General features: G+C 43.9%; 1 pseudogene across 1 annotated transcript; it reads right to left on the reverse strand.

Annotated features, from left to right (window-relative positions):
• Positions 1-13045: 13045 nt before the first annotated feature.
• Positions 13046-95674, reverse strand: LOC144806662 (tubulin-specific chaperone E pseudogene; annotated as a pseudogene). The gene is made up of 2 exons (XR_013605868.1): positions 95542-95674; positions 13046-15146 (listed from the first exon to the last, which is right to left on the reverse strand). The product of XR_013605868.1 is annotated as a tubulin-specific chaperone E pseudogene (transcript).
• Positions 95675-144179: the final 48505 nt, after the last annotated feature.

The following is a 144179-nucleotide window of genomic DNA, read 5'->3' on the forward strand; positions in this document are numbered from 1 at the left end:
TCTGATCTTATTGGATCTGTCCACTGCATTTGATACGGTCCATCATGATATTCTGATGGACCGTCTCAAGCTTGGGATCTTGTTAAATCTTTTCTATCAGACAAAGAACAGATTGTATCTCTACGTAAATTTCAGTCCAAACCCTTTGCACTACCATGTGGTGTACCGCAGGGTCCTCATTTGAGCCCCACAATCTTTAATGTGTATGTCTCATCATTGGCTCCCGTTATTAGTGCATTTGGATTTGGGATCACGTTCTATGCTGATGACACACAAATTGTGGTGTCTTTTGTTACTGGGCCAAGAGTTGGGAATAGATAAACATCTTCAAGGCTGCATGGAATCGGTTGGGAGATGGATGGCAGACAATTGCCTAAAGCTCAATTCAGGTAAAACTTTTGAAGTAATGTTGTTTGGGAACGATCTTAATTTCTGGACCGCATGGTGGCCTGCCTCCATGGGGTCACTCCCTACACCCTCTAAAAAGGTGAAAAATGTGGGAATAATACTAGATGAGAAACTATCCTTTGGGTATGAAGTAAATGCAGTAACCTCAACAACAGTGCATGTCTAGAGAACCGTTAAGAAGGTATTGCGGCTTTTACCTTTGGGGAGCCGGCAAACAGTGGTTACAGCATAGGTCATGTAGAGGCTGGATTAACAGCCTCTACTTAAATATACAACAAAAACTTCTGTATAAACTCCAGCTGCTGCAAAATGCCGCAGCCAGATTACTTACGGGCACATCCAAGTTTTCCCCAATTTCCAAAGAGATAAAAAAATTGCACTGGCTCCGGGTGAGAAACGGGATGCATTTCAAATCCCTTTGCATGGTCCTTAAAGCACTTCAAGGCATTGGTCCAGATCATTTAAGATGCCAGTTTCAATGGTATAAACCGACAAGAACTCTTAGATCTCTGGGAGCCAAACTGATCGTAGTCCCACCAACAAAAAAAGCTCAGTGGGGTGGCAGAAGTTTCTCTTCGTGCACAGCAAAGGCCTGGAATGACTTGAATTTCCAGTTGAGAAATGCCACTAATCTTCTAGCTTTCAGGATGGGGTTGAAGACCATGCGTTTTGAAAAATAAACCCTCTTGTTTTCTACCTCAGCATTAAGGAGAAGTAACTAGCATCAGGACATCTCTGGGTAATCATGTGCTCTAAAGTTTTCCAGCATATCTTCCCGTAGGCATAAGATGGAGAGTTGGTGATTAGTGTGCCTGAACTCAGAATTTAATAACACATCTTTTTGTGAAAATGGTTTTTGAATTGTGTGTTTAGAAACCATTCTTTTTGAAGTGGCTGTTTTTTTGTCCTAACCATCCTGCATGCCTCTGCCTGGTTGTGCATTGACTGTCTGGGTTTGGAAGTGACAGGGTCTGGGAAGTGTCCTGACCCCAGGGGAGACAGCAACAGGCTGGCCTGCATTTGGTGTGGTGCGAGGAGTAGCCACTTTGATATGAAGTGGGTTGTGCTGCTGCCACAAAAGAATGGTTCCACCTCCTGTGGAGTGTCTGAAGCCCAGACCCTGACTATCAAAGAAAGAAGGTGTGCACTGGCAGGAAGACACCCAGGTCTGGTTTGGACCGGGCTCAGAGAGCCCCATAACACAAAGACTTCAAACAAATTTAGGGGTATAAATATGAGGGCTGAAACCCCTGAACTCAAGACTGAACTCTAGCCTGAAAAAGGATTGAAACTACTTTGCGATCAAGAGGAACCTCTGCCAAAGAAGAACAGCTGAAGAGACTGAAGAGAAGAACTGCCCTTGCTCTGTGTTCTTGGGCTGGCCAGCAGTGTGCTGATTTGACTAAGAAGAGGACAAGGGACTTTGCCGTGTGCTGTGTCCCAGTCTTGAAAGGACTTTGCTGTGTGCTGTGTCTTGAAGTAACTCGTCTCCAAGGGCCCGAGAGGAGCTGGCTCCCTGTTGTGGAAACTCAGGAATATAAAAGTTTCCAAGTGTGTCTCAGCTGCGCTGTGTAAGTGAGCTTTTTGCTGCCTGAGACCTTCGTGAGAATTGCCCTGTGACCTTATGGCCCGGAGCAGTCTTGCGCTCTACTTCGATCGACAGCGTGACCTGATGTGCAGTGATCGTTATCGCCATCGGCCCAGACCGTCGTCCCAAGGGGGAGCCGTGAGAAATCACAGCCTCCTTCCCAAGCCTACCTTTGCCAAGGAGAGACCTGTGAACCTTCACCATCGTAGGTCCGAGGCCCTTTGCCCAAGATCAACGGAGTTGCGCTGAGAGGCGATCAGCTGCCAGGAAGACCGACCCTCACTGCGGGGAGCAGCCTTCACCAACCCGAAGCTGCATCGCGTGCCACCCAAGCCGCGAGGAGAGAGAGACTGCACCCCGCCCAGGTAATGCTCAGCAAGCATGCGTGTTTTGCCGCCTGGGGCGGAGTGCATGCTACGAGACACCGCTCTCTGCCTTTCCCATCTTTACAGCGCAAGCCTCTGCTCAAGTCAGTATCGCGGCCCGTACTCACCGAGGAGTGGCCGTGCCGGGGTCAGATTGTGAAGCTGTGCTTTGTTTCCTTCATAACAGTATTGGGGGCATATTTTGGCAGTCGCTGACAGCGGGTCAGTCAAAAATGGCATAGAGACCTTCACTAGCGCCGCGATCGGTGCCGAACTGCATTATTACTTGCTTTTACGATCCGCATTAGTACTTGCATTACAAACTGCATTATTACTTGCTTTTATGAACTGCATTAGTACTTGCTTTATGAACTGCATTATTACTTGCTTTTACGATCCACATTAGTACTTGCATTACGAACTGCATTACTTGCTTTTACGATCCGCATTAGTACTTGCATTAAGGACTGTCGTATTTCTACATTACGAACTGCATTACAAACTACATAACATTGCATTAGGACTGCATTAGATCATCGCGAACTGCTCATTAATACCACAAGAACCTACAAGTGATTGTTGGCCTAATAACCGGTCCAGTGAAATATTACGAATACGCATATGCTGGATATCTTTTATCGTCTGGTCTCATCGTATTTCTTACTCATAAAGATACCTCTATTTTCCTAAATCAGTGTCGTGTCCATTTGTGGTGTTATCACTGTGTTACTGGGAGTGTGGTTGCAAATACTTTACACATTGCCTTGGAGATAAGCTTAGCTGCTCAGCCAAGCTACTGGGGGCGAGCAGGGGTCATCTAAGAGTGTGTTTTTCCTTTCCCTTACTAGAAGCAAGGGGCACTATTTGGACTAAGGTACCTATCTCAGCCAACTAGAGACCCCCAGTTCTAACACCGATCATCAAGGTCTCCAAGTCCAAATTCAACCCTGGGGCGTTCTCTACCACACCACCAGATAGTGATTCCAAGAGACTGGATACCTCTGGCAAGAGGGTGTTCTCTTACGCCAGACTTGCACTGCAGTCTGTGAACAGCGCATGGCTCTTGAGCCAATATACCGACACAGTGTGGGACTCAGTAGGGATTGTCTGGCGGTGATGTATGAAACTGCCTGGATGCACTGTTTTTAATGAGGATTATAATCCGATACTTCAATAAAAAAAAATCTCTGCTATAAATCCTTTTTTAATTTGCACTTACAGTTTTGCACTGCACATAACATTCCCACCACAACATCTTTCTGTAGGACCACTTTGATAGGGTCTGTCTGCACCTGATCTATCCCTTTCGTTGCGGTCTCTTTTTAGAACCTCTTTTATGATATAATCCACAGCTGAACCATCATTGATCAAGAGGGGAAGTGGATGGAAAGCTGGATACCCGGATAAGATTGATCAAGGTTGCGATTTAGATGGGAATCCAACTACTCATAAGGGTTCTGTTTCTACACTACATTTATTTTGGGGTAGATATTGGTTCATGATCATTGCATGCGAACTCAGTATAGACCGGTAGTTAGTGAGTAGACCCCCAGGGTCTTCTGGTTGTTTTTATGTTGAGATTAGGGACTAAACCAGTGGCAGGTCTTTAAATTCCCTAAGACTCCCTCTGTTTGTTATTATTGAGCAAGTAAACTTGCCCACTTTAACTATGGAGAAGGGTGTGGCCAGCTGCTTGCTTGGAAAGTGAGAAACGAGCAGGCAAAATGCTTTATAAAGGAGGTTCAATGCGAGGTTTCTGGAAACCCTATTCCAAAAAGCGAGGGCACAGACAAAGCCTTTTTAATACATTTTAAGAAGGTATATCTGGAGGACTTAGTAACAACGGGGGAAGAGGTGAAAGGATGGTTATGCCAGGATGTTCCCCGCTTAGTTAGCGTAGCTCATAAGGATGTAATCAACAGCACTTTATCAGGTGAGATCAGGAACACAATCTTGACAGGAAAATCAGGTAAAGCTGCAGGTCTGGATGGCCTCCCAGTAGAGATATACAAAAAACGGGGGGAATATCTTATTCCGGTAATGGTGAGGCTGTTCTCAGTTATATTTGAGATGGAATGGAGATTCCCACCTCTTGGAATGAGGCCACAATAAAGCCTGATCCCAAAACCAGATAAACCACCCAGTGTCTGCAAATCCTACAGGCCCATTTCGCTACTGAACTGCGATCATAAAACCTTCACAAAGATACTGGCAGAAAGGCTGAATGGGGTTGTGGGGGATCTTTTACATGAAGACCAGAAGGGTTTTGTGCAGGGAAGGAGGATTACATACAACCTAATTGGAGGTATAGACATAGCATCGGTTTACAAACTGCCCCTACCAGTTATCACCTTGGATGCGACTAAAGCCTTTGACAGGGTACACTGGGCCTATCTGCAAAAAAATGTTAAGGCTATGTAATCTGGGTGAAAATTTCTATAGGTCCATACAGCTGATTTATAGAAATCCTACAGCCTAAGTTTTGGGAAATGGGAATCTCTCAATGTCGTTCAATATCTCCAAGGGAACCAGGGAGGGGTGCCCATTATCTCCCCCCCTTATTTAATCTTTATATTGTACCCTTAGCGATGAAGATTAGAAATCATGAAGGAATACTCCCTTTCAAGTTCCGGGTTGGGAGAAAATGGTGAGACTGTATGCGGTTGACTTCGTGGTACACACTTCTGATCTAAGTATTTCCTTGCCTCTCGTATATGAATTGTCATCACAGTTTGGGCGCATCTCAGTCTGTGAGGTAAATGAGAATAAAATTGTTGTAATGACCTGGAACATCAACTCACAGCAGGAATGCATTAAAAAGGAAATGAGCTACTTGGGTATTAAAATCATTCAGAAAGTAGAAAAAAATGTCAGAAGATTAGTAAGGAAATGGGAAAGTTACTGCTGAGTTGGTCTCACCTCCCCTTGTCAATTTATGGTAGGATAAACCTCATGAAGATGGCAATTCTTCCTAAGCTTACTTTCTTATATCAAAGCATTAAGGAAGAGTGGCTTAAAAGGGAACAGTCAAAAATTTGTAGTTTTATTTGGGCCTCGAAAGGGCTTCGAATCACATGGAAGAAGCTTAGACGAAAGTATGACAAGGGGGGCCTGATCTATCCTTCTATGCTTCTATGCTTGGGTCTTTCTGTTAAAAGGAGGGAAGATGTTATTTAATACACCAGATAGATCTGATATTGGGAAGATGTTTAGGGCAATGCTATCTGATGTGAAAAGGGGTGAGCTAGGTTCTGTACATGAATTTGGGGACCACAGATTCTTTAAAAAAGTGCGTCTTAAGAATCTGCAGTGCTTTGCAGGCAGTCACATGGTATAAAATTAGGAAAGAATTAAAACTCAGCTACTATAGTGGACTTTCTCGAATTTGGGACTACCCTGGGTCTCCGGAATGGTCTAAAGACAGCCTGGTCCTTCCATTAAGGGAAGCAGGGATATTAGCCTGGGGTCAACTGACAGAGCGTGGAAATCTGATTCCTTGGTATGGGGGCAAGAGATTACCAACAACAGGCTGTCAAGATTTAAATATCTTTAAATTAAACGTTGGGAGTCTTTCGGTTGGAACACGCATGGGTTCCTCAAACGAATCTGAGTCCCGGATGATCAGCAGCGTTATTAGAAAAAAAGTGGTGAACTGGTACTGGCTTCTGGTGGACCTATCGGATGGAAAGTTAAATTTACCAATGGAACTGTGGGAGAATAGCTTGCCCGGGATGCAGCCAGAAGACTTATGGCAAGTATCTTGCAATATTCTTATTCCCCGGTGCATGCTGCAAATTTTAGGAGGAACCACCTTTTCTGTCTTCACAGGGTCTAGTGGACTCCGATTAGATTATCCAAACTGGGGAAAGGCCCCACGCAGAGTTGTCCAAAATGTGGCAAGGAAAAGGGGGATGACATTCACATGTTTCTAGAGTGTGCCGGGGTCCAAGGGTTCTGGTTAGACGGGAGTAATTCTAGGTCTGAAATAATCGGGGAGACGCTCCAGGTAAGCAAAACTCTGGTCTTTTTTGGGGTCCCGGAATATTATGAATATTTGCCAGCCATTAAAAGAAAGCTGATTTTTTTATTTGATACTGCTTGCTCGTAGAGAGATATGTAAGAACTGGATAAAATATACCCCCAACTAAAACAGATTGGATGGCCTCTGTAAAATATACCATCCGGTTGGATAGGGCATCAGAAAGTAAGGGGAATGAGTTTTGGCTTCTTTATGAAAATTGGGTGAACTCCTTTGCTCGTGTATATAGTCCGATGATTAGGCCTTGACACTGTATTGCTTTATTATTCCGGCGGTAGCTCCACAGGCGGCTGTGTCAGGCTGAGCTATTTAAGGCTGGAGAAGTTGAAGCAGGGTGTAAAGTGATCAATCCTTGGTTCTAAACAAAGATCTGTGGCGGGTGCTAGGTCAAGGGTGACCCCGGAGCACGACTTCTTATCTTTTGTTATTCTACCAAGGCAAATGAAGACTTTAATAAAAATAAAAAATAAAAAAACGCTTATGTTTGGCACCTGCTGTGTGCCTGTGACCCTTGAACAGTACGCCCCATTACTACTGACCTCCCTGAAGATTTAAATACAGTAACCAAGACTTGCCCACCTACAGAGGACTCCGTGACTGGAGAAGCCAGCATCTCCCAAGAGGTGCCCAATAGGAAACTCTACTCTTAAGCATAGAACCCATAACCTCTTGGTAGTTTGTGACAAAGATGGTGCCTGGCAGCCGATGATCTATGTGCTCAATTGGGCGACTGACACCATGTCCCAGGACAGTGCCTGGAAGTGTGTTGTCAACACTGTAGTCCCACACTTGAACAAGAGTACTGTCAACTGCCTCCATCCGGAAAGGTCCCACTGCGACTAACGAAGACTCACCTGAATGATGAGACCAGGACTGACCGATACCATGCATTTAGTTCTTACCCATTGCCAGTAAACCTGCCACCTGGGGAAGTTTCAACATGCCCCGAGCCACACCAGCAGGAATGGGTGAGAGACTAAAAGGGCTAATTGCACTTAGTGACTGTGTGCTAAGAGCAGTGGGAGGAGAGTACTGCACTAAAACCACAAACTAGAGACTATACCACAGAAACCCCAGGACCCTGAGAGTGAGTAAGGGAGAAAGGGGTGGGCGGAGTGAACAGAGGGGGCGTGCCCAATTTGAAAAGCAAAACATTTGCACCTACAAATCGGTATTCCAATGTGACTGGAGTAGTATTTTGTTTTCTGTATAATAAAGTACTTGTCTTCTATAAAGAGAAGCAATGGGCTGGTCATTTAACTTATTGAAGTGCTGGAGGTGGTGTCTAGAGAGAAGCCACAGTAACCCCACAGGAATCCCCCTAAGAAGCCTGTGACTGCTTGCCATCACTCCCACTGAGAGGCAAGTTCTGAAAGTGTTGAGCTAAAAATAGTTTTTCCAAGCCATAGTAAAACAGTCCCGGGGTCAGTAGAGGAAAATGACCCCAGACCTATGGCTGTGGCACAGTGTCCTTGCCTGTGCTGTAGCCTCATGAACAGTTTGACAAATGTATTTGCCTCATTTCAAATTTTTGCAGAACAAAATGCAGGTGAACAAAAATGTTTGTGTTGTATCTTGATTGGTTAATGTTGAAACAGAATGCACATTTAAAAAATAAATTAATCACTGGAGAAGATGAGGGGGCAGTCTCGCCACAGAGCAAGATGGTGGCCTTTTAAGGAAGCTCTGAGGCGGTCTCTAATGGGTGATCCGGTTTCAGTTTATATGGGGGAGTGAAGATCTACACAGCACCCCAGCACTTGAAGAGGGGGCCCCCGGGCTCCTACAACTTAAGCTCTCCATGAAACCTGGCCCAAAACCAGCAGAGCAGAATCAGAGAGGAATGGCTCTGAGTGACACCCTCGGGGAAAGAAATATTGGCATCAGCAACAGTGAGACTCCTGGACACTCCCGTGGGTGCAAGGGAAGATTGAAAAACAGCAGCTACAGCCGCAGAGAGAGGAACAGGTGTGCTACTGTACTGCCGCGGTAAGGAAGTGCCCTACCAATAAAGCCCAGTTCAGTAGGACACTTCTGCAGGGAGAGCTTCCCTTGGGGTTTGAATGGAGGGAAAACTTCAGGCAACACTGCTTAAGTGCCTCTCCAAAAGGAAGAGAAGGACCGGCCCGCTCCAGTGACCACTGGGAGAGAGACTGATCAACATAGCACAGTGCAATGGACTTTATGCTTACCAAAAACTATGTGGCTTGAGAGCCCCTATAGGATCCCAATATTTCACACTCAAGCCCTCTAGAAAGATTGCTAGTGGGTGAAGCATAAATCTTCAAGAGGGGGTGATACCCCATACCGCTGGAGCAGTGTGGCTAATGATAAAATAAGCTACCTACTCAGAAGGCAAATTCATACATACCCCCGAAAGGCATGCATGATCCTATAGAGCCGATTTAACCACACAGAAAAATATTAAAAGGGAGAGAAAGACAGACCTCAGCTTTACGTGAGATCACCAAGCGGGCCCAGACCCCCCTCAAGAGGCACACAAGGTAAAGTAACGGGATTCTTTGAGGCCTCAAGTCCTCAATGAGACACACTTACCAGGCCCACAAGTGTGACATACATAGGATGATAGGCACATGGTCCAAACAAAGACAGACTGATTAACCAGACTCCAATCTTGCAAAACTGAACTCCAGACGGAACTCCAGAAGTATATTACTGCAGAATTCTATGGGAGGGAAAATTGTCAACATTGATGTGACTGGGTCTAGAGGGGTAGAAGCGGAGGGGCAAAGTGACTCACTGAAGGAGAGAAGTGCAACTCTGGAGGATAGGCGCACCACCTTGACTACCCAAAATGAAGAGGCTGCCTGGAATATGGAGAACCTGAAAATCAAGCTAGAAGAGATAACAGCTGTATGCGAGGCCTTGCACAAGGGGCAAATATGGAGGCTTTTGTGAAGGGACTCTTTGCAATGCTGTTAGGGGTAGAGCCAGAACACATCATGCTGGAGTGAACACACAGGGTAGGGCCAAGGCCCTTCACCAAAGCAAACAGACCCAGCGACATAATATTGAAATTCTACAACTTCCAAATCAAAGAGAACTTCCAAATGTCAGCAAGAGAAAGATAAAATCATTGAGGACTAGGACTGCACTCTGCTCCTAGACATTGCATCTCCACACTAGCTAGATGACAGCAATTTTGCCCAATCACCATCCATCTGAAAGACAACCAAATACGTTACAAATAGCTCTTTGCCTTTGGAATAGCCTTTGAATACGATAACAAGTTTCATCAAACATCAAATAAACAGGTTTTAGCCTTCAGTTAATAAAAGAAGAACAGGCCACAACAGGACTATCGACAATGAGACCAAGGAGAGAGGCCTCCTTGGCAGCGGCGTAACGAACCTTGAGGGGGCCCCCCTGCAGGGTAAGTGAAGGGGCCCCCTCCGGACTCAAGCTAGAGCTCCCCAGCAGAAGTGCGGTGCTGACGGGCCCCCCTAGAGGGTGAGGGCTCCCCGCACCGCGGGGGCTGCAGGGGCCTGTGTTACGCCCCTGCTCCTTGGGCTGGGAATGGCACATATGCCACGTACACAACGACAGAGAGGAACAAAATGCAGTCAGAAATCTCAAAGTAGATTAAACTCTGACCAAGAGATCAACTCTGGAGTCCACGTTCTCGCACAGAAGCCATAACAAAGAAAACTATAGGAAGATCCGTCTATCTGTATGACTGAACACGTAAGATTGAGATAGCCCGCAAGGGACTTCGGAGATCAGTGAATTCCACGGACTGCCCTACAACCACAATGTGCACAATGGCCACTCAACATGAATGAGGGGATCCCCACCTCTTTGGAGAGGCCTCCACAGCATTGCCTGACATTCTTTCTACAATATCCTTTTGGTTTTGTTTTCAAGTTGGGTTGGTTGTTTGGGGAGTTGTTAGCTGGGGAAAAAGAGCAAGACACCGGAGAGGATCTACAGAAAAACTGGAGCATCCACAACATAGTCACACAAATAGAGACCCTCACATGACCACAGGGTACACACCCTGGCTGCATCACAATAAATGCTTAAGGTACTAACATTGAACATCAAGGAGCTGAACTCCCCAAGTAAACACACATATACTCATCAGTTCAGAAGGGAAATATAAAATAGCGACCCTACAAGAAACTCGCATGAAGATACTGGAGGCCAAATTTGAACAAACAAGAACACAGATATTCTATGCACCGGACTCCTTGAAACACAATGGGGCAACTATCCTCTTATGTAGATACCTTCCATTTATTGCAGCAGATTTCAAGAGAGACAAAGAGGGCAGATATCTAAAAGTAACAGCAATGTGTGCTGGGAGGAAACTTATTAAACCATCAACATATGACCCAAACACCAGAAAGGATACCTTTGTATATAAGAAAGCCTAGCAGAATTTGGAGAGGGAGGATTTTGACATGGTATGGGGCTTTAACGGGGATTGAACAGGGGCAAATAAAAATGCAGGGGAATTCTCCAAAACACTTATAAATAAGTTAAGAGAACTGGGTGTCTGATGTCTGGAGGGGACAACAGGACACCGAGTGAGATCTCACTTCTTTCTCACATGTCCTTCGGACATACTCAAGAATGGTCTATAGTATGGTTAATACCCAGTTAGGCTCTTTAATATCCATCTATTACCTGTCTTGGTTAGGAAGAATCAATACTTTTAAATGTATTTTACCCCATCTGATCTACCTGTTCCAACCCATTCCGGTACTTATAAAACGAATATTCTTCACCAACCTTAGGAGTATGATAATAAAACGTATTTGGGAAGGAAGAGAGCAAGAGTTGTATATAAAAATGTATGCAGACCGGAGGTCTTGCTTTGCCCTACTAAAGATCATCACTATTGAAGGTCCTAGCACACTGGGCCTTGTGAGAATCTGAAGAAATATGGCTACACCTTGACAGTACAGTCACAGTTCTGGGATTTGGTGTGGAAACCCTCGTCAGATAAACCACCCATTTCCTCGATATTGCATTTATCACAGCTAAAAGTCATCAAGTTGCTGTAGACATTGTGTAGAAAGCCAACCTAGAAAGTGAATATTGTAGAGGGGCCCTATAATCTGATGGATTGTAAAACAGTTTGTGCGCACAATAAAGGGGGGCATATGTGGACTTTAAATAAGTCACTGAAAGATGCTTATGCCGTTCATGTACTTTTCAATGTGCGTCTCTACAACAGGGATAGAGGATTTGCCGGGTCACGGCGGGAACATTTGTAATCATGCTCATGCTTACAAAATAAGGATGTACAAGAAATTAAAGTGTTAAAGTAATGTTACTAGCTTGCAACTACTCTATATATTGACCTCAAAACTCAATAAAAATATGTTTGGTAAAAAAATATATTAATAATCACAATATGAGTTTGTATTAGCTCCTTATATTAACACTCCTCCATGGTCAAACTAAGTTTGTATCACAAATGAGAAAAACCTACTTTACAGATACCTTCTCCTGGATATGAAAGGTAACAGAATGAGAGAGCAAAGTCCCTCTGCAAGGAATCCTCTTTAAATATAAAAACCCTCACCCACATTTTGTAGCATGCTTCATCGTAGAGCTTATATCTCGTCCCAAGTAATGTTCTCCTGCGACAGGCTGAACTTCTCTGGGGAAGCTCTAGATTTCATATAGTATGGGAAACGTTCAAACAAATAAGGGAGCACTGAGTAGTTAGTACTTTAGAGGCAACTTAAAAGTGTTTTCTACTAACCATGCGTCTTCAATAAACAGATATGTTTGACAAGGTTTAAAAACATAAGCTGATGCATGGAAAGTTCATTATCTATTTAACAACCGTAGCTCTCCATACTCAACGATAAGGGGGAAATGAAGTGTAAATGAACTCATGAACGGAAATGAGGAGAAAAAAAGTTTCACTATTTTGGAGTCATTGTTTGATTATGCCTCATTTACTCATTATCATTAAGTCAGGAGAGCCTAGGGTGTGGGCGTGACTCGCACATGTCTCCACAATGATGTGTTCAATAAAATAAGAATTGGATAAAGAAGGAGCAGGAGTGATTATTTGTTGAACTTCTAGGTAAGTGTGGTTATGTGCAGTTAAAACTAACACCCATGTATTGTATAATAACCTCCTCATTACACGACCTCCTTATACTTACATTTCTTGCACTTGTGGCAAGTTTTCTAAAGGTGTTCAACAAAAGAAGATGTGTACCACACAAGCTAGACCCAGACCAGAAATCATTCATGCTGGAAGAAAGGACCAACATTTCAACAGTGTCAATAGTTGGGTTTCGAGGCAGAGCCCAAACATGAGCTAGCAATGGTTTTCTAGCTCTGTAGGACATCACCAAGAAATGCTTTTTAAACAAGTGTTAAAAAGATTTGGCTCAGTCACTAACATGAATAAAAAACATTGCCTAGAAACCTATATATGTAAACTATAATTAAAACTGTTGCATCTTATAGTGCTTCGACATATCGCCAATTAGCCACTCTCAAAGACACCCATCAGCACCTGCTCTTTAGCCAAGGATGTGTTAATCAACTAGAGAACTATGTCAATTATATATTTTCTATTTGTTATGCAACATTCCTAGACAAGCATGTCCCCGAATACCAAATTTCCACATCCCCAATGTATTCTTCGGTGTCGAATTCAGAATATTTGTTTAATTTTAAATATTTACTAAACTGTACACACCAGAAATATGATTGGATATTAAACGCACCCACATTGACCATCTTTCATTGTAGCTATTAGTACATTCTTTTCCTGTGGAAGGCAGTCACAAGGGTATGCTTGCTAAGGTCAAACTCAAAGTGCTAATTTGGCCACAGTTTGAAGGCATAAGTTATTTCTTCCCGTAGAGCATGAATTACCCATACAGAGTCTTGCAGTAGACCCCACCGTACCAGGTAGCCATTACCATCGCACCAGGATGCTGTCCCCACTCTCTACGCAGTAGAACTGTAAGGGTTTTAGGTCATTCTCTAGTTCAATCTCAACACCTTTCATTTTCATACTTTCATAAGACAGCCTCAGTTCTGACCCAGGGACTTTCAGTAAGCGGCACAGGAGCCCCTTCACCTTCTGAACGGTCATTGAATCTGGGAGTTTCTTCAGAAGTGGTTTTTGCTCAGATTTATCTGGACATTGGATGCTTAGAGTTAACAGCTGGTTTTTCAGAGCAAATGGCTGCTGCTGCTTTAATTCCCCCTCTTCAGGTGCACCATATTTCTCTATGAGACATGGATATCTGGGATGTTCAGCAAGAAACGCTTGACTTGGCGCATTAAGGTTAGGATCCTTATTCCCCCCGGCCTTCAACCATGCAGTCCCAAAGGTCTTGCGGTAGTCAAGTTCAGCTCCCTTTCTCTCTTCTGGAAGAATCTCCGTCTTGTTTAGGAACCTGAGGCCACCTATCTTTGCAATGATGAACTGTCTTGCTGTTTCTAGATTAGTTTCGGTTTCTAGCAAAGGGTTATTCTGACAGCTCAGAGAATGTAAAGATTTTAGTTTATCCAGTTCATTGATGAACGACCATTGAGAAATGTTATTGTTGTCAACTGAAAGATGATTCAATGAAGAAAATATTGCACTTTTGCTTCCAAACCTTACATCGCAAAAGCAAACAGAAGAAACTCCTGTGTTTATTAGAATTAGCTTTTCGAGTGCAGGAAGGTTTGAGAGCTCAGACAACTGATTTCCATCTATTAATTTATTATTAGAAATGTCCAATAGTTTCAAAGATTGCAACACACTAATGGGTCTTTCTAGGACTGTAATATCATTCGAGACGAGATGCAACTCCTCTAGTGCTGGCCACATTGGTGCGCAATGAAGCACCCATGTCCATGTCAGTTTTGCATGGCTGAGGGATAGCACCTTTAGCTTTATAAAGGCACCAGATAACAACGCTGGGTCAGAAGGAAATCCTAATCTGTTCCCACTGAGATCAAGGATTTTCAAGTTTCTCATCTGACGGGCAATATCGGATACATTATCCCAATGCGAAAAGAGGTTTTGTGATAAATTTAGAGCTGTAATGTTGGGACATACTTTCAAAATATCCCCGTCTCGACCAGCCTGACTGACATCACAGTCTCTCAGTGAGATGTTCTCCAATTTGAAAAGTTGACTTTCCTCTTCTGCAGACTCAAAAACAACAAGTTCAACCTTCTTCTTGCCAATTATAAGTGCTTCTTCTTGAGTATTCTCATCACTTAATTTGCCTCTAAATACATAACGGCGCTTTAAAGCTGTGAGGAAGTCCACTCCGAAGTTGGCCTTTTTTGGGCGAATAAATGATGCCCCTTGAGGGTGGCTACACTTAAAATACTGCACCCCTTCATGGCTGCCATCGTGCTTTCCTCGGTTAGGATTGTCCCATTCCACACCAAGCCAGAGTCCAGCTGTAGGGGGAACATTTCCAACATACTGCACAGTGGCATATTCTCCATCACAGGTGATTCTACTGCCAATGGCATTACAAGGCACACAGTCGGTCATGGTACGTTCAATTAAATGGTTTTAGAATAATCAATATAACTTGTATTTGGCTACAGAAATGCTCAATGTGATCCCCTTAATTTCCCTCGATATAGGTGTTTCCTAACATTCTAATTGGGCTCCAATGCATGCATCTCTGTGTTAGGCTCTAGCAACATAAACTGTAGAAGTAGAATAGAGTCTATTCATCGCAGATGCCCAGATAAACCTCCATCCTTTTCATTAGGAAGATATTCTCGTGGTCTGAAAGAGGAAAAAAAATAGGTTTAAGGTTTACGTGCTGCTTTTATTTGTTAACTGCTGTATCACATTAACATTCTTCCGGTTTATGCTACATGAACAATCCTAACAACGCAGTATTTAGGTAGTCTTATTTCAAAACATTAAATTGGCCTTTTCTTTTGACTAACATGTGTTGTCAGACAAATAAACATGCAAGGTGTAATCCCTGCCATGGAGGTGAAAGCTCTCCTACAGGATGCTGCCTTCACTACTGAGCCTTATATCCCAAGAACTGAGATAGAATGCATTGGTTATCTTCATGCACTGTGATACCGTTACCTTCAGTTCCATAAGCAAACAAGCATTTGCAATGCAATAGGTCTCGCAATGGTGAGAGTTAAAGCTATTGGCATTGTAAATGACAATGTTTTTACCTATGTGTTTTGGTATGGAGTGTAGTGGATGTATGAATAGGGACGCAGCTGCAGCATTGTTTAGCTGACTAACAATGGGGAATTACCATATGGAAAACAGAATGACAAAAAGATAAGGAGCATAGAACAAAATTAAATTAGGCAGGAAAGAAGAAAGTCAGGTTTAAATCAATAAATAAAGTAAATGAATACCGGGTACGGAAATAAGAAGGCGCAGTGATGTTTGTGCAGAGAGAAATCTATAAGACAACAGCTGTGCAAGAAAGTGAAAATGAGTGAGGAGCAGAAAAGAGGAAGGAGGAATGATAAAGAGGAAAAAGAATATGGGAAAGTGATGTCAAATCAATGAAAAAGAAACACAGTAGTAGAGAGATAGCCACGTGAGCGGGATTGAGTAAGTAAGAGCGATGGGGCTATACATGAAGGGAACCAGCGAGCTAGGGGAAAGGGAGGAGGACAGAGCAGCGAGGGAGCGAGAGAACAGAGTTTTCCCTTATATCAGTTCAGCGTCAAAGATCTGATCTGGGCCAAGGTAAACACAAAAACATTGTGTTGGTGTCGACTCGGCACTGAAAAGTAGACCCTGGTACACTTTTTCACATCCAATTACGGTTTTACTGGTAGAGTCTGCTTAAAAACACAAGTAATACTATAGCGTCTGCTGCTGAACACCAGAAATTGCTTAAAAGAAAAATAAATAAATAAATAAGCCAGTCTGAGACCTCACAAGCCTTCATGATATATGGTCATCTCATGGAGGTAAACCAAATTCAAATGTATTTTTGTTTGCATGGTTAATTAAAATCTTTGCAGAAGGAGTTAATAAAAACGAAGGTGAAATTAAAACATTACCTAGAAATATATGCACCCATAGCATCAGATTTAATCAAAATGAATCAGAAACATCACAGTTTTAATCCCTTCGGTACTCACGGCAGCCCCCGGCCGTCACGGTGGCCGTGTGCGACAGCCGGGGTCCGTCTGAATCCCGCCCACTCGTTAATTCTCCGGCACAGCGGGAGAATTGCACCAGTGGTTAAAGTACTTAAAACATTTTGTCCGGATAAAGTGTGTTTGTGATGTGCATGGTCATCTTTTTTTATTTTAACCTGCTGGGGTCGAGTTTTTTCCCAGAATAGGACAGGAATTTGACCAGTCTAAGGTTAAGGGCGGGGTTAATCCGGTTCAATGACTCCGTAATAGACTGAGTGCATGTCCGTACCCTCTGGTTGTCATTGAGGTAAACCACCAGTACCACTAGTGCAGTGGGATGCAGGGAGGAGGGCTGTACTTTCACTGTCAAGCCACCCATCCTATTGCACAAGAGCCCCACCAAGCTACTAAACCTTACGAACACCTTCACTTCAGAAAGCAGCAAAAGACGTTTCTACTAAAGTATACCTATTTAAATAACTCCTGGTTTGCCTGACAATTCAGTTGCCTCAGAAAATACACCTGTTCTATTTATCCCAATCAAGTCTTTAAACAATTCCATACCATACTAAGATTTCTTTATTTCGTTTTTTCACCATAAAAGAGCAATCACAAATATGTACAAACAAGTTAAAGCAGATACAAAAGTTAAAAAGAGATAAAACAATTGATCTAGGAAATTGCATTTAGAATGAAAAGATGGTAGGAGAATCAGTCATAATCCAGTTCTTGGTTTTGCATATTGAAGAATTGCATCTGGCCCACCACATGGAAACGTGAGACCGCATAAACTATATGGGAATCAGTATTATATTTTAAAATTCTGAATGCTTCCTTGTAGTGGGTTGTGCCTAGGTTTTTACATAGCTGTATCAACCATCTTGTTCTAATTGTGCGATAACCCGGGTAGAAAAAGAACACGTGGAGTTCAGACTCAATTCACATGTTGCAGCTGGGCACCCACTTGGATTTCCACCCAACCATTTGCACGTCGGAGAGCGCAGTGGTAGACAGCTGTGATGAAACTGCACATAACGTTTCCTGCCTAATACCGGGCAGATTTCGTCAAGGCATACCTCCAACTTGCATGTGTCTTTCACATCCAAAAAGTGTAGTGTAAGGGAACCGTGAGTGGATCTTGCGCGAAGATTAGCGGTTATTACGCCCCAATTGCTAGAACTTAAGAGTTTACATGATATTCTCAAGCATGCCATATTAGGGTTGTCCCATAGATTTTTTAGCCCTATTGCATAAAGGCCTTCCCTAATAAATAGGAGCCAAGGCAACTTTCCTGAGCCAGGGAGTCTCAGGATTTCCAGTAGCTCCAATCTGTACTCCGCCAGTTCCGGTGTTACCCAGAGGCACTGAAAAAAAACAATTCAGTTGAAATTCGAAATCATACAAAAAACTAAACATAAAAAGAATGAATTATCTATACATGGTATAGCATCTGCTGTTACAGAAGGGTAGCAATGCTTGAGCTGTGCCACACTCAAACCCACCAACAGCAGCAAGGAACGTTTGAGTTCAACTTCGGTGCTGTGCGCTACCAGGACGGATGCTCTGCACTTAATGCTTTTCGACGTTACCTGAAGAACAACCATACACCAGCAAACTAAATCAAACGTAATTGGTGAAATTTTTAATGGCTGGCTACTTTGGATATGAGATGCACTGAAACAGCCATGAACCCTTCTCACAATAGTAGAGAGTACCTTAACAGTTAATATCTACATATTGCATGCAATTCTTATAAGCTATGCGTTGACTGAAACATCCCAAAAATGTCAATCGTCTTCAACACAAGGTCAAGATCCTAGCTCCATTAAGACAATAATTGCTAGCCACCTGTCATTATCTGCAAGGTGGGCTCAAATTGCCAAAAGAAGACTCAAATCTGGGCAGAATTTTACTGAAGCTAGTGGCAAGATTTGTGGTAAGTAAGAAACCATGAATCAGCCCTGCATGAGGCAGGCATCAGTAATGCCAAATACAAGTTTTATCAATCCCATTAAAAATAGAAATCCTCAAAAAGTAGCCATAATTATAGTTCTCTCGAATCATAAACAGTATTGTGACATAAGGGTATTTGGAATTGTGGCTTTGTGAATGTGATGTACTCTGAAAATACATCAAATCTACTTGCCCATCGGCTGGAGGTAGACAGGCTGGTGCCGCTACCGAAACAGTGGCACGAGTGTAGAAGAGCAGCCCTAGAGGTAGGGTAAAAACTGGCAGTATGGGGTGCCAAAACACGGTGTAATCTGCCTTGACAGCAAGAACAAATATTACAGTATGTGTATCCAAAATCAAGAGGAGTGGTCGGCAATCTTTAGTTATAGTTATGTTAGAATTTTCATAGAAAGAGCATTTTTTTGTTTCGTTACTAACTTTGGTGCAGTTGGATGAATCTATACAAAACAAAACCAAAACAAAATAGTTTTATCCACCTCAGCTGCTCCTGGAATTTTTGATAGCCAATTTATCAACTGGGGGCCAAGACAACAAGCATTGGCATAGCCAATAGGTCTCGCCTTTAGGATCATATAAGTTTTTAGTTATTCAGCACAATATCCTTGGTGCAACAACATCAACCGTTGCATGGCTAAACACTTATAACGTCCCAAAGGTGAGCTGGGTCCTGGCCCGGGCACCAATATTCTGAGGGGCGCAGGGAGATGTGTGGATTAACCCCTTCACTGCGGCGGCTATTCCGCCGCAGTGCTAAGGGGGCAGGGCGGCCATGCGGCGGCCGCATGCTTGTGACGGAACCGCTCCGTCACCAGCCGCGGTTGCGCTGTGCTTATGACGGAGCGGTTCCGTCACGGCGCCGCCCGCTCAATGGAATGCTCAGCGCAGGCGCGGAATCCGCGCAGCGCAGGCGCTCCAAGCGGGCCGTGACGGAACAGCTCCGTCATCAGCACAGCGCGACCGCAGCTGATGACGGAGTGGTTCCGTCACCAGTAGGGGAGGGGTTAAGGTACGCCAACAGAAGCGCCCTTCTCATCTTGCTCCAGCCTTGTCCCTGCCTGTTCGCTTCGGTCTGAATTGCCAGTTTAAAGTGGGTTAAGTCCTTTATTATCATACTGTGGGCGAGGTTTCTAACACCCCTCTAGCCCCTTCCTTGACCCACCCCCCCTTCACCCTCTGACCCCTGCTGGCACACATCAAGAAAACCATCATCTGCTTGAGGCATCTAAACTATCTGTGATTTAGGTGAGCTGGGGGTGGTCTGGGGATGTTGTTGTTCGAGGCCAGTCGCTGCTCTTCCAGGTACTGACCAGTGAACACAAAAGGGACCCCCTGCTGCCTCATTTCATTCACTACCATCAGCAAGGGCGTTTCCCTCTGCCCACGCCCAGGGCGCTATCTTAGCAAAGACCGGCTCTGGAAGGGAGGATGGGCAACGTTTCTATGCCAAATTAATATTTAACGAGGTTTGAAAGTTCACCAAGAATGTAATCTATTTTACATAGTGTCTGCTAATAAAGTGAAGACACGTATTTTATTAAAGAAGATTAGCAACAAATTCCAGACATTGTCGACCATTTACATCCTTCCTCGTATAGTGGATAATATCAGATGTAAACACTCCTTATGCTGAGACAGTGAGGACAGACACCGCGTGGGTTATGTCTGAACACCGGGCCATCCTTCAAGCGATCCTAGTGAGCCATGAAGCCCAACCAGGTGGTAATCTAACTCGTGCGGCACACAGGGGCACATGAGCCACGAGACCCAGGAATTAACGAAAATGAACGCTTGCACTGAGGGATTTCAAGATCATACTTAAATCAACTTCATATCAGCATCCAGCGCTATGAAACCTGTGTCGCAGGCGCTATAATAAAAGTCACGGTAGAAAGTTTCCACGGATAAAGGGACGGATGGATTCACAGTACAGACAGAAAGGATGTACAAGCTAGATAGATAGATAGTGGTTGATGGAAAGACAGATGGATGGATCCACTTTAGGCTGCTTCACTGAGGTCTCTAGCATTTTTGCATTGACCTGGTACAATAAAAGTTTAACTGACCCCCAATGGGCAGGGATAACCAACCACCCCCCTCCTCCTCCGGTGATTTTTGTTTTGAAACCTGCCTGTGGTCTCATTGCTATTACTGGGCCAATCGTCACTTCTGACAAAACCACCACCAAAATCGTCATTGCCGATGGCAGTTTCAGCAGAGAGGCCAAGCGCTGAATGAGCAGAGTGTCGGTGATTGGGCAGATCTCTGCTGAAGCACTGATACTCACTGGACAAAGCGGGCACTGCCATAGTGGCTTCTGTTTCCAACAGGGTAGGAGAGTGTGCTTTACTTGCTACATTCCGACACCTTTTACAGTTGTGCGGTAATGGTACAAATCCGTGGCGCCATGATGCCAAACATTTTAAGAACAGATTTTGAGCGATGCTATTTGTGGGATTACAAGGTTGACTTGTAAATCACAGAAATACTCAGAAAATTTACCAGCAGCAAAAAGCCGGTGGTACCTAAGCGATCCTTTTATTGTCCTGTAGGTGCTACAATCCGTGCAACCCACCACATCCTGAAAGGAGACCTCTAATCCTCGGTACATGAAGTTTAAACCAGACAACTTCTTGTTGTAAAAAGGCAGATGTGTTCAGTGCAAGTGTCTAAAAGCACTAGTGTCATCTTCCAGAACGCGGAGCCCAAGTAGAGAAAAGGACATTTCTGAAGAAGTTGCCGCAATGTTTGGTCCTAACCAGACATCGATAGCACTGAACGACAAAACGAACCACGTGCCTAAACCCGAGAGTTTCCTTCAACAATGTCACCCTGTAATGCAGCCATATTGACGTACTTGCTCAGAACATTCTGAAGGAAAACTGCTGTGGGGAAGCTTTCTACACACCCCGGCTTCCGTCCACCAGGAATGGTTCCTGCTGCTCACTGGGTCGTTTTTTGTGTCAGTATCTACTTCCTGGTTGGCAGAAACCACCATTTGCAAAAAAATAACATGACTTTAGCAATTTGTAAACACACCTTCCGTCAGTAGTTTATAATTTTGTAGGACTTTGATTTGTGAAGTGTTTTGCATTCAACCCTGCTGCTTCACAGAGGTAGCCATGGGCGTTTTTCTCTGGGGTGCCACAGGAAACATCACCACCCGTCTATACTTTAAACGAATACCTCAGTGGAGGTCACACTGGTGGGTTTTTCCAAGTGATGCAAGAGGGCGGCGCCAGGGGCTTGTAAATAAGCCTGGAAGAATTACAGGTTCAGAAGTGCACCGAAATACAAAGGTAGAGGTGGGGGCATATATCTACACATGAAGAGCCCTGTCATACTACGAAAAGATCTTAAATCGTCTGCCACAATAAACAAGTGATCTGCAGAGATCATCAAATCATACAGTTATGCAACGTCTGCCGCGTGCCCACATTGTCCCGGCTATGACTCCAGATCGGCTGTGACCAGAGGGTATGTTAGGGGGGCATTAATGACCGTAGAGAGAGCAAAGGTGAATACGTCCTGAAGCTCACGTGAGGTTGAGTGCTGAGAGAAGAGGGTTTGGGGGAGGGGGCGGGAGGAGAGCACAGAGCGACACGACCATGGAGAAAGCAAGCGAGGTGGTCATGGGCCCAGGGCAGATTGCAAGACATGCCACAGCAGCGTGGAGGGACTGGGACGGCTGGGGGTGAACAAAGAGGATCCCCGCAGGCCCTGTCAAAGCTTCCAGAGCAGGGCACCTGCTGCTGTGGGGCTGCATCACTGCACATGGTTATTTCACTTTCTCCCAAGCTCTTCCTTTTATCTCTTGCTTTCATTTTCTTCGCACCTCATGCATTTAAGGCCAGCTAGTTGGCTCAGTGAGTTAAGTGCTAGATGCGGATGGAGGTCTGTAGGAGCTGTTGATCACAAGTTCAAATCCTGAAAGCTTAACCTCTGCCTTTTCATCCTTCCAGGGTTCATAATTTCAGTGCTATTGAAACGGGGGTAATAATAACCGTGATTTAAAGCACTTGGAAACCGCAAAACTGCAGTGCTGAACGCTATAGAACACAGAGGTCGAACAACACGGAAAGCAATGCAACGCGTGCACGTTTTTGGGGACAAAAGCGGATCGATTCCAAGAGGACCCCCTATGCAGCGCATGCGTGCTGCGTAGGCGAGACCTAAAAAGGGGTAACAAAACGCTGATTCCCCATGATATTTCCCATAGGAAACTTTGCTCTTCGATACACAAAAAACAAATTTAATAGAATTACACACAATTTGACAAAAAATTAAAACATCATTCAGAAAGTGTGCTTTTTAGGTCTCGCCTAGCGTTGCAGCACAAATGTGCTGCCATCGCTTTGCGAGGCATGCAGTATACACTATAGTGTGGAAGCTCCGCCCACTCTCTGGCCCATAAACATTGGCTTAGGTTATTAGCGCTGCCTCTCGATTGGTTTTAAACTTGTTAGTCCCTCCCCATCAAAACCATGTCAGTCATTTGTGTCCTTCCATGGCTACTGGCCCCTTCACTGCACAGACTACTTTCTTCCCATGCCCACCTCACCTCTCCTCCCGAAGTCTGATGCCTTCTCGTAGCCCCCACCAACCCCACCCCTCATGCCTCGTCACTCAGGAACTAGCAGCCACCTGCACGCTATCCCTGCCTTTCAATTTCCAGGCAGTGCACGTCTTCGGCATTGCTGTGTTATAGCATGCACTTTACAGTGCCCCAGGGGCACAAGCAGGCATCTACTTCTGCGTGCCTTTCTTGTTAAAACTGTAGTAGTGTGCAAAGTGCATTCGTTAAAGGCAGGTCAGGAGCGTCGCGCCGACCTGGTGGCTCATTGCTGCGCGGGCTGCAGCAATGAGCATTCATTGTTAGGCCAGATTCTATGGCCGGCCGTGGTTACCCACTGCATTCATGTGAAATGGTGAGGTCACGTTATTGCAACAAATACTCTATCGGTAATACTCGCTGATTGCGCGTCAGGGCGAGCAGCAGTTTTGTTTCTTTACTTTCATTACTTTGCAGCAGCCCGCAACGCCGCAATCATTATTTTGGTTCCCCGGCCAGACACCGGCGTTCACTGAACGGATCTGTCACAGGAGGCACCCGGAGCAAATGATTAATAGAAAAGATCCGGGGAAGCTGAGCACGCCACCGCTTGCACCACGCAAGCTTGCATCGGCCTGTATAGCTCACCAGACCCCTCCAGCTTTATCTGCTGCTGACCCGCCGTTGTGAGCCTGCTGCCGCCCTGTTCTAGAGATTACTGCTCATCACTTATAGGATTTTAAGAGTCTGGGAATGTGCACCAATGACTACAGCCATATATCTTGTGCAACGCACACAACCACACAGTCTCACTTGCATCCACTCTGAAGTATCTATTTGAGCACATTTCATGTGCAAAACTAGCTCCTGTTTACATGCTCTAAAGTAAACAGAGCGAGCCCAGCATGCACATGCATTATGCAGGCAGCGCTCAGTGGGTCATCTGTACCAGCAGCACTTTCTTTCAAAGAGGGTTGGAGCTCCGTCCACACACTTTTCTAGGTCTGGATGGTAAGAGCAATTACCATCCACTTAACCATTAAAGCCTTTCAGTGCCTGCCTGGCTCTCGTGATCTCATAGGAGAGTCAAGCAGCCAGACACCTTCAAGATTGTGATGCTACATCGCATTCACTTTTTTGTCACTGTGAGTAGGCTAAGCAGGGCTGACCTAGCGCCCTGGCCTGCAGTGAGGGAGGTCTTAAATACCACTCACTTATGTCGCGCAGCAGCATCATATTTTCAAGCAGCCCCGGACGTGTAGGGCCTCAGACCTGTATTTCTTGGGGCTGCCTGTCAATCACTGCACAGGCCAGCAACACCCTTTTTCAAGTTGTCACAAGCTAGGCAAATGGTTGCAGTGTAGTTCCTATATTCCCTATAGGCTCTGCGCATTGGAATAATATATCCTGCAGCTTAGACTTAGGACTTCTGTCGACTAGGTCTCTGCCGAATATATTAGACTTAATTGTGAGTGCCAGCTAGCTCAGAGGTCACTAGAAACGTTCTCGAAAGTACAAGAAGGGATTAGTCTCTGACAACCATATAACATGACAACTTTGTTTCCCCAGAATGAAACGTATCTCTAGAGTCGCGGAAACAATAGACAGCTATTTCACTCAGTCAGATGTGCATGCTTCGTTTCACCAGAGTTGCTTAGAAATAGAGAGACGGGCGTTTTAAATAAAAGTATTTATTGAACAGTCTTATTTCTTAAGCATAAGAAATGCACTGCTACAATTGAAATGCTAGTTAAGAAGTACAATGCATATAATACGAATAGTATAAAATAGTACTGTAAGAGCATGATATGGTTTCTAAGCCATAAACATAGAATACATAAAATACATACAGTGATAAAATAGTGGCTAAAAGTACTCAACTGGTCCTTCTAAAATACGCCTACCCGGTGTACCTAACCTAAGTCTAGTACGAGGGAGGAGTAAGTGTGGTGTAGCTTAAGTCTAGTAATTTTCTGCCAAGAATCTGTTCCAAGAATTCTCTATGGGTCTAATCAGCTCCGTATCTTGGTTTTAAAATGATAGAGGTCTTGTATCTCTCTCGCAGGACTCGAACTCCCAGCAACCCGCAAGGGTAGCCTGGAAACAACGGAGCTGGATTTCTCGGCAAGAAAAAAAGACAGCGTCTTCTCAGTGCGTCAGTTGGAGGGTCGGCTTCCTTCGGCACTTGCAGCAGCAGGGCGTCGGGCAAGACATTAGTCGATCTGCTCCTAAACCACCGTGTGTTTGACTTGGCAAATGTAGGCATATTTATACTTTGTAGGTGCCGAGTTTGACGTAAGATTGGACATAATATCGTCACTAGTGCCTCAATTCCTTGAAAACTCCAGGAGTTCTTGGATAAATTAGTATTCAAGCAGGGGGAAGACCCTGACTGCTGAAGGCTGGTTTTTCCAAGAAATCGTTGTGGATTCTCGGAGTTTAGTGGAAGTAGCCATGCCGTATTTGGGCTGCACAGGCTAAGACTAAATAAGGCAATGATTCCTATGCCTATATAAGGATTGGGTGATTTACATCTTATATATGGGCATGAATCGGGAAAATTACACTAGGATTCTAGATTCCCAAATAACATGGTGGGGTTACTACCTGCTGCCTATGAGTGATTGAGGGAATGTGACCTGATGTCACAGAATCGGGTCACATGCATCCTTTAGAAAGATGCTATGCTCGTACTTCAGCACGTACAGACTATCCGTTCACAGCATACATAGCTGCTCATCGTTTTGCATGGTGCCAAACTAGGATGGGGAGCTGAGCCTACCACTTCTGTCAGGTAAACTGGGCAGAGACTTTGTCTGATGTCTGCCAGCCTGTGTAGGTTTTTTTTTGTAGGGCCAATGAGAGAAGGGTGTGAGTGTTGGTAGCAGGGGATATCGTTGAGGCCACTGACTGACTTTGAAGCTGCGTGCTCAGCATCCTATGGTTCTGCTTGGGCCCTGGGCAAATCACTTAATCTCCTCCTGCCAAATCATGCTTGTGACCTTGTGTAATGTAACTGGTTCTAAGGCACGGAACGGTATACAGGGAAGTAGGGCGTTAGGATGATGGAACATTTAAAAGAGTGGCGTCGGGAGAGAAGGAGGATATGAAAGAGAAGGGTACAAGGAAAAAAACTAGAAAATGGAACAGGGAAAGATAGGGTGAATTGTGTATGTTGTTCTGGGGATCCAGGGTGCAAAAGCACAGGTACATTATTCATCCGCCCTGAGCCAGGCCGCTAAAATGGTCTGAACAGTCTCTGCATGAGAAGCCCTCATTGAGCAAGAACAGGAGATTTTATTTCTCAGGCCACTCACTCATGACCCTCTTTGTAATGCCTGAGTCTGCCCCCATATCCAAGGAGTGCTGCTTAAGAGGTGACAATTAGGTTTTCGACACCATTTGCTCACAGCAGGGAGGGTATAAATCTGTATTCCTGAACACAAGTGGCTGTCTGAAGGACGCATGGCACGGGGTCACTTAGGACCTACTCATGATGAGCTCACACAGGGTCAGCAGCGAATGGATCAGCTTGCTTAACTTTTCATCTTGTGGTGCTAGTAAGCATGAAGAACATGTGCTAATGGGCCATGTTGGGTTCTTCATTGCTTTTCTGGAAGAAATGAATCATTTGTTAAATGAGCTGACCTTGGTGCTCTTTCATCTCATACATTTGAACAACACTGCAATTTTCTGGGGCTGCGATGTTTTGATATTTAAACACAAAAGATGTCCCTTATTTTGCATGTCGTTTAAAACTTGCATAATTAATTTATTCTTGTGAACTCTGGTTCTTGACGTTACACTTATCCTGGAAGTGTATGCAGCTATTCTATTGTTTCTACTGGGAATTTATATTTAATTTAACTTTTACCCATTCCTGTGTTTATGGCCTGACAAATGATTTGCGTTGTAGTGCCTGCATTTGGCAGCTTTCGGTAAAACACAGTTTTATCCAGGTTGCAAGGTTACAGGACATAAACAATGGGCTCAGGCCGTAAACTTCGGGGAAGGAAACCCTGCCTTGTCTTTGATGCGCTCGCTGCTCTTGTTATCACGGGTTTACCAGATGTGCAGCTTCCATTCTGAGCCTCATGTTGCTGATGGAAAGTTCAGCAGGTACTGACAGCACCATGAGTCCCAGTATGGAAGTGCATCAGTCTATCGTTTTGCTCTGCTATGGAAGCTGCAGTGGTGCTGGAACAATTTACAGAGTGGGGGTGTTGCCATCAATGTAACATACCTAAAATTAAAAGGATTGTGAAAAAAGGGTAGCACAAAAAACAACTCACAAATGCCTTATAAATCTTCTTGCTTTCTCAAATTTGCTTTAAAACTCACCATTTGCCATGTCACCGTGCCTGTTAGGGTCGCTTACTTGAAATAAACACTCGTCCCCAACTTTTAAGCCTCACCACTTCCAAACGTCACCAGCCACCACTGGCACGCACTCTGCAGAACTAGCCCCAGAAGCACGTGCTCAGCATGTAACTTGTACGCCAGCCCAGCAAAGAAATATAGCTCAATGTACAGTGCTACTCCACGAGGTCTGGAGCCGTGCCAGGTTTAAGGACAACCACTGAATATAAGAATTATTCCAATATAGATGATTTACATGCACTCCAAATTCAAGTGGATATCATGTACATCTGGTATAGCTCCGACCCGATTTAATCAATTTTGGACGCCCGTTCACAATTAGTTTAGGTACTGAACTGACTCCATTTGAAGAACCAGTTGAACACTTGTTTCCTTTAGAGCATCAGCCACATGTGCACAATTTCGACAGCATAATCAAAATGCATGCATACTGTGCAGAATAATCTGTGTACGTACCTTGTCCACAAGTAGCCTATGTTTACCCTGTGCACATATCCGCAATCGTATCTCTTGACCAGTTTCACCCAAAAAACAAAAGAGCTATTCCTAAAATACCGGCTAGGAGTACTGCCCTCTGCAGACCACAAGGCACCCTGGCTGCGTCCTTTAAAAGCAGCAAAATGTCGCCTGTGCGGGAATGACGAGGAAAATATCCTACACCTCATCACTACCTGCAAGGAGATGCAGCCTGAACTCAGGAATTTGCTGAGACCAGTATTCAACAAAAAGGGGATCAGGTCCTGTAGGCAAGCAGTCCTTGCTTGCTTTTCAGGCGACGAAGTACAAATAGCTTGTCGACTAGTAAAATACATCAAAGCCTTAGAAGCTAGAATTGCCTTAATGAAAGAATAAATGGACAAAGAGAGCGTACACTCCACACCCCTAGAATCAACAAACATGTGTTCCACACATAATGCAGGAACCAGATGAGACCACTACTCAACAAAGAAGGGGATCAGGCCTTGTCGGCAAGCAGCCCTGGCTTGCCTCTAAGTGGACGAAGCTCAAATGGCTTGTCGACTGGCAAAATACATTAAAACTGTGGTAGCCAGAATCACCAAAAAAAAGAAAGAATGAATGGACAAGGAAAGCGTACTCTCCACACTCATACACTTAAAACAACACTTGGTCCACACAGAGGCAAGCCTGACTTATAGGTATAAAAAATGGACAGAGGAGCGAAATGCACGGACATCCGGGAAAAGGAATGGCTTGCCTCCGACAAGGATGCCTCCTATATGGAATGTGGTCTGCAACGCATCCGGAAAGGGAAGCAGGCAAGGTTAATCCACTAGAAATAACCCCGGAGGAATCGTAGAAGTGATCTGGCGGCGGACAAACACTTATTCTCAATTTTTTTTTATCAATTTTTAATTTTTTTTACAAGAACTACCGCCTAGGCTGCTACAAATATCTTTTTTAACTTATCTTTTCTTATTGTTTTTAGGTTTTGCCTAGCAATGCGTACGAAGTACGCATGCGCTAGCAAAACCTCTTGAGTTCTATGTCGGGTGATGACCCGCCTCTGTCTATCATTGGCTAGCTCCATAAATGGAGGCTAGCCATTGGGAGACAGAGGCTGTCAATCGCGCTTTCTCTTGAAAACGCGATTCGGGGGCGTTTCGCGGTGTTTTTTTAAGCCCCGCCCCTTTGTCCTGGGCCGCGTTGCGATTGGCTGCCGGCCCGGGACACCCCCGTGACGTAATTCCCGGGCCGCGCTGTGATTGGCTGCCGGCCCGGGACACCCCTGTGACGTCAGCCAATCACAGCACGGCCCGGGACCTGACTTGTTTTTTTAAATGCATGGCGAGAGAAAGCAGGGTCTGTGCGGGCGCAGTGAGTCAGCACCAGAAAGTGCGTTTCGCATCTGCCAGCTTGGGGGGGGGGGGGGGTCGATGGGTGCTTTACTCATCCCCGTGTGGGCGTGGATTCAGCTATCGGGGGGCAGGTGACCGTCTTTATTTAGAAGTACCACGCGTCACGTGACCAGAAAATGGTGGCCGCTCCGTGATCCCAACAGCTGCAGACGAGGGATGCTGTAAGTGTGATAAGGTGCTGGAAGATGCTTTTTTAACCGCTTGGAGCCCACATTATCCGAAACCTTCCGAGAACCTTTCAAAGGTAGGTGCGTGTGTGTTGATGGAGTCGAAGGGCTGCGTGTGGTGCTGTTCGAGGTGAATTGTTGCAGGTCGCTTAAGCGAGGGTGAGATGGGAGCGCAGTGTTTGCCAGAGAGATGCAAAGCAGCAGCCGGCGCCGGGCAGCAGTATTCTAATTCCGCCTCAGCCCTTCGCACGGAGCCATATGTCCGCTTCCCAGAGTCGCTTTCAGGCATTGAGCACCGGGCGCACACAGTCTGAACCCCCACAAAGCCCCGCAGAGCTGCGCCTTGTTACAATTGCGTCTGCCTAGTGTAGCTGTCACAAACGAGAGACCAACCACGCAACTACCGTCTTTCTAAGTGTCGGGGTCGCAGAGCTCTCTGTACAACGTCAAACGTGGTCCGCGTTGTTTTCTGTCCTTCAGCAAAGATGAGGGCGTGTTATTCACAGCATCCTTCTGCTGCGGACTGCTTTTCGGGGTGCCTGGACTTTCTCAAGTTTGTGCCTCCAGCATATGAGCAGGCTTTTTCAAACGACAGTAACAAACGGGTTTATGCTTCTGTTCCCCCTCACCCCAAGCCTGGTTTTGCATTAGTGCCTCTGCCTCCCCTCCATCACGGCTGGTTTTGCATCCGTGCTTTGTGTCTAATTTTTCTTTCCTGAAACGACTCTCATTTATGAGAGGCAGAGTCCAACCCTCTAGTATCGTTTTAATGCTGACGGGTGCATGTGCGTGATTTTATGTTATTTTACTTTAACTCACGCGTTAAAATGTGTTCTGATTCCAAATATAACTGCAGAATGTTTCCTTCACGACATTATCCTTTGCAAAGGGGCCTCCGTGTGATATCTGTACAACATCAAAAAAGTCACCCAAGGCACTCTAAGGGTCACCAATCGGAAAGGTACATAGGCAGAAAATGCGCAGAAAGGAAATATCCAAAACCAAAAATAAAATAAATATACCCAGACGTAACGGAATGGAAAGAGGTGACTTTCACCTAGATGTGAAGAAAAGTCAGCTTGAAGGAACTGGAAAATCCTCAGGGTTGTACAAACAGGCATGCCCTTCCTCATATGAAAGAACGAATGTCTACCGTGAGCCCCTCAGAGCGAGATTTGTGGGAGAGTCGTCCAAATATGAAGCGAATTTCCATAATCTTAATGGAAGTAAGTGTAAAAGCTGGCAGCAGTCATCTTTTGGCAGGCGAGTATGTGGGAGATAATGGTTCAATTATATGGAGAGGAAGTGTGTCTTGAATGGTCACATAGCAAAAGGGTCTTTGTGCTGAACTGAGCAAAATATATCCCAAAACACAGGTACGTGACTGTGTGTGCGCACACGACCGTAGCATCACAATCTGTGTGTGCTCGAAGTTTTCAGCAGTTCCTTTTCTTGGCTGCGAGGGGAAGTGGATATCAAAGGGTTATGTGAATGTGTTTGTGATTCAGTAAGGAAAGAGAATAATACAATTATATTAAGCCATGGCAACGCCAGAAGGCCTGGCTTTGGCCAGCCGGTGCAATGGTTCATTTTGTAAAAAAAATATTATAAGCGCATGACATAAAAAAAGTACAATAAAACAAAACATTCCGCATATGGTGGCTATATGTTGCCAATAAACATTATTAAACAACCAACCACTGTTTATCATTTTAATAGAATAATAGGGATACTTCCTAGCACGCAGTGCTACTTACATCAATTATAGAACCCCCATTTCAAGTGTTAATGTGTTATTATTGCAAAGAAAAATGCTATTGGTTTTGAATTACAAAAACTTGAAGACCTCATTTAAATACACACGGTTGCCTTTAAAAAGAAACCCCAAAAGTGTAAAGAATGGAAAGAAAAAGCATAAGTAAAGTAAAGTATGGCCCTGCCAAGCTTGGAGTTAAAATAGACTTATTTTTAGGCAGATATTCACATGTGATCAGACACAATGCTGTCACTCACAGTGCAAGAAGCCAATGGCTGAAGTGGCCCGACCCATTGCCCCATGCTGTGCACAATGGTGGGCAAAAGCAGAATGTGATTGCCAGCTGGAAAGACCACGACGAAGAAGGCTGACAGAAAACCTCTCTATGTACATATGTAATTTTCATTTATGAACCCTTTTGATTACATGAAGCTGACGAGGCAGTTAAAGCTGTCTCTATGCCAGACGTAAAATGTAATAAGAAACTGTAACTCTAGTAAAAATATGGGAGTTATTTGTCAGGCAATGCATGTGCTATAATGCAAACATAATTGGTATGGTAGGTATTGCAGTTAAAATGGAAGCTGAGTTGATGTTCTTCATCCCTCCTCCCAGTATTGTGACACCCACAGCAGGGCTCGGTAAGAAAACCTGAAATTACTGTCAGATCAAGAGAAAACATATTTCTCCAGTCAGCACTCTCACCAGAGGCCTGTGAGAAACTTGAACATCACCAGCTTTCAGAGTGGATTTTCAATTTATGTCAAAACCGAGGATGCTGTGAAGATACAGAAACGTGAACGTGGTGTGTTCTGGAGATGAGTGGTTATTCTGCAGTCATGTGCCATCAAAGTGGCCTGGGTGGTGATTGCTGCCCTGTCTATGGAAAAGTCCAGGTTATGCTACTAAAGGCAACGTGAGGAAAATGGTATAGATTGCTCTGTGTAAAAAAGAACTAACTTGCTGCATTTACCCACACAGATTACAGACACCCATCTTCAGAGGACCAGTGAATGCCCATACAAAGGTTCAGTCATAATCAAGGCAATTGGAATTATGCTGCAGGAGAGGGCCAAATTACGCGGTAGGGCTGAGTAAATTATGCGGCAGGAAAAGACAAATTATGCAGCATATAGGGGACATTTAAAACAAGCATTTACAGTGCAACGGTTTCGCCTTTGGAAAAGTTAGAGCTATTGGCAATGTAAATGACAATGCCATTTATTTATCTGTTTTCAAAACCAACACATAAATACAAATTTTGTCATTTACAATGCCAATAGCTCAAACTTTTCCAAAGGCGAAACCGTTGCATTGTAAATGCTTGTTTTTTATTGATGTTGGTCTTTTTGTAATGGTTTTTATTAACTGTACAATAAAGTATTACTTACTTACTTACTATATCTGCATATACGCACTGCCAAATTGTTTGCAGATTATGGAGTATTTTGCCTTTGTTTAATAAGTCTGGCGTTGGCCAAGACCTTTTTGACTTTACTAAATTACATATATGTAATATACTCTTATAGATGCTCTCAGCCTGCCTTCTCATTCTGTTTACACTCCTACATTCCCTCACCCCCTCGCCCCATTCCAGCTCTAATTCTCCCTTACCCCATTTCACTTTCGCTGCCCCCTCGTCACTCTTCTGCTCCTTTCGCTCCTCTCCTCTTTCTGCCCTCCCTTGCCTTTCTTTCCTCGCTTGCACCCAGGGCCGGACTGGCTACTTGGCATTTTGGTCAGCTGCCAAGCTGGGACCAGATTTTACTGCTGTGGGGGCTAATTTATGTTGATGGGGACCTGTATTTGCTTCTAAGTAAAGAAAGCAAAACAAATGGTTTTAAAGCATACTTTAAAACCATTTGGTTTTCCATTCTTTACTTAGAAAGGTATTGTAGGCAGTCCGGGCATTCTTGCACCCCTTTTCCTACTACTTCTAACTGTGAACAGCTGGCTGTGTTCTCAGAGGAGTCAGAGTGGAAAGAGGGCAGGGGGCTTCAGATGGCGATCCTGCCACAGCCACGCATTTTACATAAATAGCCTAGCAAATGTGTGTGTGTATATATATATATTCACTGAAAAAACCATAGGTTATAGACCATATATAGTTAGGAATTAGCATTTACAAAACCTTGAAAATTCACTGAAAAAACCATAGGTTATAGACCATATATAGTTAGGAATTAGCATTTAAAAAACCTTATTTTACTCACACAAAACCATTGAAATTCCATATATAGTTAGTTGCACTAACTATATATCGCGCACCCGCAATCCACTGCTGATGATGTCACATATTACATCATTCATGACATGGTCAGTGACATCACTGATGACATCACTGATGACATCTCAAATGACATCACTGATAACATCACTGATGACATCTCAAATGACATCACTGATGACATCATGACACACCAATACCAGTTACTACATACGCACTCACTGATTCCTATGTCTACACACACATTCACTCATTCACCCATACAATCACTCATACATACAGTCACTCATTATTACAACACTATCATATGCACTCATACACCTATGCAGACAGTCACACACTGCCACTCATCCATGGAGTTACTCACACACCAAGTCAGTCCTGTAAAGAATCAATCACACTTCCATTTCCTCATCTATACAGTTAAACACAGAACACCATACTTCAGTGACATCACTGATGACATCACTAATGACATCTCAAATGACATCACTGATGACATCATGACACACCAATACCAGTTACTACATACGCACTCACTGATTCCTACGTCTACACACACATTCACTCATTCACCCATACAATCACTCATACATACAGTCACTCATTATTACAACACTATCATATGCACTCATACACCTAGTCAGTCCTGTGAAGAATCAATCACACTTCGATTTCCTCATCTATAGTTAAACACAGAACACCATACTTTTCACACATATACTAACACATACTTACTCTCTTATACAATCACTGATACAAGTACACATTGATATGCACAGAGTCACACACCTCCAAGCCAGCCACACACACACTCAGTCTTCCATACATCCACTCATTCTTCAATATGTAAAACGTATTTAAACTTTACAAAAACACACAGACACTAGATGATGTCATCAGCGATGTCATTTGAGATGTCATCAGTGATGTCATTTGAGATGTTATCAGTGATGTCATTTGAGATGTCATCAGTGATGTCACTGACCATGTCATGAATGATGTAATATGTGACATCATCAGCAGTGGATTGCGGGTGCGCGATATATAGTTAGTGCAACTAACTATATATGGAATTTCAATGGTTTTGTGTGAGTAAAATAAGGTTTTTTAAATGCTAATTCCTAACTATATATGGTCTATAACCTATGGTTTTTTCAGTGAATTTTCAAGGTTTTGTAAATGCTAATTCCTAACTATATATGGTCTATAACCTATGGTTTTTTCAGTGAATTTCATTGGTTTTTTAACAGCTAATATCTGTAGCTGTAAAATGTATTCTTCTTTAAATCCAAAAATATATTTTATATGTTTATTAATAAAAAAAAATTTTAATATTTTTTTTTCTTCGTTCCCGCTTCGCGAATCGGGAAGCTTCCCGTTAGCTGACCTTGATGCCGCGAAATAGACCGCGAGCCGGTAAACGTTCCTTTACCGCAACTGCCGCGTTAGAAAACAACATCGTGACGCCTCCCGTCCGCATGACGTTTCGCGTTGTCGCGTGATACGTCATATGACGTGCTACGTTAGCGAACTGGTACGCTTACCGAGGCGCAAAGCGCAGGTTTCTGGAAGCAAACCGGGAGGCCCTGCAAAGCGCGTAACGTAAACACAGCAGGTCATGTGACTTGGTAATAACACTTTTCATTGGTTCATTTCACTTTTGGTTTCCTAATGATGTAAGACTAGGTCATATAATCTAAAATGAACACTTTTCATTGGTTGAGAACTATTGTTTTTCCCAAATGATGAAAATCCCTCCTTCTTTCCTCACTCTGACTTTCATCATTGTGAGAGAAAGACCCTTTGTTACCAGTGAGCAATGGCTTCTTTAGTAGCTTCAGCTGGTGCTTCCCCACCACCTCCACCACATCCAAGGAAGAGTGGACCACCTGCTGAAGTTATAATTCAGCAAGAAGAGGAAGAAGAGGAACAGGAGGAAGAGCACGAAGAGAGGCACTTTTTGCCTGAGGAGCCCAGGACGTCTCACCGGAAAGAAAACTTCATTTGGCAATTTTTTAAAATTCCCAAAGGTCAGAAAAAAGTAATGCAAGATACGTAACTTGCCTTATATGTCAAGATAGACTGTCCAGAGGGACCGACAAAAAATACAGTTTCGGAAACTACACAATGCATCGCCATATGACTAGGTGGCATCCTAACAACTACAGTGCTGCACAGTTTCGTAACGACCTAGATAATCTCCCTATTATGGCCAGAAGATCTGTTGTACCGGAAGTAACGGGACCAGAGGGCAGGGAGATGGTGCCAAATATACAAACGAGATTTCGTGAAGTAAAACAAGTCTGCGTACATTGCAGTGGATTCATTTGCTACGGAGAAAGTAGCATCACTCTGATCAACAGAGCTATTGACTATCATATGCAAGTTTGTACGAAACGCCCCAAATAATAAATTCTTTTTTTTTTGTTTTGTTGCTCCTGTTGAGCCCTTTACAATGAATCGTTTTCGTTGCCCCCTCTGAAAAAAAACCAAAAAAAATATAAAACTGTTCAGAAAAATTCAAAAAAAGTAAAAAAAAATTCAGAAAAATAATAAAAAAAATATAAAACAACAAAAACAATTTAAAAAAAAGTTCTTTTCAGAACTACCTCCCCGTTATTAAAAAATTGGTACAATATTTGGAACTGTGCCAACCTCTATTTCTCTTAGTTCGCTTCCCAGTTCGCTCGCCGGTACGCGAAACGGAAGCGAACCAAAACATTTTTTTTAAAAAAAAGAACAGTAAGTATAAGGGAAGGAAACAGACAGTTATGTTAAAAGAAAGACAGCTATAGGGGAGTAAACTAGAGATACTATTACCCGTAATCCACTGCTGATGATGTCACATATTACATCATTCATGACATGCTCAGTGACATCATCAGCAGAGGATTGCGGGTAACAGTATCCCTAGTTTATTCCCTATAGCTGTCTTTCTTTTAACATAACTGTCTGTTTCCTTCCCTTATACTTACTGTTCTTTTAAAAAAAATTTTTTAGATCAGTCAGAAACAGTGAAAGTAATGAAATATAAAAGACTACGTAGAATATGAGCACTGTATGCAACAACTTTGACACTTACAGAAGCCTCACCTTCTCCATGCCTCCTACACAGTTCTACATGTACATCATAAATGCAAACAGAACAGAATTAATTATACATGTTAAATGGTTTATTTTTGCTGTTCTCAGAATGTATCAAATTTCACTAAAACAGTGACTTGAAGGTATTCATCATATAACAGCGGGGAAAAAAAAACACAATCAAAATGATTGTGTTTAAAAAACCCATACAACATAACAAATCAGAATTCAGAACTCCTTAAAGTTAACTTACTTTCCATGACGGCCAAGGATGTCCTATGAACAGCTTACACTCTGTTGTGCTGTTATTACTTTCAACCCGCCACTTTCTGAAAGAAAACCTCCATCGTTTTCAAAAACATGTTACACACAATAAATGACTTCTCGCTCTCTACCACACGTTTCCACAAGGCCAAATCGTGTCTGAGCCATTTATAACTCTTAGAATTCTTTTAAGCCAATCCCGTCATGTTGTATTTCCGCAACTTTCACAATTAAAATGTTGAAGATCATTTTCACAATCCTGGACTACTAATATCTTCCCCTTCTTGCTCAATCATGTTCTACATTTCCTATCACACTGATACTGCTTACTATGAAGCAGACTTACACTACCTTTATGACTAGTACAATTATTTAATTCTCTACATCACTTTTAATCACAAAGCAATGTAAAACAGTAGACAGCATTGCAGACTTACATTCCCTCTACTCCATGTTTTGATTGGCTGCTTCAATTAGCTTATAAAAAGAAACAGTTTTTCTGAACTCATTCAAAGTGCACGTATTTCTCCATGACGTCCAGTGTTATGGTAAGAAGTTATGTCTCTGTACTACACTTATCCTCAAGGCCAAATCGTGTAGGAGCCATTAGAACTTCTTGAAATTCCTCAGAGCACATCCCGAGATTCTTTCCCTAAAATTTTAGTTTTAAAAACACCAGGTAAGAGTTTTTAAGGTCATACGGCAATTTTTTTTTGAAAATTAAAACAGAATCATTGCAGAATGACCAGCCATTTCTACACTTTAAATAAGCTGTATAATGTCCTGATGTTATTGAAGGACCATCATGATATATAATTGCTACAGTTACAAAAGTCCTTCCTGATATTGACAACTGTGAAGCCACAAAATTTTTAATTAAAGTTGTCAATTTTGTTCCATCAGGCCTACATCGTTGGAACATTAAAATGACATACTGGCCATATGTTCGTATAAATAATGTGGACATCATTTCAGATTTACATTGGCTACACTCCATGTTGTGATCAGCTGCTTTTACTAGCTTATTAAAAGAGACTGATTTACTGTCTGGCAAAGTTAAATATATAAATCTTTCTGAGTCTACACTAGTACTACTTGATACCCTACAGTTCTCGCAGTCATGCTGCCATTGATAAGAAAGCCCAAACAGGTGATCTACATCTACACCTTCATCATGCAATACATCAAGCATATACATTAAAAACTCCTGACAATCTTGCTGACTATTTTGAGAGAATTGTGTTTGGCCTGAACATCTGTCTTACAGATTTCGAATTTCAGACACACTTTCTATGTTTCTTCTATCAGTGCTACATTTCTCTAACACAGAATTTAACAAACTGCAAAATCTTTGATCAGAATTGACCACAATCTCTTCTTTTACATTTTCTAGAGAAAACAAAACATTAACCACTACATTAGCATAGCAGTTGACACCAGAACTGTTTTCAAATTGAAAACCAACAACATCTTCAACAGAATCCTTTTTGTTTCTGCTTATAATTCCAGGTTCATCGACTTTTCGTCTTTTTGCTACAACCTCCCCAGTATTGGTCACATTTCTTCGTTTCCGGCCTACCACACGTTTCTCAAACAAAGGATACTGAGGCAAATGTGGCGCATACTCTCTTCTTAACCTATTGTATTCCTTAACACAATCTAGATCCGCACAAATGTTTGTGACATCACACTCAATCAAGTACAATCCCGATAAAGTTCTAACTCGTGACAATGCCACATATGCCATACCCTCCTTGAACACAGAACTGCCAATATTCACCAATGCACAGTCTACACTTAAACCTTGCGATTTATGGATTGTCACCGCATATGCCAAGCAAACAGGAAACTGCTTACGACGAACATATAAGTCTTTTACAAGCAAAAATCTAGCAGAACAACGACCAACTAGCTGTACTTCCTCAATGCCATCAAATTTAATTTTTAAAAATTCAATTCCATCTCTATTTCTGTATTTCACAAAATCAACAACATTACCCATTGATCCATTTACCAGACCTCTTTCAACATGTAAATTCCTTCTTAAAATTATACGGCAGTTCAAGCACACATTCAGAGTCTTTTCAAAACCCGCAGTTTTAGATATACTCTTCTCTAATGAATCCAATTTTGTTTTCAGATTCTCAGACAAAATAATTGTTGATCCCATATGCTCTACTCTGTCAATAGCTTCCAGTTTCACAATCTCTTGCTTTTCTAAATGCAACATTTTGTTGTTGAATTTGGCACATTCTGCAAGAGTTGGCATCAAACATATTCCAGATTTTTTCTCAGTAACTTTCTGAAAAATATTCTCAGGCACAACATCTTCGTCTGGATATAAATTTGTCAGTAATCGTGCATGTAAAGCTTCTTTCCCATGCTCGGTCACTTTTCCAATTCTAACATCTTGTAGAATAGTCTTGTAAACTTCATCCTTTGCCTGACGCATATTTTCATGCAGTTCAGCATAATTGAAGTTTAACCATATATTGACGTTGCCAATGCTCCCTAAGCACTTCCTGGTATCTTCATGCGTGAGCATTTTGAACACAGGTTGCCCTTTCACTGGTGTCAGCTGCAGAAGATCTCCGAAAACAATGATGTGTTTGCCACCAAATAACACATCATACTCTGTTTTGAGAACTTCTTGCATTCTCAAATGCACAAAGGCAAGCATGACATTGGAAACCATGCTTACTTCGTCAATGATAAGAAGTTTCATTTTCCTCAAGACTCTTGAAACTTCAAAACAAGCATCTCCAGATGGCTAGTGATATTCTAATTTGTTGTCATGCTCCACTGGCGGCATCAGTAAACGATGTAAAGTAATCCCTTTAATGTTATGTGCTGCCAGTCCAGTTGGAGCGGTGACAACACAAGACAGCGATGACTCTGTCCTTTCCTGCAAATAACATGAAATTGCTTTAATAAGGAAACTTTTTCCAGTTCCCGCTTCTCCACTCACGTACAGTCGGACAGGCTTCAACGACGTACATGAGCACTCTTTCTTGTCATGACTTAATCCATGATCAATTTGCATGGTAAGTTCGTCATATATTTTCCTCTGCTCAACGTTGAGTTGTCTTTCCAACTCTTCTAAGTTAACCGCATCCTCCTGAGCATGTGCCATGGCTCTTTCCACTTCATTCATAGCAGTGGCAGCTTCATTTTCGATAAGAGGTCCTCCTAGTGGATCCTGACTCAATGAAGCAGAACTCTGACTGTCCTGAGAACTGTCTCTGGCAATCTCGGCTGCAATCGTTGCTTCCTGCTCAATTTCCACATTCAACATTTCTACATATTTGGGAAAAGCAGGACATTCTATGGTCTCCTTGGCAGCATTGAATGAGTCTTCGTAACAAAGGAAATCTCCAAGCAGTTCCTCTTCTGCACGCCAAGGCTTAAAAAGTTGCAAAAGTGCTAAATAGAAAAACTCCTTTTTTTCAGGAGATTCGCCACTCAATTTTCGATGGTTTATCAAGTGGCATTTTCTTTGCTTGACCAGACATCCCTCACATCCTATTACAGCATACACTCCTTTCTCAGTATCCTCTTTGATGTTCCTCTTGAATATGTAATTTTGCAGAACCTCATACAGACAAACATTCTCGAGGTGACTGCTTCGATTTGGATAATATGTATCCAACATGTTGCTCTTCAAAATGTCGGTACTGTTTGGCTCCTTTTCCGCCAAATACTCAATTTCCCGCACAGGTTTGAGAACTCGATTACGCGTTGCAGCAAGACCAACACTCGCCCAAACGATACTCCTGGACTTGGCATAGAGACTTGCTGAAGACAACCGGTCAGAACATTCGTAAGCTCCAATTTCTCGATGCGACAACATCTTCAGACTGAAACTGTACAACTTCTTGCTGAGGCTCTTTTCATGGGAAATGTCCTCCCACATATCCTTCAATTCTGTCTTCTCTTTTTTGGTGATGTAAGATGTCACATACCGAGCCACAGCCATACAGTTATCAGCCACAAACTGTATATCCATGTTAGCATTCCACATGGACAAAATCACCGGGTTGTAGTCGTTGATGTACTTGGACTCTTCGTTCCTCTTCAAATTGTATGTGTTTTTAGGTGATTTCTTCATCACATTATGTCGCAGCGAAGACATCAAACTGTTCACTCTTCCTTTAGAAATCACCGGTCGTGGAAAGCCGAAACGACATTTGGTGTAGAACTTGTCTTTGTTCCGGAATTTACGACGACAGTACTTTCCACATCGATGGCTTTGGAAACGTAGAACTTTTTCTCTTAGGCTTTTTTTCTCCTTTCCGTTTGGAACAGCACACGTAGAATACTGTTCTATGAAACTCATCACTGAGTCTTCTGCATCCGTTCCAAATTTAGGTGCATCCTTGATCCACAGCAACATATGTATATGAGGAGCACCTCTTGCTTGGTACTCCTTCCTCCAGAAGAAATCCAACACCTCTCCAAGAGGTGGATTCTTCTTATTCATGATGAAAGACATCATACCTTCAAATCTATGATTGAAGTACCTACATACATTGACTGGATCCAAAGAGCACAGTTCTCCGGGTGTCTTGAATTCGATGTTTTCTACGTTAGCATTTGCCTCTCGTAGAAATTCAAGTAAGTCTTCCCAGCCATACTCAGCACAGCTCAAAGTGAGGAACCATGTGGGAGTTCCTAAGTTCCTCAGCATACATTTTAAATCACCATGACGACGGTACCAGTACTCATTAGTACCACGCTGACACGCCATGAGAATAATCAGGTGAGAATCCAAAATACTGTCTTGGACATTGACTTTATCCATAAAGTCACTTGCCGAGATGTTTTGCATGTGTATACCACTTTTCAAGATGTGGTTCACTGCATATGACAGTCCAGACAGATCGCTTTCAAACAGGAGATGAAACAAATAAGGAATGCATTGTCGAAACCTAGGATCTCCTGCATACAATCGCAAAGTCCGGTATTCAGAAGCAGGAATTTGATGAGGTCGCTCATCATATCTTCCTCCCTGACCTGTTGGAAAAAGCTGTGGGAAACACCGAGCTTCCAAACTTTCCTCCCAAACACTAATGGGACTCCCTTTCGCTTGTTTCATTTGAAACAACTCAATAGCATTCCCCATGACTTCCTTGGAATGCAAAGGATGAACACTATAATGTTCATATATTTCTTCACTAGTACAGGGTTCTACTTTCTCAATTTGACCAGCACACAAATCGCTATCCTCTTCCTCACTTACTTCCTCTTCTGCAACATATACATTTTTATAGTATTTATTATATTTTTTCAAATACAATGTTGCCCTTTTGACTTTCCTAACATCTACTAAATCTTGCCATATTTTCTTATTCTTTGTCGGAATCCCATTAACTAAGATAACAAGAGGTTCCTCTTCCACTTTTTCTACTCCAATTGTGTTAATGTTTTTCTTCAAATCTAGAGGCAAATAAACAACTCTTCCCTTTAATCCTCTCTGTAAATCTGATGGAGGCAATTTCCCTGTCTTTGGCTCCATTCTTACAATAGCCTGAAAGGGATGGATACTTTGAATCAAAATAGATTCATAAGTATTTAAATCCTTCAATTCAGAAGGAATCTCAACCAATTCCAGATTATTATGAACTGCTCTAGCAGGCATCTGGTTTTGATTTAATTTGTTACAACAATAAGTACACACACGTTGATCCAATCCCAAATCAAAACAATTTTCTACCATCAAGTATGTTGTAAAATCCTTCCATTCACCATTATTTTCCCTTTCACTTTTTCCATATAAATCCACTAACTTAGTCTGATTCTTATAATAAGTGCGTCGACAACACACACAAGTGAAATTTGGCCTCTCACTTGATTTCACCTCAAACGTCGCAATTTCCCTCTGGAAATTATCTGTACTGGAAACCTGTACACTATCTTCCACATTACTCTCTTCTTCTTGGTCAATTTCAACATTCTCCTCTTTACTTCCAAAGTAACAAAACTCAATTTCTTCACATATATTCTTCACATCTATTTCAGAACCATGCAAAAGAGCAGCGCATAATTGTTTAAGCATAATTGCTGGACTCTTAGCATAATACAACATTCTAACTAATTTCCTCACTTTATTATGATGCACTGCTAGCATCCTGAAATGATGAAAAACACTCTGGCATACTCTCCTGGAAAGACAAGCCAGTGAATGACCATGCAAACCTATCACTTCTCTCACTCTGCAAGGATCTAATTCTTGCAACAACTTCATTTTCTGCTTCAAACTTTTCTTATTAAATGACCGTATAAAATCACAAAGCAAATTGATGGAATCCTGTCGTACACTGCAAATACTACTACACTTCCAGGTGTACACAGGACCCTTAGGACGTCTCCCTAAAACCTCATTACCTAACACCTCTTCTATCTCTGTTGTCACAAGTTTTTCTTTTTCAACTGGACAACCATCTTTCACTTCATAAGCTCGACCACTGGTGTCAACTGCATGCACCAAATCATTATCCTGGAAATAACTCTCCTCATTAAAAAATGCCTCAGAGCTTGAACTATGCATCCATTCTCCAGAAAAAACTTCACAAAAATTACTACGATTAACTATTCTCTTCCATCTACTATTTCTTTTGAAATCATAAATTGCCTTGTTTAGCTTCCTAATTCTATTGATTGTCAAAATAAATAACTTACGTTTAATTTCAAATGCCTGATCAATAACTTTCTCAACTATTTTTTTTCTCTTATAAAAAACCACTTTCTGTTGACCTTTCTTAATATTTTTTAACAAATTGCCAATTATCCTGTTGCGGAACATTCGTTTACGAATGTCCCTAAACTGTTGTTTCCTTCTACTTTCATGCATAGAGTTATCTCTTACTCTAGCAGTAACATTTTTCATTGGCCTTTCCTTACCGTTTGAATTGCTTCTCCTTTTCTGGACTGAAACATTTTCTGTAGTAATATTTTTTTTACTACAGATATTTCTTATGAATGTTTTTGTACTCTTACCCGGTGCTTTCTTGGTGACTTGACAAATCTTTTTGTTAGAGGACTGCTGCTTTTTTTCATTCACCTGCTGTCTTTGACGTTTTGCAGCCTTTCTCACTCTTTCTTTGCTTGGCATCCTAAAATCTTGAAATAATCTGCAGTTGAATCTGTGGTAAAATATAATAAAAAATGTTATTAACCACTATTACCCAACAGTAAATTAATAACAGTCATCAAAAACTTAACACATTACTTAACATTTTTACATAGAACATTTTTTTGTACATGGCAAATTTAGAATACAGAAATAGCAGAAAAGAAATGGAATTTATATTCATTTTACCTGTGCTGTTTTATATATGAATCTGATCTAATTTTATGACCATATTTTAATATTTTATTGAAGACACTACACATAACCTGTTTTTGAAGGTGTCTTTATTTTTAAATTAAACGGTTTAAATATTTACTTTTTATTTATTATAAATTTATAAAATAAATGTTTATAGTTCCATAGGCTCAAGCACGTCAGCTTCCCATCCTATGTCATACAATTCTGACAAATCTGCATCCTCATCACGTTCTTCTTCATCCTCAGGATTGAAATCATCCAAGGGATCAACATCCACTGATGTTTCAATTACGAGTTCAATGATGAGGTCGAAATCAACTGATTGCTGATTGTCACTCATGTTGATGTTGTCTTTATCTTTAAAGAAAGATAACAACAATGAGATGTTGCAGAGTAAGACACAAATCTCAGAGATTATAATAGTAAAATTGTTTAACAAGAGTAACATTTTGCAGCTATTATTTAACCATGTCCAACGATGCTCAGGAGGCAGCCGCGGGCCGTGGAGGGAGTTACGGTGGGGCAGGGAAGCGGGTAGGGGGAGGGGCAGGGTGGAGGGACCTAAAAACTGGCATATAAATAATTGCAGGTAAGTACACAATTTAATTATTCAAACGAATTTCGTAGCGCGCAGAGCATCGCAAAATGCGATGCTGTGCGCGCTACGAATTTCGTTTAAATAATTAAATTGTGTACTTACCTGCAATTATCCATATGCCAGTTTTTAGGTCCCTCCACCCTGCCCCTCCCCCTCCCCGCCCCACCGTAACTCCCTCCACGGCCCGCGGCTGTGAGGAGGTGAAGCCTATCTCCAATTTTTCACTGAACAGGACTCATCTCTTCTTAACCTTGGATAAACCTCACCGACTCTGTGTCCCCTGCACATAATTAAATGTAAAGGGGCAGATTTATATTAACTAGCACATCCCCAGGGATGCACCAGTTAACGTGCACCGCTGCTCTGCCACCCACGGTGTGCCGCATTTACAATCAGATAGGACAAAGCTGCATCAAAACCCTGCGCCTGCTTGAAGCAGGCATAGATCTTGACGCAGGTAGGCTGAAAGCTAAAGCAACAACTAAGTTTCGTGTGCAGAAGTTGCAAAAAAGGAAAAATGGCGTTTAAACCAGTAATGAGCCCATGCTAACTTAACACAGTGTAAAGATATCCAGGATCTACATCAGTTTGGGGTTCACGAACCTGGCAGGTACAAGGCACTGAGGCTTTGCACCGTGCATGTCTCATCCCAAATCATATGTTGTTTGTGAATGAAACAATTTCCCAGACCAAATGCTTTGGATTGGCTACTTCTAAAAAATTAAACACCCCTACTATCCCGGAGTTAGAGGAATATGATGGTTGGAGTAATTTTACTTGGTTGTCCATTAAAGATTTACAGGCCCTACTCCGTAATTCTTCCTTTAACATTTCCAGTATAAATCCAAAAGGTTGGCTGCTTTGGCAACGTGCCTTATCCACGGTTTAATAACGCTGCCTTTTGCTTTATATAAGTTTTCAAATTGTATGAAATATATACCAATAGGTCGTTATGAACCTTTAGGTAGTGCTTTTCTTCATGAGGTCTGGTCGCTTCCATACACATACAGATTTTCAAAGATGATCAAGAAGTTTATCTGAATGGAGAGGAATGCACTGAGACGCCAGATCATTCACTAATGTGTAGGCACATACAGTTACACGGTTCATGCAACAAACACCGACCAAATATGGCTTGCGTGTTGCAAGGCACGCCAGTTCCTGCTATCATCCCCACGTTCAAGTTGTTGGAAAATGGTAGTTATTTGATGCTCAATAATGAAGATTGTTCTGGGTTAATTAAAAGTATTCCTTTTATCGTAACAGTAAGTGAACGGGTTATTTGCTGCAGAAATGTTCTATTTCCTCCCACACATGAACATAGGGAGTTTTCAATCTGGCCACAAATACCAACCTTGGGAGCACATTTCAACGGCATGGCAAGAATAAGAGCTCTTTTGTCTCAGAGAGAGGTGGCCTTGAGTTCGGCCCGTGAAACTTTCGTGCTTCACATAGCGAACACCCGTACAGAGGGGCAGACCCTTTTAAATACTGATTCGCCTTTGCATTTCAGCGACATGGTTCGGACTATCTTTAACGCGTCCTCCACAAAGGGCCTGGCGCACTTTTTTAAAGTTGTTACCAGTGGTCTCGTGACTTCATTTGAGAAAATCTTTGGAGTCATCCCTGCTTTCTTTCATTCTATTTTTTCCACTGTGCTTGGTGGATTCCCATTTTCACTTGCATTACCAACGGACGCTCTTGTGCTTTTTTACATTTTTAAATATGGATGTCCCTCCTGTGCAAGCTCCCGCCCTGCAGCTGCTGACGCTGTTCCGCAATCGCATGCTTGAATATTATGGCACAATGCCGTTGGCGATATTAAGCACGGCATATGGATTATCTTTTAGATTCTCCTACTTCACCTGTGTCCAGCCTGTATTTCACTGCCTGACCTGTGATTTCGATTGGGCCATTGATTTGTGTCTCTGCGGACCGGTTTCTCCTGACGTCGACTTTAATCAGCTGATGACTCCTATCATTACTCACGAGTTGGTTTGTCCTGGCGAAAGGATTATGGCTGTGGCATTGATGCATGGACTAATTGGTCCCTGGAATTTACTGGCGGCAACACAGTCTTTCTTGGAACAGAGCTTTCTTGAAAACCCACCGAGCTGTCCTCTGATGGTGATAGAGGATCCGGTGCTGGGAGAGCACGTATGTTCTTTTCCGCTTTTAAATTGGATGGCTGAACTCTTTTCGGATGAAGACGGTGACTTCCTATTAGAGGCTGTTGCAGCTTATTTTGCATACACAGTTATGTCATAGACCTTTTTCATGTTTGATATGCTGAGTACTAGCATTTCATTGACAATTCATTGACTTATTTGTCAAGTTTTTATTATTTAGCTTGCCTATTGGCTTAAGCCTCGATAAAGTAGTTGGCTGTTTTATTTTTCTTTAGCATTAAATTTTCCTAGTTTTTAATGTTTTACCTTGCGGACCGTCCACATATAAAGTTGCAATCTGCTCTCATGAGATGGCACTTCTATTATCTTATTCAGTTCGTTTCCGGATCATGGGGAGGTGTCATCTAGATCCTGGATATCTTTACACCGTGTTAAGTTAGCATGGGCTCATTACCGGTTTAAACGCCATTTTTCCTTTTTTGCAACTTCTGCACACGACACTTAGTTGTTGCTTTAGCTTTCAACCTAATAGTTCATCGTGATTTACATGAGAATAATATGTTATTGCTCTACTATCTGCTTTACTTGTTAAACTATATCTGTACAGCGAGTGCTGAAGTTTCAAGAACAACACGATACAGAATTGTTATGAGGTCTGATCTCCACGACTTCATACTCATAACATAAGTGCAGCTTCTGCCAATTCTGGGCATGAGGCGGGTTTTATATTGCTTTGCCGAACACACATACACAACACTTGATGCGGTTCACATGAAGAGAGAGCTGGTGTATGCTGATGTGATTCCTTCAAATCTAAGACACTAAAGTATGGGCACGCCCTAAACCAACACAAAGAGACCTTCTTAGCAAATAATATAATATGTGTATTAGGGAGGGTGAGATATAAGCAGCTGCGGGCCGTGGAGGGAGTTACGGTGGGGCAGGGAGGCGGGGAGGGGGAGGGGCAGGGTGGAGCCCTCTCCACCCTGCCCCTCCTCCTCCCCGCCTCCCTGCCCCACCGTAACTCCCTCCATGGCCCGCGGCTGCTTATAAGTGTTGCTAACTCTTATTCATTTACAGCATGTTAACATACTGTCACCATTCGCTTTTTATGTACTAGTAACTATGCTGGTAATTTTGCTACTGATAATATGTGTACTTGTATTATCTAAGATACTACGCCTGAGAAGACGGCATTAGTAAATAAACATTTCAAATACACATGTGTTCTTCTTAACTCCATGTTCTGGTTTCTAAGAAATATATAACGACCGACTGTTCATGAGTTCCACGTATCCTGAGGTACTATAAGTTCATATTCTGGATTGTCTAAACATTGAGAGTTTGTTATATCCAATGTGACACTGTACCTAGCTTGCTAAGGGGTTTTTGATTACTAAGGTGAGTTTTGGGGCACCCTAATTCGCCGAGGTTCCAATCCTCTGTCCACAGTTCTGTGCGAGAACAGAAACCCTGCGACAGGGGCACCCCTGAGCCTTGCTGGAGCTTCATCACACTTGCGATACAACTCCAGCAATGCGCCACCTTTACGGCACAGATACGTCACGCATCTGTGCTGTTTTTGCCCCATGATGCGCCGCATTGTAAATGCAGCACACCATAGGTGACGGAACAGCGGCACAGAATGACTAACACATCCCTGGTGATGCGCCAGTCATCATAAATCTATCCCTATGCTTCTTATCTTGTTAGAGATGAACCGCCATATGTATCATCAAAGTTTTTTGCATTTCCTAAATAGCGAACTTTAAGGAATAAATAGCGATTCTTTACCATTCCTAGTTTGCGATGAGCTATTTGCTAATTACAAATTACCCATTCATTTCCATGCAGCAGGAGGCCCATAGGAATGAAGGTGCAATTTGCGATTAGCAATTACCTCATCGCAAATTATGAATTTTTCCGAGGGTGCAGGGGTGTCTCAAGAACACCCTGCTGCACCCCTGAAAAAGAAATTTGGGGGCATATGGCGCACATAAATTTTGAAAACATTCCTTTACCTCAAAAACGATTTTCAACTCATAATTTGAAAACACTGCACATGGGGAAATGACTTAAAATGTCCTTAAGACACATAAAAGCGTTTTTTGATTGCCTTTGCAGCATGTTTCAGTCACCTTTAACATGCCTATGTAACGCAAACATTCAAAATCTAAATTTGCCATGCACAGGTGGGAGCATATTTACAAGCAATTTGCTCCACAGACAAACTTCTTACATTGAAATGGGAAAAATAACATCAGAGACTCTCAATTACCTTATAAAGAAGCAGACACCATTATGTCCTTGTCATCAATATTAAAACCATTGCTTTTTCTCAAAAACGATTTACAAGTCATAATTTGAAAACACTCCACAGCTCCTATGCACATAAAAACCCTGTCAGTACTAATACTTCACATTTTCTCCAATTACAATTTCTCAAAGAAACAAAATCTATTTGTAAAACACTTGAGACAAAGCAACATTTGAAAAACACAACTTTCTTCATAATTTTCTCCTTAAAGCACACTATTTTCTATCTAAATTAAAGAAATCTTTTCTCACCTTAGCAAATACTTTGAGTTTCAAAACAGTCTCAGAAACACACCAATTTGTCTTCAGCAGAGCAAAAGGTATGCACTCCAGAGTCTGCAGCTATCAAAAGCACAGAAATGCTGTAATTCTTCACACATATCTCTCATGTCACCCAATCAAAACTCTTCCCTCACTTTTTTTCAAATCAAAACCCTTCCACCCTCTGCCCCCTCTCTGCTTTTTCTGCATAGCAACCACCTCTTGCAAGACCTCTGGTGTTTCCAAGTTCATACAACAATGTTGCAATTGAACTCTGAACTCTCAGTGCACCTGCATATCCAGTGCAATCTTTCATTTAATGATTTTTTTCTTCGCCACTCAAAATACATCTTTCAACGAACTCATCCATGCACCCTAACTTTCTGTTTTCAGCAATCAAAATCCACCAATCACTCTTACTGCTTCATTAACACAGAAACTCCTCAGTTTTTTTCATTTTACACTCTCATTTTTTCAACTGCCATTTCATTGCCACACTTCATCTGACTGCAGGAGAACCTTCTCTCGCCATGTTTTCTGTCTGGATTGTTGGACATAGTTACATCTATTGGGCTCAGAGGTACGCTGAAAACAGGAATTTACCTAACCTCAATTTACAAGATGTGGAAATTAAGTGGTTTGGCCACAGAGGATTAAAATGTCACCAATTGATACCATTGGTGAAAACCTTTATGCATTTGCCAAATCCTGACCTGTTAATTGTGCACTGTGGAGGTAATGATTTGGGCACTTTGACTGGGGTAGGTCTGGAAAGGCTTTTAAAGGACACCTTTGAGCAATTGATGGCACTTTTTCCTCAGACTGCCTTGGTATATTCAAATATATGCCAAAGACAGAAATGGAGGTGGTCGAACCAATTTTGTCCACAAATTGAGAAATCGAGGAAGCATGTAAACAAATCTGTTTCAGCTTACATGAGAGACCATGGAATGGGCTCCCTGTACAACAATAACTTGCGTTACTACATGCAAGATATCTACAGAGGAGATTGAGTTCACTTCTCAGATGAGGGCAACAGAATTTTCACTCTGAATTTAAGACTGTGCATTGGTACCTACTTATAAGTACCTAAATGTACCATAAACCCAAAAGCTCTTCTCAGAGCTACCCTACATCTGATCACTCACAATTATTATTTTACTCTAACTTTTTTCACTAATTTTCAAGAAAGTACGCTCCCCAGAACGCTTCCCGGTTCGCGAACCGGGCGCACTCCACGCAAAAAAACTAAAAAAACGATATTTTTTTTTTTTGCCCTGCGAGACCCTTTTAAAGCCTCCACATCAAACCTAGGGGGTCAGGGAGGATCTACTATGCCCCCTTATGGTCATTTGCCCCTTCGCTTTGGCCTCCTCTTGTCTCTCGATCCTACCGAGAGACAAGATGGCGGCCGCTACGGACTGTTTGGAATGTTTACAGACGCCGAAGAACCAATCAGCTACGCAAAGCTCCGTAACGCGAAAAGTACGCGAAGCGGAGCGCTGTTACAGATATATATCTTTTTTTGAACATTAATTTCTCAAAATCCACTGGAGCACATATATTGAGACCTAGCAAAGGCACATCGGGCTACCAGTCCCTACAATTTTGCCAATTTCGTGCAAATCCATTCAGCCGTTCCATTATTATTTTTTTTTTTTTTTTTGCCCCGCGGGGCCCTTTTAAAACCTCCACATCAAACCTAGAGGGTCAGGGAGGAACTACTATGCCCCCTTATGGTCATTTGCCCCTTCGGTTTGGCCTCCGCTTGTCTCTCGATCCTACCGAGAGACAAGATGGCGGCCACTACGGACTGTTTGGAATGTTTACAGACGCCCGAGAACCAATCAGCTTCGCTTCACAAAGCTCCGTGCCGCGTAAAGTCCGCGAACCGGAGCGCTGCCCGGTCCGCTGTTACAGATATATATCTTTTTTTGAACGTTAATTTCTCAAAATCCACTGAAGCACATATATTGAGACCTACAAAAGGCACATCGGGCTACCAGTCCCTACAATTTTGCCAAGTTTCGTGCAAATCCATTCAGCCGTTCGGGCTAAAAGTGAGGCCAACCGCCCTATGGAAAACTCAATGTTAAAAACACATTTTGGGACCCCCCTTTTTTCTCGGCCCCCCCTTGACGAACCCCCCCCAAATTTTCAGGGGCTGCTCAGAAACAAAATGTGCCATTTTCCTGAAAATTTCAGCCAATTCCGTCCACAAACGCCAAAGTTATTAGACATAGGATTTTTTCTCTATGGGATTTTTGAAAATTCTAACTATATATACCTACTGGCGACCGCCAGTAGGTAATATACACACATACATACATACAAGGCTTTAGGTGGGATGGAAAACTGGGGTGTCCTGCAAAGGGGCAAGGCCAATGTAATTAAGGGTGTGGCTTAAAAGCACCTAAGCTGAAAATCTATGCTTAGCTTAGGCAACAGCTCCTCTGCACTTTATTTACTCTCCCCATGGGTGTACAACTTTACTTTATATTAGCCACTAAACTACCGTATGGTATAGAATTTTAGAGGGGACTGCATCTCATTATTTGTCAGAGCGCTTACACAGTAATACATTTATAGCCACGGAGATCTACATTTCACTAACGTGCGATAATATGCTGCATCATAAAATACTTATAATGTCCCAAATGTAAGACCAATGGCATTGCAATGCTTGTTATGATCTGGTGTGTTCCGCAATAGTAAAGTAAACTAACTGGTGAATTCAGTGTTTTTTTCCAGTTTTTAAATATTTGCTCTGATCTCATTCAACATGTAACTATAAGGTCACTAACTTTTTTTGTGCATTTAATTTTTTAAGTGAGCTTAGATATCATTACCATATCCACCTATATATATTACTACTACCTTTGTTTTTTTCAGGTAACTATTACAAGTAACAATTGTTGGATGTGTGCCTACTTTAAAGATAGGAATCAGTGTCTAGAACCCCAGAGAGAATCAAAAGTTCATAGCTTGGCATTCAGAATGATCTTGGTTAGATCGTCATAGTGTACCCTTAAATTAGGGATGACCTCATTGAGCTAGCAAGTAACAAAAAAAGCTTTAGCGTTAGCGTAGTCAATGGGTCTGGCTTTGGCATGCTGGTGGGAGGGCTAATTTATTTTACTATTTGTTATTGCAAAAACCTGCCAAGAAAAAAATGGTATCAACCTAAACATGATCCCCATATGGCTGTTTAAACGTTTTACATTCAAAAGACATATATGGATGTGGCTTCTTTACTAATGAGTTAATTAATATATTTTATTGTAACAAAGATCTTTTGATGTGCCACACATTTTAGTGGAGGAGATAAAACTAAATCAGTAGCTAGCCAAGCACTCAGATCGGCGGGAGCTACAATGTCACCTAAACACTTTATAACTTTAAAAAAAGGGGACAGAAAATAAATCACCATCTAACTAGGATCACAAAGTGCAAGCACAATAAAAGGAAGCTATTTAACTAATATGAAACTGCTCTCTTGAAACAAGGTTCATCAGTGAAAAGATAGTGATTGGTAAGATAAGTACGCGCTTGGCACCGACGAGGACCAATGGCAAAGAAGCTACATGGAACAGTGTGAACACCCCAGGCTGCCTAGAGTCCGAGACCCACAACAGGATGCTTCAGCATCCCCACAAAACAGTTATTTTACAGCACAGCATCCCTTCGGACCTGCCCTCCTGGTAAACAAACTCTACTTAGCCTGCACAATGGCAGTGTAAACAAGTATGGCCATCCCGGGGGAAGCTGCTATGTACGAATTACAGGGTGGAGCCCTACCAGGTCGACTGGAGACCTGACAACGTGTGTGCAAATGTATGGGCCAAGAGTGCCTGTAGCCAGGAGGCCAGCATGCATCCTCCTTTGAGAGCGTAGGAGACACTAAACAAGATCAGCACAAACCTTATTGCCCACAACAACAAAAAGGCAGGCTGAAGCTGAAAGAGTATTTGCATGGAGACCCTTGAGTGCTGAAAGGAGTACCGTATTTTCTGGCGTATAAGACGACTGGGCGTATAAGACGACCCCCTACTTTTCCTTTAAAATATAGGGTTTGGGCTATATTCGCTTGCTCATAAAATGACCCCGGCGTATAAGACGACCCCCAACTTTTGAAAAGATTTTCAAGGGTTAAAAAGTCGTCTTATACACCAGAAAATACGGTACTCCTTCGAGGCAAAAACAGGACAATCCAGCAAGTGTTTCGACAAAACAGTATATTAAAAGACTCGCCTGATATTTCTGCCTTACACCCCTGCATCAGATTAATCAGGCTGTGGGTTTTACAAATGGGAAATTAAAGTTTTATAGACTAGGGCTATTTTCAATCAAATCAGAACTAGGGGCCATATGTATCAAGCCAAATTGACTTCGCAAATGCCGAAATTCGCAGAATTTCGGCGTTTGCAACTGCAATTTGGACTAATGCTATGTATCAAGGAAATCTGCTTGAAAGATAAGGAATCATAAAATTTGCGATTCCTTATCTTGCGATTGCATTTAATGAATCGCAAATTTTGCGATTCCTTACATGCAATGTAAGAAGCCCAAAAAAATCGCAAATTGGCCTTAGGGAATCGCAAATTACCCCCAACTAAGTTACCATTTCCTTTCAAAATGCATATTTTTTCATTTTTCAAAGTGCTATGTGACGCACATACATGCACTGCATGTATGTGCGCCACATGTGCATCCATGCAGATTTCAGGGGTGCAACAGGGTGTCCTTTGGACACCCCTGCACCCTTGAAAATATTCTCAATTTGCGATTAGCAAATTGCGAATCACAAATTTCCCCTTCATTCCTATGGGCCTCCTGGCCCATAGAAATGGATGGGAAATGATTCCTGAATTGCGACTAGCAATTTGCTAATCGCAATTAAGGAATTTTAAGAAATCGCAAAAAAAAGCGATTTTCTACATACATACCATTTTGCGATTTCTAAATAGCGATTCCTTAAAAATCGCTATTTAGAAATCGCAAAAGGGAATGTTGATACATATGGCCCTAGGACCCTTCTATGTCTGGATGCATTCTTCCTTTATAAGATCAAATGTACACCTCTTTACATGTATGGAACAGCAATAACGTTGTTTTATTTATCAATAGCAAGAGTATGCAACTGGTGCTTGATGGTTTTAGTCCGCACTGGTAAAATACGTCAGGTTACAAGTTTACTGGTACAAACAAATTGCGCCCTTCACCGTTTGATAATGAAATGAAATTGGGATAACAGTAACTCCGGTTATTTACAGTAGTGTAAGTAGGAAAAATTGTGGTAGAAACCAAGGCAACATTATTACACACCAAAAGGCCTGAATAGATTCTTAGAGCTGCAAGCATCAGTATGGAGGAACATTATTTTCATCTTTGAGAGGTTGTTAAAAGTACAAAAAGAAAAGTTAATTCTAGCCCTTCAAAACCTGATCAGGTAGAAAAAAAACGCTCTTCTTCCATGAAACCGTAAAGCAACAGTTTCTGCCTCAAGCACTGGCACTCCCAACCCTCTTACACCACCACCCCAAATTCTTTTAGGGAGCTCACAGAAATCCGCAGGCTATGCAGAGCACCAGCTGTCAGACCTGTTCGGTCTGCAGAGTCGCAGCCATTCTCGCTTAACGCACAGCAACGTCTCCATCACCTTTCTCCTGCCTCCTGTTGCAACACCTCCTCCTACCATCACTTTACTGGTGTACTTAGCCTCTCCTATCACCTAAACCTTCATCACTCTACTAAAGCACCATAAATGACCATCGCACTCAGTACCGGTGCATTCTAATTGTGCCATCACTCTCCTGGCTCCCATGCACACCCAAGCCCCTCCCAGACTCCGCTGGGGCGCAATACCCTCTCCAGTTACTCCCTTGCACTCCATCATTTCCCAAGAACAATCGCTTTCACTAAAGCAACTTCCTCCATCTTCTCACAGCACATCAATTCGGGCAGAGCGTTTCACTGTCTATCTGATGTACAGCAGGCCCCGGCTGCAGTTGGTACCTTCCCGGCCTCGGTTGTAGTAGCATTTCAACAGGACACGTACTGCTCGCATCACAAAGGCATCTCAATTCCAAACCCCTCATTCCCCGTGTGGAATTGGGAAATTCTTTCTGCTCACCATTTCGTGACTGGAACCCCAGCTAAAAAAATATTTGCAATGCTGTAGGTCTCGCATCTAAATACGAGACTTATGGCATTGCAAACAATGGGCCAGGAAAGTTAAAGTAGGCGCGGCCCATTGAATGTAAGCAAAGCACGTCCTCATGCCTAACATACGGAAAACTCAATAAATAGTAAGTACACGTACCGTGTAACAACCAAGTAATGGGGCCAGTAGCCATGGGAGGATACAAATTACGACATGGCACTACTAAGGCGGGACTAACAAGCCTCATAATGAATCAGAAGACAGCATTTACAAAGGACAAACACCCAAGCCAATGAAAATAAGGGCGGGGAGTGGGCGAAGCTTCTCTCCGTACTGAACTACCACAGATCTTTGCAGAGCAGCGCTTGCTCAAGCTCGACCTAAAAAGATGTACTGTGTAACAACCGAAATGAAAGTGCCAATCCTTATGTGAGGTTACAAGTGAAAACAAGGTGGTACTAAGGCAGGACTAACTAGCCTATACTAAGGAGGGACTATTCAGCCTATTAACGAATCAGAAGCCAGCATTTATGAAGGACAATAACACAAGCCAATGACAAATATGGGCGGAGAGTGGGCGGACCTCTGTTCCATACTACAATACAGGATGACTTCAGAGCAGCATATAAGCTGTCGAGGCTCGACCTAAAAGGAAAGTCTTGGGTAAACCACTACAAAAAAGCCAGGATCACATATGCAAATTTGCATAAAGAGAAGTGTACTTCTGTACCAGGACTCGTGGGTCATGCTATACTTAGCTGGAGTATTTCTCCCCCTTTTTTTTTTTTTTTTTTTGTGTGCTCGTAATGTGTTTGAACTATGCATTCAGGTCACAGTAATTAAAAGCTAGTAAAATGCTTTCTTCGTGCATTAGAGCATTAGAGCTAAAAAAAGGTTTCTATACCTGTTCAAATTATACCTGCCTGCCCAGAAACACCTGCACTTTCCTATTAAAAGTATATGAGACAGACTTTTAATATATATATATATATATATATATATATATATATATATATATATATATATATATATATATATATATATATATATATATATATATATTACCTACTGGCGGTCGCCAGTAGGTATATATAGTTAGGATTTTTTCTCTATGGGATTTTTGAAAATTCTATGTCTAATAACTTTGGCGTTTGTGGACGGAATTGGCTGAAATTTTCAGGAAAATGGCACATTTTGTTTCTGAGCAGCCCTTGAAAATTTGGGGGGGGGTTCGTCAAGGGGGGGGCGAGAAAAAAGGGGGGTCCCAAAACGTGTTTTTAACATTGAGTTTTCCATAGGGCGGTTGGCCTCACTTTTAGCCCGAACGGCTGAATGGATTTGCACGAAACTTGGCAAAATTGTAGGGACTGGTAGCCCGATGTGCCTTTGCTAGGTCTCAATATATGTGCTCCAGTGGATTTTGAGAAATTAACGTTCAAAAAAAGATATATATCTGTAACAGCGGACCGGGCAGCGCTCCGGTTCGCGGACTTTTCGCGGTACGGAGCTTTGTGAAGCGAAGCTGATTGGTTCTCCGGCGTCTGTGAACATTCCAAACAGTCCGTAGCGGCCGCCATCTTGTCTCTCGGTAGGATCGAGAGACAAGAGGAGGCCAAAGCGAAGGGGCAAATGACCATAAGGGGGCATAGTAGATCCTCGCTGACCCCCTAGGTTTGATGTGGAGGTTTTAAAAGGGCCCCGCGGGGCAAAAAAAAAAAATAATAATAATAATCGAACGGCTGAATGGATTTGCACGAAACTTGGTAAAATATTAGGGACTGGTAGCCCGATGTGCCTTTGCTAGGTCTCAATATATGTGCTCCAGTGGATTTTGAGAAATTAACGTTCAAAAAAAGATATATATCTGTAACAGCGCTCCGCTTCGCGTAACGGAGGTTTGCGAAGCTGATTGGTTCTCCGGCGTCTGTAAACATTGCAAACAGTCCGTAGCGGCCGCCATCTTGTCTCTCGGTAGGATCGAGAGACAAGAGGAGGCCAAAGCGAAGGGGCAAATGACCATAAGGGGGCATAGTAGATCCTCCTTGACCTCTTAGGTTTGATGTGGAGGTTTTAAAAGGGCCCCGCGGGGCAAAAAAAGATAATAATAATCGAACGGCTGAATGGATTTGCACGAAACTTGGCAAAATTGTAGGGACTGGTAGCTCGATGTGCCTTTGCTAGGTCTCAATATATGTGCTTCAGTGGATTTTGAGAAATTAACGTTCAAAAACAAGATATATATCTGTAACAGCGCTCCGCGGAGATAAAATTATATCTGTATTACCTAGCTGTTGCTAACACCAGTTAGCGACGGCTAGTAGGAGATAGCGACCATCTTGGGCCCCACTTTGCATGTGAGTGATATTTATCACTAATGACATGCAAAGTGGGCATGCCAAGATGTTAGCGACTGGAAACAGTCGCTAACATCGCTATCTCCTATTATCAACTTTTGGAAATATTCGCGATAAGCGCGAATATCTCCAAAAGCTAGCACCTGCCCTGAGCAGTTCTTAGCCATGTTATCCAATGGGAGGTGGATAACATGGCTAAGAGCATTAGCTCGGTAATGCATGAATATCGCTGAGTTTTCAGCGATATTAATGCATTGCGGTCGTTTTTTATCGTATTTGCGATAAACCTTGATAATAGCAAGGTTTATCTGCGATAATTTCTGACGATGGTTAGCGGTAAAAAAATCGTTGCTAAGCATCGTTAGGGATAAATATCGCTTAACTTTGGTAATATGCCCCAACGTCTGTTAACGTTCGATTCGAAGGAAATCAGGAAGTGTTGAAAAACATTGTCTGCGCCATCTTGCCTTTTTTCAAATGCCACACTTTTGTCGTGCACGGCAGTCATTTTAGATGCCTTGACCAGACCCACTCTGTGCACGCTGTCGATCCTTAGCATGGCTCCCCACCCTCGCAAGCATCTCCCCCAGGCAGTGGTCACCCCCGCTCTCTGTCTTATGCATGGGTAATAAACCACCCCCCATCTGCGCTGCTCTTCCCTGAGAATCACACCCTGTGCCCGCCCGACACCTCCCTTTCGCCCTATTCACTACCGCACCCTCTGACACTCCTTTTCCTCTGTGTCCGATTGTCCAGGCCGGTCCTAGGGTATCAGCTAGCCCTGCAGATGTAGTTTATGGCCCCAGCTGTAAAGAATCACCCCTCTTCAAAGGAGTTATAGTAGATCAAGGCCCACACTCGATGAGATCCGTCACAGCAGACGCGTTCCTATTATCTGAAAACCATCCTGTATTGTGATTGGGGAGGGGACCGAGCCTGAAGCGGAAGATTCCAGGGATGACTCTTTGTACATCAAAGTTTTTACAATTATGTGTCACATTAAAAATATATAGCACTCCAACAAAGTAGTAAGATTATAAAACTTTAATAACTTATAAATATATACAAGAAAACAAAAACAGTAATAACATATAAACATTTTTAGGGAAAAACAACGAAGTAGCGGTCGGCTGTGCGAATAGTCCCAACGCAGCACAACGTCCAGATTTCTGGCGTGGGGCGTCGTGGGGGGGTGGGTCATCAGTAGCAAACTGTTGTGCGAATAGTTCCAAGGCAGCAGAACGATGGCACCAAGGTGATGTCCAGTAAGTTGCCGCACTGGTTTTGGTATCCTACAATGCTGCTCCGAATAACGGCGTGGGGCGCCCCGGGGGAGGCGGCGTGAACGGGCCTCTCCAGGTGGAGTCTCGTCTGTTGTAGTGGGGCGCCCCTTTACCGTTTCAGTTGCCATTCCGTCCGCTTTTGGTCCACTGTGTCAAAAGCCGCAATTCAGCTGAGTTTGTTTATGTTTATTAAAACTTTTATAGCGCGCTCAATTACCACGGGGTATCCTGGCGCGGTGAGTGATTGGACAGCAAGAGTGAGGGATCCGGGCCTGAACAAGCTGTTAGAGGGGGGCATTGAACAGATGAGTCTTGAGTTCCTTCTTAAAAACAGTGATGGTCGGCGCAGCTCTAAGGAACAGGGGGAGAGCATTCCAAGCAGAGGCTGCCCTAACTGAAATAGATTGTCCTCCCAACCGAGTTGCGCCCACTCTTGCGGTGCAGCGATAGGCGGCTGTCACAGGACTCTCAAAATGGCGGCAGGCTGTTTCCTTTTTGGGCCTGGTCCACTGAAATGGCCCTGGGACACCTTGGAAATCGGACGCTTGTCTGCTAGGTCTTTGACCCCATTCTCGAAAGCGTCCCCTCCGCCTTGAGGATTCATCAAAAGTTTTGGGGGCCCCCGACTCCTGTAGGCTTCTGGTGGGGAGCGGCTGCCATGATTGCTCGCGGAATGACCACGACGGAGCTACGAGATGGTGGTGCTCTCATGCTGACGCCAGCTTCAGTCTGAAACATCCAGAAACAAGGTGGGGCTTTCATCGTTTGGGAAAAAAAAAGTTTTCATCCAATGAAAAGTGTTGTTTTTAGGTCATATGATCAAGCCTTCCATCATTAGGAAACCAAAAGTAAAATGAACCAATGAAAAGTTTTATAAACAAGTCACATGACCTGTTATGCGGCATAGGGTATAAAATGCGGAGAAAATACGTTGGCACGTGAGGCGGCGTCAGTAGCGGACCGATGTGCGAATAGGCCGAAGGCAACACAACGCGCCAAGATCCGGATGGCACTGAGGTGGTGTCCAGCAAGTTGCAGCACTGGTGTGGCCATCCTACAATGCTGAAAGTCGGCGTGGGGCGCCCCGTTGGCCTGTGAGTTTGCGTCAGTAGCGGACCGATGTGCGAATAGGCCGAAGGCAGCACAACGCGCCAAGATCCGGATGGCACCGAGGTGGTGTCTAGTAAGTTGCCGCACTGGTGTGGCCATCCTACAATGTTGAAAGTCGGCGTGGGGCGCCCCGTTGGCCTGTGAGATGGCGTCAGTAGCGGACCGATGTGCGAATGGGGCCAAAGGCAGCGCAACAATATTTTCTGTATGGAAGATACCACTAGGCGTTGAGATGCCAAGATCCGGATGGCACCGAGGTGATGTCTAGCAAGTTGCTGTACTGGTGTGGTCATCCTACAATGCTGAAACTCGGCGTGGGGCGCCCCATTAGCCTGTGAGATGGCGTCAGTAGCGGACCGATGTGTGAATAGGCCGGAACCAGCACAAGGCGCCAAGATCCGGATGTCACCGTGGTGGTTTCATAGTTGAGAGGCACTTCATCTGCAGTGGGGCGCCGAGATCCGGATGGCACCGAGGTGATGTCTAGCAAGTTGCTGTACTGGTGTGGTCATCCTACAATGCTGAAACTCGGCGTGGGGCGCCCCATTAGCCTGTGAGATGGCGTCAGTAGCGGACTGATGTGTGAATGGGGCAAAGGTAGCGCAAGAATATTTTCTGAATAGAAGACACCACAAGGCGCTGAGATGCCAAGATCCGGATGGCACCGAGGTGGTGTCTAGCAAGTTGTGGCACTGGTGTGGCCATCCTACAATGGTAAAAGTCGGCGTGGGGCGCCCTGTTGGCCTGTGAGATGGTGTCAGTAGCAGACCGATGTGCGAATGGGGCCAAAGGCAGCGCAACAATATTTTCTGACTAGAAGACACCACAAGGCGCTGAGATGCCAAGATCCGGATGGCACCGAGGTGATGTCTAGCAAGTTGCTGTACTGGTGTGGCCATCCTACAATGCTGAAACTCGGCGTGGGGCGCTCCATTAGCCTGTGAGATGGCGTCAGTAGCGGACCGATGTGCGAATGGGGCCAAAGGCAGCGCAACAATATTTTCTGAATAGAAGACACCACAAGGCGCTGAGATGCCAAGATCCGGATGGCACCGAGGTGGTGTCTAGTAAGGTGCACTGGTGTGGCCATCCTACAATGCTGAAAGTCGGCGTGGGGCGCCCCGTTGGCCTGTGAGATGGCGGCAGTAGCGGACCGATGTGCGAATGGGGCCAAAGGCAGCGCAACAATATTTTTGGAATAGAAGAGACCACAAGGCGCTGAGATTCGGTTAGCACCGAGGTGGTGTCTAGCAAGCTATGCAGCTGAGTTGCGTGCGCACTTGCGGCGAATAGGTCGAAGGCAGCACAACAATGTTTTCTGAATAGAAGACACCACAAGGCGCTGAGATTCGGTTACCACCGAGGTGATGTCTAGCAAGTTGCCGCACTGGTGTGGCCATCCTACAATACTGCTCCGAATAACGGCGTGGGGTGCCCGAAGGGGGGGGGGGGGGGCGGCGTGAACGGGCCTTCCTAGGTGGAGGCTCGTCTGCTGTAGTGGGGCGCCCCTTTACCGTTTCAGTTGACATTCAGCTGAGTTTCGGCTGCTCTTGATGCTACAGCGACAGGCGGCTGCAACAGGACTCTCAAAATGGCGGCCTGTTCTTTGGATTTGGGCCTGGTCCACTAAAATGGCCCTGGGACACCTTAGAACTCGGACGCTCGATTTTTTTTCCCTTTCCTGTACATGCAAAAAAAGGTAAATGCCCGGTACGTTACACGCTTCATCTGCCACGATGAACTCTCCAGAGGAACCGAAAAAAAATATAGTTATGGTAACTATACCATGCATCGTCATATGGAGAGGTGGCACCAATTAATTATAGTGCTGCATAAAAGAGATTTGGAGGAGAACCCCTGACCTGCTAGTACATTCATCAAAGAAGTGGCACTGACAGCATCAGAGGCAAGGGAAACGGTCCCAAATATTTAGAAGAACTTTGGAAAGATTAAAATGACATGTTTAGATTGTGGCAAATTAATTTCATGTGGACAGAGGAGTGTTACTCTAATAAATACAGCATATGAACATCATCATAGTCGATGGTTGGTAGAGACATTTTGACTATATCCTGGACCTGCCCGTCCTCGCCCAAAATGGCGCCGGAATAAATGGGACTCGTAACTCCTTGTTGTGTACTGGTTGCAGAACCTTGAAATCACGAGATACGTATGCAGTTTTGAAGCACATGGCGGGCGGGGACGAGAATTGATTGAATATTTCGACATCCCTATTGATATTAAGTTCTGATGTGTTATTGATTACTGTACTATTGAAAGTTCGAATTAACGTCACCCATGGTACTTGCCCGCAAATGTATATCTAGATAATTTTATTGTAACTGGCCTTGTCGTATTTTAATTATAAAATGTACGTCCACCGATTCCGTAACTGTTAGACACCTTAGTTCTTGCAACCTAATGGCCCGCCCGTTACGTTCCTCTACAGTGTAAATGTCTACTCATCATATACGATTACAGTTTGCTCCGTGGCCGGCCCACGTGGTTATAGGCTCGTATTTGTATAATGAAATTTTCACAATAAAGGTTTTTAAAAGAAAACATGGTAGTAGTATATACATTGGTAAAGTTTTTAATAATAGTCACTGTTTTAGAATCATTAAAAGGCAAGTGAAATAAAGCAGACCAATTACATGAAGGGTAAAAGGTATAATACGAAGGAACGCAGTAAAGATAAATGGTCAAGGGCTGTTGTGTTTTCTACTCCTGCAACATAAAGTGATCGATAAGAATCTCATATTCAGGCGTATCGGCGACTAAGACAGCAGGTCGACCCTCTTTTGCTCAACGGCTCCGTCATGGGACGAAGAAACGCTCTTTTTCTCGAAAAAAGAATATATTTTACTTGCAGGACAGTTGTAAATTTTCCGGGAAAGTACATTAGCCTGGAACATTATAACATATATTTAAGAAAAAATAATGTTCGGAAGTAATAAAAAGCGTAATTTTTAGGTCATATGACCAAGCCTTTCATCATTAGAATAAGAAAAGTAAAATGAACCAATGAAAAGTTTTATTAACAAGTCACATGACTTGTTATGCTTACGTTACACGCTGCGCGCCCCGGATGACTTCCGGATGCGCTAACGCGGCGCGTCATATGACGCATTACGCGACAACGCAGGTCCAGAATATAGTCAAAATGTCTCCACCAACCAGCGGTCGGAACACAACCCCTTTCAGCAGGCTAAATAGTTCTGTTAAATGACAACAGAAGGGACAGGCAACAAGAACCATCAGTCAAAGAGGGGAGGGCTAGTTCTTCTCTACCGGGTTACATTGGGGCGCTACCGGAACTGATCGAATTGGTAGTCTACAGTGTTTCTGGATGTTTCAGACTGAAGCTGGGGTTAGCATGAGAGCAGCACCATTTCGTAGCTCCGTCGTGGCCATTCCGCAACCAATCATGGCAGCCGCTCTTTATCGTTATTTTGGGCGGGGTGGGTGGCGGAGCCGAGCTGTTTTGCAGCCATCATTGTGTGGAGTTCAGTTCATCTCACTAGTTTTGTATTTGTCATGAGGGGTTGTTCCTAATGTTTCTATTTTAGCGAGGTCAAAAAGAGATCCCATTAGTGGCCTACTGATTTTGCTCGATTCCTTTTCTTTTTTTTTTTTACACGATTTTTCGTTATCTGCAAAGACTAAACAGAGTATTGCGACTCTGTGTTTGTTTGTAAATAGAGAATGAACCAAAGAGAACCAATTCTAAAACAGTAAATACTTGGATAACAATCAATCAAATGGAGAGAGAAGCAGGCACGACGTATTACAACGGGGGCAAAGGCCTGCGTTAACTACCCTTCACTATGTGCAAAGAGAGAGTACTCCTAATAGAAATGAGGGGGGGGGGCACCATTCAAAGCAGATCAGTGTGCATAAACACGAAAATGTTTTCACTTACCACGTACTTGACATTCGACAGCTTATGATATTTGCTATTAAAAAACCATTGAAATTCACTGAAAAAACCATAGGTTATAGACCATATATAGTTAGGAATTAGCATTTACAAAACCTTGAAAATTCACTGAAAAAACCATAGGTTATAGACCATATATAGTTAGGAATTAGCATTTAAAAAAACCTTATTTTACTCACACAAAACCATTGAAATTCCATATATAGTTAGTTGCACTAACTATATATCGCGCACCCGCAATCCACTGCTGATGATGTCACATATTACATCATTCATGACATGGTCAGTGACATCACTGATGACATCACTGATGACATCTCAAATGACATCACTGATGACATCACTGATGACATCTCAAATGACATCACTGATAACATCTCAAATGACATCACTGATGACATCTCATTTGACATCAATGACCACATCACTGATGATATCATTCATGTGACAATACAATGCATCTCCTCACACTTTAATATAACCTCTGTTACACCCAGTGTTAAATACAGAGTATAATTTTTTAAACCATTGACACACCAATACTAGTTACTACATACGCACTCAGTGATTCCTATGTTTACACACACATTCACTCATTTACCCATACAATCATTCATACATACAATCACTCATCTTTACAACACTATCATATGCACTCATACACCTATACAGACTCTCACACTCTGTCACTCATCCATGGAGTTACTCACACACCTAGTCAGTCCTGTAAATAATCAATCACACTTCCATTTTCTAATCTATACAGTTAAACATAGAGCACCTTACATTTTTAAACATATACTAACACATACTTACTCTCTTATACAATCATTGATACAAGTACACATTGATCTGCACAGAGTCACACACCTCCCAGCCAGCCACACACACACTCAGTCTCCCATACAAATACTTGGGCAATCAATCAATAACCCATATAGTTACTCATATAGCTACTGACCAACACATGCAGCAGTTTACAGAACAACAGACATAATGATGCACAAATTAAGACAGTTTAGTCACTAACCCATGCACTCAGTGAGACACATTTAATCACTCACTCATACAGTCAGTCACGCACCTACTAAATCCTTCATCCAGACACTTCTACATCTACTCATTCTTCAATATGTAAAACATATTTAAACTTTTCAGAAACACACAGTCACTGGATGATGTCATCAGTGATTTCATTTGAGATGTCATCAGTGATGTCATCAGTGATGTCACTGACCATGTCATGAATGATGTAATATGTGACATCAGCAGCAGTGGATTGCGGGTGCGCGATATATAGTTAGTGCAACTAACTATATATGGAATTTCAATGGTTTTGTGTGAGTAAAATAAGGTTTTTTAAATGCTAATTCCTAACTATATATGGTCTATAACCTATGGTTTTTTCAGTGAATATATATATATATATATATATATTTCCGCACTTGTACTCCTGCATAGACGCCGCGCCATCAATCCTCGGCTGGCAAACAACAAGAACACGGAAGACCCAGAGTGCTGGTGAGTTTTTTATTAACAGCACACCATGGCAGGATAACGTTTCGCCCTACACAGAGGGCTTGGTCACATGGTGCACCGAAAGAGTTGCGTGAATTTAAAGTGCTAGTGCAGTAACAAAAACCACATTGATTGGTTGCTCCTGAAACCATTGGAATATGCAACACAGCTGTTAAATTAATCATTTAAAGGTACATTGGCGGGCAACCAAGGCTATCTTAAGTAAGGTCTTAAAAAATATATATGTCTGTTTGAATACAGTGCTAAAAATCCGGGTGCATATGTAAGATGCTGAATTTAAGATTTTTGAAAAAGAGGGTTAAATGGGAATTCCCACAGTGCATATTCATTCATTACAATGCGTGTTGCTGTTCGAAATATATATATATATATATATATATATATATATATATATATATATATATATATATACACAAACAACCATTCCCGGCTGTTCCTCGTCTCTTGACACGGCGAGCCTGTGTGGGTGCCGGACACCCTTAATGTACACAAACCGTTTTTCTCCCGCTATGAAGAAATTCACAGGCTGCTTTTGATGCTTTAAGTGAATTTATTAGAGGCACGAAATCAGCAGCTCCCTACCGACGCGTTTCGCCACTAAGGCTTGGTCACGGTAAATGTGATCAATGCAAAGTTCTATTTACATATCAAATCAATATACATGGAAAGAGGACTTGCATCAGTCATTCCCGACCAGTTTATGGTCGCCATCTTGGAGTGGTGCTAAATCATGCACACAAGAAAAGCCACAATATACCTTTTCAAATGAATTTCAAACAAATAAATTCTAGCACTCAGTAGGCTAATACTTTGTATACGTTCATGAATAAAATTAATTCAGTCTTGCCCAAGTGGGCTGCCATATAGAAATAGTGCATAATGTTAAACAAAATTAATACCGTCATATGCATATTATTTTCAACATAATTCTTGCCCCTATGGGCTAGCATTGTGCACATGTCCGTAAATCAACTTATTCATGTGATTATTGGGTCTCGCCCCAGTGGGCTTAGAAGTTGTGACTGTCCTTGTTCAAAAAAAGATTTTAAATGCTCCAGATGATTGTGGTCCCATATTCCTATGTAAGAAGAAAACGTGTGTTTTAAAATCCGATATGCCAAACTTATTTACATGTTAAAAAATTGAAATGAGATATCAAACCAGTTACATTTACATGTCATTATAGATGGACTGCCAGTTCTTCACTGCAATTCATCCCTATGGGATGTAGAGTCTCAAAGTCAAGAGGATTGAGAATTTATACCATTCCCACATTTGAAAATCCCGACACAGAGATGCTAGAGGAATGGGCAGGCAACTCTAAAGACTGCTCAGCAACAATGATGCGAATCCTGATTAAATATGCTATAAAAGATAGAGCAAAATTATTAGAACAAATTGATGAAATACTATCTGAATTAGCTAAACTAACTACCCAGGAGAAAATCCAAGAGTTCATGACCAAACTTGAAGGGCGTCTTAAAAAACTGGAAGATGAAATAACAGCAAGAAAACAACGCAAATTTATAAGGGATTTCAAAGATTATCAAACAGGCAGAACCTTAACATTTCATAAGAAATATGATTACTTATTCCAAAAAGCGAGTATCAATTCAACTGATAAAACCAAAGCCAATATTACAGTGGAAGGGGACAGTACTGCCCCTGAAGAAAGTGACGTATCCAATGGCAACCTCTCTGATGCTACAGGGAGCACAACGGGGACACCAATACGTGGAGGGGGCAGAGGCAAGATCAACTTCTTGACACAATTTTAAATGCTGAATAAAGCCAAACAGAATCAACAAGGTGGACAAGAGGACCAGGATTTTCACAGGGGCCGAGGACGAAACTTTCGAGGCAAAGCCGGAGGATTCAGAGGAACCAAAAAGCAAGGAGAAGAAAGCAAAGGAGATTCCAAAACACCCGTACCAATGCAAACAAGAGCAAGGAAAGGGACAAGATGACTGTAGTCAACCTCTCCAAACGTGAGTTAAACAATTTTGAAATTGACTTATTGGCTCTAGGTCTATCGTTTTGTCCTATGCGTAGAATGGACTATGTACAAACACGCATAGATACCTTTTGCTTTATTCGTAAATTAAAACTAAAAAAATGGTTTCAATACCATACATCTAACTTGGCAAGAAATGTTGTAGTAGATCCTGTAGAGGATTCACCCGCCCCTGACTTGGAAAACACGCAAAGTGCAATAAGACTTGACACAGTGGGTGATAATGTTTCTAATGTTGAGAATGGAGAAGTGGCAACAGCTATACCATGTAAAAGTGGTTTTAAACCTAAATCAACATTTGTACCAGTGATCCAAAGTGATGCCATTGATGTATTTGAACGAAGTGTCACTAGAGATTTGAAAGAGATACGCTACTGTACTGAAGGCTTGGCAAAACACAACTTATCGAGAGAACAATGTGAGGCAATAGATTCCCTCAGAAATGACGATTCGATTGTAATTCGTCAATCGGATAAAGGGGGAAATGTTGTGGTGTGGGGAAAAACTGAGTATTTATCTGAAGGCCTCAAACAGCTAGGAGATACACAATGCTATTGCAAAGCAACTGTTGAGGAATTACAAATTTCTCATGAGACATATGATGGAATGCTTTTGAATTGGTATGAAGGCGGTGCTTTGGAAAGAGGTGAATATCTGGGACTGAGCTGTAAATATCCAAAGACACCGGTTTTATATCTTTTGCCAAAGTTGCACAAAGATCCACTAGTTCCACCAGGTAGACCCATTGTGTAGGGTGACCAGAATTTTAAAGCCAAAAAACAGGACATTTCACAAAAATAGAAGAAGGACTATAATTTTACTTAAAGCGATGAGAGCGCTCCTCAGCAGAGAATTACAGAACAGGCAGTAAGAACATACATAAAATGTAACTTTTAAACCCAGTAGCTTGCCGGTTAATTAAATTGATTTCTTGAAAAAACTGCTAACTTTCCCTGCTTTGTAAAACATAAAAAAACACCTCCCACCGTTTTCAGTCCACCCTCTCCAAAAACCGGGACATGAGCTAAATTTCTTGAAATTTGCTGGGACAGCTGGTTAAAAATGGGGACCGTCCTGGCAAAACAGGGACGCCTGGTCACCCTACCATTGTGTCCTCTATGGGGTCACAATTAGAAACAACATCTAAATACATAGATTATTTCTTGAGACCTTTTGTAATATCTTTACCTGCATACCTTAGAGACACTATGCATTTCCTAAATTTGATTCATGATCTAGCGTGGGAACCTGATTATCTTTTAATAACCATGGACGTGACCAGTCTTTATACATCCATCAGGCATGAAACTGGCATTCAAGCAATCAGGCATTTCCTGAGAGCTAGATCAATCAATACTTTGGCACATAGTGAAATGCTGGTCGATATGACACATTATTGCCTAACTAACAACTTTTTTTACTTCAATGACCAACTGTACAGGCAGACACAAGGGACGGCGATGGGCACCTGCTTCGCCCCCAGCTACGCGAATTTATTCATGGGCTGGTGGGAGGAGCAAGTGTCCAGCAGCCAGGGTGACCAGGGGGAAAGGGTGATACTCTGGACCCGTTTTATAGACGATGTCTTCTGCATCTGGAAGGGAGATGAAACAAGTGCTAAGAGATATATTGCTAATCTCAACAACAACGAAATAAATATCAAATTAACATCTCAGATTAGCAAGGAGAAAGTCATCTTTCTTGATACTACAGTGGAGGTCAAAAATAACAAATTAACTACTAGCCTCCACAGAAAAGAAACCGCTGGAAATAGCCTACTATTTGCCACCAGTGCTCATCCTTACAGCCTTATTCAAAGTATCCCCTACGGGGAACTGTTAAGAGCTAAAAGGAATAACAGCAGCAGTACTGACTTTGAAACTGAAAAACATCTGATGATAGATAGGTTTAAAGAAAGAGGATACTAAACCTATCAAACAAGCTGTTGCTAGAGTAGACAAGGTAGTAAGAACAGACCTGTTAGTGCCTAAACAAAAAGTAGTAAATGAGGAAGAAGAGACAGTAAGGTTCATCACCACATACTCAGGTCAGGCACATAAGGTAAGAAAAATATTGACGAAAAACTGGCCAATTTTAACCACAGATACTTTTCTGAGTAAATATGTAATGGAACATCCACAGATTACTTTCCGTAAAGGGAAATCCTTGAAAGATGACCTCAGTAAAAATATGGTTTCATCCAAAAAAGAAACACACAACAAGAACGTGGCTGGCTTTGAGTGCTGTATGAAATGTAAGGCCTGTAAAGGTAGCTCCAATTGTAAAAAAGGGCAAGTACCCAATAGTTCCAGACTATTTACCATCATGGGCTGCTTTGACTGCAACACCAAATACTGTGTGTATTGTCTTATCTGTCCCTGTGGGAAGTTCTATATTGGGAGCACCAAGCACAGGGCTAAGATCAGGATATTGGAGCACAAACGAGCTATTAGGAATAACAACGAACAATACCCTGTTGCTCGTCATTTTAAGACATACCACAACCAAAATGACAACTTATTGAAATATGTGGTACTTGATGCAGTCAAAGAGAATGTAAGAGGGGGTGATAGACTGCGCCAGTTGAGAATCCTGGAATCTAAATTCATTATTGACTTTGAGACTCTACATCCCATAGGGATGAATTGCAGTGAAGAACTGGCAGTCCATCTATAATGACATGTAAATGTAACTGGTTTGATATCTCATTTCAATTTTTTAACATGTAAATAAGTTTGGCATATCGGATTTTAAAACACACGTTTTCTTCTTACATAGGAATATGGGACCACAATCATCTGGAGGATTTAAAATCTTTTTTTGAACAAGGACAGTCACAACTTCTAAGCCCACTGGGGCGAGACCCAATAATCACATGAATAAGTTGATTTACGGACATGTGCACAATGCTAGCCCATAGGGGCAAGAATTATGTTGAAAATAATATGCATATGACGGTATTAATTTTGTTTAACATTATGCACTATTTCTATATGGCAGCCCACTTGGGCGAGACTGAATTAATTTTATTCATGAACGTATACAAAGTATTAGCCTACTGAGTGCTAGAATTTATTTGTTTGAAATTCATTAGAAAAGGTATATTGTGGCTTTTCTTGTGTGCATGATTTAGCACCACTCCAAGATGGCGACCATAAACTGGTCGGGAATGACTGATGCAAGTCCTCTTTCCATGTATATTGATTTGATATGTAAATAGCACTTTGCATTGATCACATTTACCGTGACCAAGCCTTAGTGGCGAAACGCGTCGGTAGGGAGCTGCTGATTTCGTGCCTCTAATAAATTCACTTAAAGCATCAAAAGCAGCCTGTGAATTTCTTCATAGCGGGAGAAAACGGTTTGTGTATGTGTATATATATATATATATATATATATATATATATATATATATATATATATATATATATATATATATATATATATATATCAAAGAAAGAGTTACGCTTTAAGATGAGCCGCACACAGGTAGGAAATTCTTCTTTATTTCCGGAAGCGGCAACTTGGAATCATGGCATCTTGCAACATTTCAAATGCAGACGCGTTTCGTGAACACCCAACTCTTTCTTTGGTGAATAAATCCGGCTGACCCAGTCGGGGATTGAGCCCCGCCACAGAGCAGCGGCCCGTAATTGATCCCATAAAGCATTCAGTAGGACAGGAGGTCTTATTGGAAGTACTACGTAGCAGCCTGGAGGTGCATGGACATTGTTTGCAAACCCACTGTGGTCTATATTGGTGCAATGAGGACAGTGTACAGCACCCACTGAGGGAATAAATTTGACACTACAGGTACCATGAGGATTTGCCCGTAGCCAGTGGGCGAGTACCTTGAAGATATAAGAACGCTTTGCTACTGTTTTTACCCATCATGCCTGTGAAAAAGTAAAGGTGTTCACGAAACACTTCAGCATTTGAAATGTTGCAAGATGCCATGACTCCAAGGTGCCGCTTCGGGAAATATATACGAAAAATTACCTGTCTGCGGCTCATCTTAAAGGGTAACTCTTTCTTTGGTGAAAATATATATATATATATATATATATATATATAGATATATATATATAATTTCAGTTATATGTTTATCGCGTTTAGGCGGTGAAATTATTCTTTTTAATTTTATTTTTGCATCATTTGCATGGCTATTATTTAAGCAATAAGATACAAGTTAGTTGTGCGGTGCACCATCTAAGAATTTTGTATTATTTGTTAATGTCAGTGCTGCCTGTGGCTGCTTAATCTCCCAGCCCCGGTCAGTGACAAATGATCCCTGTAAGTTTTAAATGACAGGTTATTAGCCGAAACAGATGGCCCGTTTTGCTGCCAAAGTACTGGTCTGTTCCTGGTAGCGGTCTCTCTGCAGTGAGGGGAAGTCGGCTCGTTGACAGCCCTCCATCCCCTGCTTCAAGGGCCTGGCTGTGTAGAAATCATCTGCCGTGGTCCTTCCAAGTGAGAGACTGCTGGGAGATGGGCGACCCAACTAGCAGGCAACATACACACAAGTGTCAGTGAGAAGAATGTGTAAAGGTGGACAGATAGGGCAAAGGAGAAAGTTAAAGCGCAGAAGAACGAGGTGGAGAAAATGAAGGGAAAGAAGACGAATCTCGAAAAAAAGAGTTAAGGGTGCACTGCCCATAATCAGGCTGGTTATAGTACCTGAAACGGAGTGTGTTTGGGAACTGGACCAAAGGGTAAATTAATGGTTGTTCGCAGGGGCTAAAGCAGGTGTACCAGGCGGCGATGAACCAGAAGTGGGCGTACGGGGGAAGGAGTTGGTACATGGGACCATAAAGGTAGGTTAGTGTTGTCAACAGAGGCAGGCTTTAATGGGAGAGAAGAGAGAGATGGGAAAACGGGGAGGGAGTGGTGAACAAATGGAGGACAAAGGAATGGCGAGAGAAGTGGTTCACATGAGGGATGCTGGTCGATGAAACTTAGGAGTTGGCGATGGGGCAGAACGCTGGGGAGCCATTGTGAGTCAAGGTAGACCCGTTAGGACTTGCAGAGAGCAACGCCTCATGATAAGTGTCAGGTATGCAAGAGGTAGCCATGGGGAGTGAAGGACAGGATAGATGGAAATATGAAAATAGGGTCTGGGATGGATGGCATCAAAGTGAGAACCCAGTGGGACAAGAGATTAAAAGTGAAGGGACCTTTGCAGCCCCTCCCTGGATTGCTATACAGTTTGGATAGGTATTTGGGTAGCGAGGAGGGATTTTAGAAGATCTGGGATGAGTGGTGTTGAAGAAGAGGTATAGAGTTAGGCTTGAACGTGGAGGGAGTTAGTAAGAGGTTTTGTGTATTGCTTCAGATAGGCAGTTTGGGAGTACCTGCACTCCTTTAATTTGCAAAGGAGAACCTGCACTGTTCAATGTGAAATGGAAGACTGATTGCTTATACTTCAAGCAGGGATGCATTCTCCCAGGTATTACCACAGGCTGGCCTGGGCCGCTGCATGATGTTACGGGGCTCACCAGGGCCTGGGTTTGTTACTTCGAGTCACGGCACCTCCATGCCTGAATCTGTGAGAGTTAATTCCTGGCGTGGGAAGGCTTGACGTTCTGAGGAACTCAGCAGGGTGGGACCGGCAACCACTCTCAGAAAACCGGCAGAAAAGGGCGCTCCTCTGCCGGGGCCTGAGGGTTGGTGTCCACCCTGTGCTCCCCGCAGGACTCGTAGAGGGAAACTAGCCCAGTACATTCTGTTCTGGAATAAAAAAAACTCCCTTTGACTTATGTGCCTCGTCCTTGGGAATCAGCAGGGGCGCTGGGACACAGGCGAAGAGGAAGGGGGTGTGTGTGGGTGGGAACGATGCAAAAGAGTGAACAAAATCAGGCGCTACACAAGACGTGCAGTCCTCGAGACACTTGTCAGACTCCGAGAATGGAATGGCGTGCTGTTAGAAAAACCCCATAGCTGATGAAATTGCCATAGAGCCTAAAGTTCACAAGAAAGAAAAACAAGCATTTGCAATGCAATAGGTCTCGCATTATGAAAGTTTGAGCTATTGGTCTTGTAAATGACAATTTTTTTATTTATGTGTTGATTTTGAAAATAGCTAAATTAATAGCTTTGTCATTTTCAATGCCAATAGCTATAACTTTCGCACGGGACGACTATAGCATTTGTAATGCAACATGTTTTGTATTTACGTGACTTAGATGTATTGATATTACAAATAGCAACGGCTTTTAATTTTTTTAAATAATTAATACTTAAATAAAAGTGATTGTAATTTATATTGGCAATAGCTTAAACTTTTGTAAATAATGTTTGTGAAGATTATGTTCAGTGTATTTTTTTCAGAAAGCATCATCAGCGACGAGTCCCTCTAGAGTGCATGAAATGATGCGATGAGCACGGACCAGAGGTGTTCCCATGGATGCGTACATTTCCCCCCTACCGTCAGATTCACCTCCATTAGTACAAAATAAGGAACTAATTAGGGACGTGCAAGTCTGTGCTGGTGAAAAGAAAGGTGCAAGATCCCGGGAATAAGCAAAAAGATGCTCGTCTGTTTGAAATCTAAAATTGACGCGAGGACACCCTCAAAATAGGACACTCTTCATCACAGGCACCTGCAGCAGTAAGGACCCTTGCATGTACAGAGGAGTTCCTTAGTATACTACAGCATTGAGACTCTGCAGATAATGCAGTGAGAGAATACACTTACCAAGGGAAGCACTTATTCAGAAGAGCCGCACAAGTGACAGTGGCAGAGTCCCAATTGTTACAGATTATCATCCATCAGCACTCAAGTGGCAAATTCAGAAAACAAGCGGTGCTGTAATTTCCTTGGGACAAAGAAAATATTTATCGAGTAAGACTGTAAACTTTAGTGTCGACTAGCGGTGCTTCCACAGCTAGACTGCGGCGATGATAGTGGCTGTTTCACTCGCATTGCAACCATGCGTGCATTGCAGACAGTCACTCGCAGGCAAGTCATTGGAGGGCTCGGCCAGGAAGCTGACGACATCCTAAGGCTGAAGTTGCAAGTTCGAACCCAGAGACCATGCACAGCTCTCGCGTCTCCCATCTATATGTGCGAGAACCTCACCCAGTCCAGGTTTCCTTTGTCTTTGACCATGGGTCATCGGATCAAGAAGTCTACAAATCCCAGAATGCATAGCAAAGTCTGAACTAGCCGAGGTACCCGTTAATGGTTTTAGGGGGGGGGGGGAGGGAAGAGAAGCAGACCACCGAGCGGCCAATGCTCATATTTAACCCTGAGTCAGCTGCCAGTTGCACATTCTGGAACTTGCAATCCCGCTTTGGAAAGTAAAAAGCAAATAGCCAAGCACATGAATTCAGTGATGAACAAGAAAGGGTGGAGGGGGCAGGGGAGGAGGGGGCAGGGGAGGAGGGGTCCGGGGAGGAGGGAAGGGCCAGAGGGACTTGATGGGAGTGGTGGGGGGGAGGGGGAGGGTATAGAGAGGGAGAGGAGGAGAGACAGGACAGGGGGAAGCAGCAGAGACACGGCGGGTAAAATAAACAAACAAGCCTTTCACCGTAACACGGCTGGCAGGGGAGGGGGCGGAGAGGGGAGAGGTGCGACACGGCAGTAGGAGGAGGAGGGGGGAGGAGAGTAGGGGAGGCACGGCCTAGCGGCAGGCAGGCAGGGGAGGAGAGGAGGAGGGGGGAGGAGAGTAGGGGAGGCACGGCCTAGCGGCCGTGCAATCAAGTAGTGAGGGGGCGGAGCTGGGGGAGGCTGTGAGAGAGAGTAGGCAAGGCAGGCGGCTGGGGGCATGTGCACGCGCTTTTAAGCTCAATGCACATGCGCATTGAGCTTAAAAGTCACGGGCACTGCAAGGAATCGCCACGATTCCTTGCAAGTTAGATAAAGTCTGGATGAGCCCCTATAGTCTCGCTTGCTCGATGCGCATGCGCATCGACAGGCGAGACCTAAAAATGAACCCGCCACCGCCTTCGTTAATATCGCGGCCTGATCTTTCAAACATATCACCTAGCGTCCTTCTGGGCAAACCCATTTATTTTGCACATACCCATATTGTTTCTACCCTGTAGCTGCTCCACTCTTATCTGTAAACTGTTCCCAGTCATAAAACTCACATCTCATTCCGGTTCCTAAATCCCCTGGACGCCACTCCATTTTAGCCCATGCACCCTCCGCTCTGCCCGCCCCAATTCATACCCACCCCAACAAACTTATGTTCCCAAGCCCCTTCTAACCCCTTCTCCTCTGCGCGTCTCTTTCAGCACTCTAAGGTAGCTTTATGGTGCAGTGCTTACAGCCATTAGCTACAATAAATAAACCCTATCCGCTCATAGCGAGAACTGCCCCACAGGAAATTACGGCACGGAGTCCCTCACGCTCCAAGTACAGCATCCGTCATCTTAAAAAGGTAGTCTGGGAAACACTGTTCAAGTCTTAAGGGACTCTGCTGGGCGCTACTTTACACACAACACTATATCCACAAATGTCCAACGTGGGGTTTTCAGCAAGCGCATTTGTGTTGCGATCGAGAATCACAACGAGAACAAGTGGTCATGGACGGCATACTCCCAGGTCAGACTGCAATACACCATGGGAGTTAACTTCCTAGAAAAGGTGGGACATGCACCCATGTAGTCATTTGCAGGCTCAATTTTTACAGGATGCACACAAAGGTCAATACAAAGGCGTGGGAGGAGTCAGACCACACAAGCTCGACCTAAAAATAGTCCCACAGAACAAACACTTAAGCAACCAAAGTATAAATATACCTGTGCTTTGGAGGTGCTCCACCAGGGGAAACTAAACACAAAAGTGGGGCAAAGACGAAGGATTCACTATTAGCAACTACTCATTTTTAAAGGATAATGGAAGGAACAAATAAAAAATCCAGTGGACGGGCTGTAAGCCCACAGAGTAAATACAGCACTTTATACTATACCTATATAATTGTACACAAGGCGCCTGAACACATTTTACTGTCTGCTTGGCGCCTGTATACTGCAGAGTTATGCATGTAACAGTACCTTCATGCTCGCCATGCAGCTAAAAAAAGAACTTGCCCACATTCGCACATCAGGGCAGTTTGGCACTTGCATACGCGCTATAGGTGTTTTGTAAGGTATCCGAGACTGCATGCATATGTGCTTCATACGGGTAATGTTTGTGGTAATAGTAGGGAATTTGATAATGGCCCACAAAGACCATACACCAGGCCCCGAATTTGCCCCCTCACAGTACATTGCTGGAACTAACGTGAACTAACACAGGTGAGCGGATAACCAGGGGGGCGGAGCGGGTTGTACCAGCAACAATAAGGAGGCAGGACTTACCAAGAGCCTGCTGCATACCTCCTGGACACTTAGGCGCTGAGGAAGGCTAAAGATATGCCGAAATACATTCGCTGCTAAACACCAATAAAGTGCTTCCAAAGATGTTCCCCTCTGTGTGGCCTCTGCTCTCTTGCAAGAAGGAGTTTGGTATATACATATATATATATATATATTTTTTTTTTTTTTTTTTTTTAACTCTGCTGCAAAGCAGTTAACAACACAAACATAGGTGACATTAAATCTGTGCCGGCTTAATTGGTAAAAAATGCTGCATTTTAAAAATGCATATGTGGTTAAGACATACTGCATAGATATTTGTGTACCCAACAAATATCTGGGTATAACAATATTGGTAAGATAACTCCTGTAGTAAATGCATTTGCTGGAGAGATCAGTCACAATTTTGAATCAAAGTATCATAGCAAAATAATATGTCTCCAGATAGTTCCAAGCCAGGATAATACTCTAACAGGAGGGCTGATTGCCCCTTGTCTTGGGTCTAGCTGGAATTGAAAATGCACATTTCTGATCCAAATAGAAAGCAGACAACGTACGGACGCTGCTGAATAAGTCCAGGTTTCTTCAAATTATATCAGGACAAATTCAACATATTTCACTGGGTCTGGCAAGATCTCCCTCATTTCCTGCACTGTCATACCAGTCCTTCCCTTCTGGCACTGCCAAACACGGATTGTTTACAGCTGGGGAGAGCAACGTGCGGTTTTATAAGTAGCTGGGCCGAATGATTTAACATTTGACTAAGTTTGAACACTTGGAGGATGGGGGGAGGGGGGAAGTCATGGTTTGGCGCGTGACAAGATGGCTGCACAATAGTGCTGCTCTGCTGGCCGTCACCATTATCCTGCTGCATATCTTACTTCTGAGTGACCATTCGCGCAATCCTGGACGCTGAGGGGAAAGGCGACATCAAGCGCTACCTTTCTCTGTAATTCTGGCCGCTGATGAGAGCTGTGGCGGATTGGGGACGACGCGAGAATACGCAGATCACTAAGATGGCGGCCGCGATCGTACCGCTGACAGGCTGCAGATTGACAGGCGAGTGCGGAATAGCTGCTACAGACATCGTGGGTGGAATCTGCTCCCGGGGAGTGCAGGTATGACTGCAGGGGCACCCCTTGCTGAGGCTGGTACATTGTGGGTAGCCCCCCCCCCACCCCCCCACCAAGCGCGAGACTGAACTGTTGCCTTTGCCGGGACCGGAGTGCTCTATGCGAGTGCTCGGCTCTGCACTCCGAGCTGGGCCTCGTAGCACTTATTGGCGGCTGACTGTCCCGGGCCCTGTGCACCACACTCCTCACCTCATACTACAGCTCCGCGCTCCTCGCAAGGGCGGCACCCCAGGATTCGAAGATGCAGCTGCATCATTACAGCCTGGTTGAGGTACTGAACTTGTGCGCCATAATTGCATCACATGACCATCAGCGGCATTGAGGTTGTGGTTTCCAGCTATTACAGCGCACATCACTGGGATCTTTGGAGTTGGTGGCTTTGGCTGACACGTGCTTGCCAAGGCTCGGGTGCCCCTGTAAGACATTGGTGGAGCGCGCAGCACATTGCGCCGTGGCGCTCATACTCTGGTGTTCCAGACATCACTGACACTTGGGAGGTCACGGAGTACTGCCTCTTACTAGCTGGGAACATCGCTAAGTGCCCCCCCTCTTGTATAACCACAGGACCCTCTTGGATACAGGTTCGGCACCATGGGCAAACCCGAGAAAAACCAACCCAGGCTCACATTCGAGCTTTGAAAAGGTGGAAAATCGAAGCAAAATGCTGCATCCGACTCGGAGCTTGACTCTACGGCGCACCCTCCAACGGCGTTAGAAATGACGCTTGCAGAAATCCAGGCCAGTTTGCAATCTATCGACGGAAAAATCGAGGCGCAGAATGGATCATATGTCGACCAAACTAGATAAGCATGCACTTCGCCTTGGCGAAGGGAGCAGAGAATCTCTGACGCTGAGGACGGTCTACAACAACTTGCAGCAAAAACCACTGACCTTGACAAGATACTGGCAGTCATAAAAGAAACGAATGAGGACATTGAAGCGCGCTCCCGACGCAATACTGTGCACATTTTGGGCCTGCCGGAGTCGACCAACGTGGGTAAGCTGGAGGACTTTGTTGAAACCCTGCTGCGGAGGTATGTGGAGCGGGCAATCTTTCAAACATGCTGGTGGTGGAGAGAGCACATAGATCACTAGCTGCTCGCCCCCCCTCCCCCGGTGCCCCTCGGAGGCCCATCATTGCCAGATTGCTGAACTTTCGTGATCGTGGTACTGTACTCCGCATTGCACATCATGAGGGCACCATCTCACACCAGGATAACACACTATCGTTCTACCCAGATTTTACGGCTGCGGTACAGGCGGCCAGAAAGGAATTTCAAGGAGTCAAGAAGATGCTGGCGAAAGAGCAGGTGCCATATGCGATGTTGCACCCCGCCCACCTGCGGATAGGGGTTGATGACAAGGTTAAGATTTTTGCCAACCCTAAGCAGGCCATGGAGTACGCCAAGACACTTCAACACCAAAACAGGTTGCAAGTGCCACCTCAGACACTGATGAATAATATTGCTACATATGTGAGATGTTCTATTCTGGTTTGAGCAACGGAGGATTATTGATTATATGTTTTTGACATATTGAAAGTTCTTTTTCTTTCTTCGCAAATGAAGGGCCGGCGTATGTCTGGGGCTTTGATTTCCTCCGGCTCAGTCAATGTTTACGACTATGTTAATGCCACACAGTATTCGTGTTAAATTTCAGTGCTGCTTGATGACTCATTGTGTTGAAGCCTCCTCCCTCCAATTAAGGGTAGTAGCTATTGTTGATTATTGCAATACTGTGATTACTGCAGGTCACTGTTACATTCCCCCTTTATTTTCTAGCGGATGCACCATTTTAGAGTGCTTTATGTATCTGAAGTGATGGCCCCTCTCCAATATAACGGTGAGTGGTAGGTGCCACTACGCCCCCACCATGGGTATACCCCATTATGACATTGTTGTTGTGGGTTTGTTATTGGGGTTGTTGACCGCTGGGAGACATGGCTTTAGCGAATTTGGGTTGCCAGAGTGGGCGGGGGCTGGGTTTTTTCTATGGTTTGACACTGTTACATGTGCAGGGATGATTGACACAAACGTGATCGCAGGTATTGATGTTGGAATGAATGTAGACAGGTTGCTTTGTACTCGTAGCTGGTACTCGTGTTTCCTAAATGCAAACAGGTGAAACAAACCATTGTATAACATGGAATGTCCGAGGGCTTAAGACTCCCAAAAAATTTCGCCAGGTGCTGGCTTATTTAGAACGTCACAAGGTACATATTGCCCTCCTGCAAGAATCGCACTTAAGCAAGCAAAAGGAAGGTAATGTGGCTGTCAGGTGGGCGGGATACAAATTGGCGTCATCCTTTTCAACCTATGCCAGGGGGGTTTTGATTTTGGTCAAGAGAGGCATCCCCTTTCTCCCGATTCTCTCCCACACAGAAGCGGAGGGCCGCTGGGCCATGGTGCAAGGAAAGTTGGGGATCACTATGGTAACTATTATTAAAGTGTATGGTCCCGTTGTAGATGATCCCACAGTATTCATTCAACTCCTTGAATTGTTACGCACATGGCCGGAGACTGCTTATTTGGGGGGAAGGGGAGGAGAGGGTGATTTCAATACACATCTTGATCCCTACCTTGACAAATTTAACCCACATGGGGTGCGTACTGTTGAGATTGCGCAGTGCGTTCGAGACGCCATGCTGGACATGGGCCTGGTGGATGTCTGGCGGGCCCGTAATGCAGCTGATAAGGCTGGTACACATGTCACACACGCCTATAATAGCTGGTCCCGCTTGGATTACTGGCTTGCTAATGAAGAAGCTAACGGATGGGTACAATATGTGCACATTCTTCCACACACCTTGTCAGATCTTAACCCGTTACTGTTGGCCATCCAAATCCCCGCAAACATCAGGGATGTGGAATTCCTATAGCCCGACGCCCAGGACATATTGTTTGGGGTCAAGGGCAACAAGTTTTAATGTGTATTTTGTCCTTGGGACAAGTAGGCCCAACTCCTTGCAGCACAAACCCTTTGGCTGCCAGTTTGCAGTACCACATTAAGGGTCAGGTAAGGGCACTGCCTGCAGTTAAGTCAATGTTTGTGTGCGTATGTTAATGTTGTTCATACTTGTATTTATGGTTCATTAATTAAAAGCCTTTATTAGGGTGAGCGCTCTAAGTAAATGCAAGTTCTGACTGCACTACTGACAGTGGTTCTAGTATAAAAATGTGTACACACGGTTTCAAAGTTTAGCAATATGAGGCTATGCATAATGATCCCAGAATGCTCTGATTAGATGCTCATATTAGCAGAAGCTTGAAAGCAAAATTAATGATTCTTTGCTTTCAATATAAAATGTTCCTAAACAAATGAAAGTAGGGAAAAACATTTAGCTAAACTACTGTAAAATGTCATGTACCCTTTCTTAGCAGAATCATTTAGCAAAATGTGTTAATGCATGCTAGTATTTCGCAAAAATATTCACATTGCAAAATCAGTGTAACCAGTTTCAATAAGGTTATGAGAAACATAAAATTAAACAAGTATTGGCAAAGTCAGTAGGTCTGAAATTGGTGGTCGGCCTTTTAGTTTTGGCAATGCGTGACTTGTTTTGGCATGGTTTTTGTAAAACCTTATTGATGTGAGAGCTACCAGGCCCTCACCATTATAACAAACATTGGCAAAAGCAAAAAATAGTTTTTGTTCTCAAGAAAGCACACACAACTACTCTGTGTGCCGATATGCTCTTTGTAAAAGACAGAATGCTGTCACCACAGTGAAGCCAGCGAATACAGAGAGAGAATTTTAATAAACACAAACAGTCATGGTTAACGCCACACCAAATTAGGGGCCCAATTATTACAGAAAGTCTCAAAAGTGCACCCTTGCATAAGTGCAGCTATATGTCTTTCGTGAATTCACAAGCATTTACAGAAGTAGGGCAAGAAATTGTACTCCTAGAAAATATTTGTGAACTGCATTTTAGCATGAGCAAATATGCATGTATGGATTTTCTAATGCGAAAACCTGAGTGCTTGCAAGTTCATTTTCCCTCCAACCACTTTTTTCCCCCCAACTCTGGAAGAAGGTTTACCTCTGCCATTGTCAGGTGTAAATTTCCAACATTTCTCAGTATGGGAAAATATTAGAGAAGAGTTGTTGAAAACCCCTAAAACATGCAAGTTAGTAGGTTTGCACAGACTCAAAAGGGCATTCCAACCCTGGATCTATTGCTTGCCACTACCTTCAGTCCCAGTATGTATATCTGTGGAAACGTGGCAACATATAGGGATTGCTAGTATTCAAACACTACTATGGTATGAACCCTGCATAATCAGAGAGGCTATATAAGAGCTCCAACATAATGAAATTGGTGCCATAATGTGTTGCTGGCACTACATGGCACCAGAGGGACAAGTGGATTTTGTTACAGGACAAGTAGATTTATGAAGCAACCTGCCCCATGGACAAGTAGATATTTTAATAAATTCCACACCCCTAAAACATACACCTCCCTTTCACGTGACGCTTCCGTGTGGAGACTCTCCTTGACCCGATATTTAAAGTCACCCTTAGACAGACCACCACACAATACTTCGAAATAAATGTAGGGTCACTGGACAGCGAAGCTGTACTCTGGGAGGCCTTCATGGTCATAATACGGGGGGGGGGGGGGGGGGTTCTGCATAGGTACATCTTCAGGCATTTTAAAAGACATAAGAGGGCAGATTGATAGAATAGAGACGGAGCTTAAGGTGAGGGAAAGGCAATATCTGATTGATCCAACACCGACATCTTTGGGAGGAATACAGGAGCTACTTAAGGAATATGATGAACTGGCGGAATCTAAAGCTCGCTATATGTCCCGCCGACATGTAGCTAGGGCTTATGGTGAAGCTGGACGCCCTGGTAGGAAACTAGCCAATACACTGTTTCAGGTCCGAACATCACCACATTACCAAAATAGTAGACGCTCAAGGGGTGGAACACGTTCGGCCACAAGACATAGTGGAACAATTTCGTGTTTTTTATGGTGACTTCCATGCAACACAGGGAGGGGGAGAGGATGAGGCTCTGAATGATTATCTCGCGGGCATAGCTTGTCACTGACTATCTGATGGGCATAGGGAATACCTCAGTCAACCTATTGATGAAACTGATGTTAAATAGGCGATTATGTCCTTATCCAACAATAAGGCTCCGGGTCCAGACGGGCTCACTGGCGAATTTTATAAACTATATTCTGATCTCATTACTCCATATCTCCTGGAAATGTATGAGGAAGCTCACGATACAGGCAGTCTACCACCCTCCCTGCGACAAGCTCTTATTATTACACTCCTTAACAAGGATAAGTCTTCTGACCTCTGCGAATCATACCGCCCCTTATTGGTAAAAATCATTGCCACCTAATTACAACCCCTGCTACCCACTATGGTTCTATGGTTTTACTGGACCAATCCGGCTTTATTCCGGACGGGTCTACTACTAATAACTTACGCACGATTTTTGCGATGTTCCATGTATTGAATCCTGACCTTCCAGCGGCGGCAGTCATGCTTGATGCTGCCAAGGCATTTGATTCCATTTAATGGAGCTACAGGTTTTATATTTTACGCAGAATGGGATTTCCTGAGGTTTTGCTGCAGTGGGTGCGGGTTCTCTATAATGATACATCGGCTAGAGTGCGGGTGGGTGGACTGACATCTGAGCCCCTTATCATAAGGGCGCGGCACTCGCCAGGGGTGCCCCTGGTCTCCTCTGCTATTTGCTATAATGATGGAGCCGCTAGCCTGTATAATTCGCCAGAGGCACAGACACACTGCACTTAATTTTAACCACAGACCTGTCGGCATATCCATGTACGCAGATGACATGGTTCTTTTCATTCGTGATCCTCAGGTCCACCTCTCCACAGTGCTTCGTGAGTATATCCGGTTTGGCCTTTATTCGGGTTTGACCATAAATTGGGATAAATCAGTGATGGTCCCACTCACTTTATGCACCTCCCCTCCCTCATTGGAATATCCCCTTGTTTGGACTACCGACCCTGTTAAATACTTGGGGATTTGGGTGCATAGGGATCCAGCAACGGTTATAAAGGAAAACCACGGTACCGCATACACTGCCTTAGTCAGTCAGGTGGAGAGATAGACTCAGCTTCCCCTATTGCTTGCAGACCGCATTGCCGTGATAAAAATGGTCATTCTCCCACGTTTTTTGTATCTATTTCGCAACATTCCTATCAAACTGAACAAACACATCTTTTCTATGCTCAGATCACAACTTCTTTCACTAGTGTGGGGTGGCAGACAGGCCAGGGTCGGTTGGGCCACGCTCACTCTTCCATTTGCGTGGGGGGATTTGGAGCACCAGATTTATACATCTATTATTTGTGCGCACAGGTTCAACACACCTACTATTGGTTCAAACCGCATGCCTTCACACCACATGTCGCAATGGAGGAAGGTGATGCACATCCGAAACCACTGGCAGGCATTCTCACACATACACATAGGAGAACTCCACATCTGGAGATAAACGCCATTAATACCACTGTGGCAGTATGGCAGGCGATTGGCAAATTGGTAGACAAAAACCCTTTGTGTGCGCCGGCTTTACCGTTGGAGGGAAACACGGGGCGCTGTCTGTCTAAAGTGAGTCTGGTCCATTGTAGGCGCTGCGCGAGGTGGGGATAACACACATGCAGGATCTATTCCCAGAAAGCACATACCTGACTGATGACAATATGGGATTTGTCGCTAATCCTACCCCACTCTTCCGATACACTAGTTATCGATTAAAGAGGGCCATTAAAAGCCATTACCTGTCATTTCCTGCTGAACCTCCGACCCTTAAGTCTCTGCAGTTTCTAATAGTAGCTCCCTCAAAGAAAAAGCTGATTACTAAATTGTATAAGTCAGTACAGGAGGAGCTGGTGTGGAGGGGAGATAAAAGCCTGGAACGATGGAACTCCATATTAGACCCCCCCTATTACGCTGGAAGACTGGGAGCATATATGCACATTGACGGGCAGACTATCACCGAATGGTAATTTGCGGATTTTACATTTTAAGTTTCTCCACCAAACGTACCATACACCTGTTAAACTACACAAAATGGGACTGAGAGACTCGTCTCAGTGCAGGAGGTGTGGTCATGGGGAGGCTGATTTTCTCCATCTTGCTTGGGGCTGTGGATTGGTTTCCAATTCCAAGATGAGGTGATCAGTAGATTACACACCAGGACGGGGGCCTCACTCCAGTGCACACCTCTTACATGCCTACTCCATCATCTACCCACATTGAGGGGTGTGCAGGGGAGATTTGTGCGGATAGCCTTACTACTTGCAAAGAGGCGGGTAGCGATTGCATGGGACAGTAAGCTTACTCCCAAAACGGAAATGTGGGTCAAAGATTTAGTCTATTGTCAGGAAACCTTAGCCCTATATGCTAAAGAATTGCCTACAACTTCTCGCCCTGGGGACATATGGGAGCCGTTAAGACAATACCTGTTGCATCAGGCACAAAGACTTGACACATCGCCCTGAGTCAGTATCATATTGCTACCTGTCTATGTGTATTTAGAACAGCTGCAATGCCACTCAGGATATGGCCTGTCTTTCTATGCATCTTTTTTACCTGTGGATCATGTATGATATATTTCCAGATGTCGACCTGTACATGTAGTGTTCTTTTCTTGTATTATTTTACGGTCTGCTCGTAGACATGTATCAGATTGTTCTTGTTATAGTGCTTTCTGTCTGTACATGTTATAAAACTTCAATAAATAAATAAATAAAAATAAAAAAAGTTTGAGCACATGAGAAGAAGGGCACGTGGGTGTAAACGTGGCAGGCTTACCATAGGTGAGAGCTGTGAATTGAAACGCTCTCGACAGTAGATTCGGCACGCTGTAAACTGGGGAGGATTCTTATAGGTGACACCATTCGTTTATGTTTAGTTTTATTAGTTGAATCATTGTTAGTTATGCATAACTGTTCTGCTTATACTCAGGGTTAAAGAGCACAGCTTGATGGGCGGTGGTTGGTAACTATTGGATGATAGGGGATGATTGACACTGAATATGCAAGCATGTGAAGTTATTTTATATCCGTTTTAATAACACTGAATTTTACACGTATGGGGCTAAAAAAAAGAATGATTTGTTTAATTTACAGTTGCTGCAATAAGAATCATTTTGTTTGTCTGACAGGCATGTATTTTACTATTGTAGATACCCCTGAGGAAGGTCGAAATGACCGAAATGCATTGGGTGATTTTATATGTAAATGGAGGATTCGAGTTTCCTAACATGCCTGCGATTAGGCACGGATGGGCAATTCCTGTGCAAATGAAAGCATGAAAATGGGGAATCTTGTACCTTTGATGTGACGGACAAACGTGAAAAAGGAATATAAATAAACAGACTGAACTGCTTTGAATACTTAGAGTACGTGGATAACATGGATCACAAATGTGCATAAGGCTGTGCAACTCTAGGTGACACACACAGCGCTCGTCACACCTTTTTGAATACATATACTTGTGCACTCAGGACGGGGCACAGAAGTCGAGTATGCATGCCAAATTTGAGAAATAATGGAGAGAAAAAAAGTATTACTATAAAAATAGGGTGTGCTTCGAGTCATCTCCCAGAAACAGCCCTATAGGCCAGTCTGACCCTGCAACAAAGAAAAGATTTGGGCCTCACTTTTTTCCAAAGCCTGTATCTGGGGTCCCTCTACCTCCGAGACTTCGCTGTAGGGTCTCCTCTCACGGACACATTTTAAAATATGAAGCTGAATTCCACTCAAACTATTCACTGGTTTGAGCTCATCCAGAGTTTTCAATTCTTTACTGCCTGGGTTTTCTGTTGGGGAGAATTTTCACCATTCTGGCAACCTGTTCTGAAAACAAATACATGGGATAATTCCTATCTGCCCTCAAAAAACAGAAAGAGTTCCTATACACAGTACCGACCAATTGGCTGGGGAGAACCCCCAACAGCTACTCAATGCCTAAATACACAACGTCTGAAAGGAGCACATTGCCTAGATTCGACACAGACTCCTGCCTTGAGCATACAATGGTCAAAACTTTACCACGTCTATCTCTGTCCAACTTATTACGTTTCAGTTTGGTTTACAGAATATTTACCCAACACGTATCATGGGGCTGTCTCTTCTCAGCACACACTGGTATGAGAAATGGTGCCGTCTGCCCTAATCCGTGTAGTTATTCCACCACTACTTTCACAATCCCAGTTCACAATCAGAGTTTTGCCAACGCTGTTATCACGTTGCTGCCCATTCTATTTAGCCCTGTATTGGGGTGACACAATTTCTTCCAAATTAAAAGCGTAACACTGGGTGCAGAGCAGGTTCTATGCGTAATGCCTGCATGTATATGTACAGATATGGTCCAGGTACTGTCTATATTTGTTGATGGTGTCTTCAGAAGCTCCTAATGGTCTAACGATTCAGGGTGGGATTGTGAGGACACTCCAATTCTACCTCTGCTTGCTGATGACATCACATTAGCCTAGGCTACGATTGCTTGTTACACAGAATTTTTTTTTGCCTGTTGTGAAAACATTCCACATTCAGTTCTTTTAAGTACCGAAATAGCAACATAAAGCACTTTATAAAAACTCCTAAAAAAGTAAATAAATAAAAAAAGAATTGCAGTATAAGGAGGAATAGTTTTGGTGTTTTAATCTGATAGAATGACTGCGGAAAGGGACGACATGGATTTGTGAAATTGATCTCGTTCAAAGGGCCGATCAATACTCTTTTTGAGAGAATGCCGTCCTTACCCTATTGTAAATTTCCATTGTTTACTTCTTTAAAACAGGCCACTGGGAAATGTTGTTTGGTAACATCATACGTTGGTCCAACCATAAAAGTTACTGACAGTTTGCAACTAAAGAGCCACAATCCTAGAATGTGCATCAGTATCAGGAACAATGTCTCTCTCCCCCTCAAGGCAGCTCCAACCTTGTACCCCTTTAGAAAAAGATACATCGGTTTGGAGAGCACTTCATCACAATGCAATAACCATGCCCAGCTACGACTCCATTTGTTTGTTGACTGTAATACTGCCCATAAACCTGTACAGCAAGCACTCCGTTGCCTTTTGGGAAGGTTCACACATTCAAATAAAACTCATATGTACAATATGTATAATGTTCAAATCATTAGTTTTCAACAGGAACTTGAGCACATGAAATTGGGAAAGCTACTCAAACAGTCTCTTCTTAACGGGCCCGTTTTTAGTTCTTAGCCACAACAGCATCACTTCAGCCCCTAAAATGGGTCTGCCATAAATTATCTTAGGTAGTTGTAGTTTATCCACCCATTTATTCGTTCCATTTGCCAGGATATACTTCTCAGGTTATGCATCATTAGATTTCTCATAAAATCAGGTAATTATTGATTTTAAATACCAGCACTTCTACAGAGAAAGGCAAACTTGGAATTGAAGATCACAACTGACATTGCTGTTTGAAATGTCCTTGAGCTGCAGAGGTCTTCGAACAGGGTGACTGCATGTACATTTAGAAGTCATAGAGACCTGTTCTGATCTCTCACAAAGGAATGCTATCAGAAAGACACAATAAGTGGCTGACTGGAGGTAAGGAGTGGTGTCTCCAGTGAGGACAAAGACAACTCAGGTTTTTCACCAACAGTTGGGCTGAGAGTGTTGTCACTAACTGAGATCAGGCTATGTGACACAGGACCAAGAAAATGTTTCCTTGGGTGCTGTTGCACAGATGGAGTAGCAGAACGTTCTTTTAAAGGTTATTTTTCAGGCATTATTACCAAGGCAGTAGGAGAACCTAAATTTCTGGGGGGGGGGAACACAGATAGCCAAGTGCCTGGTTTGGTTCTAGGAGCCGAAGCATGAGTCAAGCCATCAATAGATGTAAATCAGGTAAGAAATGGCACAAAAAACTGTGAAATACTGTAAAATGAAATGCATGTTTCAACATTTCTAAATTAAGTATGTGATTGTCACTCAATTCAGTGATATTTACTGAATGTAATATTACTTAAAAAATTGAAACAGTCAAGAATTCCCCCATGCACTAGCAACGTTGCTATGAGTTTAACAAAATGTGTCCGTTTATGTTATCTAATTCTATAGCCTATATTGGTAATAGATGAGAAGGAATAAGATTTTCTATTAAATATATATATAAGTACGGTTCTGTATAGCATAGATCTTGTACGGAATTAATTCAATGAGCTCTCAAACTGGAAGGTTAACAAAAGAAATGTGCAGTGATATACAGCAGAAGGACCTGGATTACATAATTTGATTAAGTGGGGATGGTGGTATTAGGGCCCATGATTCCTAGTCTGACACTATACAATGCAGAGACACTAGAGTTACAGCCTTCTCTCTTCTGCTTAGCACCAAAGGTCAGTGCGTTGTGTTCATGTAGGAAAGTGTCCCCAAACTTTATTCTCCAATGCTGATCGTTATGATTCTAAAAGTGCACTGGAGCATCTAACCAGACCCATTTGCCAGTACTTTCTCCCTAAAAGTGATGTATGTGAAGTGGTAACTCCAATTGGCAAGGAATCTAACCCCCATATAAGTCTCTGGTAAGCGGTACCAGTGGTACCAAGGGCATTAGAGTTAAAAGGTTCACCAGGGCCTGAAGCACTGGTTGTGTCACCCTGAGTGGCCCAAGTAAACAGATGACAGCAGCCCTGTCATTGCAGAAGCAGTGAAAACTGCTCCAACTCAGCTTTGCTCTCAAAATGAGTAGAATGGTCACAACACTATTTCTAATATAGGTCAGTCACCCCTATGATAGGCCCTAGAGTTCAGAAAGCAGGGTGCATTATATTAAAAGTGTGGATATATAAGTGCAATCTTACATCTCCCTATAGTAGCATTGTTCTATTAAGGGCTACTATAAGTGTTCAGGGGGCAACAGCCTAAACTGGGCTGCCAGCTCCATTATGGTCTCACTGAAATATATATCGTTTGGTATCAGACAACTTGTCTCAAGCCAACCATTTTCTAAAGTTGGATTTTATAGGACATGCACCCAGGTGGCTACCTTAGAGGTTGCCTATGTGGTTGCTCCAGCCTTTCCTGTGCCCTGGCTGACGGCCTACAGCTGATGCGGCCAAGCCAGGAATCTGACCCCCTGCAAGAAGGAGTGAACACTCCCCAGAGTCAGAAACGAAGGCCTGTCTGGGAAGGAGGCGACAGCTCTTTCCATGACAGGATGACTAGTGAAGTGACACATCAAGGCTTACACTGCCTCTGATATGCATTCACGCTGCATCCCAGGAGGAAACAGCCAAACCCTTGACCACAGGTACATTCGCCCCCGGGCAAGAGGACAAGTTAGGTAGTCAGGAGGTGTACAACCCCAGAAGGCTAGCCACACTTATAGGGTGGGCTACCTGGTCTGTACATTCAAGGAACATTTCTTCCATTTTTTAAAAGAGGCAGAATAGTGGTTCTGTGCAGAAAAGTTGGTACACCCGCTCCATATGTGGTCACCTCAGGGGCAGTTTGCTGCTGGGGATAGTAGCCCGTTGGTTGCACCCACACCTCTAATACCCTTAACTCTAGGATTTAAGGGGCACCCATGGTACCAGAACCTCAGATCTGATTCAACTTGCAACCAAGTACAAAGAGACGAGTCTGCTACTTCAGGACCTGCACAAAACAAAGGCGCAATACCCTCAACTGTGGCAACAACTCTGTAACTGCACAACAGCACAATTAGTACCGGAAGAGAGATCGGTTACTCAAGAAACAGGAATCCCTTTGGAGCCAAAGTAAACTCAGAACACCCTCGGGCTAGAAGCACTGGTCCCTTGCAGCTACAAAACGTGCCCAGAACCAAAGAATCACTGGCCATGAGGTCCGCAGAAAAGTATATCTTCCATTGTATTGTGGAAAACGTAGTCCTAACCTCCAGCAAGTTACAGGAGGCTATTGTTTCCGCCAGACTACAGGATGCCGAAATAACTCCATGTGGAGCGAGCTGCTGCTAAGGTCTGTTGGTGGCCAGTTCTCCTACCACTAACTTTGTTCTATGCTGTGTCTTGAGGGAACCCTGCTCTTTTTATTAGAACAAGGGAACCCAGTCAGTTTGCTTAGGACCGTGGCTGTCAATCTTCTAAGAGGGAACAATGGTCCTTAGCATTTAGATTAACATGCAAAGAATAAAATATAGGCCATAATGGGAAACTATATTTTCTCCTGTACCCAGCCGGACACAGGTATTTATTTTGTAGTAATTCACAAAATTAAGAAATAATAACAGTAAGGCACAATCCTGTACCGTACCTGGAGAGAACGTGTATGGAAGAAAGGTAGGGAGTGTAAGGGTTACAGGCAAAGACTGAGCAAAATTGGCCACTTCTTAAATCAGTGAATTATACTCAAGTGTTGCCAAACTGTTAAACACAAAGCTATTATACATAATGTTAAATTGTGCAAACAGTACAAAGTAGTCGACGTTTCGATCTCTATGCTCATAATTAAGTGAGATCATCATCAGGACCAAATATACAAACATTTGCCTGGCTTTTTACATTCAGAGCCACCCGGTTGGGAGCAGCTCAGAGTTGTAGCTATAATTGCTTTAAATCGTGGCGGCGTCTGCTTGGCGAATGCGTGTTGAGTTGGACGCCTTCTTATTGCTGGCGAACCAAGCTGGTCTGGTTCTGCCGGTAGGGTGAGTCCTGGCGCTCCTGGAACATGGAGTCGCTTTTAGAGAAGATTTAGACGGGGGGCAACGATGTGCACCGATTACCGTCGGTGCTCTGCTGGATCGCGAGCTCGCGATCCAGCAGAGCCCCGACGGTAATCTGCGCACATCGTTGCCCCCCATCTAACTCCTCAGTGGCCCTGTTGACCTTTTGTTTTCTCTCTCCCACCGCCTAAGCGGTAATACCAGTTCCCCCGTGGCGCCTGCTTCATCACCGAGGATAGCCAGAACAACTTTGGACCTGGGCCCTACGAACCAAGTAAATTCAAAATTACTGTTGTGGCCTGGTCCTGGGACCCACATCACCTTACCCCTAGTGATTTCCACTGGACTCAACCGGGAAGTGACCGATTGTCACTGGTGTTTTTTTCTCTACTGACCACCACGTTAAAGTTTTGCAGTACTGAATTATTTTTCCTTCTAAACTCCATAGCTCCAGTTATACTGATCTGATTATGTTTGTTTAGGTGTCTAAATTTATATAAATATCTACTTTATTTTTATAAATTGGTGTAGGACTTATTTTTAGTCCTGTCAATTATATATCGTCCATGTTGGTACTCGGAAATGCTTAACACCTATTTCTTTAGTAAAGCCTAACTGCTCTGTGCCACACTACCAGTACTGAGCTAGGGATTTATTAGTGGGAATCTAAAGAACCTATTTTGGGTATTGAGAGAGTATTGCACAGTGAAATCTAACCAGCCTGATCACAGAGGTGTAGCAGAGCAGCCAGAGTGTCTGACTCCGGAGTGCGGGGCTCAGGGTCCGATCCCCAGCGACAGCTCAGGATCATGTGAGCCTGGGCAATAGGTCACTTAATCTCCCCAATAGCCCCCAAAGCCTTGAACCCCACATGAGTGATATGTTCGCGCTTTACAAATATCAAATAAGAGTTTATTGTTATTAGTTAATAAAAACCATCACAATATCCATATAAAAACAATCCTTTTTTAAAAATAATTACAGCTCAGGAAAATCTTGTTGGCACGTTAAAAAACATTATCATTGTAAAATGTATTCAGTCATTAATATGGATACTCTTCATCGTTGCTATAAATTAACGTATGCCTCAAAATAAAATTCCACAATTCCAAGTGTCAACATCTTGGAACTGTTTTAACGGCGTATAAGTGTTGTTTACTCATTGTACGAGGCAAATTCCTCATGCTATGGTATGCAGCTTACAATTCTGCTTAACTGCTTTATCATGAATTTGTAAAAATTTCAGAAGTTTGCAGTTTAACTGAGGATCTGTAGGGGCCAGACTTCTCATGATGGCTGTTCTGCACGTACTATCCCTCTCTCATTAAATAGGTGTTTTAAGAGTGTGAGGCGTACATTATTCAGTTTGGGACATATGGTGACCAAATGCACAAAATCCTCATTCGGAGCATCACATAGTCTGCACGTTTTGAGCCCTTTGTATCTCCATGATGGTTTGTCAGACAGATCCGGCAGTTCACCTAAGCGCATGGCCAATAGTTTTTTTCTTAAAATACACTGGATATGTTAGGTGTAGATAAGTCGCTGGTTGCAATGTGAGATAGGTTTGAATTGTCATCCAGGCATGGGATCGCTGCGAAAATACGCTTTTGTCCTCAACAAGCGAATGTATTTTTGCAGTTTTGTTCATGGCTTGGCAAAAAGTGGTATGCAATAGATTCAAGTCCCATAATTCACCAGCATTGGTTAGTTGTAAAGATGACGACAAGTATTTGTTATAACTTGAGTTCGCATCATTATTCACCAATTCCCATAAAGCACTAATTAGAGGGCTATAGACTGATTGTTTTGTAATTTATGCATGGATTTGATGAAGTGATATCTTCTTGCTATATTTGATTTTACAAATAGGAATTATTATTTACTACACAATACTCCACTTTCCTACAGTTCTGTAGTTTGATTAGTAAGTTCATAAAACACACTTATCACACCTTAAATCAAACGGATACTATACACGAATATACAGATGTGTGCAGTGATAAATTTGCAAGAGAGTGATTTTAGGAGCAGTTTGATGTTATGATAAGGGGGATTTATAAAGCGCACATACACCAACAGGTCTCTTGGCGCTGGGTTGGGAGGCCACCAGTGACATGGGTTCGTGTCTAGCTATATGCATGGGTGAAGAGCCATGTTTTCAGCTTTTTTTATGGTACACATATAGTGTGTTTCTTGTCTGAAGGTAATGGGCAATGAAGTCCAAAATTGGGATCCTTGTATGGAAAAACGTGACCCTCCTGTCCGTTTACATCTGAATCTAGGGACCCCAATAGATTCATTTGCGCACATCTGAGAGTGCACTTCGGTGAGTAACTGCGAATCCTAGGATAGGTATTTGGTGCCTGCACTGTGGATAGCTTTTAGAATGATACAACCTATTTTGAACATGAATCACTGCTCTACTAGAAGCCAGTTAAGCTCCTTCATCAGTGGTTTATTATGGCAGGGACTAGGTTGCTGATAAATGATCCTTGCAGGTACCTTGATACCTCAATGAATATACAAAGAGGTCTTGCAGCCCCGACAGAGTTACCTCCTCTGGTTACAGTACTTCAAAGAGATAGGTAATATAATGCATGGCTTCAGAAGAAATTGATCGGTTTCATACATGCCATCTCTCCCAAATTAGGCGGGAGACTATCAAGTCTTATCTCCCGCCTCCCGATTCCAGCATGCAAAAACCCGATTCGTCTGCAAGCTTCTGACGGCAGGCACTGCTACTGAATAACTCGAATTACACCACATTTTTGTCACGCTCTCCTGCCATAGCGCTTTCTCCTGACAGGCAAGGAAAAAACATATATTTGCATTTCTCATATCCAATCCAGCAACAAACTTGCAAGTCCCATACATGCCAATCACCCTATGCAGACTGCAATACAAGTCAACGAGAGAAAAGATCTAACATTTTCCTCTTCTAAAATGTTGCAATCTATGCTTTTGCAACCGTTTGTTCCGCAGCGGTAGTACCAATAGAGTTTTTTTTTTAGGCTTAGAGAATCACGCATTAAAAAAACTGTGAAAAGCCATCATTTTCTTAGCAAGGTTTCGTTGATTGCAGAACAGTTAGTGCATGTAAACATACACAGGGTTTTGTTTTTTCACTCGCTCAAACTAAGTACGGGGTGCCTTTTCGAATTTGAATTTAACGTACTGAAAAACACTACTCCAAATCAGTTAACGTGTTCGTACGGTACAAAAGCAGCAACTCCATGACCTCCAAGCTCATGCAAAACTGATTCAATCACTGGAGCTGCTCGCTTTTGCATACTTTGCAGGCAAGTGTTAATTCATTCAGTCTAGTTTGCAAAGGTGCAGAAAAGACCCAACGAAAGACGGAGACCTGCATTCTTGTGTGAGGCGGAGAATGAACCATCGCTCTCCTCCGAAAACAGATTCCCTAAGAGTTACTTTGCACGTACACACACAATTCCCGCATTTTCAAATATTATGTCCCATAAAACGAGACTGTCCTTTAATTATTATTTTAAAGTGTTATTTTTGTTGGCAAAAAGAAATTCCATCATGGGATAACAAATATTTGGCTAAAAGCGTTGGCACCTTGCCAGATCCAGTCTCAAAATCGACACTTACCTAGCCTACGTAGGTAATGTTAAGACTATCCGTGCGTGTGATTGTGCCTCGCTTCCGGGTCTGAGCAGCTTTAAACACGGACTGCAGGGAATGCAAATAGGAGCGCTCGTTTCTCGTGACTGACAGGTAGTTGGGAAACGTAACGATCGCTCCGGAAGAAATTATACCGGAAGTTATCGCCCCAGTTCCGTTGGACTGAACGGAGTGTTGTTGTTGAGACGTGCGAACGTTACAATGAATTTTCTCGCTACTAGAGCCGTTCACAAGTACTGGTTAAATGTTTGTAGATGTCCTTTTTTGTGATTGCACGTTTTTGTAAAACGTGCTGGTCCTAAATTGAGACGCAAAGTGTGCGTGTACTATTTCAATGTTCTTTAGTATCTAAATTAAGCCGCATTGTGCCGTTAGAAAATGATGTGTTTATATAGAGGGGGTAACACAAGTAACCGTATGGCATCTGGGTCAAGAAACCAATCTACAAAAGGTAATGCCTAGGAAAAAATAATAAATCAAATTCCAAAGAAGAGAAAAAATAATTGTCCCTTCTGAATCTAAATTAGTCTTATATGAACCAACCTTAGTTTTTTATTCATCTGAAGCCAAACTAGGGACACAAAGAACATACTTAGTAGTTCCTATTTTATTGTTAATATTTTTGTTCTATTTTTCATAGACAGAAAGACTTCATTTGAAACATATACACAACAGATACACATATATATACATAACATTTATATTCACCACAAATTTGTACACATATTTACATTTAGAAAACTTACACATATATTTTTTACTTTTCATATATATATCATAGCCCATTTTTTAACAGAAAGGATGCTTACTGAAATAGAACAAGCAGTCCTATACTTATCAGATCTACCACAAAACAAGTGCGGGGCATACAAGGTATATATTTGTTATCCTTTCTTACATGGGGGGATAGACGTTTTGTAGTGGCGGCATCCAAATTATGGAACCAGGTTCCCTCTCAGATTAAGGAACACACCTCGTTGTTTTCCTTTCGAAAACATCTTAAAACCTGGCTCTTTAACCAGTAACATTCTGTAACCCTCGCAATCTGAAATATGCTAACATTAGCGCCGAGACGCCGTAAGGTATTTGCGCGCTTTAGAAATTTTATAAATAAATTTAGAAATTTTATAAATAAATAATAAATATTCAGGCACTCCTTCTTAAACTATTTTTGCAATTCAAATTTTTAGTGGTGTCTTCATGAATAGGTCGACGTGTTTCAGCCCAATGACAACGGGCCTCATCAGGACAGGGGCTATTATAGGTCCGTCTATGGAATCAAGAAATAAGAACATGTATATGTACATGTTCCTAAACTGAAGTATTTCAAGGGGTTATTGTAGAAACAGGGGGTATGTCCTATATACACTACACACATATTTTTTATATATATACAAATATTTACACATTTTCCTCAGAGTGGTATGGCAAAGTAAACCAAAAAACACCGAAAGGTCACCCGAATAAAGACGGTGTATTATTTGCAAAAAATAAATAAACCAACTAATGTTGTGAGAATAGAGTAGTGGAAGAAAATAAATAAAATAAGTGAAAAACAATCCTCCACCAATAGTGATTGTTTACAAAGTAAGGTTCCTGTTTATACCATGCTTACTCTCATCCTGCATAAGCGGAGTATATGGTTTCTTATTATTGGCACCATCTAAAAAAATTATAAATAATGATAATGAGGCCACTATCGTCTTATGACGTGCATCATCCCTAGAACGAGTGCAAAAGGAAGCAAGACTTACCGGGAAAAAATTCAGATTGTCTAACTATAAAAGGTAAGCCGCTTCTCCAATGTATATTAAACTGTAGGCAAGGATGTCCCAAAGTTCTAGAATGCAAATGTACATAATGCGTATAAAGTCACTGCTCAAAAACCGGACGTAAAGTGCAAAAACAGGAGGGGGAGAAGGTCTTACTCAGCTCTTACCCCGTTACAGGACTCCAATCAAAGCGTCTTGCTCGGGGGTCCTGTTCTCCGATTGTATTCTAAGGAGAGCGATTAAAAAATATGTATATCAGTCCGGGACAAATGGTGCACGAGAACTGCTGCTTATTTAAAATAATTACTATCCTCATAGCTAGATAGAAGCAAAAAATGCTCACCTTTTAGAGCGCGAGGCAGCATATAACTTGCACGCCATTTACTTCCATCATCGTGTCACTAGTCACGTGATGCGGAAGTAGAAATAGGTCCAAAACGCGGGTCAAAGTTACAGGAGCGGCGAAATAAAAAGGGGACTAACCATCCACTTACAGCTTCTGAATTCTATGGCAGGACAGGAGGCTCAGATTATGCTTTCTCGATTTCTTTACTACAAACAGCAGCCAATAGGAACACAGTTAAGAAACAGAAAAAACGACCATTCCCATGAACACTTCGGCAACCATAGAGACTACATCCCTATATAAACGACCATAGAGGGAATGACTTCCTCTTTCTTTGCTGCTTCGCAGCCAGTTAAGTCATTTATCTATATTTCTTGATATTGATGTTGCATGTTTCAGTGCCTTGTACTGTTTACGTACTTTTGCATTGTTGCGCCGCTTATCGTTGCCGTTTCAGGTGTATTGCCGGGTATTTCTGTGCTCCTTTGAACTTTGTTGTCCCGGTTGTTGCGGCTCGGTTTTGCTTCTACGAGAGCGCGGGTCGCCTCTTTTCGTACTCGGGCGCTTTGTGCCCGCGTCTCTTGTGGAGTGGTAACCGGGGACTCGGGAGGTCGCGCGTCCCTCCATTTCCGGAATAGCAGGCGAGCTTCTGCGCATGCGCATTGGCTCTGTTGACGTTCCGTGTCTCACATGGATTTTTCCACAAGCTGAAGGCGGCGTTTTCCCTAGCCTGTGCCCACTGCCTGCCGGAGAGTCCCCATTTGACGCCTTTTCCTTTTCAAAGGGTTTGGGCTGTATAATTAGTAGAGGCGGTGCCTAGAGAGGCTTTCTGTTGCAAGCCTGTCCCTCCACATTTGATTTATTTGTTTGGGTGGAGTGTTGCTCTGCCTGCCTGGCTTGCTTGGGGTTTTCACTCCCCCTGACTGGGTCATTTACTTAGTCTGACCTTTGGCTTATTCCTCTGTGGGCATTTATCTTTCCTGGCAGCTCTACCATATATTCAGCATGGCTGATTACGATGAGTCTGAGGAATATTGTTATGATGAGGAACCTGAGGCGTCCTTTGAGTATGATTTAGTTGACGCCCTTGACCAGGGGGTGCAACATTCTGTAAATACCGCGCTTGTCCGCGCAATTGGACCATTAAAACGTCATTTAACTGATTATGCTCACCAACAAGGTTGGATTCCTTCTCCTGCTGGCAAACACTCCTCTAAATCCCCTAAGAATCCCCACAAATCTGATTTTGTCAAATTGGCTAAGTCCCTGTCTTCTGCCAGTGTCTCTAAGAAGTCTTGTCCGCCTCCACCTGACACTGATGACACGTCCTCTTCTTCCACTTCTTCTGGTCCTCCTCCTGCTAAAAAGTCTAGAAAGGAGCGTTTTGTTGACGCTTCTTCCCATCCTCCGGTACTTATCTTTGAGCCTTCTGACATAGTGCACCCTAACTCTAAATCCTGGCTCCCTGCTCCTGAGGTCGCGGAGTACGTTCAAGCACATATTCGTGAGCCTTTTGATCAGGAAGTACGTGCTCGTCTGCGTTCCCAGTGTCCTCGACCTGATTTGGCGGACAAACTCTCGGATACTCCTGAGGTGGAACCCACTATTCTCACCTATCTTAAAAAATTCACCAAAGACCCCAAGAAGGGCATTGATAGGTCTTGGCGCCTGTGCCAGGATAAATTGTTGGATCTCCTTGGCCCGCTTACCAAGATTCTGGATTTGGGTTACCAGGCTCAAGGGTCCGCTTCTGGCATCGATCCCGATGAACTGATTGGTTGGGCCCAGTGTGCAATATGTCAGTTGGGGAACGCAAATTGTGCTCTTTCCACAGAGCGTCGACGTTCCATTCTGTTGAAAATGGACCCCAGATTGACGGAGTTAGCCTCGTCAGAGTCGGGGCCCCTTGCTCAAGGGCTGCTCTTTGGTCAACCCTTCCTTAAGGAGCTGACAAAATTTGTTGCAACATTTAGTGGCCTGGATATGGTGCAGTCATCTCTCCGTAGGGCGTTCCGCCCGGTTTTTGGCAGGGCCGGACGTTCCAGGGGACGTTCGTCCGGCCGCGGCTCTGGCCAGCAGCGTGGTCATCAGTCCCAGTAGGGAGGAGGTCAACATTTCTCCAATTCTGGCTCTAAGTCACAATTCTACCCCTCCCGCAAAGGTCGTGGACAGGCCGGCAAAGGAGGCTATGGCAGACACCAGGGAGGACGTCAGGATTTCTCCGCCACAGTTGAGCTTGATTCCTTACGAAAATGTGGTCCTGGGGGGCAGAGTGCGATTTTTTCATCAGAATTGGCGTACAATCTCCAGCGATGCCTGGGTGTTACAGACTGCTCAAGTTTATCGGATAGAGTTTTACCATCCTCCCCTTCAAAGTCACGTCCCTTCACCCCTTGTTTTTTCCCAACTAGATCAGGACGTAATCTCCAAAGAAATCGAATCCCTTCTGGTCAAAGGGGCCATTGTGCGGACTTCCCTGCATCCTCAGGGGTTAGTCAACAATGTCTTTCTGGTGGAAAAGAAAGGGGGAGGGTCTCGCTTAGTGCTCAACCTCAAGGAATTCAACAACGGAGTGGTTTATCGCCACTTCAAGATGGAGGGCATCCATCTTCTCAGAGATCTCCTTCGCGAAGGCGACTGGATGGTTCGCCTGGATTTGAAGGACGCTTACTTGTCGGTCTCGACCTACCAGCCTCATCGCCGTTTCCTCCAATTCCAATGGTTGGGGATGTGGTTCGAGTACACGGTTCTCCCGTTCGGCCTCTCGTCCGCTCCGTGGTGCTTCACAAAGCTTCTGCGGCCAGTAGTGGAGTCGCTGAGGGCTCGCGGGGTTCGTCTGATAGTGTATCTCGACGACATGCTATTGATGGCTCAGTGCCCTGTCCGGTTACAAACCCATTTGGCCTGGACGATCGAGCTCTTGCAATCTCTAGGATTTCTAGTGAATCCTCAAAAATCTCTTTTGCATCCCTCTCAGTCGATAGAGTTCTTGGGTTTCCTGGTCGACTCGATCTCTTGCCAGCTGCTCTTGCCCTCTCAGAAGATCAGGTCTATCAAGCAGGAGTTGACATTACTGTTATCCAAACAGAGTGTGTCTTTGAGATCGATCGCTCGGATTGTCGGCCTGTTGGCTTCGTCCATTCAAGCGATCTTTCCAGGTCCCTTACACCATCGAGCCCTTCAAGGTCTCAAAATCAGACATTTACAGAAAGGTCTTCGCTATTCCGATCTTGTGCCTCTGTCGACGGACGCCAGGTCGGAGATGGTTTGGTGGCTCGACCACATGGAGGCTTGGAACGGGAAAGCCCTGTTCGGATCTACCCCGGATGTAGTGCTGGAGTCGGATGCCAGTCTTTGGGGTTGGGGAGCCCGGTGCGGGTCTGTGACGACGGGCGGCCGTTGGTCGCGGGACAAACTGCGTCTTCACATCAATTGTTTGGAGCTCCTGGCGGGCTCGTTTGCGATCCGCAGTCTTGCTCCTCAGGCTACCAAGTGTTGCATACTCCTCCGCATGGACAACGTCTCTGCGGTTCGGTATGTCAACAAACTGGGAGGGACGAGGTCGAGGCTCTTGGCCGAAATTGCGAAGGATTTCTGGCACTTCTGCCTTCAGAGGAAGATCACTCTTATTGCAGAGTATCTCCCGGGTCGCGAGAATCAGGTGGCCGATTGGAATTCTCGCCATCTGCTGGACTTCAGCGATTGGAGGCTTCACCCCAGGGTGTTTCGGAGCCTCTCTCGCATTTGGGGTCAGCCTTGGATGGATCTATTCGCCTCTCGCCTCAATGCCCAATTACCCAAGTTTTACAGTTTGAAGAACCGGGTTATTTAAGACCCAGCGGCGCCAGGGATAACGCCCTAGTCTCCGGGTCCACCTGTCTTAGAGTACAGAGACACGGGATACTTCTTGGTGACGTCAAAGATCAATTTTATTAGCTGCAACCAGTAACAGATATCCTAGAAGTACAACACGGTGTATGTTCTCAGGAGACTGCTCAACTTTACAAAGCTAGTCATCCCTTTTTATACCAAATATTATGCTTCAGGCAAACATTCCTTATTTACAATTGACCATTCACATGTTTTCACGAAAAAAAAGGATCATGATGACAAGTCAATTTTTCAGTTTGCCCAGCCCATAATCAACTATTGGTCAAACCTAACATTCTTCATCAGATCGGTCGATCGAACCCACCATAAAAACGGGCACATCCCCATCGTAAACGGCCCATAAAGAAAGGAGCAGAGACAGGTGTGAGCAAGATAGGACATAGTTGTGCGCAATAAAAGGTTTGATGGTGTCTTGTGTCTTGGTTAGTAATCTTGATCAGCTACTGGGAAAGGAACTGGCCTAACAAGTTTTGGCTTCAGGCAAGAGGGTCGCTCGCTCAGGTCATTCAGAAGTCAGCTAAAGTGTACGTGTGCTTGGAGACTCGCTCGGCCACTGTCATCGGCCTATGTGAGGGCAACCACAAAATGGCTGCCGTATACAACATGGAACCCGAGGGTTCAGGACGGAATCCCTGATTTCATGGTGATCTCGCCACGCGAGTATGACGAAAATGCTCGTATACCTTACACTTGCCATTTTCGGTCTAATGCTACCTGATGATACGACGATTTTTATGAAACGGGTTCAGAATTTCAGTACCTCAGACCCTCCTTTTGCCCTTACATAGGCAATAACCTAAACCCATGTCAGTCTGAGTCCAGGTCTATACTCGTCAGGCCATCAAGATGTTGCTGTAGCATCATCCTATTACTTAGCACGTCTCTCGATACAGGTCTCCTTCCACACGATGTAGCACAGAGGCCACAAATAGCAGGAGCACACTGTACGCACAGACAGAACAGGAAAAGAATGGGTAAGATCATCCCAATGACCATCAGAATCTTCCATCCCCATGTAGATAACAGTTCCCAGAACCATCCCATCAACGACCAATCTCCTTTATCCACATGTATAGATTCGGAGATTTTATGTAGTTTGGAAATGGCCTGGTACACTGTCGGAGCGTTATCTGGAAGGAAAACACAGCAACTTGATTGGATCACTTTACATACCCCACCTCGATCTGCAAGTATGACGTCTAACGCAACTCTGTTCTTGAGTGTCATAAGACGATCCGACTGGAGCTCAGCAGTCAAGTTACTAAGAGCACCGGCAGTTTCAACTACGGTGGACTCAACCACCCTCGTCAATTGCCGTATGTTCCTGCTGTTAACCATGGGTCCCCAAAACGGCAGAAAACCCTTCAAGAAATCTCCTAATTCTTGTCCTGCAGTATCTTCCTCAGTGAAGACACCTCTAACTACCCTTGTCTTGTGGTAATCTGCCACAGCTGTGTAGGTGGGAGGCAACAGGAACGAGACAAAACATGTGCCTGAGAAATCAGGGGGCAACCATGTGTATGCTCTATCATAGCAGATGAAATAGGTACCCTTAGCTGCTAGGAACGATGGGGAAGTCTGAGACGTAAAAACATACGTCTCAGTGCAGATACTCTTCCCTAACTGAGCTCTTGGATTCTTGCCATTACCTTGCAGACATAGATGACCCTGATGGGGTACAATCCAAATCGTAGAGGATCTTTTTGCTCGCTGGTTCTCGCTCAGACTCGCTCCGTATCCAGTCACGTTCCATCCAATATATGCTAGTGTCTCATCTTTCGGGATAGTCTCATGGGAACTAGCTCCCTTAATCATATCGACTATTCCCTTAACTAGAGCACTATTCTTTGGATTATCCTTCACAGAACGTAGGGGGTGGACTTCACGAGCACAGATAAACATCGTCCTGTATGCCCATACAGAACCATTGTAACTGAATGGCAGGACCAGATAAGGAATACCTTTTTCAGTAGTATAAGGCATAAGGCCACACACCCAACAGTTAGTCGTGTTCACTACTAACTGGTGTTGGTGCAGAAGCTGGACGAAAGAGTTATTAACAAATTCCAATCTCCTAATGGACTCATGTTCAGGCAGAGGATGAAAAGAATGCGAGGAAACAGTGGAAGAAAGTAAAAGTATGGGCTGTGTAGTGGGTGCAAATGTCACTTGAAAAGAGAATATAACATATCCCATTAAAAACATCATTAAGCTAAGCAACATAAAAACACAATATTAAAAAACGTTTTCTGCTCATAATTCGACACATTTTGGCTCTAAAATTCATTTCTTCAACAGGTCTCTCCATCTCGAAAAACTCCATCCTCTAACCTTGCTGCTCGCGGAGGTAGGGTGTTCCGTGCTAAGGAATGCGTCTGTCAGTCCAGGGGACGCCCTAGGACCAACCAGAACCGTCGACCTTGTGTCTTCGGCTTGCACTCCAAAGACTTGACGCCGCGACCCTACAGCTGAACCCGGATGGCGGTTCGAAAAACAAAAATCGGTCAAAACAGTTTCTCAGATGGGAGAGCTGAACCTTTTTTTTAGAAAAAAAGTAGAAAGAATTTTTATTTGTTCATGATTCTCGGTCTCAAATTATAACGGCTTTTTCCAGGCAGCGTCTGGTCTTGAAATAGGAGTTCAGCCTCGGTAGTGTCCAATCGAACTGACGGTGGCACAGCCTCTTGCAGAAGATCGTCGCTTTCACGCTCAGAACTTGTCCCAATTAAACGTGCATCGCTAAAAGGCAGAAAATGAGGCACAGTTTCAGTCTCAGAATCAGGAATGCCCTCCTGGACCCACTGGTCGTACGGCAGAGGTAAAGGAACCCTCTTGCAGTGTACGCCGTGGATCCAGTTATTTTTTCCTTGCACCCGCACTGCAGTTCTTGTCGACAAAAGCACCAGGTAGGGGCCGATCCAGTGGGGCTGATCGTTCTTTGTCCGCTGGAAATTCTTGATTAGTATCCACGATCCAGGATCGATTGCATGCCCTGGATCTTCAAAGGCCTGAGGCAGTGTATCATGAACCTGTTGGTGTAAGACACGCAATTTAGCCGTCAAATCATACAAGTAATCAAGCAGTATAGGGTGTTCAATTTCACTGAATTTCGTCGGCCTCGGCACTCCCCATATGTTTGCCGGGCGGCCAAAAATTATTTCGTATGGACTAAGTCCCACTCGTGAATGCACAGTCATCCTAGTCGACAAGAGTGCTAGTGGCAGAGAATCAGGCCATTTAAGACCCGAGCTCGCCTGTATCTTGGCCAACTTCAATTTGAGGGTGCCATTATAGCATTCCACTAGACCAGCCGATTGGGGGTGATTTGCAGCGTGAAACTTTTGGCGGATTCCTAACCCTTCACACACTCTCTTCATCACTTGACCCACAAATTCACTCCCATTATCGCTCCAGACCATTCTCGACAAACCAAACCTAGGGAAGAATTCTTTGACAAGGGCTTTAGCTGTGGACAAGGAAGTATTATCTTTTAGGGGGTATGCTTCTACCCATCTTGAGAAGGCACAAACAACCACTAGTACGTATTTCAGGTTGTTGCATCTCTCCATGTGAATGAAATCTAGCTGCAAAACCTCAAACGGATACGTAGGAGGAGCAAAATGACCAGCTGGAGTTGGAGTTCCCTTACCAGGATTGTATTTTAAACAAATCACACAATTCTTGACCACATTCTCTGCACACTTAGGAATTCCAGCATTTTGCCATACTGGAGCCAACAACTTACAGATCCCTTTCACACTGATATGGGCCATTCCATGCGCCATTGTAACCACTGCAAGCACGTACGCATCGGGTAACACCCATCGCTGATGTTCTGACAACTCAACCCAACAACCATTCGCATCTAATTTACCCGTACTTTCTCTCCACACCTTCAATTCTTTCTCTGTAGCTTCAGCTTGAATAGACTTCACACTCTCTATCGTATCTTCACACATTCCAACGTCACCAATCCATCTTGCAGGGCCCGCCACATACATTCGACTCATCACATCTCTTGCCGTTTCTTTTGCAACTTCATCAGCAAACGCATTACCACGACCAACGTCGTCAGTAACCTTCTTATGTGCACTGCATTTCACAATTGCAACTTGCAACGGTAAGGTAAGTGATTCAAGAAGCTCATTCACCAACTGACCATGCTGTATCTTAGTTCTATGAGACATGAGGAACCCACGTTCCTTCCACAATCGTCCAAAACTGTGAGCCACACCAAATGCATACTGGCTGTCAGTATATATGGTCACTTTCCTTTTGATAATATACACGCTCTCGTAAGTGCAATCAACTCTGCTGCTTGAGCTGAATTATGTGGGATACGTGCAGCTTCAACAATCGTATGCAAAGTCGTAACAGCATATGCTGCAGTCGTATCACCATTTGGAAGCTTGAAGAATGAACCATCCACCCATAAGGTACCATCACACTTCACAAGATGAGTGTCCCTAAGATCTACTCTCCCTTTCGTTTCCTCTTCTGTCCTGAGAAAACAATCATGTTGTTCAGAAACATCTGTCTTTGCTACAATCGGCAACAACGTAGCTGGATTCAACGTGTTGCATCTTTTTATGTGCACATGACTCGCTAAAAGTGTCAACTCATAACCTGACAATCGAGCACTAGTTAAGTGCTGTGTCTTGGTTCTGTTTAACAAAGTATCCACTGCATGTGGAACCATTACAATCAACGTGTTATTCATCACCAAACCAGCAGACTGTCGAATAGAAACAGCTGCTGCCGCTGTGGCTCTCAAACAACTCAGCAATGCTCTAGCTACCGGATCCAAAGTCGATGAGAAATACGCACATGGACGCTGCTTGTCCCCAAAAGATTGTGTCAACACTGACAATGCACATCCTTCTCTCTCATGGACATACAGTGTAAAGGGCTTACTGTAGTCGGGGGTACCCAACACAAGAGCCGTACACAATGCATCGCGCAATTCCGAAAAACTTTTCTGACACTCTTCGGACCACGGAAGGGGATTTGGTTTATCTTTACAAGTCAATGCCACCAAAGGTTTGGCCAGTAGGGAAAAATTTGGTATCCATTGTCTGCAATATGACGTGATACCCAAGAAAGCACGCACTTCATTTGTGTAATTGGCACACTCAGTTTTGCAATCGCCTGAATTCGTTCTGGGGTCAATCTTCTTCCCTCCTTCGATAAGAGATGACCTATGTAGGTCACTTCTTGTCGACAATACTGTAATTTTGAAAGAGACACCTTATGATGTAAATCAGACAAATGACGTAACAACGACAAGGTGGCTTCTTTACAAATCTCCTCAGTATCTGCAGCTAGTAACAAATCGTCGACGTACTGAATGAGAGCAGCACCATCAGGTAAAACAATCGTATCAAGCTGTGTTTTCAAAGCCTGACTATATATTGATGGACTCTCACAATAGCCTTGGGGAGCGTGCTTGAACCGGAAGCTTCGACCTCCTAAAGAGAAGCCGAAAATATCCCTACTCTCCTTGGCAATCGGGATGCTGAAGAAAGCATTCTTCAAATCAATCACCGAAAACCACTTGGCTGAAGCTGGAATCATGGTCAGTAAGGCAGTGAGATCTGGAACGACAGGAAATTGCGGAACTACAATCTTATTCACCTCGCGAAGATCGATCACAAACCGGTAAACAGGTTGCTGAGAAGAGTCAGTACGTTTTAAGACAGGCAACACAGGGCTATTGCAAACATTACCTCTCGTTTCTTCAATTACATCTTTCTCAATCAGGTCATGAATAATCGCTAGCAACGCCCTTTCACCTTCACTCGATATCTTGTATTGGGGAATACGTGGCATTTTAACATTCGTTTTCAATGTCACAACATATGGCGGTATCTCCAACAGACCCACGTCATTAGGACCAGTAGCCCAAAGAATATCAGGAAGAGACGACAATTCTGTCGGAAGTTTATCCTTTGACAAATACATCGAGGAGACCACTTTCTTACCCAGTGTAAGTTGTACTCCCGAGGGAGAACAATACAATGTCGCGTACAATCTTTTCAACAGATCCAATCCCAATAAGTTCTCACCACAACCTGTCGTCAGAATAAGGGGTGCTTCGAATTCACAAGGTCCAACAGAAAGAGACATAGGGCTAGAGATCGGGTTCCTAACCGGGGCGCCAGAAAAACCTACTGAAACATTCGTCTCGCCAGACAAAGGTGCGCCAGGGAGTTTAGAGTGCATAATAGAACTCTTTGTAGCACCAGTATCCAACAGAAAAGGCTCTGACACACCTGATGTAATCACCTCAACATAAGGTCCACTCTGATCTACTGGAACTGAAACAACTCCCTCTCTTTGTCCATGGCTATCCTAGCAATCCTCGCCTTCCATATTTTCACCTTCTGCGTAGTAGTCATTAGCATAATACTGAGTCGTCCTACCAGACACGTTATTCTGCTGATCAAAACTATTCATTGAATTTTGTGGAGGAAAGGGACGTGCGTTCTGGGGGAAACCTCCACGTCCTCTCCCTCTAAGAGCTGGTGAAACACCCCGACCTCTTGTGCTAGAAACACCATTCATACGCTGTAGCAAAACAGGGCAGCTACTTTTAAAATGGCCCTCTTCTTTGCAATATGCACATTGATTAGGGCCTACAGGAAAACATTGTTGAGAAGGCTCGAACCTTTGCGAGTTTCGCTGAAACTGCTGAGGTTGCTGATAATCACGCTGGGTACTACGGGCGGATACGCTTGCTGTAAAAGAACCTTCGTCTTTAACTCTTTAGTCTTCTTGTCTGCCCTATCCTTCTCATCCTTATCCCTATTTTCATACTATTGTGCAGTAGCCAATATCTGTGCTGATGAGGAAACAGCCCACGAACTCTCGGAATCCTTCAACTTGGTACATAACTCGGGAAGCAAATTATGCACGAACTTATCAACAAACAACCGTTGACCACCTTCAGTACTCATGTCTTGACCACTGTGGTCGATAAACGTTTCTTCAAACCTAGTGAAGAAATCAGACACAGTTTCATCTTTCTTCTGCTTACACGCAGACAATTTGTCCCAGTTTACTCGCATGGCAGGCATTAAAGTCTTCATGTAAGTAACAATCCTACCAGGAAGTTCTGCAACTAAGGGCTCAGGTTTAGCACCACCAACTTGTCGGGCATCTGCAGCACTAATATTAACCCAGGTATCACCTAACTCCTGCGCATGATCCGTGTGACGAATCAATCCCCATAAGGGCTGTGGGACCACGTTTCCAAACAACATGTCTATATCAGCTAAATTCATAACACATGAGTCTGCAGTCTGTGATAATTCCTTATAATACCCTGCAGGATTTTTACGGGGGTCAGGTAAGGTCTGTTTAAGAGCCAAAACTTCAGCTCGTTTCCATGGAACATGTACCCAAACACGCTGAAAATGAGGCTGAACAGGTGGATTAGCAGTTAGATCCCCTTCTTTCCAAACTGGGGGAACTTCTCTCTTTGGATATTGTCGCGTCTTTCTCCTAACAGAGGGATCAGGTTCAAACAACGACCGAGAGATATCCTCACTCCTAAATGACAACAATGTCGCAACTGCTCTTTCAACATCGGAACCCACAATCGTGCCTTTCGCAAACTCGAAGCGTACACGACACAACTCCGGTGGATTGGGTTCCAAATCATTATCCTCCAATTCTTCACAAAGAAAAACACACATTTTATCAAAAACATATCTCTGCTTCGGTGCTTCCCATTGGCGGAAGACATCCATGACAGACTCTAACTCATATCTTGCAGGGTCGGTAACCCATTTATGCGCCAAATGGTCCAATACTCCCTTCTCTCTAGAATCAAGCAGTTGGCTTCGCTCTGAAACGGGGGTCGTGTTTAATGACCCAAAGAAAGGAGACAAAAGACTAGTAACAGTATCCGTCATTCTCTGTCGGACAGAAGGAGAAGTTGACAGAACAGGAGATAAAGCGGACTGAGAAGAAGCTAATGTAGGAGCAGTAGCAGGGGAGGCAGCAAAAACGGGTAAAAAAGTCGTAGGTATTAAAGACGGAACAGGTAGCAAAGTCGGCAGCCCTTGAGAAGGCTGCACCAGAGGAGTAGGAGCCAGCTGAAGAGGAGCTGGCGGTTGTGCAATAGCAGGAGGCAAAGCAACCAGAGGTTGCGCCGCTAAAGGTTGCGGAGGTGCTGTAGCACTCTGCGCATAAGGGGGTGGCGAGCTCAACAAATGTGACATTAAAGGATCTTTCTCAAGTTCCTTAGCTGCATCTTGCTGAAGAGGTGGCAAAACTGGATAGCATTTATCGATCGCCATTTTATGTTGCCTGTGCAACTGCTCACTCGTTTGTTCTTCTTCATTGTCTTTATACTGCATAGCAGCTTGCATTACCGAGATACCCTTTTCTCTTTTATTTCTCTTTGCTAATTTATTTTCTTTCTGTTTGGCTTCCTTTCGCCATAGGCGGAAAGAGTCAAACATCGCCGGTCGGGCATTCTTCTTAAAAAGTCTAACCTCTAGGTTATCTAAAATTTCCGTGTCAAAACTACCATATCGGGGCCATTGTAGGACACCGTCCTTTTTTGTGTAACGAATCCATACTTCGTTATATGCGATGGGGCCCACGCCATGCTTCACATACAGTTCATAGGTTGGAGTTCCAATCGGAGGAACTGGACACGAGTCCTCCAATCGGGAATCCCTATTATAACCACAACAAAACAAATTTCCAAGTCTGCTAAGGCCAGGCATCTTCGCTCACTAGTCTAGCTTCAAACTTCAAGTGAATATCGAATATGATAGTCTCGTGAATACACGAGTCCCTCGGCTTTGGTACTTGCAAGTTCCAAATCAAAGATCCCAAGGGGATACCCAAAAACTAAGGACTGGGAGATGCTCCACTCATACTTAACTGAGGTATCGATGTCAGCACCAGAAGACCCGTCTATCGTCTCCCTTTACAAATCATCAAAGGCTCCAAGGCAGGGCGATAGTCAGGGCAGCAGTCCTTCGTAGCCGTCAGAAAGCGGGGAACCTCGCAGCAAAGACTTTCGGACCACGACGACATACATGGGTCGATGAAGTGGTTAGCCTTCCTCCAGAATTTCCACACGAAGCTCCTCACGAACCTCTGGCTTGGACCGGTACCGCTGAAATCGCCCCACGAGGGCGCCAAATGAAGAACCAGGTTATTTAAGACCCAGCGGCGCCAGGAATAACGCCCTAGTCTCCGGGTCCACCTGTCTTAGAGTACAGAGACACGGGATACTTTTTGGTGACGTCTAAGATTAATTTTATTAGCTGCAGCCAGTAACAGATATCCTAGAAGTACAACACGGTGTTCGTTCTCAGGAGACTGCTCAACTTTACAAAGCTAGTCATCCCTTTTTATACCAAATATTATGCTTCAGGCAAACATTCCTTATTTACAATTGACCATTCACATGTTTTCACGAAAAAAAAGGATCATGATGACAAGTCCATTTTTCAGTTTGCCCAGCCCATAATCAACTATTGGTCAAACCTAACATTCATCATCAGATCGGTCGATCGAACCCACCATAAAAACGGGCACATCCCCATCGTAAACGGCCCATACAGAAAGGAGCAGAGACAGGTGTGAGCAAGATAAGACATAGTTGTGCGCAATAAAAGGTTTGATGGTGTCTTGTGTCTTGTTCAGTAATCTTGATCAGCTACTGGGAAATGAACTGGCCTAACAAGTTTTGGCTTCAGGCAAGAAGGTCGCTCGCTCAGGTCATTCAGAAGTCAGCTAAAGTGTACGTGTGCTTGGAGACTAGTTCGGCCACTGTCATCGGCCTATGTGAGGGCAACCACAAAATGGCTGCTGTATACAAAATGGAACCCGAGGGTTCAGGACGGAATCCCTGATTTCATGGTGATCTCGCCACTCGAGTATGACGAAAATGCTCGTATACCTTACACTTGCCATTTTCGGTCTAATGCTACCAAAATCGTCATGATATGATGATTTTTATGAAACGGGTTCAGAATTTCAGTACCTCAAGTTGGCGTCCGGATCCGGAGGCTCTGGCCACAGATGCGTCTCTTCAGATTTGGCCTCCACATCTCTGCTATGCGTTTCCCCGTTCGCAATGATTCCACGGGTCTTGGCTCGGACGAGCACTTCCGGTCGGAGATCATTCTGATAGCTCCTCTTTGGAGGGCTCAGGCTTGGTTTCCGGACCTTCTGGAGCTGAGCTGCTCGACGCCGTTCCTTCTTCCCCAGAAGTGGAACTTGTTGTTGGACCCTATGCTCAATCCACATCCTCTGATTCAGTCGGGTCAACTCCGGTTGGTTGCGTGGCGGATTTCGGGGAACGCTGGAAAGTCCCAGGCTTATCTGGAGACGCTGCACGATTTATCGGTGAGGCTTGGGCCCCCAACACGCACAAGCGTTATGCATCAGCTTGGCGTCGATGGTGTGGCTGGTGTTCTGAACGGGAATTGGATCCCGCTTCAGCGGATGTTACTTTAGTGGTCAATTTTCTAGCTTCTATAGCTTCTTCTGGCTCTGCTTATAGGACGGTCAATTCCTTTCGCTCTGCGATCTCTGCGGGTCACAACTTTGTTGACGGGAAGCCTGTTGGGGAACATCCCTTGATTTCTAAATTACTCCGTGGCATTAGGCTGGTAAAACTGCCTTGTCCAAAGTATGTTGCTCTTTGGGATGTCTCCATTGCTTTACGTTTTTTGGAGGCTTGGCCTCCCAATTCCTCTTTGTCTCGTAAGCAGCTTTCTGCAAAGTTGACGATGTTACTTTGTTTGGTGTCTTGCAAACGCATTTCGGATGTGCGGGCGATAGATCTCGCAGGGCGTTCATTCTCTCCTGACGGGGTCACTTTTACCATTTCCCGGCGCACCAAATGTAATATGCCCCTCTGTGACATATCCGGCTTTTCCACAAAATCCACAGTTATGTGTGGTCCAATGCATAAATGATTATGAGGTAAGCACTGCTCCTTTTCGACAAAATTTGTCTGGTCAATTACTTATTGCTTTGCAAAAGCCTTTTAAGCCTGTGGCGCCGGCTACCCTGGCGCGCTGGGTGCGTTGGCTTATGTCTGAAGCTGGAATTGATGTCTCCATTTTTGGAGCCCATTCTGCTCGGGGAGCCATGGCTTCTAAGGCTTTTACTGTTGGGGTGAGTCTGACGGACATCATGAAGGCCGCTGATTGGTCTTCAGATTCTGTGTTTAAAACGTTTTACTTCAAGCCTATTGTGGATATTGCTTCTGTTGTGGTGGCTCAGCTTTGAATAAGCATAATCTGAGCCTCCTGTCCTGCCATAGAATTAAAAATGTGCAAACATTCGTGACAAGAATTTTCAATTCTATTAAGGAACACGGAGGCAAGGATTATCCCACCCAAATGTTTTACTGCATTTCTCATGTATGTCTATTGCTATGGCATCGCTCTAGAATGTTTTTTCTTGCACTGTTTCCCTACCCTTTGTATTTTTACCTTTCATGGTACTGGGATGGTGTATTACGACTCTGGTTTTCTTTCAGGTTCTGACCAGAAGTGAAGTTTCTTCATTACACTCTTGCATCGGTTTCCAGCAGTTCAGATTCTGGATCTGTTGAGTTCTCCTGCTCCAGTCTCCTGGTCCTTGGTTCATTGCGACGTCTTCCGCTGGTCGCTCTTCCTGTTACCTTCGGATGGTTTTCCTCCAGGCTGTTCTTCGATACCACTTGAATTGACTTTTGACTGTTAACTTTACTGGACAAAGAAAGAGGAAGTCATTCCCTCTATGGTCGTTTATATAGGGATGTAGTCTCTATGGTTGCCGAAGTGTTCATGGGAATGGTAGTTTTTTGTGTTTCTTTACTGTGTTCCTATTGGCTGCTGTTTGTAGTAAAGAAATCGAGAAAGCATAATCCTCGCCTCCGTGTCCTTAATAGAATTGGAAATTCTTGTCACGAATGTTTGCACATTTTTAATTGTCTATCTTATCAAAGGGCCTTTCATTCGTGCCAACTACATTACAAAATCCCATAGATACTAAGATAGAAATTCTATGGCAGGACGGAGGCTCCGATTATGCTTATCTCTATTTCTTTACTGGGAAATACAGCAGCCAATCAGCACACAGTAAAGAAACCAAAAACTACAATACCCATGAACCTTGGGTAATCGAGAGTACACCACATTATACAAACTATGATAGAGGTCTGAACTTCCTCTTTCTTTGCTGCTGCCGCATCCAGTTAAGTGCACGTTTCTTTCTTGATATGCTATGAACGTAATTTGTAATTTCTGTATATAGTATGCGCATTGTAGCTTCTGCCCGCGCTTTGCGCAGTTAATTGCCTACTGCTTGTAGGCAGCTTCGGCCGCTCCGTGCTCTGCTCTGGTGCAATTTCTTATTGGGGAGCGTGTTTTCCCCTCCCGTTTGTCAGCGCGCTGTTGCTGCGCCGCCTTCTTGCAGTGGAGCGGGAGTCGGAAGGTAGGGAGACCGCGCGCTTCACTCGCACGTCTCACTTCTGGGCAGGCTGCTGTCAGTGCGCATGCGCGACAGCTTTGTTGACGTTTGCTGCCGTTTCTGTCACGGAGCACCCATTTATCAGCTGCGTCTGCCTCACAGCTATTGCCCACTGCCTGTTGCCAGTTTGCCTTCACCTACGCCCCATTTAAGGAGATAAGTGGGGTTGTTATTTTATGCATAGGCTCTGCCTAGAGTGGGTTACTCTTTGCAAGCCCTCCCTCCACTTTAATAACATTATTTTTAGTCAGGTTTCTTGACCTGCTACTTTGACTGGCTTGCATTTTGGGTCCCACTCCCCCTGAATTGGCCTTGGCTATTAAAAAACTACTGTCTTCCTCACTGTGGTCATTTTCAGGCAGACTTTGTCACCATGGGAGACTTTTATGAGGAAGAAGGTTACTACTATGATGAGGACGAGGTCTCTGACTCTGTAGATGAATTTATGGGTCAAGCTCTGTTTCAGGCACTTGCCCCTTTGAAGAGACACTTGTCAGATTACGCCGCTCAACAGGGTTGGTTGCTTCCATCTTCTGGGCGCTCTAAGAAGTCTCGCAAGACTCCACATCATTCTGATTTTGCGAGGCTGGCCAAGTCTCTTTCTTCTGCGCCTAAATCCACAAAAGCCTCCAAATCTGGGAATACCTCCCCCAGCTCTTCTGATGACGACGCTTCCTCATCGTCTTCTGGTCAGGCGATTCCTCCTCCGTCCAAAAAGGCACGCAAGGAACATTATGTTGACGCCCCTTCCCATCCGCAATTGTTGACCTTCGACCCTGCAGACATTATTCATCCTAATTCTTCTTCCTGGTTGCCCTCTCCTGGCAGAGTATATTCAGACAATGAAAGGGGTGGTGTGCACACCAGTATTTGTCAAAATATTCCATTAAAGTCCATCATTTTGAAAGCTGTATCAATTGCGTGCGAACTGGGCTGTGCCATGCCCTCATGCACCATAAACATATGAACAAGTGGGGAGCGTGAAAATCGCGCTCCACACCCAGACACACTGCAGTTTGAGGATACTAGATCCAACCCATTGTAATCCATTTGTCCTGATTTATATCCATCCAATTATTTTTCAAAAAGTTTGTCATCTTTTTCTTCTTTTCTTTAGCTGTAATCCACATATTCAGCATATTGCATTTTAGGAACCTTAAGGTATTAACTTGTGCCCATCCAGGCCTCTTCGTACATACGGACCCAACGCAAAAAGTAGTTCAGAGCAGTATTTCTTTATTCATAACCCAATGCATTTCGGGCAATTCTCCTGCCCTTCGTCAGGGGTTACTGTGAATCAACAATTATAAACATTCCATTAATGATCACATAAACCTTAATTTCGCTCTACACAAATCATGTATATTGTACGTTTCCTGAGCTCACGTTACGTGAATTAATTACACAAACACATTTGTATTCTAGTGTGTCCGCCCCCTCTTTCTCAAATCGCTCTCTATTATTTTTTATTTTTATTTTTTTTATTTTTTTTAATTTCAAAAGTTTTTATTCGACGTTTCAGGGTTATATATCATACAAATCATAAATTGCAATGTACATACGATCGATACTTGTAATTACATATCATTCAGCATAAAAAAAGCATTATGACCCATGGTGGTGGTGAATTGGAGATGGAAAGGAAAGGAACGGAATAGATAAGAGGAAGAAGGAGAAAATGGAAAGAGAGGATAAAGGTTAGAGATGAGATGTGAGAGGTAAGAAACTTGATGTAAGATGTAAGAAGTTGGATGTTAGATGTCCACCACGATGCGGCTTAGCAGTTCCGGTTAAGAGTGACTGGTTATTTAAGCTGTGCGAGAATATAAGTGGCCCCCCGGGAGCTGTAGGAAGAAGTATGGAGCATGAAGATTCACGGTGGTTTGTGGGTTTTGAAGTAGATATCTAGTGAGTTCCAAAGTTTCCTCTGTGAAGTTCGCCCCGGTGTGTTTTGTAAAGTGATATTATCAGCTCCTCTGAGGTTAATCACCCAGTTTAGCCAGCAGGCAAAGCTTGCCTTTTTTGTGTCTTTCCAATTGTTTAGAACGACTTTCACAGCTGCCGTAAAGAGGAGGTCAAGAAGTGCCCTGTCTATTTCTGGGAGTTGGGTCTCTTTAGTAAATCCGAATATAATATAGGAGAGTTCTTTGGCTGGTGAGATATTAAATACTTTGTGGACGAAGTCAAATACCCTGTCCCAAAACAGTGAGACACAGTCGCATTGGAGTATGAGATGTTCTAGATCACCTTCTGCACGCTTGCAGTTCCAGCAGAATGCGTCAGGGCTGAGTTTATGTGCATATAGGCGAGCCGGCGTCCAGAAGACTTTATGCATGAGCCAGAACTTGGCTTGTGATAATGTAGGGCTTATTTTATGGCTTGTGCAAGATCTCCACGCCGTGGACCACTCCAGCTCTGAGATGGAGAAGGAGGCGACTGATGACCAGAACTGCATTGTTTTGGTATTCAATGTTGATGATTGCGGGCTCAATAATTTGTATAACCTTGAGACCTGGTGGCCTATTTTATTTAAGGAGGAGAGGAGTGAGGGAAGAGCTGGGTGTTTGGGTGTCAGTCCCGCTTTTGTAATGGCAGTTTTAACGTTGAGGAATATGTAGAAGTCGGAACTATCAATCCCGAAGTTCGATTGGATTTTCGTAAAGGGTAGAGGGTAGCCATTGTCATAGAGTTGGTGAGGGAAGAAGATTCCCCTCTTGATCCAGATTGGGTTAAATAGTGGTTTACCTTTGTAGGTGATTGAGGAGTTTTTCCAGATCGCTTCCCACCTAGATTTTCTTATCGTTGAGTCTAACAGTTTGTCTACTCTGAGTAGGGCTATTTTGGTGTTGACAAATATGGGTTTAGAACATGGGATCTGGTTCGCTTTCATTGAAAGGATCGAGATGGGAGGCATGCCCTCCAGAAGCGCTCTTTCGACATCCAACCACTCTGGCGAGTAGTCCAAAGGGGGGGACATCCAATAGGATCCTTGTTTCGCTAAAAAGGCAATTTGATATCTTTTAAAGTCAGGGAGGTTGACTCCGCCCATGGATTTATCTAGTTTCAATTTTTGCAGGCTGATACGTGCTTTTTTCCCTTTCCAAATGAAATTGCTAATAGTTTTATCTAATTTATTATGAAATTCTTGTGACAGCATCAAGGGGAGCATGGTAATTAGGTAGTTTACTAGCGGTGTAATCATCATCTTGATGGTCTCCAGCCTACCCCACCAAGTGATGAAGCGGGGTGACCATCCGTCTAGTTGAGTTTTTATTTTTTCGAGGGTGAGTTTCTCATTATGTAGTAGGGTTTCTATGATGGAGCTTCCAAATTCTATACCCAGGTATTTGATGTAGTTGTTTTGCCAGACTAGACCCGATAAACCTAAAGATTCTCTATTAGTGAATATGTTGAGGGGTTTAACTTCATGTACTGGAGAAAACGAAAATCTCGAATGCCCCCGCCGTAGCAATCACCCTGGACGTGGAGAAGGCATTTGATAGAGTGTCGTGGCTCTTCCTCCGACAATGCATGCACATTTTTAACATGGGTGAGACTTTTATTAATATGGTCATGTCACTATACGCCTCCCCTTCGGCTAGAATTGCCATCAACATTTCGTTATCTGAACCATTCCTTCTCGAACAAGGAACTAGACAGGGCTGCCCATTATCTCCCTCCCTATTCCTTCTGGCAATGGAACCTCTCCTCCGCGACATACAACAGAACGCAGATGTCAGTGGCATCGCCTTCGGGGATAAAACGGTCAAACTGGCTGCTTACGCAGATGATATTCTGATAGTCACTGAAAACCCTGATACCTCTATAGCCGCACTGATGGATTCTATAGAATCATACTCTAAACATTCAGGCTACAAACTGAATCGGGATAAATCGCTCTCTATTATTAAATACAATCCAACAATACGAGCAGAGTCCTACTCAAGCCTAACACCCGTGCATCTTTCATCCCTAGATCATATAAAATGCTTATCTGCTGAGGAGAACACTAGCCCTTTTACTAGACTTGCTTGCGCTTTCCAACTTCCCGCTTATACTACCTCCCGCGTTCAACCTACTCTCTCATTAAATGCCGATGGCTTATTTTAAAAAAATGTTTTCCCAACACGATCAGGAACTCATTTCTGCGGAGGTCGCTTCTCTTCTGGCCAAAGGGGCCATCGTTCCTACGAGCCTTCATCCTCAAGGATTCGTGAGCAATGTGTTTCTGGTGGAGAAAAGGGGAGGCGGTGCACGCCTGGTTCTCAATCTACGAGAGTTCAACGGCGGGGTGATTTACCGTCATTTCAAGATGGAGGGCATCCATCTTCTAAGGGATCTTCTTCGGGAAGGGGACTGGATGGTTCGATTGGATCTGAAGGATGCTTACCTGTCGGTTCCGATTTTTGGACCGCATCGGCGCTTCCTTCAGTTTCAATGGCTCGGAACTTGGTACGAGTACGCAGTCCTTCCCTTCGGCCTCTCCTCAGCTCCGTGGTGTTTCACGAAGCTTCTTCGTCCAGTGATGGAGTCTTTGCGGTCTCGCGGAGTTCATCTGATAGTCTATCTAGACGATATTCTTCTCCTGGCTCACTGCCCTCGTCTTTTACTGACTCATTTACATTGGTCCATAGATCTATTACAATCTCTGGGCTTTCTTGTGAATCCACAGAAATCGGACTTCATTCCATCCCAGACGATGGACTTCCTTGGGTTCTGGATAGACTCAGTCTCTTGTCACCTCCTCTTGCCCAGTCAGAAGATCAGGTCCATCAAGAGGGACTTGAGGTTGGTCTTGTCTCAGCAGACTGTCTCTCTGAGAACGGTGGCTCGGATAGTGGGTCTTCTGTCATCTTCCATTCAGGCGATCTTTCCAGGCCCCTTGCACTACCGAGCGCTTCAGCGCCTCAAGATCAAGCATCTGCAGAAGGGTCTTCGGTACTCAGATCACATTCCCCTGACGGAAGAGGTCCGTGCGGAGATGTTGTGGTGGTTGTCCCACATAGAGGCTTGGAACGGCCGTGCGCTGTTCGAGAAGACGCCGGATGTGGTGATTGAATCCGACGCCAGCCTTTGGGGTTGGGTAGCCCGGTGCGGTTCAGTGGCAACGGGGGGCCGTTGGTCCCCAGAGGAGTTGTCTCTTCACATCAATTGCTTGGAGCTTCTGGCGGGCTCCTTTGCAATTCGTTGTCTGTCCCCTCGACAGACGAATTGTTGCATCCTCCTACGGATGGACAATATCTCGGCGGTGAGATATGTCAACAAACTGGGTTGCACCAGGTCCAGACTTCTAGCAGAGATTGCGAAAGATTTTTGGCATCTTTGTCTGCAACGTCAGATCATTGTTATTGCGGAGTACCTGCCGGGTCGAGACAATCGGATTGCAGACTGGAACTCTCGCCATCTGAGGGATTACAGCGATTGGAGGCTTCATCCTCGGGTGTTTTGGTTGTTGTCCCGGATTTGGGGGTGTTGTCACCTCGACCTGTTTGCCTCTCGCCTCAACAAGCAGGTTCCCCGGTTTTACAGTTGGCGTCCGGATCTGGAGGCCCTGGCAACGGATGCGTTTCTCCAGACTTGGCCTCCTCTTCTGTGTTATGCATTCCCCCCTTTCGTGATGATTCCCCGGGTTCTGGCCCGCCCGAGGTAATTTCTATCGGATCTTATTCTGATCACTCCTCTTTGGAGGGCTCAGGCTTGGTTTCCAGTTCTTCTGGAGATGAGCTGCTCGACGCCGCTCCTTCTTCCCCACAAGTGGAACCTGTTGCTGGATCCTCTTCACGCTCCGCACCCCCTGATTCTATTGGGTCAGCTCCGGCTGGTGGCGTGGAGGATTTCGGGGGATGCTGGAAAGTCCCAGGTTTATCTGACGACGCTGCCCGATTTATCAACGAAGCTTGGGCCCCCAACACACACAAACGTTATGCGTCAGCTTGGAAACGATGTTGTGGTTGGTGCTCACAACGATCGGTGGATCCCGCTTCAGCAGATCTCGCTCTGATTATCAACTTTCTGGCTTCCATTGCCTCGTCGGGGTTAGCTTATAGAACTATTAACAATTTTCGATCTGCAATTTCTGCAGGTCATGTTTCCATTGATGGCAAGCCAGCTGGGGAACATCCCTTGATTTCCAAATTGCTGAGAGGCATTCGGATGGTCACACCTCCCTGTCCTATGTATGTTGCCTTATGCGATGTGTCAGTCGTCTTGCGTTTCTTGGAATCTTGGCCTTCCAATTCTATGTTGTCCCGCAAGCAGCTCTCAGCTAAGCTGACCATGTTATTTTTTCTGATTTCCTGCAAACGGGTTTCGAACGTCCGGGCTTTAGACCTGGCCGGTCGCACCTTTTCCCCAGAAGGCGTCACTTTTGCGATTTCTAAACGGACTAAATGCAATACATCTTCCGTCTCTTATCCTTCTTTTCCGCACAATCCTAAGCTTTGTGTGGTTCAATGCATCTAGGATTACGAGGTAAGCACTGCATCTTTACGACACAATTTACAAGGTCAATTATTGATTGCTTTACAGAAGCCTTTCAAGCCTGTCTCTCCAGCTACGCTAGCATGGTGGTTGCGTTGGCTCATGCTGGAAGCTGACATTGATGTTTCACTTTTTGGTGCCCATTCGACAAGAGGGGCTATGGCTTCCAAAGCTTTTTGCACGGGTGTTGGTCTACATGACATTATGAAGGCCGCTGATTGGTCTTCTGAATCTGTGTTTAAGACTTTCTATTTTAAGCCTATTGTAGATGTTGCTTCAGTGGTGGTGGCTAAGCTTTGAACAAGCATAATCGGAGCCTCCGTCCTGCCATAGAATTAAAAATTTGCTAACATTTGTGCCAAGAATTTTTAATTCTATTAAGGACAGGAGGCGAGGATTATCCCACCCTTGTTTCGAACTGTTAATTGCATTTGTTCTCTACGATTATGGTTTGCCATGTTTGATATTCAATGCATTGTTAGAGTCTGTTACTTACTCAGTTGAGGGTTTGGGTATTACGTCTCTTGTTTTACTCCTTTCAGGTTCAGATCTTAAATGAAGTCTGGCTCCGCCTTCTCCACTTGCTGGTCTTTGGTTTGTTCTGGAGGACTTCGGATTTTGCCTGTCCCCATCGACCTGTGGATGCCCGTTCTTCGTGATGTTCTGCATGGATTCTTGGTTTTTACATTGACTTTTTTCCTTATTGACTGTTATGGACAAAGAAAGAGGAAGTTCAGACCTCTATGATACTATTTATAATGTGGTGTACTCTATGGTTACCCAAGGTTCATGGGTATTGTAGTTTTTGGTTTCTTTACTGTGTGCTGATTGGCTGCTGTATTTTCCAATAAAGAAATAGAGAAAAGCATAATCCTCGCCTCCTGTCCTTAATAGAATTGAAAATTCTTGGCACCAATGTTAGCAAATTTGTAATTCTTAACTTTCTTAGCAAAGTTAGACTAAAAGCTTTTTTCTTAGAACGAGAATTACAAGAACAGATTAATGTAAGTGGTCTAAGGAATAAGTCTAAATTTATTCCAGAGAGTGTCCTATTACCATCAGAAATCTTAATTTTTGAGGATCTAGTTCTTCGTGAATTGGACACTTTGCAATCCCTAAAGACTTTTTTCAATACAAATTGTAGCAAAAATGAAAGGGCCGCCCTAAAAGGTCTATCAAACAACCCATCCTTAGTAATAAAACTGGCGGATAAGGGGGGCAGAATAGTCCTTTGGGATTCAGATAAATATGACTTAGAAGAGAACGCACTGCACGGGGCTGCTTTACGTCACTGGCATAGACGGGATCGCATCCCTCGCCCATCTAGATACACGGATACCATCGCGAGCTACCCTACTGGCACACAAGTGTCAAAAGAAAAGCGTCCAAGGAGGAGACGGAACACACTGGGCCCAAAGCGCACAGAAGGCCACGCCAGTGAGTCTGGCAGCACGGGCAGGCGCCCCGGAAAGAGCGAGATATCTCCACGAAGAAGTACTGCTGGAGGGAGACCCCTCTACATATCCACTGCCCCAGTGAGCCCTGCAGCAGGCCGAAGGCTGCAGAGTGTCCTCCCTCACACTGCCTCCAGACAGAGTCGGGCGTGACCCACGATTGGCCAGAGAGGAGTCGCACACCCCCACGTGGCAGTCAGCCACAGCAACGGAGCCTCCAACAGCACAGCGACACGTGATCAGACGTCACAGCGCACAGCAACAAAAGGAGCCCTTCAAGCAGAGTGAACAGTCCGGACGAGCGCACTGGAAGACAGAAAGGAGCAGCCATCAAGACGGGGCAAGCACGAAGCTTCTCGAGCGAAGAGAAGAGGGACCCCGTGAAATCCCTGATGAGGGGATGGTGCCACTGGAAGTCCCCAAGATGTACATGCAAGTCCTACCAACAGGACAGGCCTGTAATAGGTCCACAACAGAAAAGGAAGACCGTCACAAGAGCGACGCGACCAGTGAAATATTCATGTGGAGCAAACATGAGGGAGGTGGCAAGACGCCACGTCAAAGAAGAACCTGGTCGAAAGAAGAAGAGCATGGCATGATGCCATTCCACAAAGGAGGAAGGAACAGTGGCACAACACCGCAGGGCAGACAACCAACACAGGGGCGCAAGATGGAACAGAGAAGAGCGACAGGACCATGGACTCGCATCAGCACTGAGGAAGGTGTTCATCCACATAAGCCAACCACCGGGGTGCAGAGACGTCACTGGAGAGAGCTCCGCGGGAGGACCTACTGTAAGCCGCTAGCAGCGCAGTCTGCGTCCCAGCTCCACGCTTCGCAGTTCGACGTCACTGGAGAGAGCTCCGCGGGAGAACCTACTGTAAGCCGCTAGCAGCGCAGTCTGCGTCCCAGCTCCACGCTTTGCAGTTCGACCGTCCTCTCACCTGTCACCGGCTGCTTGGTATTGGTAGCATCACACCTCGCAGTGCACCTGCCTGCAGACAACAGAGCAGTGCCACGAAGTCCCTCAAGTCCTTCTTCCTCCCTCAAGTCACCCCGACAGGAGATCGCCACCTGTCTGCCCACTGAAGAAAACTACCATCTTGCTACCACCGTCCAGGTGCATCACCACCAAGGAGCATCATACCACCCGAGTAGATCCACACACCCAGAACAACCGGAGCTCAGAGAGGCGATTCACCCAGGAACAGTCTACACCCCAGTCCATCCAAAGCCTGCCGAAGTCGAGCACACCCGGCCATTGGGAGATCTGCCCTTGGGGACTACACAAGACTTGATCGTGGCCCTGACGAGAGTTCCGCAGCAACCCTGAGCGTGGCCTACGCGACATCCCGCACAGCCCACACAGTCACGTGGCAGTCCAGGGGACAAGGGCCTCGACGGAGTCCCCGTGTGAAAGGGGTCCCAATGGGAGAGATGTGCCGGCCTCCACTCCACGTCAGGCGCAGGAAGCAAGAAGGTTACAGTTGAAGACTGGTTACCCACTAGATCGGCAGAGGAAGACGCAGCACCCGAATCCAGACGGCGAGGACGTCCAGACGAAGACACCACCCTGAGAGGCTACATGAGCGACTTGGCTGTGAGTCCGTTGGCAGTTCCTCAGCGACGCCTTTGCGCGGCTCCTGCGAAGCCGCACACGGTCCACGCGGTCCCATCTCAGCCAGCAGGAAAAGCCCCAGGAGGCTCCAGTGGCAGTGGAGTCCAGGCGAGAGAGGCATGTCGAATGTCGCCCAGCCGTCAGGAGCAGGAGAGTCACCAAGCGCGACACCCCGCAGGAAGGCCTCACTCACCGAGATCATCTCTGACACCGAAGTGGATTTCACCACAGCTCCAGATGCATCGACACAAAATTAGTACACATGAACTTCACCACTGCGAGACCAGGCCGGTCTACAAAATGTCGCCTAGGCGAGGAAGGCATCCTGACCCTGCTGTCAAGGACTCTAACCCTGCCCAGCAGACGGCCTGAACAGACTCATTTGGTGGTGATTTGTGCTTATTTGTTTTTCTTATAGGTTGAACTTTCGTTTGTTTTCATAAAATTTGGGGAGGGATGTAGGATCCGGCTGGATACAGTCTAATGTTTCAAAACTGATGTAACCCACACTAGACACCCACCCACCAAAGGCGTCACCAGTCAGGTGACCCTGTCAATAAAATGGGGACGGGCGCTCGTGCCTGGCCCAGTTGCAGTACCACACTTCTGGTCCATGATTTCGTAGCACGTGGGCCCAGGGCCCAGCATGCCACATGCCCTACCCACTGAAGGAACGGGCCCTGCCTCGGCTTCAGCAGACAGAAGCAGCGCCGTTCTGAGCGGAGTTGGTGCCGTCATAACCATACATGCCAACATTTTAGGACAGGGATGTGGGAGATTTAAAATAAAAAATCGGGAGAATTAAAATTCCCCATTGACTTCTATTGTAGAAAATGCAATTTCAGGCAGGAGAGAGCTCAAATAAAGCCCTTTTTGGCTTGGAAAATCGGTAGTCTCCCGCCTGAATCGGGTGTATTGGCATGTAGGGTCATAACCCGGAAGTATACTATTAAAATACTCAGCGAGTCCGGTTTGGGCCTCATGACAGAGCCTCGTCAAAATAGTTAAATAAAATTACACTCTAAAAATAAACGAAGACGTGGAGTTTGAAAGGCACGAGAGTAAATAAACACGAGGGAAAGAAGGGGAAAGGTAAGGAAATAGAGATAGTGGTAGAAAAGAAATGGTGCAGCTAGAGAGGTAAGCATGAGAATGGGAGCGAAATCATGAGGAAATTGGTGAAAGGAAACATTAACATTTTACTTTTTCAATATTAATACGTTTCCAGCCTTCATTAAGACACTAACCAGTTTAGAAGCACCACATATATGCCAGGTGGTATGGCCAGGGACTGCCGGAGGACACCCCACCCTTCCGTTAACAAACATTTTAACCAGGACATGAGAGGGATTTCTTTGGAAGGCAACCCCCCGGCCGTATTTATTAAAATATACAAATAAATCAAAAAATTGAAATAAACAATATTTACACAATTACGCAGAAAACATTACAATTGATATTTACAGATATCAGATGGCTAACCGTAACATACTTATAGTACAATCTATTTCCGAAACTAACGTATCAACCACATTATACAATATTTATTTTCTGAATATCCTATTTGGGCCTTGGAAGTGATTCAATCACTCCCGGGTCACTCCGGGATCCAATCTCCCTTGAGGCGCGCCTGCCGCGTCATGGTGACGCGATGGGGTCATGCCCCAACAGCTGTCGCGGGTGGGGGCCGGTGCGCCCCGCCTAACCTGCGGCAGGGCCGATGACGGCCCCGCCTTTCCTGTCTAAGTTCAGTGAGACCTAGAGGTTGGATAGCCAACAAGTTATCAGGGAGAGCAAGAGCTGAGGCACAGGTGTGGCTTGACTCGCAAGAGTCTGTGCACGAGCCGTCACGTGAAATGACAAATTGTCCCTGTAAACCATGCAACAAATATGTCAAAATATTATAAAATCTATTTAAAATTCAAGAAAGTCTATTTTTAACATGTGGAAGAGTACCTCAGATTATACCATTGCCTTGAGTGTCATTTATTAAAAGAGATAGTTTTAAACATTAACGTTGAAAATTCCTGCCCTCTGCTAAGATGACAAGGCCATTAGTTAAGTGAGAGGCAAGTAATTTGTTCCCAATATGTGGCCTAGATTGCTATTTTAGACTGGACATCATCACATTCTAATAAATCATGCAACTTTTGTAGAGCAAACTTCTTGAACTCCCGTAAATGAAGGTGCGCTCACCTGAGAATAAAGAACAAGCATTGTCAAAGCCAATAGGCTCGCCTTTGGGATCTTATAAGTGGGTAGCTAGAGCTATTGGGTTTACCAAGGTCTTTAAGGTATGTTGTAAAGCATTAGGACTGCTGTACAGCATGTTGAAAGTTCTAATAAAAAAGTGTTATAAGCATTTTGTAGTATCCCGCATTTGTAATTAAATGTATTTTACACCTGCTCAGCCAGTGCTTCTGCTCTGTGCCCAATAGAATGTTGGAGTCTTGATGAGCCTCGGAATGTTGGGACACAGAGAGGTGACAGTTGGTCATGGGCTGAGCAGCTGACCGGCTGCTTCTGGTGTGGCTCTCTTCACAGCTTAACAACTTGTTGTTCTGAACTAACCTACTTGTCAACTACTTGAATAAATCATATTGAATTACTACTTCCTGCGTGGACCTCCTCACTACATTTGATGGCGACGGGTTGGTGACGTACCTACGTAGAACAAGCGGATCTAAGGTACCTGGCAAACACAAGTGGACCTGGAGATGGCGCAATCTACAGAAACAACAGTGGATACTACCACAATGTACAAAAGCGGAGGTATTCACAGGAAAGGTAAAACTGCGAACATGAAACAAGGATGTTCTCCACAGAACAACTACAACCACAAAAAGGAAGAAGTATGTTCCTCACAGAAAACCAAAGAAGACATCATGAAACAAGTAAGGATGAAGCACTATGCCGTTCAGCCCCACCAGTGGCCTCACCATCGGCCAGCCCTAGCCCAGGCGTGATGTGCACATCTACTCTACACTATTTGGACATTGGAATTACCACTACAGTCTGCAGTACGTTTCCTACAACTTTCATTCACCCGTTTATTCCACCACTGTTTCAAAACTGTGGTAAGAGGATGCGGTCGTGAAAGGTCTGTCTCCTTTCTACGTTGAGCAGTAAGAGTTTCCAGTGACCTACTAAGAACTGTGTGGCAGACGCTGGTGGTTTGTGCTCCTGCATTGTGTGATCTTGTGCACTTCTACACTACATAATTTGGAGTTTGAATCTTAACACCAGTGATTCTGTCATCTAGACATCCACAGCGTTGCTGAACAACATGGATTGGAAGAACACGCATCGCTATTTGTGAGGCAGCGGTGGACGAGGGTGTTTAGTTCTATTGGTACTCTGCTCCGCCTGTAGTGAGTTTCATATGATGTTTTTTTGCTCAGGTTCTACCACTTCAAACTGCCTTTTTCTGAGGCCGATGCAAACGTTTGTTCGCTTGACAGTTGTTCTAACTTCCGTTTACCTCACATAAAGAAGCAAGAGAATCTTCGCAGCATCTACAGCCAGTTATTACGACATGTCAACCAACGGCGTTTTGCATTGCTATGTGACACAATTTGGTGCACAGGCGAACCGTGAGCCACCCGGCATGGTGTGCCGCACGTGCCGCCATCTTTTGGTTGGAATCAACATGGAAACGCCTGGGTTTAATTTTACTGTATTGCCATTCCAGAAAAAGCGCCACGTACAAACCTCATCTTGACATTTGGGGGTGTTCTCCGCAAGGTCGTCCCCGTCCCCCTTAGAGCTCCAAATAACCCTGCCATTCTTAAGGGATGTGTGCTGCACTTTCGGCAGGTCGCCGACGGTGAAGGCGTTTGAGCCTTCCTAATCCAAGTACTCTCACACCTTGGCTTTCCCGCTCAAAAGAGACAGATTTCTGCTGGAGTCCAGCACCTTCTTTTTCATTTAGTTTATAGGTGCTGGGAATGGTCTAAAAGTGAGTGCACGCATGTGATCTCTGCGCAGCTCGTTTCCAGGCATGCTCCCATTTCAGCTACCTCTTCTTTCTCTCTTTCTCATTTGTTTGCTATGCACCGCGTGGTGCATGAAGAAGTCTGGCAGCCAGTACAAGTGACGTTTTACAGCATGCTTTTCATTCGGCTTTATGCACTACGTATGCAACAATATGAAGACCTGCCAAAGGTTCATCGCTGCCACGCAATTTAACGTTCATCTAGTTGTTGTTTAAGGAACACCACATCTAAAATATGGTTTAATCTCCAGCTATACTACTTGGTATTCTATGGTGGGACTCGTTCTAGCTCTTTGCTACTTCCTCCCATTCCATACACATTCATGGGTTCTTTGTTCATTTCTCATGTGTACGTTTTTACACTTTGTTTCTTTCCCTTCACAGGGATGGTAATGGGTCTTTCCCCATTTGCACACTACATTCTTGCTTACATGGGCTACATTTTGCGTTCATGGACTTTGGGCACCGTCTTATGGGTTATAGTCCCATTCACTTCTACATTGTCACCCTCACACAGGGCGACTTATGGGATATAGTCCCATTCATACAGTTCTATTTTCCTCTTCTTGGGGGTTTACTTTACACGGCCTACTTTGTTATGGGCTCTAGTCCCATTCACGTGCTCCTCACTCTTTAACATTGGGTTGAGGACCGTCATGGGTGTTAGTCCCATAGTCTGTTATTTACTTTCATTGTAATTTTCTATTATTTTAGATTGTTATTTTCTCAACGCAATGTTACTCTCATATCTGATTTGGATTGTCTTGCTGAAATTTGGGAGAGGATTACTTGCACTATTTGTATTTCTTTTCCTCTTCTCTATTTTCACTTATGTCCAGCTTTCCTTGTGATGTTATCATATTTTCATCCTTGGTTTCTGGATCTTATTGCTTGTTGTCGTCCTTTGTCTCCAGCCTTCCCTCAATCGTATTTTCATTCTTTCTCTTCCCTGTTCTGGAGGAGATCCGTTATTTACCTCTTCTTTGTGTCGGTGTGTAGGCTGGTGAGCGGTTTACCTTGTTCTTCCTTCCTTTCTTGCCTGCCTGACCAGTGGGTATGTTTGGGGATAGTCTTTGGTGCGTCTATGTTTCTCCGTTCTCTGGTTGATGACTTCGCTTTATCTCTGCTTCCTTCTCTGTTCTACTCCTTTCTGGAGGGTATTCGTCCTTTCCCTTCGTGCTCATTCACTCTTCGCTTCTTTCATCTATCTCTTCGCTCTGCCGTGCTTACTCTTTCCCTTTACGTTTATTCTGTCACACCATTGTTCCTCCCTTGCATTCTGTTCTTGGTTTAATCTAGTTATATCTTATTCATATATTGCATTTTTGTTTCTGTTGGAAGGAAAGGGGATATGTAGGAGCCTGGGTTTGTAATGAAATGTATTTTACACCTACTGCTCAGCCAGTGCTTCTACTCTGTGCCCAATAGAATGTTGGAGTCTTGATGAGCCTCGGAATGTTGGGACACAGAGAGGTGAAGTGACAGTTGGTTATGGGCTGAGCAGCTGACAGGCTGCTCCTGTTGGGGCTCTCTTTCACAGCTTAACAACTTGTTCTGAACTAACCTACTTGTCAACTACTTGAATAAATCATACTGAATTACTACTTCCTGTGTGGACCTCCTCACTACACATTTTTGTTACCTTATGTATAACCAAGAAGACAGTATGTACAACCAAACGACCCGATTAAAAAAATAATTAATATAAAAAATGTATTATGTTCAAAGGCGCCACATGAACACATTTTCATTAACCAAATAAGTTTATTCTGGCAGAGGTAAAACCCCACACCACAGCTTCGTCAGACACAGCTGGTCCATCAACTGACAAATGGTCTCCCATGACATCATAATAAAACACCAGGACGTAACAAAGGACTGCAGCCCAAGCCTAGCTGGAACTGCCTAAGTACTTCACAACAAAATGTCTTGTCATTTTTTTTTTGTCCTTGCAATGTTGGAAATTTCTTCCTTCTTGCCACGTACAGAACAAATATCTATTTTTTATTCTATTTAAATAAAATACATTACATTAGTTTTCATCAATAAATATAAAATGAATTAATCCAACAGTTAAATAACATCACAAGACGTTAATGAAATCTCAACCCTCTAACATTCCTACAACATTTATTACACTTACCAAACAAGTAATTACACTACATGCATGAACAAATAAATGGGTTTGCGGCTGGACCAGCGTTTGTAAAGTTCAAAGTTCATAATATAAATTTATGTTTAAAAATAAGCTAGAGGATGAAAAACCACAACCCTACAGATGAAACAGGTCACTGTTATTTTGGATTCTACGTAGCTCTCATTCAAAGTTAATGTGTTGGAATGCTAGCTAGGAGAACCATTGGGAAGGTGTGAGGGGTACGAAGACAGACACCCTGAGGTAAAAAACGAGGTTAGTAGTGGAACTGAGGTGATAAACATGCCATTATAAGCCTATGTTGGAGTGCCATTATGATATTGAGACTGCTTTGACATCATAGAGATGCTGACCATAGCAGAATAACAAGCATGGCTAATGCTTACTATAGCTGATGCATAAAATTGTACATATTTAATTAATAAAATGTTGAGCCTTTGTTTCGCACCAGCACACCCAGTTCTACTGCTGGGAGCAAATGATGCAGTTGTGAACGTGCCAGCAGCACAAGAGGAGTCTTGCCCCTGCGTCCCCACAGCCTGTGGTGTCACCGGCCAGCTTTGCGAGTAACCAGTGTGAATGGCAAGGGTGTTCGGAGCAGTAGCACAAGCAGCAACTCGAAGCCACAGCCCCGCCCAGAGAGGCAGGGCTACGAGGAGCACTGTGAAGGACTGTGGACCCTACAAACTGTCAAGGAGTACTCTGCCAGAGCAGAAAAGATACACCAACTAGAGTTTCCCACAGAATGTACCCACTGCCTCACTCCCTGTGAGTGGCTGAACCACAGCCGCTGACTTCATGATGAATCCAGGAAGGTGGAGTCGCTTCCTGCGCTATACACTTTGCCCCCTACCCATTCATGCTCAGGCCAAAGCTGACATCAAGGCTAACCCAGAGTACCCGGTACCTGCTTTACCGACGTGTCAAATGAGCAGGAGCTGCATCGTCTGGATGGCCAGGAGAAACCATGAGCACGGAGGGGAAGCGGGGAGGATGACGGGAAGCACCATAAACAAATGAAACACGAGCCCTGAAGAGTGTACACCAGCCCTTTCATGGTCCCTGCATGCCAGGCTGTCGCTAGAGCCAGTTATCAAAGCAAGAGCTCTGTGCTGCACAGTCAGATGGTCTGGCTGCTGCGCCACAGCTGTGTGGAGAATATTTGGCGAGGGTCCGGGAGTTGCCGTTACCTGGCCCTAAAATAGCGGGCCTAAGTTGTCAGTTATAGGGTGGCTCTAAAAAGAGCCCTTGTGTTCATTAGTTGGAGCTACATGTAGGTGCGGATGCACAACTTTAGGTTATTCAGAAAAACTCTGTTTCGTTGATCTGTGAAGTGTACTCCATCACTTCTGTAGCTATCAGTCATTTCAAAACGTATGTTGTTGTTGTAGATCGACCCCATTCTATGGTCTCTGAGGTATGCAGACACAGCTTTCTTGACATTCTTCCTAGATTTTTCAATCTGAGGACAAATTTGACTTGACCATTTCCACTTCTGTCTTTGGCATATATTGGAATATACAAAGACAGTTTGAGGCAAAAGCTGCATCAATTGTCGAAAGGTATCCTTCATTAGCATTTCCAAACCTACCCCAGTCAATGTGCCTAGGTCGTTTCCACCACAGTGCACAATCATGAGGTCAGGGTGTTGGAGATGCAAACAGTTTTTAACCAAAGGCAACAATTGGTGCCACTTCAATCCTCTCTGTGCAAACCTTTTAATGTCCACATTTTATTAACCTAGGTCTAAGTCAATACTTCTCTCTTCTGCATACCTCTTGCACTAGAAAACATAGCTATGTCCTACGATCCACACTAGCATTTTGAAGTTATGGCTGGAAGGTATGGAAAGATGTCTGTAGCTCATGCAGTTCCTTCGTAGAGTAAGAGATATGTTTCAAGATGGTGAAAAATCTTTTTTTTTTTACACAGAAAACGCTAATTGATTGGAAGGTAAGAAGCACTGGGTACTAAAAATTAAGATACATATTAGTTGCGTGAAAAAGCATGTTTGTCATTGTTTAATAAAGGGCAGTCTAAACATGGAATACATACGATAGCATGAAATGTGCTCAGCTCAACCAGACGTGCTACTTGCATTTGGAAGGTACATTTGGAACTTAAAACAATGGTGATATTTTAACCTGCAGGTGCTGTTAAATGTTCGAGAATATGCTGAAAAAAAATGTTACGTTTAAAAAAAATGATGAACTTTTAACCTGCAGGTGTCGTAGAATGTTCCAGAAAGTGTGGTGATAAAATAGGTTGAACTTCTGACCTGTATGTGGCGCGGTATATTAAACAGCTTTTCATGTGGAAAATTCAAAAATAACCAATGGAGATACGTTTTGGAATGTCAATGAAGGAAGGAAGTATTCTGAGTCTGTTGCAGATTATAACACGGACATTTGTAACGTGCACATTTGTAGCTAGTAAAGGTGATGTAGTGCCACTGTGTCCATTTGTAAAGCACTTTATGGCATGGTATATGTTTTATCCGGAAATTTGCCTGTTTTAATACCTTTTGTTGCTGAGCATTCCGGCAGACACTTGTTGAAATTAAGTCCCTGTATTGCTATAGTGGCTTTACAGGTTTGCTGGGGCTCTTTCTTTAATTTCGTAAGGTTAGGCAAGGATGGAGATGAGGGTGGTGTAGTGGCACTGGGTCCATTTATGAACCGCTTTATGATATGGTATATGTTTTACTCGCACATCTGCATGTTTTAATACCTTTTGATGATGAGTGTTCCAGCAGACAGCTATGCAAATCATACAACATTTCTGGGGATAACACATCTTCGTGCTGATAGACACTCTTGCACTGTGGTAGAAGGCTGAAACATTGATGGCAAATCATGAAACTTAGTGCAATTGTAGATTTAAATGGAAGCTTGGACCATTTCTTTGTTACTATGGTGCAGTCAGTGCTTTAAGTGGAAAAAAAACTGGGGGTGCTCTAAAAGGGGCGGGGCAAACGTCTTAAAGGGTTGTGGGCTATCCAAGTAGGGGCGTGGGCTAAATCATGATAACTAACATTGTGTGCTTAAGAAAATCCCCTCCAATTATCCTACCTTTAGAAAAGACACTCTTTAAAGGATTTCCCTTCCTCCTACAACGTGGCTCACCTAGAATGATGTGTCCACTTCTCAGTAGTGAGCAAAATGGGCATGCACACATCGATGTGCATGCTCTCACTGCAGTCCAATAAAAAAAAGAAAACTGACTACCTTCGCGAGGGCAGAAAATGGAGCCTGATAAAGACCTGTTTCGAGGCCCCCTGAAAATAACTGCTGGTGCTCAGCCCGGCCCTTAAAGCCCTGCATCCATCCATTCTAAGCACTGCGGCATCCAACCACCTTTCAATTCATCGATACATTCCTACCTACATACATACATACATCTGTCCCTGCACTTATCCAAAGCATCTATCAGCCCACGCGCCCATGGTAAGCTCTAACCTAACAGTGCCATGTTTTAAGTGAAAAAAACACAGAGCGACATTGAGGCTTCCTCCCTCACTCATGTTCACAAGCCAGTGAAACCAGCCTCCCCCTTTCCCAGCAACAGGCATATTCTACATCAGTGGGTGCTTCTGTGAGCTGTTTAAACTGTGTTAACTTGGGACTGTGCACTTTGTTTTTGGCCAGGAGAGGGAGTAAAGTTTTATTCAAACAGTACTGTTAGATTTCAACTTAGTGAGGCCCTTACCCGCTGAAGTCCAAAGTGTTGGTTGAGCCGGTCTGTCTCCTAGGAGATTCTGAACAGGAGAAGCAGCTCCCCACCCTCCACCCCCAGGCCAGCAGACTATTGGCTGCTCAGCTACGAGGCAACTCTGAGTCCTCCCCTCACACTTACCCAGGCCCATAAGGCTTTGCTGGGTGCACCTCAAACCATTCTCCTCCATCTTGTGAGTTGCAGCCTTCCTGTGTCCCCGATTGCAGTGAGCAGAGTCCAGGAAGTGGTAAGGAAAAAGACTAGTGCTGTCACTTCCCCAAAACATAAGTTGTAAAAAACTATTTTCTCTTTCTGTGATTACTGTCTTTACTGCGATTACTGTCTTTGCCTGTGGTTATTACAGTTTAAAATTGTAGTTTTAACCTGCCTGTGATTGCATATTTTATCACCTGTTTGTGTTTTAAACTTGTGGTTTTACCTGCCCATGATTGCTTCCATTTAACGTGTTGAATTGTGGGATTTGCAGTCCAAACTCTGTACTTTAGCCCTCTCATTCCTGTTGATAATTCAGTTTTCCCTCCAAATTTCTCCTCTGCTCCGTGCTAAGACCTCTATGTTAAAACAATGCACCCCAGCCACCATTTTGTGTTCACAAGCCAGTGAAACCAGCCGGCCTACCCCCGCAACAGGGATATTCTACATCACAGGGTGCTTCTGTGAGCTGTTTAAACTGTGTTTACTAGGGACTGTGCACTTCACTTTTTGGCAGGAGAGGGAGTAAAGTTTTATTCAAACAGTATTGTTAGATTTCAAGTTAGTGAGGCCTTTACCTGCAGAAGTCCAAAGTGTGGATTGAGCCTGTCTGTCTCCTAGGAGATTCTGAATAGGAGAAGCAGCTTCCAACTCCCTGGCCAGCAAACCTTATCTGAGGTCGCCAGGACCTTATATGGGCTTTTTAGAACACTTGACTCCTGAGGCGGAAGCCGGGAGAAGGGCACTTCTTATTAATATATTACGAATCTTTGCTTTAGCGCCATTTACAAATTTTAAATCACCGACTTTTGTTTTTGTGTGCATTTTAAAAAATATATCTGCTCTGCTCTGCCCCTTATTTTTCTTGTCCCCCTCGGGACTCGCGCTGCTCCCAGGGACCGATTTAGGGTTACCTGTGGTGGTGGTGGACCTCAGCTCCTCGGCGCAGAATCACGGCCGCCATCTTAGGGGAGGGTGAGGTGAGCGCACTAGTGCTGCGGCCGATCTAGGGCCAGGCATTATAAATTGGGTACAGGTGACCAGCGCCTCTGTTTAGAACACTTGACTCCTGAGGCGGAAGCCGGGAGAAGGGCACTCCTTATTAATATATTACGAATCTTTGCTTTAGCGGCATTTACAAATTTTAAATCACCGACTTTTGTTTTTGTGTGCATTCTAAAAAATATATCTGCGCAGCTCTGCCCCTTACTTTCCTTGTCCCCCTCGGGACTCGCGCTGCTCCCAGGGACCGATTTAGGGTTACCTGTGGTGGTGGTGGACCTCAGCTACTCGGCGCAGAATCACGGCATCCATCTTAGGGGAGGGTGAGGTGAGCGCACTAGTGCTGCAGCCGATCTAGGGCCAGGCACCAATAAATGCACGCCACTTCCCGTCCGCGCAGTGGGGGCGCCGATGGCGCGCCGCAGGCGCGCCAGAGGCAAGCCCGTCTGCGCCCGTCCGCGCCCACACGGGCCAAAGGCCAATAACGCTGCCCTAGTCGCCAGCTAACTCTATTAGTTATACGTGCAAGTTAAGACCCAGTTAAGACCCACTAAACATCCTAAATGTCACGCCCTGCATAGACTAGATGATACTTATACGCCTTGCAACTTTTGCAGTTCATTTCAACAAGTAAAAATGCAGGATACTCCTACTATGATCCATCTTCGCATGGCCTTATTGAACTGCAGGTCTTTAGCCAAGCATTCAGTAGAGATCAACTTATTGTTCCAGGATAAGTAATTTAGATATACTGTTCCTGACGGAGACATGGCTCACCTCTAATTCAGAGGCAGACATAGCCAAGGTGCTCCCTGCAGGGTTTCTTATTCAATCTCAAGAAAGGCCCATTGGTAGAGGAGGTGGATTAGCCATACTCTACAGAAATTATCTTACCTGTAGGATGACGGATATTGGCGTATCTAATAGTGAAAGCGCCCACTTCGCGATACAAATATCTTCCACGACTTCGATTACCGGCCTGTTCGTATACCGTCCTCCGGGCTGCCCAAAGCAATTTGTCAGCTCGCTATTGGAAACAGTGACGGTATCGGCCTCAACTGCCTCTAATTTCCTGGTGCTGGGAGATCTTAACCTACATTTCAATGATCCTCAGGACAAAATAGCGACAGACCTGCTACTTGACCTTAAATCCTATAATTTGAGACTGACCGCCGCAGAGGCTACACATAATAAGGGTTCCCTTCTGGATCCGATCTTTGCCAACATTCAGATGCTTGAATCTAGTTCTCCAGTCCCCCTCCCTTGGACCGAACACTTTCTGGTCCCTTTCTCTTGGCAGGTCAGGAATGATCTTCCTCGAACCCCGGTTTTATACACTTATGACAGAGCTTGGTCCAAGCTATCCGTTGAAAATTGGATGCACAAATTGGAACAGACTGTTCCCCTTCACGACCCTGATCCTGTGAAGGCGGACGGAAACTTCAGGAGCTGGCTTCTCAGCTCACTGGATGTAGTTCTGCCTAAGAAAAGAATTGAGAAAAAGGGCAGAGGGTCCAAATCCTCTTGGTACACCCCAGAACTCAGGGCCCAGAGGAAAAAGTGCAAGAGACTTGAGCGTATCTGGAGGAAGGACTGGGCTGACCACAGTAAGATAACCTACTGGGTGGCGATTAGAGCCTATAAAGTCTCTCTCAAGATTGCCAAGAGTGCATTCTTTGAAGAGAGAATAAGAACATCCTCCAATTCATCGAGAGAAACTTTTCAGATCATTAAGGAATTACTAAAGATCCCTGACCCCCCTCTAGCCCCGACATCTCGGGAGTGAAATGTAATCAACTTGCAGTGTTCTTTGACTCTAAAATTCAGAACATTTTAAAAACCCTGCCGCAATCAGGGGACACTCCAGACTTGAGTACTAAGTCTCATGCACATGGCCCACAGATGAATACCTTTGCAGTGGAAGACGTGGAAAAATGCCTAATAGCTATGAAAAGCGGGTTGCCGAATGACCCTGCACCAATGTTCATTATTTAACAGGTCTGTGCCACTATATCACCTCCTGCCACTGGCTTAATTAATGCCTCACTCTGTCAAGGCACTGTTCCTCCCAGCTGGAAAGGCGCGATCGTAAAAGCTTTACTAAAAAAGCCTCAGATGGATCCCACAGACCTGGCCAATTTTAGACCCATATCACTGTTACCGGGACTTAGTAAGATTGCGGAGAAGATGGTGAATCAGCAACTATCCTCTTTTCTAGAATCTAACGAGCTACTTCGGAGCTCGCAGACAGGTTTCCGACCTGGTCAGGGAACAGAAACGGCCCTGATAGCAGTTATGGAAGAGGCGAGGTGCATTCTGGATTCAGGAGGATCAGTGGCAGTGATCCTCCTGGACCTGCGTGCAGCCTTTGATACGGTTAACCACCGTATCTTAATTCAGCGCCTATCGAACATCGGAGTTTCAGGCATGGCATTGGCATGGATAACTTCCTTCCTTGACAATCGGACCTATCAACTCTGGGAAAGAAATGCACGATCTAGTCTGATCCCCCTCCAGTGTGGTGTACCGCAGGGCTCTTCATTGAGCCCTACCTTATTCAACGTGTACATGTCCCCACTGGAGGAGGTGGTCGCTCTGTTCGGGATGAAAATAGTTAGCTACGCCGATGACACCCAACTCGTTGTCTCACTTAGCCAACGGGACCAAAGTTCTGGAACCCTCCATTCATGCCTTGCCGAAATACATACGTGAATGAGTAAGTCCGCTCTCAAACTTAATGGCTCAAAAACTGAGCTAATGCTCTTGGGGCATAAGATGACATCATTGCCCGACGCCATTTGGCCGGCCTGTCTGGGTGACCCCCCACCCCCTAAAAGTGAAATCAAAAGTTTGGGAGTGTGGATTGATCAGGACCTCTCATTTAAAGTTCAAGCCAAGGAAACTGCTGGCATCTGTTTTGGCTTGCTTCGTTCAGCCCGTAAGGTCCTCCCCCTTCTTCCTGCCCCCTCTAAGAAACTTCTGTTTCAGGGATTGATCCTTTCAAGGTTAGACTTCAGCAACGCCTTATATTTGGGCGCTCCTGAAGCTACCATTAATAAGCTACAATATATCCAGAATTCAGCAGCCAGGCTGCTAACAGGTACTCGAGCAAGGTCATCAGCAAAACCAGCCCTTACAATTCTGCACTGGCTGCCTGTCCGCGAAAGGATAAAGTTTAAATCCCTTTGTATTGCCCATAAATCACTACAAGGCAAGGGTCCCCCTATTTTGAAAGACCTAGTACTCCCCTATAAAGCTAATAGGCCCCTTCGCTCAGACCATGAGTGTCGAGCCAAAGTCCACAGAGCGAAAAAGGCGCGATCAGGTGGCCGGCGGTTTTCCATTAATGCAGCAACCCTGTGGAATTCCTTACTGCTTAAGCTCCGAACGGAACCTAGCCTTCTTCGGTTTCGAAAGCTCCTAAAAACATTTCTGTTCCCTCAGGGCCTTTAATTCCCCCTCCTTTCCTCAGTAGTCTGGGTGTTTGCAGCACTGGGACGCTCCAGGGTTAACCACGCGCTTTATAAATCCGCATACAATCCAATCCAATCCTAGTGGTTGGTACATGTGTACATTGATTGGTGGTTGTATCTGGAGTTTCTATTGGAATAGGGTTAGTATCTTCATTGGTTAGGTATTTGAGCATTCTGATTGGTTTCTGGGTCTGTGATTCAATCAATGTAGGGTTGGGACTAGGACTAGGGTTAGGATTTCTATTGGAAGTAGGGACTTGGGCTTCCTATGTTATTGGTTGTTGGGAGTAGGGTGGTACTAGGGAAACGGGTTAGACCTTTAATTGGAAGTAGCGATTAGGGCTTCTGGTGTGATTGGTTGCTGGACTAGTTGGGGGACTAAGAGTAGGGTTAGGCTTTCTATTGGAAGTAGGGACTAGGGATTCCTGTACCACTGGTTGCTTGGACTTCGGTTGGGACTACTGTTAGGGCTAGGGCCTTTATTGGAGGTAGAGATCAATGTTTTTTTAACTGATTGGGTGCTTAGACTAGGCTTAAGATTGGCAGTAAGGTCCTGGTCTCCTATTGGTTCTAGATGTTTAGGGCTAGTGTTGTGATTGGATAGTGTTGGGGCTAGGGTTCCCATTGGCTGAAGGGGTCACCTGATTTCTAGGGCTATAAAAGGCCAGGGTTTGGGCGTCTCAGCCCAGGCTTCGAGGCTAAGGGCGGAGAGGACAAGGGCTACTGCCTGTTTGAGCCTGTTAAGGGCAGAGAGGACAAGGGCAGTTGCCTGTTTGAGCCTGTTTGAGACTGGCCAGGGCCAGAAATGCTGCCCATTTTCCCATTTAGCAATACCCAGCCCACACCATCCACATCCACAAACTTAAGGTACTTATGGATCTATATATTTATCACTTTCTTCTAATTTAGCAATTTCAATGCACTACCCTATTTCTCAGCCTATCCATCCATCAATATATCCTTTAGATCCACTTTCATTTATCCCAACCCCCATGCCACTACTATGATCCCCAAAATAACCCTTTCTTGACTCTCTCCAACTCTACCCCTCCTTGTATCATCTGACACCTCTTTCTACGATACCTATCCCACAAAACAAACCTTTCTAAACTCTTCCCTCTGACTCCTCCCCTCCAAAACTCCTTTGTACTCATCCAAAAGCCTTCTCCTACTGCTAAGACCTTAAAAAAAATGCTTCACTCTTTTATCCCTCCGCTATCCTTTTCAATCAAAATTAACAGACTAACATGTTCACTTCTCAAATTCCATATTCAACTATACTAATTCACCACTAATCCTTTATGGGTTCCGGAGTGGCGTGCTTCAGCACCACATCAGGGGTAACAAGTGCTATATGGATGCAAACCTTTCTTCCCATTTTATCCTTCCGTTATCCTTCTCATTCCAAATAACTAACTAATATCCACCACTGAGACTACTTTCATATTTCACCATACTAATTCACAGCTAATCCTTTATGGGCTTTCGGAGTAGCGTGCTTGAACACCCCATCAGGGGTAACAAGCGCTATATAAATACAAACCTTTCTCCTCCTCTATCCTTCTGCTGTCATTCCAAATCCACATAACGACTAACCTATCCACCACTTAAAATGTACTTACATGTTTCACTGTACTAATTCAACACTAATCCTCTATGGGTCCCGGAGTAGCATGCTACTTGCCAAAAAAGTGCTTTGACGCCTCGTCAGGTGTAGTAAGCGCTATATAAATACAATTACATTGCAATACAATATATCCATCCATCTAGCTATCCATTCATCCATCTGGCCATCCATCCACTCGCCCTTTATTCAACTATCTGTCCTTATTTCCGTGCAGCCTCCGCCCTCGATCCTAAATACCGCGTATTATACTCCTCCACACAGCCTCTTAAGGGGCTTAAAAGGCTTGTGATAAGCATTGACAGGCAGATGTTTCTGATAAAGAACAAGAAAGCATTGAGTCGCTCTTTGTGGACCATTGCTCACCACCCTTCTCTAGTGCTGTTTTAAACAAAGGTTGATCCAGCGAAAAAAAATGTAAAGCAGCTTTTCCGTGTAAGACGTTAATTTAGAAATATAACGTTTTTTCCATTTCTATATAGGAACACTGCTTTAAACTGGCTGTGACTGACAGATACTGAATACCTGTAGTTCTTACATTTAGAGAGTATACCAGACAGCTAATTTGGGATGGTGAGAACCTGCACTTCTACATTTCTATGTGAAGCACAGTATAGGAATATGAAGGTAATTTCAAAGCTACTATCTTCATATTAAAGAGGGGGTGGGAGAACTAAGTGAGCCAGGCAAAGTGTGTGTTTTTGTAGCACTTAAATAAGACACTGTGAAAGGTTAGAGCAGGGTCGTGCTGGAGTTAGCTGCCTGTGGTCGTCTCTTTCAGCAATAGGCAGAGTGGGGATGTAGGGGTTCTAAAAAGGGGTGAAAAAGAATAGAGTCTCATTTACAAGCCAATGGTTTTTTGAAGACCTGTGAAGTACTCGGGTGCAGCTCTGTGTGTGCGCCTGGGAAGCTGCCTCAGGGAGTCCAGGGCAATGGGCTTTGGGCGCCTGGTGGTCTCTCTGCTAATCACCCCACGATGATATTGCTCCTTTGCTGCAAAAAGAGAAGGGAAATGCTGAGAGAAAAGGATTTCCCTTCTCCTACAATGCAACTCACCTGACATGATGTCTGCACTTCTCAGTAGTAAGCAATGTGTATGCTCTCACAGTCTCACTGCAATCCAATAAAAAAAAAACAATGGACTACCTTTGCGAGGCCCGAAAATAGAGCCCCATAGAGACCCGTTTCGAGGCCCCCAAAGATAAACTGCCGGTGATTAAACCCCTACAGACTCCCTCCCCCCCACTTAAAGCCCTGGGTGCAGTGTTATGTTTGCGAAATTGTAGATAAAATTGTTAGGCTAATAATGGTAATTTTTGTGTGTGCTGTTTGGTTGATAATATAAGTACATAGATTACAATTTTTAAAAATACTATTTATAAAGTTGTCTGTGGTGGTTTGCAGAGGGAGTGCTGTGGGGTAGTGGGGTGCGGCAGGGAGGTGAAAAGTATGAGGTGGTGCAGTTACATATAAATTGTAAAGGAGTATGTAAATAATTAAATAAATACTTTCTGCATGTTCTCTGGGACTACTTGTCATCCTAGTGCTCCCCTGCCCTGCTCCATCATGTTGCAGCACTACCTCTGAAACCCGTCAGTAGAACTTATGTAATTGTATGTTATTATTTTAACATATTGAAGAGATGTTAAAAATAATTGAATCTATTTTTTGTCCAGAAAATTATTTCGTTTGGATTAAAATTTGAAAATGCCTAGAAGAATTGCAAAAAAGTAAATAGAAGAAAAATATATATGAGAACAAAAGGAAAGCTTTTCAATTAGCAAAAAATTAGAGTAGTACACAAACAGTTTCTTGTAAAAACACTAGACAATTTCTGAAAAACATATTTAATGAAAATAACATCACACAAAGCAAAAAGAAGAACTTTTCAAGTAAGGACAAGCAGACTTCAGTTTCAAATACCAGATAAAGAAAACATGATAAAGAAACAGTTTCTGTTACCCGGAGACAAAAAGTTTTTTAAGAAATTCGTCAGAGACTTTTTCGAACTAGAGGGATTCGGAATTTAATGAAAACATGCTGCAAATATAAAAAGTGCTGCAATTCAAACAGAAGCAGCGTATTGAATATATAGTGGATACTGCTTTCAAATTAAAACAGAAGTTATTCATTGTGATTTTGAAGAGGATCAAAGTGTTGATAAAATAATAAAAGTGTTGAAAGAGAAAAGTATAAGAAAAAGACTTGTGAACGGAACCAACTTTTGCTAAATCTTTAGTGGACATTGGAAACATGCTTCTACTAGTGAGCCTTTTTTTAATGAGGATAGTTTACCATTTGCAGTTGATACTGGAGGTCGTTGCTATGAAGATCAGGATGGTTTGTAGTGTAGTTCCTATTATCCTAATAGGCTCTGCGCATTGGAATAATATCTTCAATAATATAGACGTAGGACAGAGGTTAACTAGGTCTTCTACTGACGATATTAGACTTAAGTTTTGGGTGCCAGCTAGCTCAGAGTTCACTAGAAACTTTCTCGAATAGGCGAGGAGGAGTTTAACCTCCCTGGATAGACAAGAAGGGATTTAGCTTCTGACAACCATAGAACATGACAACTTTGCTCTCCCTAATCAAGAGTATATCTCCAGAGTTGTGTGAAAACAAAAGACAACTATTTTACTCAGTCAGTACGTGCATACTTAGTTCCACCAGATTGTAGAGAAAGAAGAGATGGGCGTGTTCAATAAAATGTGTTATTTATTGATCAGTCTCTTTTTCTCATACAAGAGAAATGAATCGCTACAGTAGCAATACTTAAGGTTAGGTAAAGTGCATACAGTAAAAGCAGGATAATAAAATAATACTGTGAAAGCATTGATATGGTTTCTTAGCCATATGATACTTTAAAATGGATAAAAGATATACATACATATATACATTGACTAATCGTACTCAACTGGTGCTTCTAACTACGCCTACCCCGGTGTACCTGACCTAAGCCTAATACGTGGGAGGGAGTAAGTAAGTAGCAGTTTAAGTTAAGTTTGTTTTGCCAAGAATCTGACTCAAGAATTCTCTGTAAAGGGTTAGTCAGTTCAGTACCTGGGATTTAGAAGGCAGGAGGGCTGGTATCTCTCTCTCAGGACTCGGTATCCCAGTTACCCGCGAAGGTAAGCCGGAAACGCCGGAGGCTGGATTTCTCGGCAGGAGAAAAGACAGCGTCTCTCTCAGCGCGTCAAAAGGGAGGGGCAGCGTCCGTGGGCTTCCTGCATCAGCTGGGCTCTCCAGCAAGTAGCGCTGCTCCAAGCTCATCACCACCGTGTCTTTGCTTAGGGCAGCGTTGGTATATTTATACCTGAAAGGTGCCGTGTTTGACGTAAGGATGGACATAATACGTCAGTAAGGATGTCATAAGAACTGGTCGTTCTTGCATTCTTTACAGGAGTTCTCGAATGAAATCAAAACAATAGCTACTGGGGATTTCCCAGGTCTGCTGGAGGTTTGGTTTGTTTTGAGAACTCGGTGTGCTTTCTAGGGGGCTGGAGGAATAGGGCTTGCTTAATGTGACAGCATGCGCTATGACTTAATCTGAAAACGGGTTTCTGTGCCGTTGTATGGATATTAGTGAATAATAACCGGACAAGGGTCAGGAAATAGGAGTATCGATATAGGTACCTAGATAAACACACTAGATAAACACACTACACCCACTCCACTCCACGCTTTTATATCCATATTTACTAACTAAGCAATAGTAAACATAACTAATAGTGCATGTGTATACCGAACCACCCCAAAATAAATTTTTTGCATTTGAAAAATGGCATATGCGAAATAGACGAAAATGAGTATAGGTACTGTATGCATTCAAGCAGTATAATCATTCAAAAAGGAGATGCACATTTTATATCAGCATGAATGATTTGCGAAATTACACATGAAATGGCTCTAAATACAGAAAAAAAAGTGCGAGACCACTTCATCACATATAAATACAATTACTTGTACATAAGCTAGAGGTTGAGGTAACGTATTGTCCCTAGAGTTCCTAAAGATAGAAGCTCTGTTCTCTAAGAATAGTTCTACTGTAAGCAAAAGACAAGTGCTTAAAAAAAGTAAATATTTTGGATTTTTGGGAGAAAAGTTTCGCTTTTCAGGGGAGAGGAGAGAAAAAATAGTTCACAGTAGCTTTGTTTTCCCAAAGCTGAAGGCCAAATTCAGAGTTCAGGGAACGCTGTGTGTTCGTTTTTTTAAAGTTATTCTCTCTGGTCGGGTGAAAACATCATTTCAGACAGACTCTCGAAAAAACAGTCTACCGCTTCTGGTGAAAGTTCGACCAAGTTGGAAAATGTCGCTATCATGCAGTCATGCGCATGTTCGCTTTCAGTGATGTTTAGATCAGTACTGCTTACAGAA

Source organism: Lissotriton helveticus, unplaced genomic scaffold, assembly GCF_964261635.1.
Source record: "Lissotriton helveticus unplaced genomic scaffold, aLisHel1.1 SCAFFOLD_390, whole genome shotgun sequence".
Classification (NCBI taxonomy): domain Eukaryota; kingdom Metazoa; phylum Chordata; class Amphibia; order Caudata; family Salamandridae; genus Lissotriton; species Lissotriton helveticus.